We start from the raw sequence: 144,179 nt of genomic DNA, 5'->3' as shown, positions 1-144,179 counted from the left end.
TTCTTTAAAAGCTCCTCGATGTTTGTGCGTCAGCAGAGAAAGGCATCGTTATTGAACTGCTGCCCAAGACCTTGTTCTGCATTTGTTAATAAAACTCTTGACTTGACGTGTTTGGCATGAAAAGCGTCTCATCTCCTAATGCACCAGTAACCCATCACCCACCGAACCTATGCTGTTTTGCTTTACTCATCAGGGATTATTTCAGGACAGAATTCACAATTGTTATCAATAAATAATTGAATCAACTTCATGTAAAAAGGCTTTAGAATTTACACTTATTACACCTCATGAATGAACACAGTTTTCGGGTCAGATGTTTGAATTTTCTATTTATACTGATTATTATCTGTACAATATGAATAGTATTTAACTATATAGATGTGTGCCTATTTCCTTTTATTAAGTAGATTTTATCGATATACTCAATATTAAATAGGGTTATGAACTGAGAAACCAAGTCTCCCGAACTTTTGACATATAGAAGTTCACTTTACTATAAACATCCCCTAAGTTTCAGAACAAAAAAACTGATTATATTAAAGACAGTTTGTCAAAACAACAGCTGGTAGAGTGTTCTACTCTATGATGTAATGGTGTGGATAAGCACCACCTCCGCAGAGGATGATAAACACCTGTTTCTACATCACAACCTGTTTAGCCCCACCCACCAGTTCTACATCACTGCCCGTTAAGCCCCACCCACCAATTCTGCATCACTTCCTGTTTAGCTTTTCCAACTGATTCTACATCATTGCCTTTTTAAGCTCCCTTATTTAGCTCTTCTATAGCCCCTCTTTAGAACTGTATTTTTAAAGAAGTTCCAGGCTGTGTAAGAACTCTGTCTTTTGTTCACTTAATTTTGCAGAATATTCAGAAAGATTGAAACTAAAAGACAATTCTGTGTGACAATATTGGATCTAACAAGAATGTTGTAACACAAGTGTGACTGTTTATTATGTGATCAATAGTGCTTTGTCTGGTAAACAAATTGTTATATATGAACATTTATACAGTAATTAAAAGTGACAAACTTAGTCAGCAGTAACCTATGCACACAAAACCCTCTTTGTAGGTAGCTTATTTTAAAGGTCCCCTGAAGTGTCTTGAGTGCCTACGCAGTGTTATTGTGGAAATGTATTATCTGCTCAGGCAGAACTGTTGAGCTGAGTAAACCTGCATTGACAGCAACAATCTAATAGATTACCTTCTAGATTCAATATGAAACTCTTACTAAAACTAAATCATGATCATCCTAATCATGCTGAGGCTGCGTGGTTTTAAAAGTGTTTAATATATGCCATCTTGTGCTTATGAGGTTCGCATGACAGTGTGAAAACAGACCTCAGTTGCTCCAATTGAAACCATATTTCACTGTCTGAATGGTTCCCTATCGCCTACATTGTGCACTACAGGTGCTTCACATTCTACAGAGCATTTGATTAGTCAGAAGATTTGCTAAGAAGCTCAAGTAGGTGACATCAAAAAATGTTGATTCATTTTGGTGGAAGTTACGAATAGCAAGCTTTGAATGCTTATATCTTCTAATTGAGAATTTTGTACCTGTTTAGGAGCACACTGGCTTATAGATAAACTAACATATTGATATTAACACATAGACTAGCAGAGAATAACTTTCTCAATCATTCTGAACTCGTTGTTCTACTTAACAAGTACATTTAGTGTAAGTTACAGTTACAATAGTTGGTCTCTACAGGTGCTGTGCAGTGAGATAAATTCACTATGATTTTACATTACAGCTATGTTTGTAAACATGTAAACCTTTTTATAATGATTTTTTTCTCAGTTGTTGCTGTCCAGCAGGACGTGAACATCTGTCCATACAATGAGAGTCCATTTCCTTTTCTGTAAGAGTGAGGGGTCATGGTTGTAGACCTGACCTTATGACCCTACACACATACACACAACCTCATGTACGTTTGAATCCCAGCCTAATGAGTGGGACAGCTTAACAGGCCTGAGGGGACTTAAAACTCTCTTTATCTGCTTCATTTAGCCCTGCAGGGGGTCGATGCCACGTGTTGTGTGGTCACTATTCCTAACTCATCTGACCACATTAGAGTTTGAGGGATGGTCAAAAGTAAAGTTTATGTTTGTGTGCATAGATTGAATTTGAGCACCATCATTTAAAGATCATGTAAAAACGTAGAAGATGTCAAAGATCAGTCTGAATATGAAAATGACTAATCTGTTAAACAGGTGGCCTCTGTTTGTGGGTTAACTCATAATATTTGGGGACTCTCATGTTATAAATGTATGAAACCTGTAAAGTCATATTTCACCCCAAAATGAACAGAAATTATGTTTTGCTTAAAGAATATTAAATCTGTTATTTTCATGACAATAACGCACATTTTAACTCTAAAATAAAAACGAAAGTAAGTTGTATTACAGTGACGAAAGTCTGTTGATGAAATGTCATTGACAGTAATAGGGAAAAAAGATTTTAATTATTTGAAAAAAGGATTAAAGTAATAAGAATTTGGAACTTTGTCGTCATGAAAATATGAAATGCAAAACAATCAAAATAATAACAGGCTCATTTATTTTATTCCAAATTTAATGTCTTATTTTTCTTGAGAGTTTCTGACAATTTTATGTTGAAATTCACCCAAACCGAAAATTCTAAGGATTAAAAGGTAGAGTTTTAAGGTGTGTTAATTTATTAACCAGTTTTGCCTTTGTAATATGCTAAAATCTGTGAAATTAGCTTCATTTTGATATCACTGAAGCAAATAAATCTAGTGAACTAGTAATGATTTGTAAAGAAAACGTCTTAAAGCACGCACTGATTTCCGGTGTGGCTACAGTATTCCCTATGGAGTCTGTTCCTCATGCATTATTTATTGGCCCTGGATGGGGCTTCTGGACTGCCTGCGATCTCTCTTTAGCCTGAGTCAGCGTTCCTTCAGCATGTACAGGCAAATTTGATTATGGAACAGTAAAGGGCAGACTGAATGCACACCAACATTACTCAAACAAATCAATTTAAAATCAGTTTTGTGATTTAAAAACATTTGATTGAATGATGCTCTGAGGGTATCTTGAAGCATTCATGTTTTATTCTCATTTATTATCAGCACCACAGCAGCCTTTTTGAGAAAAAAATAATATTTAATCTAATAACTGTGATTGTGTCAGTTCCAACATCTACCAATAGACATCTGATTACATCTGTAATTGATTATTAATTGCATTTATATTTACACTGTTGACACATCCCTTACATCCTATCCCACCCTCAAAACTACTCATACCACCAATCCTGTCCCTAACGTTACCTTTATGCCACCTCAATAGCAGCAGAAGTGTTTAGCAATACAATATGAACACAATAAGTACATTGTACTTATTTTTTTTATGCAAGTACATGGTAGTTAAGTTAAAAAGCATGTGGACATGTTATATATCAACTCCCCACATTATCACATTATACAACAACTCCCCATGAGCATAATATAATATCTGTCATCTGCACCAACCCTCCCTTTGATATCAGTATCAGCTATTAGCCATTAAAAAAACATGTCACTCGACCACTAATAGAAACAGTAGAATCCTATTCCCCTGAGATACAGTCCATCAATGTGTGAGATACAACTCTATCCTCAACCTCAGTAGAATCAATGGCAGAAAGATGATGAGTGAATGAGAGAGAGAGAGAGAGAGAGAGAGAGAGAGAGAGAGAGAGAGAGAGAGAGAGAGAGACTGTCTCATTCGCTGATGTTCTTCCTAATTGGATCAAGCGCAGACTTGCCTGACTGTGTGTTCAGTGTTCGCAGTGTGAGAGGATCGAGACAGAGCGGGAGACAGAATGTGTGTGTTGGTGTGATGGATAAGGAGAGGGAGAAAGAGGAGGGGTGAAAGCAAGGGTGTGTGTAATCCTCACTCTTATCTACTCCTGCTTGTTTGCAATTCTGCGCTCAAGTCTTTCCAAGTGTCTGCGCTTTGACTGGACATGCACCTGCTGCAGTTGCTTTTGGATGATTCAGCCGTTTTCTGCAGAGAATGAAATGCAGCAGAGGCGCTTCAGCCCTGCCCCCAGGTGAGTGCAGCGCTTGCTCTGGGACTCTCTGAGGCGGGATCCACCCTCAGGCGGCCTCTGGAGCATATGCCTTATTTATAGACTTTCTGCCTGTGTTTTTCATCTTGCTCTGTGTGAACAAACCCAGGAAACAGAAATCAGAGCCACAGAAGTCTTCTTCTTTAGTAACGAGGTTAGTCGTTTGAGCATCGTGTCCGAGTCCCTTCCCCCTCACTGGTGATCTGATAATGGAAAGAAGACTTTACGAGGCAGCATGCCTGCCGCAGCATTAGACGAGTCCTGTGCAGCTGCTTCTGAGCGACCCAACCAGGGGCAGAGATGAAGTCGGAAGCGGCAGAGGACATCTCTGGCGGACTTGCATCTCAAGAGGCTCCTTCAGATGCCTTGTCTGAGGCAGCCACAAAAGAGACGCCTGAGGAAGCAGAGGAAGACGTGGCGGAGGGCAGCGATGGCTCTGAGAGTGGATGCGTGCCTTTGCCTGTGGCTGCGTGCTGCGTGTGCCTCGATCTGGAGCGGGTGAGTAACTGCATCCGCTCTGAAAAAATCTGCATCTTGCCCATCCTGGCCTGCTTGCTAAGTCTGGCCCTCTGCACTGCCGGCCTCAAGTGGGTCTTTGTGGATAAGATCTTCGAATATGAGCCACCGACCCACCTTGATCTCAAGCGCATAGGACAGGATCCTATACTCAATTCAGACTTTACTCAGAACTCTGCATCACTCTCACCATCAACCTTGTCAACTCTGTCTGTCCCAGGACAGCCCAAGGTCTTTGTGGAAGGGGAGTCAACGGCCATACCGTTTGAGCCGCCTTCATCGAAGGTGACCGTTTTTACGCCCACTGCAGCAGTGACTACACACACCAACTCTGTGTCTCCACCCAGCCCAAAGAGCACCTTCAGACCTGTCCAGAATGCCACTGCAAACCAATTTCCATCTCAAACTCTGGAATCCAATGATATTGTTCCAAAGACCTGTAAGTACAATCTGTGTTTATGTCATAATGTTTACATATGTGACCCTGGATCACTAAACCATACATTAATGGAACCAAACCATACATCAATGGCAAGCTTACTTTTTCAGATGATACATGCATCTCAATATCAGTAAATTGCCTCATTTTGGGTCCAGGTCTCATATTTGCACTGCATATGCAATGCAAATGCATATGCATACTGCAATTTAGCTCTAGGTCTAGAGCTTTAAATGGTTATGCAAACTCCTATCAGTACATTCTGTCAATTCATACAGGATCAAAGAACATTAATTGTTTATACATTTAAGCAATGATTCAAAGTGGGGCAAGCGCCGGATGTGACTGCATTTTTAGTTAAAAGTAGACGTGTTGTATCTTGTCAGTTGTTCTGCACACTCCTGTGACTAAACCTTGGACGTAACTAAGATGGGCGTTGATAGTGACGCAGACGACCCTTTGAAGCTGCCTGATGAGTGTTGTGTCAAATCTAAACACTGTTACCACTTACCTGCCCACACAAGTTATATCAGACCCCTGTCACGGCACATATAATGCATGATAATGCAGCATTGCTGCAGTGAGAGGAGGACACTTCCTGTTGGCTCTGCTCCATTTCAAGGTCAGAGTCTCCACAAAGACTAGCCAATACCCTTCCAGAGCAAGATGATCGTCAGTAATACTATCCGCTTTCCACTGTGACTTTGAGAGCTTGAAGAATTATAATGGCTGGAAGACTGCCAGACTTCCACTCTCAGATCTCCCTCCCTTTATTTTTTTTCTCTTCTGTTTTTTGACATTTTTAGCAATGAGCAATGATATATCGTCCTCCTGCAAGAAGTTTCCTGAAGTCAGTCTGATAATGATGCTGCGCATTTATCTGCAGGTCACAGTTTATTAGCATGCACATATTATTGATTTATCTCTGCTGAGCCCTTCTGTTTGAGACTGAGATTTTCACTTTAATCCATTTGAAAAAATGGATTATCTCACCTCATCTGTCAAAGTTTAAGATGGCTGCTTGTGTTAAATACTGAGCAATAGAATCATGATCTGTCAGGAAACGATTACACAAAACCTTGTACTTTACCTGTAATTGAGAAATATTTGTCATAGATAATGTACCCTAGTCAAACCAAACATCATATTTATTTTGATGTGAATGAAAACAGAGCTGTGCTGGACTACTATATCTACCAATCCACTGTACTTCACAGCTTTATGTTAAATTATGATTCTTCTGACCAGAATTTTTAAATTTTTAAATGCAGATTTACACTTTGCTTGAAGCAAGTGCTGCTGGGAAGCTCAAAGTCCCTCCTACTGTGAGCAGTGTGATCAATCGTCCAGGCCTGAAATGGAAATGCGATCGGTTGTGTTAGAAATTTCAGTCTAAATCAATAACAGGCAGCAGATCAGCTGACTAAGAAGTAAGCTGTAGTCAACGTGATTCTGAGCCTGATGAAATACACGTCAGATTTTGTGAGATTAAAAAAAGAAGGAATAGAAATAAGAGATAAATGCATCATGGGCACATTTTGTATTTGTGACTGCATTAGTACTTTATATTGTACTAGTAATTTACATTATCATTCAAATGCCTTTGTTTCTGTCAGTCACAGGTAACAATGAACACTGATCTCTCTGTACGAGCCTATGATTGATATGAGGAGAGATTTAGCAGATTAAACACAAATTAAGGTGCTTAAACAGTTCTTAAATTTCAAAGGTCAAAGGTATTTAAAGAGCCGTCTTATTCTTACCTTTTAATGATCTGAATTAATGTCATTTTTTGTTTTTAGGTTGCTAAATGCTTGTTTGGAGATTAATTAAGTTATTTGTGTTTTTGTTCAACTTCTGAGTTGTATTATAGGTAGGCAGCAGTATATTTTGAGTAGCCTTGCACAAACTACCTGACTCATTTCTTACTGCAGTATTTCAGTGGGAGTAAAGCCAAGAATCAAACTTGGCTTCTTTTTTTTTTTACAATGCTGAATATATTGATGTCCTGTGTGGTGGTGTAACTTCCACTGAGACGGGGGAGACATCTTCCACAGAGAAACAGTGCTTTGACGCAAGCAACACCATGAATACAGACACACATCCTGATATGGCTGAGTTTTATGTGTTCCTGGGTCAACATATTTTGTTGACCTTGGAACAACATTTTCATCCAAAAATTGAATTGAATGACACTACTGTACAAACACCAAACACTGATTGTAAGCCTAAACTTCACAAAAACTATTAACTGTTTCTTCAAATCTACTTTGGTTAATCACAATGTTGTTCAAAGGTCAACAAAGATGTTGATCCAGGAACATGTACTCGGACACTGCCTATAGCTTAATTCAGTCACGTGACACTACATTTATTTGCGTTAAAGCCCCTTTTCTCTACAAAATGTTTTTTCAAACAATTTTGACCTCATTCGAAGTATCAATATAGAATTTATGCTCCTTAACACATGAAAGGTTTTATTGATAAATGGCATTTCCATCAGCTATATCGGTAAAAAAAAGTCTTTTGATGGAAACCTGATATGATGAACAGATCGGATCACGAAAATTGCATATTAATGCAAGTAATTACTGCCAATGAATGACAAGCATACATCCAGATGCTGGTTTAATGTTAGACTCAATATAATCATAACTCAGTCGTTTTCATATTAGAGGACAGATGAGGTGAAGCTGCTTCAGAACAGAGAGAATTAGACAGAGACAAAAAGTAGTCCCTTAATTTGTTCATTAGATAACGGTGGTTGTTTATGCATTTTCAGTAGTTAGTTTAAAATAAAAATGTGTTTAACAGTGGAAATTAAGTCTCACATTATTTACATTTTATTCACATGCATTTTTCACCTCACCAAACAGCTAGCTTATGTAAAAACTGTGAAATGGTCCGTAGCACATAAGTACATAATAGTAAACATACATAAGCCATAGGTCCCTATCCCATAAAACATGCGCATAAACGCACAGCACTGTGAACTCATTAAATAATGTATAAATAACTTCCCATAGACTTCTGAGCTGATGGCTTTATTGATCGATGCTGTACGCCTCACCAACCTTTTAAAATGTCTTCCTCATGATGTCACAGACACATTTCACATGGTCATACCATTGTCATCAGTACCTAAAAACACAATATAGAGGATTTATTACTTAAGCAAGGGAAAAAAATCCTGAAAAAGGCTTCTTACTGTGATTCTGTTCTCAATTTTTCTTGAGCATTTCATGTTTCAAATCCAATTACTGTTGTTTCTACTTTATCCTTTTTAATTAACAAATAATCTGTGAAGCTGTTCATTTCATTATTGGGTCTTTTCTCTTGCAGCTTTTGTTCAGTGTAATGAGGTTCATGCAGAGTTCATGCTCCGCTTTCAGCAGATGAGTTCCACCCATCACAGGGCCTTTTACCTCTAATAATGAAGGTCTTGTCCTATAGATTATTTTTCATCTTAGCTAGCTGGTAAAGGTTTCACTTTCTTAATTGCAGCCACTGTTGTATGTGTCCAGTTGACCATGTGAGGAAAATGCTAGAATAATATTTAGTATATATTTATTTATATAGTTTAAATAGCAAACTTACTATCATAGTGATTTTTCAACTGATTCAAGGATCTATTTTACATTAACACGTACATAACAAAAACTTGACTTGTACTACTTTTTTCTGAGAATCTGTGATCACAATTATAAGGTCCAGTTCTTGCTATTGACAACCCATCAACTACAACTTTTTCCTCAATAAACTCCTAAGTAGCTGCTTATTAATAGTAAGGTAGTTGTTATGTTCAGGTATTGGGCGCGATTATGGTCTGTAATTATGGTCTATGTATATGATTTACATTGTCTCTGAACCAGTTTATGGCGATCGTCTTTTTTTCGAACCCAGTAGACCCGGGAAGTCCTGTAACTCATTCAGGACATGCACTAAGGCTTTCCTTACCATAATACACCTAGAACAGGGATGTAAAATGATGTAAAAACTTGTCTTTGGTGGGGAAGCATTGTCTCTTAATTGACAAGATATCTCATCAATAGGGTTGTGTATTGTTTGGGTTTTTTTCTATACTGGTGCCAAATTGATACTTTTAAAACGGTTCGGCTGCCAAAAAGGATGAATTGGCCATTAGCACTATAAACACACAATGTAAGTTTCATTTAAACATGACACTAGAGGGTGCCCTCGCACATTAAAAAAGCCATATATCTAGAGAAATAGCTAAACGCATGTCTCTAAATGAGTAAACCGAAGATATAAGTTTTGAATGATAAAATGAAGACAATAAACACTCAACTGCAACAATGTTTCGCTTATTACTGTTATTCAAACCATCTCTTTAATCTGTGTATTTATTATAGTAGCCTATTGAACATATTTTTTGCCTCATTCTGTGAGAAAAAGCTATATCAGATCACAAAAGGAAGCATTTGACTGGTATTGTAGACTAAAAAAGGTTATTTCATTTGCTGGACAACAGATTTAAAAAGGCGAATACAAAGGACGTTTAGCTTTAGTCATTTTAATTGAAGCATGTTTAGCTTAACTAATTAACAGAACACTATCTAGTGCCGTCAGAGCATGTGTAAATACTGCACATTCGCAATGCTACAAAGATTTGTTGGAAGCAAACAAAGAAATGAAGCGCCCGAAATCTGCGTTCTGATTCCGTTCAGTACAAACCGGTTACTTAGGTACTGGTGCCATACTGGTTCTGGGTTTTGGTACCCAACCCTGCTCGTCAATGGCGGGGAATGAGTTAGCCAGGCATGCTTATAAACAACTAGATAATAGTGAGCATTGGTCCCTATACTGAAGTGTTAGCAGATTCATAGACCTAAATTATGCAAGCATATTAACATGACTGAATGTATTAAAAGGTATTGGCAAAATGTCATGCTCTCAACAGCTCATAGCATAAAACACAGTGATCAATGTAGACCATCTTTTCTTATCTTGAAATAGCTGTTTACCTGCCTTGGCCCAGCATTAGAAACACCACACTAGTATTTCCAAAAGCTAAAACCAAACTATGTGTCGTTTTAAATGTGCACCAAACATAAATTGTGTGAGCATAATGATAATGTGCATTCAAGCATTCAGCTTCTGTTATTAGCTGTCTCTCATGCATTTTCTGTCCTATCTCCACATGGATTTAAAGCTCATAAAGTCTCATACAAAACACCAAAGGACACCTCAAAATGGGTATAAACACCAGAGCAACTTCTTTTTCTTCTCATCACATGATCTCAAAGAAGCTGTGTTTATTCATATATGTAGGTAAAGTTAGGTAAATTAGAGCAATGCTCATATTATTGATCACAGCCTGTTCACCCCTTCCATTACTGCACCAAATCCAAATCTAAATGCGAACAGTGTATGGAGATGTGATTGTGAAATGGAGCCATGGGGTTGATGAATTCATTATTGTAATGGAGAGAGACCAGCTGAGGCAAACATATCTGATTTAATTATATTGGAATGAAGTGACATCTGGCAGTTATGAGGAAGGTAACTGTGCCGTTTTGAACAGAATCCTCTAATGGCCCGACATGTTCAATCCAGTGACTCAGCACATAAATAATTATTTATTCTAGACATCCCTCCATCCATCAAGTCATTTGAGTCAATAGCTTCTGTTTCAGTTGTTTTTGCATTAGAGTTTAGGTGAAAGTTTTTTAATCTACATCATTTGCAGCAGTTTTTTCCTGTCAAAATGTGAGTAGCACACCAACTGTATTGATTGCTAGATGTGATTTGTCTCAGACACAAAGACATATAGTCTGTTCGCTGACTGATGCATACTGCACACAAAACGGGCCAATTACAGTGCATGGGCTGGGCATGAAGTAACATATTTTAGGCTAAAACCAATGTCCTGGTCCTGGTCCTGGACAATGAAAACAAACAAAACATATTTTCCATAATTTTGGGTGATTTCTGTTCAATGACTACATATTTAATGTCTTGAGCATTTAGAGCATTTATAACATTTTGTTTCTCAGTGATATAGAGATGCTTTGATGATGGGTTTCAATGTGCAATTGCGTCCTGTACATTTTTCAGTGCACATGAAAATAAAGGAAATAACTCTGGCACATGTTGAGGTAAATAACTCTATCCATGTGTTGTTTGGCCTTCTGCAGGCCCTGGATTGATTTCAGGAAATTTTCCTAAAATGTCATGAATATGCATATATGTCTTCATGACCTTGTTTAGTGGAAGGCAACAGGATTTGAATGAAATGCCAAAGGCCATTGTGGGTACAGCGAATATATGATACACTCCTGAGAAAAGACCTCCCTTGAGTCTCTGCTGCATAATGATATTGGTGAGATGCACATCAGTTTTATATTACAATGCACATGGACAAGGTCAGCGATACTGGAAACACTATGCCAGCATCATCTCATGATGGTGACTGTTCTTTTCATTGCAAATTATCTAGAAAAATAAATAAAGTCTATGTAGCAGAAATAGTGCTTGCTAAAAGAGAGATAAAAAATAAGCGTGTGTGCAGTCTGACTGTCCCATATCATCTGATGCTCCTGTGAATTAATCAGTGTGTGTCTGTGGAGAGCTGAGCTGTGTTTACCTAATGGCCACCTTCAGAGTCTCATTAACACCACACACACACACACACAAAGACTGAGCTTCCTGGCTGTGCATGTACTGTGACATGCATGTGAGTGTTTTCTGTGTTTGTGCATCTGTCCACTCTGGAGATTGTGTGGAAATCACATTTCCCTCTGAGCAGCATCTGATTTCCCAGCCGTCCACATAACACACGTCTTTCTTGTGTGTTTTTCCTCTTCTGAGAGTAAGCAGCATAATGAGCATTCAAATGCTAATGAGCTGACGTCTGAGAATAGACAGAAACATACCATCACGCTTCTCTCCTGATTACATTTTTGATGCATGTCCTTCATATTCTTTAAAGACACCTCATTTCTAAAGCTTATTATCTGATGGCCACAAAAATATTTGGACAGGCACAGTTAGATACACTACCCACACAGTTAAATACCTCAAGACACACTACCCAGACTTTACAAAGAAATTATTTGATGAAAAAAATATAATAGACTAGGTGTCATTTTTCACTGTTTGTCGAACATGTGTGAACTCCCTACAGGCAATAAAAGTCACCTAAACTTTAATTTAAATACATGTATGTAAACTTTTTCAGTTTCAGTTATTTCAGTAGAAATGTAATTTTAGGGGAGATGGAAAATGAGACTATTTTCAAAAAAGTGGTTTGTTTCTTTTAGTATCCAAAAACTTTACTTAATTGTTTCTGTAATAACTATTCTTATTCAAATGCTTGATTTTGGACACCAACATATTTATTAGCAGCCAGACCTTTTTATAGTTGCTGATTCAAGTGCAGGGACTTAAGGCATAATTAGCAGAAAAACAGCACACTGCATACTTCCATCTGAAATTGGGCATTAATGCTAGAGAGCTGCGCATGCAATGCTATATGTACTATTGTAAAATAAACCGATTCAATTTTAGAAGAAAACCAAGAATAAGTGCATTACAAAATTAAGTGCATATACCGTGTTGGTAGTAATTATTTATGCTGTTAGCTAAATTTGGGCAGGCGTGTGTTTTGTCAAGGCTAGATTCTGAGTGAGACTGCTGTTGTGATTGTAATGTAGCGTGATGCTGCGTTTGTTTGTCCTTTCTGCTTCAACAGCTCACAGTGGAGATCTGAAACCCCATAGAGAACAACACACACACACTGAACACAATGACCTGCTCAATGTCACACAATATGTCTACACACGTATTGTTCATTGAGTTGAAAAATATGACACAATATATATATATATATGTGTGTGTGTGTGTGTGTGACTATATGTGTATTTATATATATATATATATATATATATATATATATATATATATATATATATACACACACACTTCTGGGTGTTGATTTTGCTCATTGCCATGGTTGACTTACTGAATTTAATTGCCTTTCCTAAAAAGATGTGTGCAATTGCATTAGTAACAAAAGGTAAGCTAGAAGAGCACATGTCACATTTTTAAGACAGTATATACTCCTTATATAATGAAAAAAAACCTGTTTGCATATATTTCCCGACTAAGATAAAAATAAAAAAACATAGCATTTCAGACATCAGCAGTGATGTAGTGTCTTGTTACACTGGGTCATTTGTTACCATAGCTGGTTACCACAATATAGTCCATTCTTTCCTCTTATTATCTGTTGTGAAATGTTCAGCAATGACAGAGACAATGGATTGTTATGTTATGTCATAACGGTTAACTTATGAAAGTTCACTGATTGTGGCTGAACTTGTTATATTGCATTATGGAATAGGTTTTCTTTCTAGAATTTGTTATGTGCCCGGTTGGTGCCCAAAAGGGTAGATGCTTTTCTGGATCTTTTTCTCAACCTTTACATAATTAAAATAATCAATTTGACCATTACAACCATTAAAACATGCATTTAGCCTCTTAACAGTTTTGTAGCAAATCAGTGGCACCTATACTGTGCATGCATTACTATTAAATATTCAGAGAGCAACCTGCTTTTTATGAAGAACGCAGCTTAAAATCAATCTAGATCAAGATCCCACAACAAGTTTAGATCTGTAGCATTGATCAAAAATGAGCATCAAACATTTATCAGAAATGAGTTTGTACAAAATAAAGCATAGGTAAATCTTTCTTTCACGGTTCATCTTGTACTGACAACTTTACAGTCTATGAAACGGAAATCTATTAACAGAAGTGTGGCTGGTGTGAAGAACATGAACACATATTTTGCACTCCACATAGACTTTTATAAAACAAAAAGTACCTACATTGACTTCACCTGCCAATTTTTTCTGTCTAGGCCAGTTAGATGAGGTACGATCTGGATGTAATTAGGAGGATGCAAAAATCATGCATTGGACCAGCAAGTTCATGCACTTGTAATTTTAAGATTTACTTTTTACAGACTACTCATCTTTTCAGTGTGTGTCACTATTATAATAGTGAAGCCATTAACAGAAACCAGTAGTAGTGAGACTTATGACTTGTTTCCATAGTATGATCATTAGTCTGCCCTTTCTCACAGCCCTAATTATAATCACAGACTAATTATTTTGAAGATGTTGGAAACAAAAGGGTTTTCCTCACACCATCTGTCTCATAATCCCAGTGGTGTACATGCTAAGGCCTTGGCAGGAGAGTAATTAACTGTTCATATGACTAAAAAAACAGACATTTCCCCAACTGTTTTAGATATGACCCTCACACATCTCTATATGTTGCTCTATATAGTCATGCTAATAAGCAACTAATTGTGAGAATTGTTCTCTAAAGTGTTACCGTTAATCTATAGTCATAATTATGTAATTATGTGTTTTTGAGCAAGATGAGAAGAAATGGAGACCTGTTTTGCGCAAAGGACCTTAAACACTATTACTATTTAAAAGTGCTATATGTTCTAAATGTACTAAATCATTTTGAGGCTACTTGAGTAAATAGTACATACATCACATATAGAATTACACAAAATCTGCTTGCCTAAATTATGCTGGGTAAGTTATAGAAATAAAAAAACACTACAAATGACTAATTACTACATTAAAAGTTATTTGATTATATTATTGATTGCTGCATTTAAAAAGCTACTAATTACTTTTAGAAATTAAGTTTATTAAAGGAATAAAATAAATAGGAACACACAAAATATATAATAGGCTATAATAAAGTAAAAAAAAAGTATAGGCTACATTAGTTTTTTGTGACACTCTGAATAGATTAATAACATTTCTTAATGTATTTATATTATTTAATCCACCTGATTGCACAGGTGCCTCATACACACAAACAGCATTAGTTCTAGTGCTGAAGGGAACGTTCACATAATGTTCACATAACTTTTAAAGAGGAAAGACAGCCTGTGCCTTGGACACACAGCACTCACTGAGTCACTGAGATAAACCTGCAGTATGATTCAGCAGTCTGTTCACTTCTCAGAACATCGGGAACAATGTGTTTTTACATATTAGATTAAAACCCATCTAAAATATGCCTTTGCTCAGATGGATTTTTCTCCCTGTGTATTTGAGTAAAGGACACAGGGAAAATGCTGTTCCATCAGTTGTATTAGGAGAGGTTAGCACTGCAGCATGATGCAGTGTCTGCACAGAGCCGGCATCTTTGGTTTCTTCTCACCAGCAAAAAAAAAATGAAATGGAACCAAATCGATCCAGCAGTGCCCCTCAAAGTGCTCACTCAGAGAAAGAGACCCTGATCGCTGCTGCATTGCAGTGGATGCGCTGCAGTGGCCCTGCACTGCTATTTTTAGGAAACGTTTATTTTAAGACTCACTGCGTCTTGCGGGTATTTTCACAGACAGTGACTCTACTATATGGGACTTACTCTGCAAATCTGGGTTAGTTGACATTGAAATACTTTTTGGACTGTGTGACAATTTTCAAAAAAGTGTATTGTTTATTCTGCAGGGTTATTCCGCTACTATGAGCACATAATAATAGCCACATGATTTTTTTTTTGACCCTTGAACTAGTAGAAATTTTGAAAAACTTAGAAAGATACAGTATACACATTTTCATTTTTACAATACAGTTTAATTGCTAATTTTTAGCAAGCTTTTATTTTATTTAATTGCAACTCCTTGACTCTGATGCTTGGCTCAAGTTACAACTGATTTAATTTAATGATCTATAACTGCACAACTGTGCTATATTATTGTTTTGTTATATTATACTTTATAGTTGTCTTTTATTTTTATTTTTGTTCTGTGCTTTTGTTCTTTTGTTAGTTTTTGGATTGTTTAGTTATTTTAAATTTTAAAATTGTATATATATATATATATATATATATATATATATATATATATATATATATATATATATATATATATAAAATTTGAGTAATTATTAAATCCTTATTTGCTTGTTTATCCCTTTAAAGCTTCATTGCAATTATCTGTACTGTATAAAGTGCTATATAAAAAAGCTGGGGTTGACTTTTAAATTCATATTAGTTTTAAACTTTTTTTTTTTATGGAAGTTTTACGTCAACTCTATTTCAGCCACCACTTCTACTTAACTAAACCTTGGGAATTTTCCTGGTAATTTCCTTCTTCATGACCAGGTCAGTGTTCATTAACATGTCAAAAGACTCAAGTACAAGCATGAAGGTTACACAGCAATCCAATTGTCCCTCCTCTCTTTTGCTCATCACTCATGTTTTTGTAGCATCTTCGCTGTTTGCTGCCAGACTGTGGCTGCATTGAGATGTGCTCATACGTGAGTTGAATGAATTGGCTCTTGTCTCTCACCTTGAAAAGACTCAAATGCACTCCTACTGTTTTGCTGACAGTTCCACTTTGCCTTGGTGCCTGTCACTGTGAGTGCAGGATGCCAAAATGCCAATATCGCAAGAATAGCGTCTATTTAAAGTCTTGTCATTCTACTTACAGTCTTTTTATTTGTCATTTTCTTCCATGTGTTGACGGTCAGTCGTATGCAAATGCGTGTCACTTTCCCGTCCTCAAAAAACACTGAACATTGTTGTGATGTGACGGATGATAAAATGTGCCTGATCACTAGTGCTGCAGGTTTAATGGGAGTGAAAAAAACGGCAATTAGATTAACGGGACAAAAGCAATCTGTTACACTGTCAATTATTCATGCAGTGCTGGTTGTCTCAAACATCAGCAGTTGGGATGGTAAAGATTGAATTACATTGAGCTCAAAGGCAGAATGTCTCCTGCTTCAGTGGTCACCTGATGGGGTCTGTGACCTACGAAACTAACTTGATTATCTGTCAGGATGAAGGCTGAGTTTTATTCTAATCTGCTCATCTTCATACCAGCAGCCTCAAAATATCCCCAGCCTTCAGTGGCTGATGTCCTGTATCGACAGTGAAGAGGGGAAGTCAGGACAGCCGGATGTGGCCAAGTGTTCCGGCCTGTAAATGAAAGTAACTTGATGTCAGAGGTGGTTAGAGAAGGCTATTGATATTTCCTAGCGAAATCGTTTGGCCCTAAATGCAGAAAATAGAGCTATTAGTATGTGAAGTCATGAAGTAACTTCAGGGGATTCTCGATCGGTTACACAGAAAACTAAAGTAAAGCTCACAATTGGGTTGTCATCAGTCTTTTTCCAGTAGTGGTGACAGATCCAGAAGAATTATATTAATGTGTTTGTGTGTTGTTTATGCTAATTTGCGGGGACTAAGTGTCTCCACAAGAATAGTAAAATCTGAATTTGTTTCAATTGTGCAAGGGAAAATATAATTAGAAATAGTAAATTATGTTTAACAATGCAAACAGGTTTTCTGTAAGGGGCAGGTTTAGGGTTAGGGGATGTCTAGATGTCTGATGTCTAGAACACGTGTGCTCTTTTTATACTTTGTGAAAAAGAAGTGCATTTTAGCATACTGTTAAAATTGTATTTATTATTATTTTAATTTTTTTTAAACTTGGTTACATTAACACAGAAATGTTTAAATTTGTATTAAATGCAAATAAATATATTGTCTTTGAAATAATTATTCTCCCAACCGTAGTGAGAAATATATTAAAATCCAATTTTAAATTTGAATAATTTATTTTGTGCTTAATTCACTTTAATAGTGTCCAAATAAAGGAGTTATTTGATTGTAGTGGAACTAAATTGCAAGTATATTTCAGGAGCGCTTTAAATATACTTTAAATATACTTTAAATATACTTTAAATGTCCTCATTTATTAGTCACATTGGATAAAAGTGTCTGCTAAATGATTAAATGTTAGTATAATGTAAATATAAATATCTTGCATTTAAAGACATATTATTCAAAGATCATACAGTCCCTGTAAATCGTAACATTAAAGCACATTTTAGGCATAATATTCTTGATTGGATGGTTTGACCCCAGATTTGGTAGTGTGTATGGTAGTGTATATTGTTATCACAAAATGTTTTTATTTTAAATAAATGTTGTCAATGTAAATGTTGTCAGGATCAAAGAATCCTGAAAAAAAGCTGATAGTACATCATTATATTAAAAATGACTTCTGAAATATCATATAATAGAAATGATATTTTATATTATATAACTTTTTAAAATTGAAAAAGATTATTTTAAATTGCAGTGGTATTTCATAATAATATTTTTTTAATAAAATGCAGAGTTGATTAGCAGTAGAAACTTCTTTAAAAAGATTTATTTTAAAAATGACTAAATACAAACTTTTAAAATGCAGTGTATATAAAAATGTGCACATATAAAAGTATTTATAATAAACACTGCCATGTTCCACAAAAAAATTGTCCATTTAGATTTTATGGTGACTCTAAAAGTACCCTTAAGTGTGTCATAAAACTGTAATTTACACACTAAAGCAACCTTTTACTTCATATATATTCTAAAAGTCCTGTTTTTTTTTTTATTGTTTTAAGCACTGAAGTGGGCTATAAGTAAATACTTTCAGTTAAGATGATTGGCTAAATTTTGACGACTTTGATTATTCATTGCAGAATTGATGACGCATTAGAGACGCAATGGCAGATGTGACGTATGCAGTGAGTTGGTGTAGAGGTGCTCAGTTAGAAATGTTGATGAGCAGGGACTTTGCAGACTGGTGTGGCTGAAGGAAGTGCAGAGGAAGGCAGTAAATCCAAAGGCTCAGGGAAACACTTTGTCATCCCAGTGGTTGTCGACACACGGCAGTGATGCGCTTTCATATATCCAGACATTATCGAAACGTTACAGGTATGGAGTGATATTATTTCATGCTGTTCAGATTTCTAGAATTGGCGTATTCTGCAATTTCCTGATCCATTTTTGCTCGAAACTGTCACATGCTTAAAACTAAATCATGGAATTACTTGGAATGATAGTGCTTCTTTGCAAAGGGCTATATTTGAACAGAAACGTAATTATTTGAATGTTGCTTGTCTTTGACTCTGTGTAGGCGTTCAATGAAGTAACTGTTTGTTTGATAAATATATGATGAGTTCGCATTTATTTTAGTCCGAACAGATGTCCCTTGATGGCCTTCTACTCATCGTATATTTAGCAGATATTTTGTGAAGGTCATATGAATCAGACATTTACGCTGTGCGTGTCGTGATCTGTAGATTAGGATTGCTTTCTTTATTTGCGCTAACACATTGTTAGTGTTCATGGAAGCTCTAAACTAATCAAGCCATGCATACAAGCTTTAACATAACTTGCTGCACCTCAGTGCACTTTTTTCGCTGTAAAACCGTTCCCTGCTCAGTGCACTTATGTTTTGTGTTGATGTGTGCAGCGGCCACCAGCACCACTCCCTCAGTCAAGACCTCCAGTCATGTGACACGCTGCAGCGAGAGCGAGAGGAACTACTGCGTGAACGGCGGCGACTGCTTCAAGCTAGAAGTCCCACCCGGCAACATCAGACGCCTCTGCAGGTACGGCTGCTCATCTGCTCAAGAGATTCTACTGTGAACGTGTGTTTTTCTCAAGTCGTTTTTGGTTGAGGTTTGATTCTCAGGCAGTGTCTTTTCCTGCAAAGACACAAGAGAAGTAATGCCTCCTCAAATAATTAAATGAAAAAATATCCAAAATAAAACAATGCAATGTGTCGCTCTTTAAAAATAAACCGCCCTGTCCAACAGGGAGACTAGCTGTTGGGACTGTCTCTCAAAAAAGTAAAAGGGTCACGTATTGAACCTGCGTATTAGTGCCACTCATTGGACAATTCATTTTCAAATGAAACATGTGATATTTAATTTTAATGATTTTCATAAAAAAAGTAAAACAAATCTGTCTTACTATGCAAATGGCACAGATATACTCCTAAGGTCCTTCAAAAAGCAGTTAATCTCATGCACTGACATGCGGTTGGATCATTGTTTTCTTTTATGTTATCATTGGCATATTCACATAGTGGCATAGTGTCTCATTGTAATGTTTGTAATGCAAAGAAATCACCCAGCCATACTGTTAGTTCAGTTTTTTTGGGCATCATTTATTTATTTGACCTGAAAGATATGGTAACATTAAGAATAACTGGAACATTAATGTAAACTAAACTAAAGCATTAAAGGCAGTGAGGGCTTCTCCTCCTCATTTCAGATCACATGCTGCTGACAAAGGTTTTTTGCATGCATGACTCTGCTCTTCATGCTCTTACTGTCCAATTCTGTGAATAAGCACAAAACCGAGTGCTGAAGTCAGGACTCTGGTCTCATCAGTAAGCACTGCAGTCAAGAGGAGCTTCTCTCTGTCTCTCTTTACTGTAAATGCAGTAGCAGACAGACAGCAGCTCTCCTCAGGAACTGTAGTTTTTATTCCATTTCCGCCGTTCCATCAGGGGCCATGTGACCCTTAACAAACATGTGGAATTAGTACCAAGTCAACTATCACTGGTAGTGATTTGATCAGACTAAGCAAGTACTAATCTTCAGTGTGCGTTCCAGTCATGAGAGGTGTGCTTAGTATAAGTGATCAGACACACTGGCAAATAAAACCGGAGAAAAAGTCCCACAAAGAGTCATGTACCTGTTGAAGCACAATAAAGAAGCAAGCCAAGTCATATCTAGAGATGAGAAGATCACAGGTGGATTTTTTTCATTTTGGATTTTTAAAAATGCACTCAGAAATTCATGAAAATCACCTAACAAAAGCAATCACCCTCAGCAGCCCAGCATCAAAGCAACTTTTTGCTGGGAATAGTTGTGCTGCTTAATCATTTTGGGACATGTGATACATTTTTTCAGGATTTTTAAATGTTTAAAAGAATGTTGTTTAATCCACATAGACATCTCATGAAGTCTGGTTTCAGTACTTTTTTTAAGAAATGTATATTTCTTTATTCAGCAAGGATGTGTTAAATGGATAAAAAGTGATATTAAAGACTTGTTAGAAAACATTTCTATTTTGAATAAATGTTGTTCTTTTGAACTTGGATTCATCATTGATCATTGATCATTATTCATTTATTCATCGTCCTAAAAAAATCTCAGGTTCTAAAAAATATTAAGCAGCACCACAGTTTGAACACTAATAATAAATCCCATATTATAATAATTTTTGATGAATCATGTGACTTCTGTGTCACAGAAATAAATTATATTGAAAACAGATATATATTTTAAATTGCAATAATAATTCACAATGTTTTCTTTCTGTATTTTTTATTAAACAAATAAACCTTTGATTAGCATATGAGACTCAGTTAAAAACATAAAGAAATCTTACTGATCTTAATCTTTTGAATGAACTTTTGAAGTGCTGCACACTTTCCTTTCAATAGCCAATAGCTATTTCAAGCTTCTAAAATGAACTTTATTTTGGCCTGATTTTGTTTGAAATGACATCACACCAGATCAATGTAATGGAAGTATACGGAGGCCTTCGCTCTCTTTGTTAAGAAAGGCAGCTGTTCCAGGTTTTCAACTGAACCTTTATTTTTAAGAGTGCACTGTAAACAATCGGCAAACCTGGTCTATATATCATGTCACATTAATATACCAGGTTAAACCTCTGAAAATAGAAAATGTACTTTCCATATTCAGTCAAAATGACAGATAAAAATAATTTGTAGTGCAGACTTTTGATCTGAAATGATTTGTTGTGCTTCTCATAATTTAAAACGCAAGAGGCTCAGTAGGAAAAAGGTGCATAGATCATGCCAGTCTACACAATATATTTTGTTACATGAATGAATTCGATTAAGAAGAACGGCTGTAGATGAGTTGAACACTGGGTCTGCTATGTTATATTTTTTTAAATAGTATTCAAAGAGTCCCACCCCGGAATGGCACCTATGCGTGTGAGAGTGTTTGCGTGGTGTTGTTTGTGTAATGTTGTGTTGTGCTGTGTTCATCCTCTTTCTAACCTAGGTGCCTTCCCGGATACACAGGGAACCGCTGTCAATCCACAGACCCTGTGAGAGTCGTAGACCCCAAACGTATGTGCAGTATGTGAACATCCCCTTCACCCCCAAACACTCACGCCATCGCCACTGTTTCCCGCTGCCTTGCCACCTCTGTTATTCACAAAGCATTCGCATCGTCAGAAATCAAACTGTTGATTGGCTCTTTGAAGCAGAGAAATTTGTGAGACGCTCAGCGGAAAACACCGGTGACCAGCATGTGTGCGGGGGGACTTTTGGGTGTCAAACTCACTTCCTGTCTTCCTCTCTTTTCTCTCTGTGACTTCTGTCTTTCCCTCTCAGGTGCCCCAATGAGTTTACTGGTGATCGCTGCCAAAACTACGTAATGGCCAGCTTCTACAGTACGTCTATTTCCTCTTCCTGTCTGTGCTTGGAATTTTAGCATGCTCAGTCAGCGCTTCCTCCTGTTGCTTTGTTTTTGTTTTCTCGATGGACGGATCATCAGATCAGACAGTGATCTAGTTATTTTGGGATTATGTTTATGTTTTCCATTACTTCTCTTTGCATGTTTAGTGTTTATTAATCTAGTTTTGTTCCGTTGGATGTTAGTTAGCTGACAATGGTTAGACAGGGTTGACACTCATGGATCATGACATGTTAGTTATTAAGGGTCATCTGAGATTTAGACAAGCTCTGTCTGCAGACAAAATCAGTTTCTAGCTAACAACATGTTGTAACAGTGACTTTTTTCTCAGATCATCAACATGTTTTTGAGCTACATTTAAAAATAAAGGTGTTTAAAAATGTTCTTTACAGCGATGCCATAGAAGAACCATTTTTGGTTCCATAAAGAACCATTCAGTCAAAGGTTCACCATCTCTTTCTTACCTTTTTATAATCTGAAGAAACGTCTTTCACCACAAAGAACCTTTTGTGAAACAGAAAGGTTCTTCAGGTTCTTAAACGTCCCTTATTGCAGTGGTTTTCAAACTTGTTCCTTGGGACCCACAGCTTTACACATTTTGCATGTCTCCCTAATTTAAACACCTGATTCAGATCATCAACCTATTATGAAAGAGCTCCATAAACGCACAAATTGCACCTTTCTCTGAGAATGACCACATTAAAGTGGCCAACCACAGTAAGAAACCATGATTTCTTTAACTGACGTACAGAAATGACACACTTCAAAGTCTCTGAAGCAGAACTAAAAGATCCCTGCAGATACCCATCAGTACGCTATAAACACTGTGAATTAACTATGAACACTGTGTTCTAAGAGAGATTTCAAATAGGACTTTTAGGGAGGTATTATGGAGCAGACAGAACATCTCCATCGATTTATCTAAAGTGCAAAAAAATAGCAAAATTTACTGGAGATCTGCAGAAGCAATCTATTCTCAGCTATTAATAGTGTTTACTAATGTGTCCTTTATAGCATGACCTCCATCAGTAGAGATGCTCTGACTCCAGTGTCCAGAGAGTTTAGAGAAAAGATTAGAGCTATCAGTCAATGGCTAAACTTGTACTTTGGTTATTAGCTAAGGTTATTAAGCAAGGGTGATCATTTTAATTTAAAATGTGTCTTTTTTTACATTACTTTTTTTTGTTACTATAATATCATTCTATTTAATGGCTGTAGAGCCGTTTTTATGCATTCTGTTTTAGGGCTTTGAATTAAGTCATTTATTCAGAAATCTGTTCATTTCCAAATGCCTCATTTTTTACCTTAAATTATATTTCTGGAGCCTGTTCTCAATGAAAAGGGCAATCAGTTTGCCATCATTATTGCTTTTATATTTTGACTAGGTATTAGCAGGTTTTTTTCTGGACGTTACAGATAGTTTAGGTGACTGCTATGTGCATGTGTTTAACAGCATGTTTATCTAAAACATGTGCTGTTGTGATGACATGAATAACCGAGTCTGACTTTGTCTGTAGGGAAATTTTAAGGCTCGGTCTTTTAATGATGTGAGCGCAGTGACATCTGCATGTGCATGTCCTTGTGTCATGATGACAATCAACCATACAAGTCTGTATATAGAGATGCACATCACTATATACATGTAACAAACCATCCATGTATCTCTCAATAATCTCCAAAAGCATTGAATGATGCATATTCATGGTGGGTTTAAAGTCAAATAGTATAGGCTATTCCTTTTCCAATGTATTGTGTGTCTGTGTGATGTACATGCTTTACTCCAATACTGAGATGATTTTGGAGGTGGTTTGAGGTGGTGTTTGTGTGCAGTCAGTCAGATTTGATATCACCGCTCAACTGTTTTCTGTTTGTTTGTGTTTTGCTTTCTTTTCATCACCTTGTCTGCCTTGGCAGAACATCTTGGGATTGAATTTATGGGTATGAATTGTTCTTTCCTCCTAGTTTGCAGATTCGTAGGTCTAGAAGCTTAAGCTTGTTTTCTTCAACTTTAGCTGGTTTCCTTTTGCTCATGAAGGGATCAAACAGCCATAACAAGATAATAGGAGATTGACATCATTATTATGCTGTATCATATCAATCCACTGGACTTCAGATGGCTGCTCAGAGCCACTCTGCGGGTTTCTAGGGTTCAGGCAAGAAAGTGTATAGCCGCTCCAAAGCATGTGATGTGCAGGGTGGCATTAGCATGTTAAGAAGGATGTTGTTAATTATTCATGAAGAACTCTGATATATTCTATTCAAAGCAGATATGTAAGGCTCTCTCTCTCTTTTACACACACACAGAGGCAGCTAAAATAATTCACACACAGGTCACCTGTACAGAAGAGAAGCCGTACTGCAGTAGTTATGCTGTGTTTAGATCCCTTCAGCTTTGCTTTGCTTTGCCCTTTGTTCATGCATCCTCTGTCTTCAGCATGACATTGCATTCCTCACTTTCTTCCATGTTTTCTCCCATTCTTCTGTTTCGACCTCACTGTTTTATCAGTGTCTGTTTGTAGTGATTGCCATTGTGTTGTGTGCATCAAGAATATGCTATACTTAGATATTTAAGATCTAAATCAAATGGGTGGTAGTGTTAGCTCACAGGCCTCAAGAATCAACATTCATAGGCCTCATTTATAATATATATATATATATATATATATATATATATATATATATATATATATATGCATATATAAGAGTTTAAATAACAGTTTAACAAATAAAATGCAAAATAATTAAATTATAAAGGGCAGCTTGTCAACATAAATAAAGAACATTAATGTTCACATTTTTGATTATGAACAAGACATTTATTAAAATTATGTTTAAATGAGTTCAGTGATACACATTCTCTAATTAATTGTGGTATTGAAGTACACTGATATGATTCTCTGAATTAAAAAGCGGCTTGACCAAACAATGTTTTTCTATGTGGAATTACGCAATCAGCTTTAGCTCACCTAGTTACTCTGTTTTCAATAGATTTAAATTTAAGAAAATCAACCATAACCACACCAGAGTTTGTTTGGAAGCTTAGGATGGATGGCAGTTTGGATGGCAGCATTCACTCTTGCTCAAACCGCCCTAAAAGAGCGATTGCAACAGAGCCAAACATGACAAGTGTGAACACATACTTAAAGTTCAACACAGCTGCCTGGTCAAGTTCCTAGAAGAGGTCCTAAAGGCCTTGATTGGATGTGTTCCATTAGGGTTGGAGCTAAATTCTGCAGCAAAGTAGCCCTCCACAAGCAGGACTGTGCAACCTTTGATTATTGCAAGCTACAAATGGAAGTTATGTAAACTAAACCAAATTTAAAAGAAATTTACGATGACCATGTCAAACCGTACTTCAACACAGGAAAGAAAAATATGCTTGTCAAACTATTTCACGGGGTCTTTCCAGCCATACAGTTGTGTTACCAAACTGTGAGTTTACACCACTACCAATTCATGACTTTTTATTAAAGCCTTCAGCATCCATATCTAATAAACATTCACGAAAATGCTAATTAAAACAGACTAACAAATAAACAATACGAAAAAGGAGACAACCTGCTGAAGGCTTCGATAAATTCAGTCAGTCAGTGTTGTGAATAAACTTCATAATGAAATAAGTAAAATGCATGACTGAGTGTTAAAGACATCCAAGGGGCCTCAGGCTCTGCAGAGTTTGCATTTCATGATATTGTGATGACATAATGATTCTGAACTGACCTTGAATTAACACATCCCATTGTCTCCTCCCCTCCCCTCTCAGCAAAACTACATCCTGAGATCAATAAACATCTCTGTGTCCTAGTAGCAGTAAACCCTGTCTAATGAAACGCTCCAGCATCACTGGAAACATACATGTGTGCTAGCTTCTGTTCTTACTTGGAAATCTATTGACATGATTATTATTATAAAGTAAATAAATAAAAATTCCAAGTAAGAATGTGACATTTGTGTGTGTGTGTTTCACCTGGAAGCTTCAAAAGCAGTCTCTCCTCTCTTCCAGAAGCTGAGGAGCTCTATCAGAAACGCGTTTTGACTATAACAGGCATCTGCATCGCTCTTCTAGTTGTTGGCATCATGTGTGTGGTGGCTTACTGCAAAACAAAGTAATTCACTTTTTGAAATGTCCTAGTTTGTACTAATGTTTTACTCAAAAACTAAAATTTTTGATAGTTGTTGAATGTGATCTCTCTCGGTCTAAGAGCTAGTTTTGTTTTGCACATGTAGGAAACAGAGGAAAAAGCTGCATGATCGTTTGCGGCAGAGTTTACGAGAACGAAACGCTGCGGCCAAAGGCCCTCAGCACCCTCATCCTCCACCTGAAAACCTGCAACTGGTCAATGTAAGTATTATTACCAGGAACATTTTGAATCCTATGCTGCAGTTTAAAACTGTTTTAACATAAAATGTTGTCTGAAAAGAACTATGCCATTTATGTTAAGATTAGTGGTTACCAATCACCTAAAACTCTACTTTAAGTGTAATCCTCACTGAGAACAAAAAAAACTGAGATACAAATAAAAAGCCAAATCCTTTGCAAGTGTATAACATGCTATAAAAACAGTGGTACTTAAACTGACTTTTGTTTTGCCTGATTTCAGCATTATTTGCCCAAAAATACTGTCCCTCCTCATGTGCACGTGATGGACAAAGAAGTGGAAACATCTCTCTCCACAAATGAGTTTACTTCGACAACACATTCATCCACTGCTGCCACTCATTCCTCCAGCCAGTGGTACAGTACAATCCCATATAACAACTACACAACAGCACATGACTAGATGATGCATGTAATGAGTGGCTTTGCCTTTGGCTTCTCACAGTTGGACAAATGGGAAAGCAATGAGCATGGTTTCTGACAGTCACGCAGTCCTGGTGCAGTCATCAGTAGAGAATTGCCGGCATGGTACACCCGGCCACAGAGGGCGTCTCAATGCTACCGGAGGAGTCCATCAGCTCAACAATCACCTGAAGAACTCCTGCAGAGACTCCCACTACACCGAGAGGTACCACTCCTGCCCATCTCTCCTCACTGATAATTGTGAATACTGTCTTACATACTGCGTTCTGTCATGACAACTCTTGAAGAGTTTACCATGGTAATGTATATGACAATGTTAACATCTGAAGCTTCGTTCTCGCACACGACCATGACTGCTTTGCATTCTGATTTAAATAAGGAGAACCCCTTGTGCAAGTTTCGAGTGTCATTAACTTCTTTTTTAAGAATAAACCACTTGCACAAGCACTTCTAAATATTAATAATATTAATCATCTTAAAGGTCCCATGGTATAAAAATTTAACTTTATGAGGTTTTTTAAAATTAATAGTTCCTGTAGCCTGCCTATGGTCCCTCAGTGGCTGGAAATTGCAATAAGTCTAAACCGAAACGTAGGTATCCTGCTTCACCTTTGAGAAAATGAAAGCTCAGATGGGCCAATCTGGAATCTTGTATTAATTTGTATTATCTGTGTTGCATCCAGCTAAATCTGTGTTGCATCCAGCTAGCGCTGTGACATAATTGTGACATTGCTACATTTGATTAGCCTGGTTATGCGTCGCTCATAAAAAACAGGCCAATCAGAGGCTCATGAATAGTAATTTGACAGGCCAAAATTGACCTGTTTTAGAAATTTTGTGTGTTGAACTAGCTATATTTTTTATTGCACACCTCATCCCATACTTTCCATTTCAAATTCCAAAACATAATTTTAGAGCTACTAAAAGAGATTTAAGCCATTGATATACAGGCTAACGCAGTTATTAATGCCGTCGCTAACACTTTAGAATACTGTTCTATCATTAATGAATACCTACTCAGGAACAAATGACTAATGCAATATTAACATTGTAATAACTACTATTACCTAGCAAGACACTCTGATTAACAATTTAGTAAATAATAGCACTCAGTTGGTAGTTCACAATTAGCTAATCAAAAACTACTACTTTTTTTATACATCCTGGAGAACTCATAAGAACTACTGTATACAGGTTCATAATTAATGTGAATTATGCATAATAAATAATTAATTCCAAAATTAAGATAACGGTAACCCACTAGTCATGACTTAAGTATTACCAAATCCTTCTAAAGGAACTATTAATTACTTGGATCAGTATTCTAAATTGAAAATCAACTCTCGAATAACCACTGATGTCATTGTAAGCTGTTGAGATGTATATAAGGTTTTGGATAGTAATGACTCAAGTGTTACTACATCCTTCTGAAGAAACTACTAGTTTGGATCCGTATTATAAAATGAAGATCATGCTAACCCACTAGTAATGATTTAAATCTAGCAAAGTGAATTACTAACCAGAACCTTACAAAAACCTCAAAAGTTTACAATGACATCAGTAATTACTAGAGCGATATCACAATCTTTGCTTTAGAATACTGATCCAAATAATTAGTAACTCCCTCTGAAGTATTTGGTAATACTTGAGTTATTACTAGTGGGTTACCGTGACCTTCACTTTAAAATTATTTATACATTATGCATAATTCATATTAATTATGAATCTGTATACTGTCATTTTTAGTAGTTGTTGGGGAGGTATAAAAAAAAATAATAGTTACTGATTAGCTTAGAAGTGAACTACCATATGCGACTAAGTACTTTTACTTACTAATTCATTAATCTATCAAGTTTCTAGATAATTAGTAGTAGTTACTAGAATGCTAAAATGTTCTTGTGTATTCATTAATGATGGAATTGTATTCTAAAGTGTTACCATGAAGTCTAATGCAGTTATTAGAGAGAGCTAGTGAAAGAGAGAGCGGTTGTGTGTCTGAATATTAGCATCTGTGGTTCTCGCAGCAGAGTTCAGCAGAAAGTTGAACTGCATCAAGAACCTCGCTTCTGTAAAAGTCATGCGTCTTTTCAGCAGCAAAACTGAATGTTTGTACTGTATTTGCGACTATGAGAGAGAAAGGGAAAAAGAAAGCATAATTACATGACATGGGACCTTTAATATTCTTAATTTATTTCGGTCATATATGCCTATACGAACAATGCTTATACTTTGAGACATGCTTATATGTATAAATTTATACAGATTAATTTATTCATACCTTTTGTAATTACAATTTTTGGGTTTTTTCTTTATATGGTTTAGCAGATCTTAGACAGGTGGAGCTGGGGACGGAGGAGAGTTTCATATATTCAAAGTCATATGTTTGAATTTTGAGCTGCAAGCTCATTGGCTGCTGATAAAAGAAATGAACCAGTCAGCTGCGTCATCTAATGATATTATTATGTCAGATTGAATTTGATCTATTGGACTGTGGCATCTAGAGTTTCATGACAGAACTCTGGATTTAGTGTGGTACTATGGAAAAGAAGCAACACGTTTTGTATATTGAAAATAGTTTCCCAGTTTTTGGGGGGTTTTTTTGACAAAATGACTTTTTTTTCACATTACATTGTGCATGCATCTTTACTGCCATGTGAACTGAGGTAGTGATCAAATTCTGCTGAAATGTTCTCTCCCTCACACAGCTCATTCAGCTGATTCAAGTAAGCTAGTAGATTTATAAACCTGCTCTGCAGGCCCTCTCATTCATATCAGCCCCACATTCGTTCAGAAAATAAATCCTACTTCACTTGACCACATTATGCTCCAGCTCACAGACAGTGGCACAATGAGACCAATGATGCCCACAAACGCATAATTAGTTGTAATTGCTGTAATAATATAGTAATAATAGTTGTACATTTCAGTCCTTACAAATTTTGAGTTAAATTAGCTGTGTTTATTGCACAAAACCTAAAGGGACACACAGAAAATGAAGTATACCTTAAGTTTCAAAATATATATACTGTATAATGAGTGCTTTGTAGCTTGGTGCAGTTTTGTAGCAGCTGCATATGTCAGTGGCTATGTTTATATCGACACCTTTTGTTTCAGTTGAAGTTAAATCATTAAGGTGGCCTTAACTACTATATACTTTGTTGCTATTCAGGTGAGATATGATTGAAATATGATTGAAATTTCATTTGGATTAAGCTCCAATCAGATCAGCTAAAGTGTTTACATTTAGGATTTCCGGTCCAATAGAGCTGTAAATCCATTCACTAATGGATTATTTAGTTGCATGTCAATGTAGGATGGATGTTATGGATGTCTTATTTCAGATAAGCAACCAGTCAGAAAGAAATAACAGGACACCTCCACTTTATTTAAGGGTGTCCTTTTAACATGTGTTACATGTACTTAATATTACAAAAATACTTAATTATGCAAAATTGAAAGCAAGTAACCCTAAGACAAACCCTAACCATATAGTAAGTACATGTAGTTAATTAATATTGCTTACTATTTAAATTCATGTACACTGTAACATGGAAACCTTAAAATAAAATGTAACCAATAAACTGTAATTTGGTACAATTAAATTACAGTTGCTTAAATGAAAATATGAAATATTACAAAGGGTGTTACATCTGAATATTTAATTGATTTCTTTCCCTGACACCAATGTTCCAGGAGTTTAGGACACATATTTGTTTCCTATATTGTTTTATGTGTTATACTTTATTTTTTAAGAATAACTGTTTTTTTTTACTATCCATAGCATCATAACATTTAAACTATATCTCATGATTTAAAATATGTGCTTTAAAATGAAATTATTTTAATGTTAATTCAAGTGCTGGAGGATTTTAAGACAGCAGTCGACGTGGAGCACTGCCTGCTGTAAATGTTGAAAAAAATGATTAACATTTGAGAAAACATTTGTTATAAATTTATAACAATTAATGACATTACTATACAATAAAGTAAATGAAATAGTTACTCTACTTCTTACATTTTATTATGTGTAATCTGTAACCTATTACATTTCCAATAGTTACAGTAAAGTGAGCCTGTGTTTCATCCACAAGGTATGTTTCGGCCATGACTACACCCAGCTGTCTGTCCCCTGTGGGGCTTCTCTCTCCGGTGACGCCCTCCTCACCTCCCTCTGAGATGTCGGCTCCTCTGTCCAGCCTAGCAACCTCTGTTCCCTCCATGGCAGCAAGTCCCTCTGGGGAGGAGGAGCGCCCCCTGCTGTTCCAGACCCCACCGTTCCTGCGTGACAAATCTGGTTTAAATCAGTCAGGTCACAATCTCCGCAACTCGGCTCACTACAATCACGGCTTGGAGCTGCCCAGCCCTCCGGCCAGCCCTCTGCACACTGTGGAGCAGGAGGAGAGTTCACAGCAGTACCAAAGCACAGCTGCAACATCTGCTTCCAACAGCTCAAGAACTCAGCCGAGCACCCCGACAGCACCGGAGCCAGGCAGTGGCAGTAACTCAGAGAGCAGCAGCTCAGAGAGTGAGACCGAGGACGAGCGGGTGGGAGAGGACACGCCGTTTCTGGGCTTACAGGGCCCTCTGGTTGCTGGGTCAGTTGTTCTGGACGGATTGGAGGGCAGCAGAACTAACCCCGCGTTGCACCTCTCACCGCAACATGACCTGCAGAGCAGACTGACGGCCGTTATGGCCAACCAAGATCCTATAGCTGTGTGAAAGATGCATTGAAGAAAAAATTCACCACTAAACCTTTATTTTCTATAATTAAGTATTGCAAAAAGAAAAACCTAAACTTTTATTTTAGTGATGTAGTGAAACAAAGACTTTTATACATGTGTACGATGTGTTTGTGTCATGGAAAAAAGTGCCATTCACATGTAGCTGAGGTCACAGTATTTCAATGGCAGAACAGAAAAAAAATACAATCTATGGTGCCTTTTCATTTAAATTTGAAGAAAAAAAGGACTGCATCATGACACTGGGCCATATATTCACGACTTTTAAGGCAACAAAATAAATTCTGTGTTCTGACCGAAAAAAAAAAAATCCACCAGCACTCCATGTCAGAATTCTTGCAGTTGGAATAAAAGGGGGAAAAAACCCATCATACCCTCTTAAAAATAACGTTTTTTTTATTGGCATGACTAGTTCTATAAAGTAGAACCATGGAACCTTTCAAATGCAGAAAAGGTTCTTTAGAATTTTAGAAAATTCAAAAGGGTTCTTTTAGGAACTGTTCATTTGAAGATCCCTTGGGGGAAACCAAATGTGTTTTTTCAGTGGCATCACAGCAAAAACACTTTTGGGACCTTCATTTTTAAGCTTGTGGTCTTGGAACCTGGTGGCTTTTCTGCAACCTGTTCTCTCCTATTTCACATACCTGATACATGAAGTGAACCGTGTCAGATAATAGAGGCACACAAAACGAGTGGAGCTGTGAGTCACCAGGACACTGTGGCAAGAATGTTTTTTTTCTATTACATTAATAATTATTTCTGAATTTTGGTTTAAAATATGAAGTGTGGCTGAAAGCAAGACAATTCGAAAAGCTATAGAAATTAAGAGTAAATGCTAAAAAAACACTTACAGGTAGTAAATAATCTACAATCAGCTATTAATCAAACATAATCACTTTATTCTGTTTTATATTGTGGTTGTCATATATAGCAAACATTACTTCTATGAGACAGCTATTAGATCTGATTGCTTTACTTTCATATTACTGCAGAATGACTGAATATATGGCTCACTTTGTCAATCATGCTCATTGGCTTTTAAAGCAGTGCATTGTGGGAAAATTACAGCACCACTTTTATGATACTGACATCTTGTTATTTCTTATTAATTATTGTTCCGAAACATTTTTTTAACATTTGTCCTTTGCTATCCATGTAGAATGTTACATTATATTCAAAGTGTTCCTTTTGTCATATGTTTTTTTTTTATGTTTATGTGTATGTGTGTGATCATTTAAAGAACAAATCACCTGTTGTACAGTATTTTGCTATGTTTGCATCACCAGATTACTACAATAACTTATGTATTCACAAGGTTTTATTGAAAATAGCCTCTAATAGTCTATTCAGCTTGCTAAACAGAAGGAACTGGTTACACAAACAACACTTTTAACCTGGAGCTCACTATAAAGATAACAGCTCTAGTACGTGAAGGCCTTTTTCCCTACGTTTTCATTTAAATTAAATGTGGCCCATTTTATTGTATTTATTTTCTTTATTTATTTCTTATTTATTTATTTATGGAATCTAGCGTCTATAAATTTATATTTTATTAGCAATGATAATAGGAGATATTTGCAGTCTTTGGGTACATCAACAAATCCTTATTTTAGTGGGGGTTTTTTTATTATTATTTCTCATCACTCCGTAATATATGTGTGTCGGTTTCTCATTCAAAAACAATAAATGTTCACCATGACAAATATCCATGAACCTGATTATACAATTAAAATGAAAACAGCTTTTGTTAGTTTGCTTTCAACACAAAGCCTTTATGTAAAGATTTAGGCCACCTTGAGATGTTTGATTTAGATAAGATGGCTGACATCACCTGCTCCATTGTCAAACTTAGTTTTGTTTTCAGAAACAGCTTATCGTTTACTGTTTGGATGACATGGTTTATTACATTTTGTGGAAATATTCAAAGCAAGGTATTGTTTGAAATTGCCAGTGAAGATAGAGGCTCACCGGAAAATCTCCCAAAAAATCTGCTAAAAATCTCCTAGCTGCATGATCACAGGACAAAAACAGGCATGCCTTGCACAACACGTGCAAACAAACATGTGCGAATATGTCAATCAAGACCGGATCACTCTCTGAGAACAAAATGTTAATTTTCATCTGCTCTTGTGTGAACAACTCTATAAAATGTCTGGGCAATATGTATGATAGCTTTACATTGTGTTCGATCTCTTTATTTTCGCAATGTCTTATTCTCTAAGCGGTTTAAATAAGTTAAAGGTCTTATCGGGTGTTGATGGCACACTCACAGACATTTGATTCCTTCTTAAGTGTGTTCATTTGTGGGGATGTATCTGGTAGCTTTTTTCATCTGTGCCCTCTGGCTTCCAATAGACCAGTGTGGCATATTGACTGGATCAGGTATCAGTATTGCTGGTGACAATTATGAGGATTTTTTTTTCCAATGGTGACAGTTATGAAGGTTTACTATTTCAAATTCTTGCTGAATTTGAGTTAAATAATGCTGGCCAAGAGTTATTCTGTAAGAGCAAACTCATTGTTACAGCCCAACAGGAACAAGAACTTATATTCACAATGCTTTGCAATGTTGACATGAAGCTTGAGATTTATTGTCTTGGTACCCTGGATTTGGTGACAGCACCACCTATTGGTAATCCTAAAACTGGACAAAAATTATTATAATCTTGAAAAAAAATATTGACTTAGACTTGTGATAATTTTCTCGTATTGTTTTTTGCTAATCCTATATTACTGCATTCAGAAACTCATTTTCAGTTCAGTTTTTACAATACTGATGCATTTTTAAACAGTACTTTGCCTGGCAAAAATTACAGCCAAACAAGGTGAGGTTGGACTTCTGCAACACTTTTGCATACTGACAAGGGCTTTGCATAGATTCCTACACAATAGTGTTTGTAACTGCTGCCTGCAACTGACACTCTTACTTGGCTCATATCTTGTTTAAGATAAAGAGGTAAAATAAGATTTCACCAATGTACTTTATAATACAATCTATCCAGAGTGCCTCCAGGATTGCTGACAGGATGGAGGACGGATAGGTGCACAGAGTTACGAAGATACCAACCCACCTAAATTCAAAACCTAATTCTCTTTATACTTTACATCATTTTGTTCATAATATCAAACAAAGTTGCATTAGCTTTACAGTATACAAAGACGCCAGTTTGTGGATAGTCTGTCTTTCAGAAGTGATGCTTTTCTTATTAACAAAACTGTCATCCTTTTTTGTTAAATTAATGGTTTGCATTACCATCTACCAACTGTAGGTCAACAGTTCAACAGTCAGTAATGGCACATCTGGTGTGCATGGCATTTACGAGAACGATTCCATTCTTGTATTTTGTCAGAAACAGGAAGAACCTGAAACAGAATTTTTTTTTTTTTGCACAGTTGACTGTGGGCCAAGATAAATAATTTACACAAAGACTATTGCCTACGTAGAAATGGCAACTACCATCTTGTGGGTTGTGAAATACATAAACATCTAAGAAAGTACTACTGGTTTAACCACATAACACGACTGCTTCCTAAAAAAGGGAAAAAAAAAACCTTGTAAAAGTTTTAAAAAGTTTCGCCATTGATTTCATATAATGTCAGCACTGTTGATCAGTAAGCGGATACAACAAACAGTTTTTGCTGCTTCAATTGGTTGATGAAGCTTATGAGATCACATTTGTGTAATCTAGCCACTTAAGGGGGATTGATTTAGAAACATGTTTAAATGCATTAATTATTCTTCCATTGTGTTTGGTGACTCCAGAGGTGCATAAATTACACCATTTACTCTTAACTACTAATGATATCTTCCAGATGACCATTTTGGTGGCTAAACAGCATGAACCCCTGGATATATTCGTATGTTGTGGTTTTTGTTGTGTTTATAGAATTAGTCACTCTTTCTCACATTATTACATTCTTTTCTGTTTGATGAAATAAAGAAAAGATGGTTACAAATATGGAAATGAACTCTTAAGTCAACATTATCAACTGCCAACAAGCCTCTTACTGAGTTAATTCATACAGGCACAAGGTCTTAACTCTTTATAAGGATCCTGAAAGTGGTAAACACTTCTAGGAGTATTCGCGACACAAGTTACTGCTTTAAAAGTAACACAGGGATGTTTCAGCTACACTACGTTAAATAAGAAATGAGGTTTTAACTTTAATGGGATAGAATCAGGTAAGTGCTCTAAGATGTCTCTAAAATGTTTGAAATACCTTTCAGTCAACCTAGAAGCAAGCAAGCCTGCAACCATTCCATTCATTATTTAAAGTAAACGTTCTCTCATCCTTTACTCACCTTGGTCTTTTGATCTTGTGCAGAACCCTAAACCTACCCTAAAAGTCTACTCTGAGAGTTATTAGACATGTAGTTTCAAATAAATGAAAATTTATTGACATACAGTTATTTATAGTTAGTAGAGTGTCTAAAGTGGACTATCAAAATAAAGCGTAACCAAGAATTTGAAAAAGATATTTCATATAAAATGCAAGTGAAAGTAGACCAAAGCTTGAAAAGCACCCAGAGGCAGCATAAGTAGTCAGTAAAACTCCAGTGGTTTAATGTATTTCTTCTGAACAGATCTAATCATTTGGGGTCAAACTAAAAACTCTTATTTCATCTTGCATTGTAGATTAATGATTTGTGCTTTAATTATCTGAAAAATCTGATTCTCGTTTAATTAGATTAATAAAATAGATGACCCCATTAAAAACACCTCTGCTTGTCTCTTTCTGAATCCTGAAGACCATGATTAGCATGTTTGTGTGTGTTTGATTGGAGTTGGAAAATTAACCTCAAGTGCCAGAGTGAAGAGAGTGGCCAGAGAAACGTCTTCCAAAATTCCACTGAGTCTGTCGAGTGAAGGGGCTCCACAGCACTGCTGGTTGAACACGTCACCATTTTTTTCAGCTGTTGACATTAAATTTTCAAGAATAAGTTATGTGGTACTCAAGCTGGGGGGGTGGGGGTTGGGGTACCACCTACTTCATTGGTGGTAAGTGCCATTGCAGTTAAACTTCTCTTAACTAATTGGTCCAATAGGGTTTTTTGACAAACTGGGCCCTGAAATGTGCTGTCCACTGCAAAATATAGAAAAACCAATTTAATTAGAAAAAAAGAGTTGAGGAAGTGCAATTCAATCAATCAATCACTTTTATTTATATAGCGCTTTTAACCATTCAGATTGTATCAAATCACTGAACCATATAAAACAGAATACAATGATAGGGATGTATAATGATGAGATTGAACAATTTGTTATTAAATGCAGAGATGGTCTCTGTAATCAATTCAACAATAATCATTAAAAATTATGTGTCCCCAACTAAGCAAGCCAGAGACGACAGTGGCAAGGAACCAAAATCCCCATCCATACAGAATGGAGAAAAAAATACCTTGGGAGAAACCAGACTCAGTTGGGGCCAGTTTTCCTCTGGCGGGACGCCCAGCACTTAACTTCCAGTTAAATTTTTAAATGCAGCTGTGTCAAATAGTGTAAATGACTTAGTGTGTGTGTGTGTGCACCAGGATCTGGTGATCTGTCCACGGAGCTGATCTAGGTGTTCTGGTCTCTGATAAACATAATCTCTGGGTGCTGATCCACCATCTAGTCTGTATACAAACTGTGAAACAGATTAAGAAAGAAACAAGATTAATATTAGCATAGATGCCATTCTTTTTACGATGTGTGTGGTTCCCGTCATCTGTCCACTGGGCACATCTGGGTGTTCTAACCCTACCCCATTAAAAAAAGTAGGTAGTACAATTTGACAACAAAAAATACTACCTGCCAAATTAGGTTTTGTTAATGTTTGCACCTAACCCAACCCTAAACCTACCCTTACGGTAATGCAAACAAACTAATTATGTGTTATAAAAATAAGTGTTATATACCATTCGAATCTGTTAGGTGTCTACTTTTTGTGTACCTTCACAATAACAACAAAAGTGCACCTTTACAAAATAAAGAAAACAGGGTGCGTGTTCTTTCTTTCTCTAAAATGAACTGAAACTCCACGAAAACATTAAAGTGTCTACTTTTAAATGCAGTAAGTCATGATGAAAACAAATATTCTGTGATAATGTTATCACTATAAACCATATGCAGTCTTTGTCTAAACAAATTATTTTTAATCTGACCACATCCACAAGCTATTCTGTTTGTTTGTTTATTACAGTCCATGTGAGGCTTGCGCATGTAAACTCCCACATTAGCTTGCGTGCTTAGTTTGAGGGTTCGTCTAGTTCAACTCAGCCACTGTTTCTGGAAGAAAAAAATGGATAACTCAGTGTAGACGCGAGATGTGAGATAACATAACAAAAAAGATAAGAATTACCTAGCACTGAGAAATAACAGAAAGTACATCAGAAAAAAAGACAGCTGCGATGAGTAGGCTGACCCAGACACAGAGCGGATTATTATAACGAGTAAATTATGTTATTCTTTGCCGTTCTCTTTCCTACCATTGATGTTTTATACCTAGCTAACCACACCCCTTCGTTCATAATTTCACTCCTCAGATTGTCATCTGCCACATTCCACCCCCTCCAAATGGTCCACCCCTACCGAGGTTTCAGAATTTTCAGGGGCAGTAGCAATGTCCTCAACGGACTGATCACAAAATGACCCCAAGGGAAAGGATTCCACCTCATCTCTGTCTACAACTTTACCCTGTACATCAGCCCCTGGTAACCCACCAACTCCACATCAGTGTTGTCACAAGAGCATGAGGGCAAGTTGCGTCCAGTTGCTTTTGCTAGTAGGGGACTTCCCTGAACTTTTCTGAGACTGCACACTTAAGAGCCAGAAACTCCAGCTTCATAGAGCTGTAGTTCTGCATATTTTTCCCTGCATATAAGTCCCCTACTAGCAAAAGCAACTGGACGCAACTTGCCCTCATTTTTTTGTGACAACACTGATTCCAGGCCTGAATGGCTAGCATCTATTTCTAAAACAAACGGCTTCTGGAAGTCAGCATATGCCAAAACTGGAGTTGAAATCAGGGCTTGTTTCAACTGGAAAAAAGAATCACCACACTCTGCATTCCAATATGAAGCAAGAGGCTTTCGTGGTGTCTTACCTCTTTTTCCTGCTACATTTACCTGTGCCACCACCCTATGCAGTGGTGTTGCCATCTGTGCAAAACCTGCATCAAAACTACAGTAATAACTGGCAAACCCAAGAAAAGATCTCAACTCTGCCAAATTACCTGGAGTTCTGCCACCTTATCTGGGTCTGTAGTAACCCCTTCTGTTGAAACCTAACCTGGTCCTGGAAAAAATGACACTTAGTTTAACCTTCAAACTATGTTTTTGAAGATGGGAAAACACCTCCAACCTTTCTAAATGTTGTTGAACAGAAGAAGAGAAGACAATTAAATCATCCAAGTACAACAAAACTGATTGGTACCAGCAGTCTACAGGTATGAATGTTAAAGCACCTGCAGTCACACATACTGGGGCCCCACCCCGTACTTTTACCTTATTGGCTTCTGACCAATTTAATATAGCTTCCTCAACCTGGCAATGTCTCAAGGCTTGCCTCCATCCTGGGGCTAAATCCTGCACAGAAGGAATATCAAACAAATTAGATCCATGCTGTTGAAACAACTCCTGATAAAACCCTTTAATGACATTCATGTCCAATACACGAGGGGTTTGAATTTTTTTAACTGCATTTGAGGATCCCTAGGATCTCTCACTACCAGAATGCCCATACTGTAGATGGCATACAATGACCAAGAACTGTAATATCCACTTCCAGATAGCATAAATAAGGAAATTCTAGACCATTTCCTGCTCGAAGATCTAACCATGAGCAATCCTGCAATGGAATATTTTCATGAGCAAAATATTTATTTTAAGAGCTCTCAGTTATAGTAGTAACCATTGAACCTGTGGATCATAATAATGATGAAACTACTACATCCCCAAACTTTACTTCTATAATTGCTCACCAGAGTAGGTGTCATGCCTGCATTAAAGCCTGATGATACCCCTACCAGCGTGTGGCTCTGCACACTGGCGGGTTCTAGTTTTCCGATTAAATTATAGGCTCCTTTTCTAATCGTGCAGATCTAGGACGTGGGGGGGCTAAACAATAATGTGTCCCAGCTGCACACATCGAAAACAGCTCAAATCACTTCTAAAAGTTGGAAGTGAAGTAGGAACATCTCCAATACTCAAAAGCCTCAAAGCCTTCATCAAGGAGTCCAACTGACTCTGCTGTGCTTCAATAAGAGCTCTAAGTTCTGAATATTCTGACTGATTAACCTGTTTGAACTCACTAAGCACCTTAACATGAGCCTCATTAGAAAGATACAAGGGGTCTTTTTTGTGTGTGTAAATTGTGCCATGCATTGGACAGCTTCCCTACGTACATCACAAATTGTCCAATTAGGATGTGAAATTTTGATCCCTAACCCCATCACAAAACTGGTCACGGAGATCTCTTTGAGATTTAGCATGAGCCAATTCATTTGATTTTACAATTTGATCCATTAACGTCATTAAAGCATGAGAATAGTCCAACAAAGACTCTCCTTCTTGTTGTTTACGATTAAAAAAAACAATGTTGCAGTGAAATATGAGAATGTGAACACCCATAAATTCTCTTAACACTCTAAATACACCATGTACACTTTCTTTTTCTTCTAATAAACTCAAAAAATTATCAATTGGCTAGAGTTTTGAGAATGCAGCGAAAGTACAGGACTATAATGTGATAAGAGCTTACTCAAGTATTGTGGAGTTAAACCATTCAGGGCTTTATAAGTAATTAACACGATTTTAAAATCTGTCCAATGGAGTCTGTGCAGTGTTGACAGAACTGGGCTAATATGATCATACTCCCTGGTTCTAGTAAGGACTTTAGTCTGCTGCGTTTTGTCGTGGTTCTTAAAAGTAAGAGACAAACTCAATAAATGGTCTTTAAGGATTTTATTCTTGCAAGAAGGTCAGACAGTCATAGTCATACAGAAACACATAGTTTACTGCAGAATGCGACAAAGACGACAGGGCAGTACTGCCTTTTATACCTTGTCTCACCCTTCAAGGTTACCATTCGTAACAGCTGTACTTTTACACACATGGATAGGGGATAGAAAAACTTACCATGACCTCTTAAGCCAAGTGCAGACATCTGGGAGCATATGTTGTAATTTAGATATGTTTTGAGATGGAAAAACACAGTTTTACAGATGCTACAAACATGGTTTTCAAAGAAAAGATTGCTATTAAACAGCACACCTAGGTTTCTAACTGATGAAGAAGAATTAATTGAGCAGCCCTCAAGTGTTCTAGGCTATGTCATTATGTTATTATGTTCTGGGGGTTTTATGTCCAATAATTAGAACCTCTGTTTTTTCTAAATTTAGCATTAAAAAATTCTTTGTCATCCATTTTTTACAAAATATCTGAAGTAAATAAAACAACCCAAAACACACCAACAAAAATACTGTACATAGGAGTACAGAGAAGAAATGTGTGGTGAAAGAGGTATATCCCTTCCCCACTGAAGACACGTGTGTGTGTGTGTGTGTGTGTGTGTGTGTGTGTGTGTGTGTGTGTGTGAGAGAGAGAGAGAGAGAGAGTGCACTGATCATGGTACACTTGGCAATGCTGTCACCAGAGAGCGCACAGAAAGCATTGTGAATAATATAAATGGCTATACTAGCTGCACAGTCTTCACTGATGAATGCTCCCGCAGAAAGACGTTTCCATACCCTTTGACAGAAATGATCCATATGAAAGTCTGCCCAGACAAACTTAGTAGAAAGAAGATTATAACCTTAATAAGCAGACACACACAACACTTCAGTCAGACATCAGAAGACTGATAACTGCTACCAGCATACCCCAACCCTCTATATCTTACATAACCCTCTGAAGCTTACATTTTTCAGTATTGCTTTAATGTTGTTAAATTGATGTTTTTTTTATATTTGCTTTATGTGTGTTATTGTGATGGTGTTTAGGGTTTGTGTGAATGTGAAATGCACCTTCTGTACATGTTAATATTGTTTGTTGAAAAGCTGCTCAAATCATTATGTGATTTTCTCATTATTGCTTTTGGTGAGTATCAGTATGTTTACAAAAGTATTAAACAATACTTCAACAATTTAGTGTATTAAAATATGAGAAGTACAGTTTTTAATTATAAATCCATATTTTAGAAAAACAGAAAAAATTCTGGCAACCACAGCTAAGTTTTTTTTTATTTTATCATACATTTTATAGTGTCCAGGAGCAGAATTGGACTGCAGCAATGAGTCCTAAAATCTAGAAATTAACATTTTATCACTATCAGTTAGGGGGTTTGGTTAATTGTCAGAGAAGTGGTCTACGGTTAAAATATTTTTTTAATAATATTTTATTCTGTGAAATAAATTATGTAAGTAATACTCTATGATTTTTTAAAGATTGTGTGCGTCTTGAAAAATGCATTTGCTAGCAAATGACAAAATGGGACCATAAAGGTTGTGAGGGAAATTAATCGTCATGACACAAATTAAATCAGTGGTGTTCTGTTTAGAATTTAGTTTTATTCTGCAAGTGAGAATTCTGTTTTCCAGTTGTCTGCTTTGCTTGCTATAAATGAACCCGTGTAAGGATGCGTTTTTGTAATAACAGTGGTTAAACAGGCCTGTTTCTCTCACAACATCTTATCATCAATAGCATGCATTTAGAGCATCTGTGCTGGAGCGCCAGCCTGCTGGACAAATTAGTGATGTTTTTGGAGTGTCCACAGAGGAAAGAAAGCTTTGAATGTCTAAATAAGAATCCTTCTAACCTACAATTCCCTTAATTAGAGACATTACTGTTGTAATTTCTCTTTTGGTGACAGACATCTTTTGGTCTTGTGTGTTTTCATGCCTTCTCAAGACCTCTTCCAAAAAACCTCTTTTATTATTCCACTTTTATGGATGTCTTATGACTTGCTCTTATCATGTGATCATAGTTGCACCTTTCCATTAGAGTTGCACTCTTTTTAATGCTGTTACCCGTAACGTTCTTTTGGATAAGTTAGAAAATTACATCGACATTGTGGAATTGAATGTCCCATTATCAGTTAAATAAATAGTTCATCCAAAAATGTAAATTCTGTCATCATTTACTCACCCTCAAGTAGTATTAAGTAGCATAGAAAGGAAGAAATAAATAAATTGTAACCAGGCTGTTTTGGTCACCATTGACCTCCATAGTAGGAAAAAAATACAATGGAAGTCAATGGTGATCCAAAAAAGTGTAAGGAGGTGAATCAAAACTAATAAGACTAATCTGAGAAGGGATATCCAAAGAAACAAAAGAACTTTAAAAAGAGAGCAAACAACACCTCCACCAAAAGATTAATAAATATTAGTGATTTTTACCGAGACGCAAAGAAAAGACCGAACACGCATTGACCTTCGACCAGGGCCTCTGGATTCCATTCTGCAGGAAAAGGGGGACCCTTACAAAAGCCTGGTTACAAACTTTTTTTAAAATAGTTTATTACGCTGTCTAATCTTTGGTATTCTGTGCATCAGTTAAAAATTCTTTCAAGCTGGATATCTACCCATCAGAATTGCATAACCGAATTACATGTAAAAACTTGCCTACAGTTAAAACTCGTAGTTCCAGAATGATGATTTCTAAACCAAACAAAGAAAAGTATGTGATGATTCACATTGTCTGTATTGACATTGTAGATATAGCAAGCACTCGCTTGTACTTAAAATTGTTTGCAATTCCAGTATCTTGAATATTTTAGTCAAAAATGTTACAGTAGTAGTCACTAGTGCATGATTATCAGTCTGCAGATAATTTATTCTGATACTACTAGCGTGTCTTCACTCATTAAACATTTTAATTCATAATTTTATTCTTCATGTCAGATCTTCCTGTATGAAAATATTGTAATGGATTAACAGAAATATATGTTAATTTCAACCACAGAATAAAATAAGTACAGTAGTTAAAAGTCATATTAAGTACTTGTGAAACTTTCTATCAGATACTGGCTGAAATGCTACTTCTCTATAATTCTTTGTAAGCTTTGTATAGTTAGCAATTAGATTCCCATCAATAAACTTCAGGGATAAATTTTAAAAGTTAAATTATACAGTAGAGCCAAATGCTTAATTCTATTTTGACAGCCTATCAAAAAGGTAGTCTCTCTGCTGTAACATGAACATGGAGATATAAAATTATATTTCCAAGCAGCTCTACTGCTGATAGAAAAATAGAAAATTATAAAATTGTTTGCATTGCCATATATCAACAGAGAAACAAGATGCAGAAAATGTTTGTCTCCATCTAGTGGATGAGGAGTAAGCAGTACGCAGAAGAAAACTGCAATAAAAGAGGAATTTATTTGAAATTCATTTCATGTAAGGATCCTATGAATTATATCCGTACTAGAAGGTGCAATATTGTCTGTTGTTTTGAGTACTGAACATTGCCATATTTACATTTGAGGTATTCAATAATTTTGCCAAACTGTAATTGAGAATATGAAAGACACAGCTTTTTATTACAGAGATTGTTACAACAATTTGTATGGATAAAGTGATTGCCTCTTATGAGCTGATCATTTAATTGACATAAACGGCATAAAACAAAAATGTGCCAAAAGTGCATTTCAGAAGAAGTGTTTAAAGTGAGAAATGACAAGGGTGTCCACCCCTGCTTAACTGTAGACCTTTTAGGTCTTTAAACCACTTTAAAATAAATTCCAACAATATTTAACATGAACAATAAACAAAAAATATGTTAATATTAATTAACATTACTTATAGTTGTTTATATATATATATATATATATATATATATATATATATATATATATATATATATATATATATATATATATATATATATATATATATATATATATATATATATATATATATATATATATATATATAAAAGTCACCTTGGAATTATAAGGCTCTATCTGTAATTTTTTGTCAAAATTAAGCTATTAATATTTTTATTCAACTTATTTACATTGTGATGTTTTTTGTAACCTTTTGTAAGTACATTTTAGGACTTATGAAAGGGACTTGATCCCCAAATCCTGTATCACTACGTAGAACGCAAACATTTTGAAGCTTGATATCTTAAATCGAACCTTATAATTTCAAAGTGACAAAATGTTATCAAAGACTAAATATGCTAAATATATATTAAGGCCAGATATAAGGCTATGCACTATAAAAACATGTTAGCGCTCATCCTAAGCATTGACTGTTTAAGAGAAAATGTCATGTCCGTATAAAGACTATTCATGTTACATATAATGCAATGTATGACATAACTTTCCACACGCTGTAACATGGAAATGAATTACACACATCACTTTTGATGTTGTTTTTCCTCTTGAAATGCATCCCACAGATTTACCATCCACATAAACATAACTTCAGTTATCAGCTTCCTTTAGTCAGTAAACACTTCTCTCCAGAACTGTGTAACCGTAAAGTTTCTGTTCCTGCGAATCAGCAGCCCCAGTGCTCGGGCTTCTCGTCTGGACTGCACATAACTGGCTCTCCATATTTGACGAAGAGACGAGCTGCTTCTCACTGCAAACTCAAACAGTTTTGGAGGCGGGCATGTGAGGTGGCTTTCTTCAGCTTGCCAGACTTTAGACGGCAGTTTCTGTCGCATAAAGGAGAAGCAGTTAACAATATTAGTAACGCTTTACATTAGGGAACGCTATTAACTAGTTGCTTATTACCATGCATATTACTAACATGCTGGTGGTATATTAGTACATATAAACAGTGTTGGAGAGAAAATTGATGCAAAAATTAAATGTCAAAAGCAGAATCATTAACCAGTGGTAAGACTGATTTTGTGGTGGCTGTACTTAAAAATATATTTGATCTTAATTAAAATAATGGAGTCTGACAGTAATCAGTGTTGAGTCCTGTAAGGTTACTGTTAAGCAGAGAATGGGAAGTCTACTGAAATCCTTTTAAAATCATAATTTCACTACCTTTTCCTGCCGATGGATATTCTCCCAGACTCTATTGCACACCATGCACTCAAAAGCATCAATGAAGTTATCCTGACCAATATCTTGAACACCCCACTGGCGCTCCTTCAGCTCGGTCATCAGATTCACGTTAGTTATTCCCCGCTTTTGCTTCCACTCCAGATATTTCAGATACTCCCGATCATTCCCGTCCAACCTCTTTAAATACTGAGCAAGCTTCTCTGGTGGGTCATCGGGATTGACCACGATTGCACTTATGTTATTTGGCAACCACATGCGTACATTAGGAGCACCGTAGTACACCGGTACAACACCTAATTTGAGCGGCCTCCACAGCTTCTCAGTGATATAGTCATCGCAGATTGCATTCTCAAAGGCCAGGATGAATTTGTACTGGCCGAGGATCTGGTAGAAATCATGATCCTCCATCGCAGTGGAGTCTCTCAGATGAGGCGGCAGGTCTTTATTATGAAGACACCGTCCGTATGAGTCCACTTGAATATGCTTCATCAGCTCTTGAACGTAAACATCTCTGTCAGACGGAGGGTCACAGTCCGACTGAACATACACCACAGGTGCCAGAGTTCTCCTCAGCTGGTTTTTGTAGGACAGAGGCAGCAGGTGCGTTTGTGCGGTAAGGGCCCCAAGGCCCTCCAGGTGCTGCGTCGTGAGGGTCAGGTGAGAGTGCCGGCTGAAGGTTGCTGTGTGGTTGAACAGGGTAATGAGCGGCGCGTGAAAGAGCTTATAGTTATTCTTGGGTGACTCCTCATGAAACAACGCCCACTGGTGCTGCTTGTGACGTGGAAGGGGAAGACTTTTAATGCTGAAATCGGTACCTGAAAAAATAAGGCAAAGCGTAAATGGTTAGTTCACCCAAAAATGAAAACGGTCATTAATAACTCACTCTGATGTCGTTCCAAAACTGTAAAACCTATGTTCATCTTCTGAACACAGATTTTTTTTTTTTGTTCAAAAATTGTTGAATAAATGATATTACTATTGTATTTTAGAAGCGTAAATAGCAATAGATACTTCTTACTAATATTCAGCTGAGATCTGGGTGGGTTTTTGATAACCAAAGAGTACATAAAATATCTCTGGCAATAATGTGATTTAGAGTAAGATGCGTCATCCTAATTTTATATAGCCTTTACGATATTTGTTAAGTTTTATTAATACTGTGTGATAAATTTTTGTGTTTTAGCTTATTAGTGACAGCATGCCTAATCATATTTCAGGTATTTTAACTTGGATTGATGGGTGGATGGGAAGAACGTGATCTTGCAAATTATGAGGCAGGCTATCAAAAAATTACTTGGCCTTAAGCCGTGAACTGGAGAGATATGAATGGGAAAACACCTAATCAAAGTTTGGAGCACAAAAACTGATTGGTAGGTGCTTTTTATTGAATTATATTGTTCTTTTATTATACCACATAATATATACAAAATATATAAATATTATATAGGGTAATTTCTGCTTTAGTTTTGGCATAATATAGGTCCTGTTATGTCTGTCTTCCTGAGCTTCTGCATAAGTTATGGCTGAATTCTGGAGTAAAGCTGGTGACAGTTTGGCATTTTATGGCATTTTGGCAATTTTTTATTTATATAGCGCTTTTAACGAAATCCAATCAAAGTACAGTATAAAGTAGAAGAATAAAATGACAGGGATGTATAATGACGAGAGACATTTTGTTATTAAATGCTCCGTAATCAATTCAACGATAATCACTAGAAGTTAAGTGTCCCCAACCAAGCAAGCCAGAGGCGACAGCGGCAAGGAACCAAAACCCCATCCATACAGAATGGAGAAAAAAAATACCTTGGGAGAAACCAGACTCAATTGGGGTCAGTTCTCCTCTGGCTGGACGTCCAGCACTTAACTTCCAGTTACACTTTTAAATGCAGCTGTGTCAAATAGTGTAAATGACTTAGTGTGTGTGTGCACCAGGATCTGGTGATCTGTCCACGGAGCGGATCTAGGTGTTCTGGTATCTGTGTGTGTGTGTGTGTATATATATATATATATGTATAATATGAATGCGTGTACTGAACAATTGGACTTACCATAAAAAAGAAAAGCTTTTGTGTGTGGATGAGAATGATAAGATTTGTTAACAGTGAAGAAACATCTGTTAGGACCGCACTCTCCAAGACGTCCCAGTTCTCCGGTCAGAGGAGACCACCACACAATGACAGGGTCCTGGAACTCTGAGCCACGAGGAATTGCCTGGGCCCTAATACCCTCAGCGGCCTGTATCGGTGTTAAACGCTGTCTGAGTGCCTTGTGCTCAAACTGTCCAAGCTGTCCAATAACCTGCAAAGACAGACAAGCCTGTGAATACATGACCACTGATATGGCAGACATGAAGGATGGATTTACTGAGGAAGGTTTGACCAAGACAATTTAATGTGACCCTTGACCACACAAATACATATATAGCCAGGTTAGCCAACAATACAGCGTTAAGCCAAAATGATTGCTTTTTCTTTTATGTCAAAAATAATTAGTAAAGATCATGTTCCATTTAGACATTTTGTAAATTTTCTACTGTAAATATATCAAAATATATATCACTGGAAAGTTTATTCACTTATGGTTGTTATTCAAAATACTGACACTTTCGACTGGTTTTGAGGTCCAGGGTCACATGCGAGTCAGCTGTTCTTCAAAAAATAAATATTCATAAATATTTTATTTGTTAGAGAAGTGGAGAAAATGATGGAAAAAAGGGTGATTTTAGTAACGGGAGATACCAAAGATGAGGAAAGGACAGAGATTTATCCAATTGTTAGTGAGACTGATCAGATCCCAAAAGCCAGCGGACACACAGGGTGACATCTGCAAACAAGAACAATTTTAAAACAAACATATTCCACACTTACGGTTCATTTGCGCATTATATAAAGCCGATCATGTGTTGTTTAAGTTTAAATAAAAAAAATAGTACTTTGTGGCAGTGTCTCAAACCTGACTGAGCATCCTACCTAGACAGCATTCTTCAGCACTAAGCATGCTACTGTACTGGAGTGTGTCCACGCTTAAACATGCTGTCTAGTTTTAGAAACACATCCTATGACCTACTTAATACGAAGTAAAACATTTAATATTTAGGTAAGCAAATTTTCGCTGACTATCTGAGGTTTACGTTAAAGGTAGAGTTCATATTTTACCTGGAACGTCATGATTAAATACACAAAAGCAGCCCCGCAGAAACAAAAAGCACAAAGTTTTTTCACAGACACTGACACTGGCCACATGTCAAACCTTCTCTTCGTGATCGTACCATTAAAAACAATAACGCTCCCAAACTATTTATTTTGATGGTATGTTGTTTTCGAATATCTGCGATCCGTGGTGCATGGTTTATCCCTTTAAATATATTGATCTTTTGGCGGCAGTCCGAACAGTGTTTTTCCGTTTTTGCGTCACTTCCGGTACGCGTCCCTTTACAGGGAAGCTAGAATTTTGGGATTTTTACACTTTCACAGTTATTAAATATTTTTTCCCTCTTTGCTATGCAACATTCTCATAGTGAAAAATAATAATATAATGCATGTAATGTAGTAAACGTAATGTAATCAATGCATATTGAATAAAAATATCCTCACGTAAGTAAAAGTAACCTAATCCCAACAGGCTAAGCAGCTAGAACATAATCAGCACACTATATAATTATGAAGCCCCGTCATAGTACCTATATTTCACTAGCAACTTGTAGGCTTTAAATGATTTAAGCCTATAGATATGTGTTTTATTAATAATTAATGAAAAAAAAAAAAAAAAAAGTGCCATTACTGTAAAACACTAAATCAATTGTTCTGTGTTTTTAGTCAGTTTGAAAAGTCAAAGCCACAATCCATTTTCATCTGAAAGTTCAATATTCTATGACTTATGAGCATTTTAACAAATATAACTGAGGTTATTGAAACAGCAACACTATGAACTCAAATTGACTGATTTTACTCATATAAATTTTAATAAATAGAAATTAGATTTAAATTGTGCACCTGACTGTGAAAATGATCAAATAATAACAGCACAATTTAAACATACTCTGATTCTTGAGAAGTGAAACAAAACGGTGCAAAATAAAAAAAATAAAATAAAGTCTTGTACTCAGACAAATGGAACTACATTTATGTATCTTTCATGTACCAAGCTTTCTCATTTTTTATCAAAATGTGTTTTTGTCCTAGGACTGTATAAAATAATATAATTTCATTTTTATCTTTAACACTATTTAAGTTGTTTTTAACATTTCAAATCACATTCTCATGTTAGCAGACACTTTCATTTGTGACCAACAATTTCTGAACAAAGGATCCTGATTCGGGGGAAATAAAACTATCTAAATATTTAAGAAAATTGATATTATGTGTTGCTTTTCATAAAAGATTTTGTTTTTTTTTGGAATATTTCGTGAAGGTGTCCCCCAGCCCACAGCTCTGCAGATGTCTGCCAGAGGGGCACCATGTGCCAACGCGAAGGAGGAGGTAGCACTTTGGGGTCTCAGGACAACATGAAAGTTGGCCAGCCCGAACTCAAGGCACTCTTTCCTCACCAAAAATGCTTGGAGGTCCCCGACCCTCTTGATGGAAGTGAGTGCAGTCAGGAGCACTGTCTTAACAGACAGAAACTTAAGCTTGACTGTCTCCAGTGGCTCAGATGGACCCCTTTAAAGTCCAGCCAGGACAACAGAAAGGTCTCAGGAGGGCACTAGGGGTGTCCTAAAAGGATTTAGCTTCCAGGAACCTTGTGACAAGATCCACTGCATTGTGATGGGCTGGAATGGCAGCCACATACACTTTCAAGGTGGAGGGTGGCAACCTATGCTCCAACCTTTCTTGCAGGAAAGAAAACACTACTCCAGTCATTCAGGGGTCTTCTCGGTGAGAACAACATCAGTTTGCGAACAGACTCCACTTCAGTACATAGTGATTTTGTCCACCACAGCTTGTGGCACTTATTTCTGTTGCATCCCATCCAAGGGCCACACATGGAGGATTTCATAGATCTGGACATTGGTGCCACATGGTGCCGAACCCCTGAGAAAGGAGGTCCTTCCGAAGACCTGGTGCAGGTGGGCCAGTATCCATCAGGACCTGTTCCTTGTCCTCCCTGATCTTGCACAGGGTCTGTACAAGCAGGCTCACTGAAGGAAAAGCATATTTGCTAAAGGCCAGCTGTGTGCCAGTGCATCCATGCCGAGGGGAGCCTCGGTCAGGGAATAGAACAGCCGGCAATGGGAGGATTCACAGGAAGCAAACAGATCTACCTGAGCCTCTCTGAACTGACTCCAAATCATCTGGATCGTCTCAGAGTAGAAATGCCATTCTCCGGGGAATGTTTGCGACAATACAGTTTGCGACTGCTAGTGCTCGATGGGAAGTACTTCGGTTACACAACTGAGCTGCCCCGGAATATGTCCAGCATGCACAGATGAACTGCGACTGACTCAATAGAAGGAGAAGGCGGGCAAACTATGCGGCATGATTTTAGACCCCCCCTGGAGGTTGATGTACGCAACCACATTATTGTCAGTGTGGACCAACATGTGCTTGTCTTGCAGCAGTGGCCTGAACTGTTGCAGAGCTAAATGCACTGCCAGTAGCTCTCTGCAATTGATGTGCCAAAGCAGACGGGCCCTGTCCGGAGCCCCGAGGCTGCCTGCCCATTGCATGTAGCGCCCAGCCCATCATGGATGCATCTGTCATTACAACAACATGCTAAGACACTGGCTCTAAGGGCATCCTGGCCTGTAGAAATACAAGTGTGATGACAAGTCGGCGTGATTGTCACTCGAAGTGTCCCACTGCGCCATGCCCAGCTCAGGACTCAGACTGGTTACACTGCTAAAGTGATCTCATATGAACCAAACCAAGTGGCGTGATTGCAGCTGCGAATGACATATGAGCATCTGAAAATGTTTCAGTGGTACCGTCGTCCTGCCTCTGAAGGAACTCATGGAGTTTAGCACTGACTGTGCACTCTTCTTCTTCTCAGAGGTGCCCAGTCATACTCAGTCTAACTGCACACTGAGAAAAGAGATTCTCTGCACAGGGGAGAGCTTGTTCTTTTTTACAGTGACCCAAAGCCCCAACTGGCTGAGAACACAACTTTGTGCTCACACAACTTCTCTTGTGACTGGACCAATATGAGCTAGTATTCGAGATATTCGAGGAGTCTGACGCCCACTTCCAGTAGCGGTGCCAGAGTGCCTTTCACGACCTTCATAAAGACGCAGAGCCCGAAGGGTAGTACTTTGTACTGACATGCACAATCCTTGAACACAAGGATTGAGCATGGTGCATTAGGAGTGGTCCGAGAAAAACAAAAAAGTGGAAGTACGCATCCTTCAGTTCGATAGCTACAAACCATGACTTCCACCAAAGTCTCAAGAATGCTGCTGAACCTGGGAGGTTGCCGGACGAACTGAATCACGTAGCCAAGCCGAATTGTCTTAAATAGTCATCGCGACAGGTTGGATAGTGACATGCACACATCCAAACATCCAGTGACTCTATTGGAGTCACCAGCGTACCGAGGGGACAGTCAAACTGGGAGGCCCAGAAGGCACCAAGAGACACCAAGGGGAATTGCTGGAATGTAGGGATGCCACTGATAGTGTCTTCATCACCACCCCGAACAGCTTTTGTCTCAGATTCTCCTCGTTGATATTTTAGCAGCACTTCAAAGCAGTCATGAGACTTGTGGCTTCAAAGCAAAATCTGATGAGTGGTTGCACCTGTTACCTCTTTACACCCGTATGACGGGGAGTGGCAATGGATTCTTTAACCACTTCGCGAATTTCATCGGCATTTTCTCTTAAGCAGAGCAAATCAGAGCTCCAAACAAGACCCCAGTCTGTCGTCACAACATTACTCATAGTGATGGACAGGAAGGAAACTGTATAGCACCTGTCTATGTCACATTGCCTCACTGTGCATCACAGTTGTAATGTTCTGGCTGTTTCAAATCTGAACATACAAAATTATTCACTGAGTTAGACTTTGTGTTGTCTGTAAACGTGAGATGTATAATGTCTGTTACAACAACAAGTGCTTGTGCACAGTGCTTGTGTGTTCTGTGATGTATAGAGTCTGCTTTAATAGATGAAGTTCACCAGAGCAAACAGTGAGTCATACCTGTTTGCTGCCATGGCAACAACAAAAATACTTTGAGTGGCCATTCTTCTTTTATGTTTCAGAAGAGAAATCCTTCTCTTACAGCATCCTCTCATTAAGTGCATCACAAACGCATTGCTTCACACTAAACCCCTTTTCTGTCAAATACAAAATGAATTTTGTAAAAAGGTTTACAAATATTGATACTTTAGATTTTTTATGTTACAACTCAATATTTTTAATATTAGTATGCTAGTATCATGTTGTTTTTAAAGCTACGTCCAAACAGACAGTTTGAAATTGATTCCTGTGCATTTACATTTAGTCATTTAGCAGACTTAAGTATATAAGTGACTTACAAATGAGGACAAAATATGTAAGTGCTGTGAAAAGTCTCAGTTAACACAATACAGGTAGCAAGGTTTTTAAAATATATAATACATTAAAAACACAGAAAAGAAGTAGATATAGAAATAGCCTTTAAAATAAATACAAGAAGTTAAAAGAGTCCACAAAGAATAGAGAATACTAGTGTTAGAGGATTGTGTAACTAGATAAAATCAATGAAGATGAGGTCAATTAAGCACAGTTTGTACACACAGATTTTTATTTAATGATCTATGTATTGTGGGCTGAAACTGTATGCGTTAAGGCAGAGTAAAACACTAGAGGACTGATTGCTCGCTATTACATGATTTACAGATTTCCGTTTCCTATAATCAATGTGAAGAGCACTTCACAAACACAATAAATAGCTACTCCCCAAACAAAGACTAATAACAGCATCTCTCATCTAATGTCTGCATCTCATTGGCTCTCACTCAGCCCACTACTGATTCATGAAAGATGCTGTTTATGTACTGTTTGACTCTAATCCTTAACTCGTCATTGTATTCTTCTACATTATACTGTACAGTGCTTTGATGCAACCTGTGTTGTTAAAATCGCTATATAAATAAAAATGATTGATTGACTGATTGATCGTGATGGTGAGCAAAGATGAGATAAAAACTGATTTGAAAAAAAACAAAATAAAACTAGATTTATTAGTCAAGTCTAGTCTCCATTATTTATGTGGCATTTTTAACAATGTCAAAGCAGCTTACATAAGAAAAAAAGCTTGGTTCAGTTCAAATACTGTGCAATCAAGCTGATATCACTGTAAATTAAAAGTCCCCATTTAACATTAACATTTCAGGGCGTTTCCAATACTTGTTTTATGGAAATGAATGAATTGCATTTCATTGGATGTGGACAGTTTCAAATTATATATAATGATAATTTTAAGTGCACACATTTTTGTAAAGCATGCATCTAAAAGTCCTTTTCATTTCTGTGTGGCCTATTAACATGTGATGCATTTTCTAATGTGCAAAAAGCTTTTTGTTTTTTTTTGCACAAATTATAATATATGAAGGTATTATATCACAATAAAATGCAAATACACTACACAGGTTGACATAATAATTAAGATAGCATATTAAGTAAAAAGACTTTACTTGATTAGATACATGGATTTTATCAAAACTTTACTGTCTTTATTAGGCCATCTTCCATCAGAACACTGATTCAAAAACAGACATCAAAATCAACAGAATAATGGGTAACTATACCCTACACCTTTATTTTTTTATTAACGTGTTGTACTGAAATGAAAGGGTGGGTTATTTTTTTTTATTTAATGTGAATGTTTTAAATGTTTTTCTTTCTTTTTTTAATCAGAGAATTAAAAAAAAGGTAAATAAAAAATAAGTAAAAAATATTTTCTTGTTACAAGTCAAAAGAGTAACAAGCTTAATTATTTGGGGTAAGCAAAATAATCTTGTTTTCTGTTTGAAATAAGGTTCGTTTGTACTTTTGTTCGTATTTATAATAAAGAAATTATTCAAAATTAACTGTTTTGATCTGAGTCATGGCTCAGTAGTGTAGTCATTGGATCACACTGTATTGTAGACATGTTGGGGATTAAACATGTCTCAATAATTAAAATCATTAAATTACATTTAAAGTTATATCAATAACTTCAGCAGTATGCAGTTCTATGTTAGACTGTGGTGACAGCAGTGTGGACAATCACTTTACTTGCTCAAATAATGTAGTAATAATTTATTATAGTGGAAAACATATTGATTTAATGCTACGATAAGTCGTTATAACCAGAAAAAATATGTTGTTTCAATGAAAAAAGCTGTTTTTTTAATGACATAACATCTTAACATGTAGTTTTGAGAAAATATGTCTTAACAACGTATCTCGTTGTTACAAGATATTTGACGTTAACGGCATTAAATCTTGTTTTTATAAGAAATGATGTAATTTTAACAAGTTATAACGAGAAAAGGTGTCATTATTACTTCATAATTGAGTAATAACCATAATTTTGCTTACCCCACTGACCAATTATTTAGCTTGTTGTCTGGAAACAAGACAAACAATCTAAGCTAATGAAGCACTTTTTGCAGCGTGATAACAATCATGTTTCTTGATCAACTTATTAGAACATTAGAACGATTTCTAAAGGATCATGCGACACTGAAGACCGAAGCTATTATGTTTTGGATCAAAAGAATCACATGTTGATTAAAAACTTTCTCCCGTTTTGAACAATTCTCAAGCACAGTTGCCGCGCGTATCTTCATCTGTGCACCTTTACGTCATTTATTAACAAACGTATCAGAGGATCACATAATATTGTTAAGCTTGAGCATGAATGCATTACGATGTGAAAGAGTAAACCAAACCAACGGTTTTCTGGGAATCCACACGAGAATGAGCAGCGTAAAATGTTATTCTCTGGAAAGTATATCTGCAAGTTTATGGCTGCTGCTAATTATAACTTGAGCAAATGCATGGTTTGGATTTGGTTGCTAGTGGCAACATGTGTAGGTGGCCACAAATTTATACACTGAAGAAAGACACAAGAGTCTAATTATTGGAAGCACAATTGGGTACTTAAATGAAGACCAGCGTTCTGCTTGACTTTGATCATGTGTCTGCTGTTGACACACATTAATCACGCAATTAAAACTACCTTGATTTAATGGGCAGATGTTACTTAGCATCTGATTAGAATGGATGTTTATAGCGTTATTATATTGTAATAAGACACTAAACATGACATTAGACAATCAGAACATAAAAGATATTTTGTCTAAATGTAATGCCATTTATATAGCTGTGAAGCTAAATACAGCGTTCTGTGAACAAAAACAGTAACAGCTCTTCACTTTGAGGTAAACAGACATTCAGTGGCTTTCCAACACGTAAATGTCAAAGTGCTTATGGAATGAAGCAAACCCACACAGATGTCCTTCCTGACATCACATGCTTCCTGTCCATTAGCTCCTTATCCCTCCTCGACTCCGTCTCCATCATCTGAAGAGCATCTCAGCGATCCGGTTTCCAAGCAACTGTTTCCAATCAGGTTTCGTAAAACACTCGCGCAGCCGTTTAAAGAAAGTGTGAAGCTGTTCTTAACACAACAAGTGACGTAAAAAGCAAGATTAATGCTTCATTTAATTCCAATCTTCTGATTCTTCTTGTTCATGAGGAACATGATGGTCATTTATTTCAAGTGTCATTTAAAGTTAAAGCTGAACGCGACTGAGATTCTTCCTCAAGATCTTCCTTTAGTTGCTGTTCTTTCTCCTTTTGTACCTTCTGTTCAGCCCTCTGCTTTTGTTTCATGGTCAGGAAACTTATGCACAGTGCGAAGAACAAATGAGAATCCTTGCACACTTATCAACAGCTGTCATGTGAAGCTCAGACCGCTTTCTATGTGTTAAAAATCAATGCACTGTATAACTTCGGACACTTGTAATATTTTAGCAGAGACATTTGGGAAGTAATATTTCTGATAACGATTGGCTGGGTGTAGAAAAATAAGGAAAGCTAGAGAAAAATTCTTGACATATTGTCGGCAAATTATTATACATGATTATGCCTTTTTGGAGATTGCAAAAAATAAATTTATTCTAAGATCGGTTGTATTAAGGCTGATGAGATGATTTTAATCAACAGAAAATGTAGACCAGTGGGGTGATTGAGGTGCATGCTGGGATCTCACAAACCCACATTTTAGCAATATTGCTCAATAAGAATTTGTTCAGACAATTGTGACGTTGTGACGCGTGTTAACTTTAAATATGTTTTTATGTGCTTTCAGGTACAGTTATTCATAAATCATAGTATTTGTGACACAAACGGTCCCATGAATAGGAAAAAAAATGACTACCTCTACTATTACTACTATTTTTATATCTACCCACTCACCCCTTCTCACTCCCTAGAATTGGGCAAATGTAAACGGCTTAGGCAAAAAAGAAAAAAGGAAGATAGCGATCCATACATAATAAGTGCACGACACATTACAACTCCTGTCTTTTAAATTCTCTGCATCTTCAGACAGTTCTAAAGTACCCCGATACCAAACTTGATGCCAAACAGCTGAAAAGTTAGTCAATGTTTTTTGGTGAGTATGCATGCAATGTCGCGCGCAGCAGCTTATATTAGTCTTCTAATGTATAAGTAAAGGATGTGCTTTCTTGTTTCTCAGCCACATGGCCATGCAAGACTCCCATTTTTCATCAAAATCTGATCAGAGCCATAGGGTAGCACGGTCTACACGATTGTTTGCAATCTCTAGTTGTCACTGTCAGCTATAGGAGTAAAGTGTAAAACAGGAGGTGATGTTGGTCGACTTTGATGTGAACTTCTCCATTTAACCAGTGGTGTGCAATCAGCCTCAAGGCTTTCATTAGGAGCAATCAGGCTCTATTATACTCATTTCCAGTGGATGTGCAGGTACTGCAGATACACATTTTTTTTCTGGTTACAAAGTGGTTACTAATTCCGGCTGTTCGTGTGGTGGGAAAGCTGGCCCTCCAAAACGTGCCGTTTCTTATCTGTAGGCAAAAAAACATTTTGTCATGTTGTACACAGAAATCATGGACTTACTACTGATTTCACCTTCCCATTAAACATTTCAAGAATGAACACTCTTTTTGATCAATCTCAAGCTGCTTTCAGAAGATGTGTGGATTAAAAATGAATGCAGATGCAATGAACGATTAAATACAGTATTTTATTCACTGAAGCCAACATCGTGTCCCTGATCTTTGTGGGCAGGCGTAAGACACGCTCATGCCAAGAGATCACAACCAACACATCCAGTCTTCTGAACGCAGGGCAACAGGCATATTTAACAACATTTACAGATTTAAATGAGCAGTACAGGATCACAGCTAAAAAAGGTATTCACGATATCTGAGTTTGGACACCAAATGGTCCAACTGATGGCTAAGGCGCATTAAAACCAGCTGCTCTCCTTCAGTACCCACACAATTGCATTTGATAGGAGATCATACATTACAGGGTTCGCCAAAGTAAATGCACAAAGATGACAAGGCTGTAGGAAAAACGGACAAGTCGTAATGCTTACAATCAAGTTCGAGTTGTGGCATACATCACGGTAAACATGAGCGGTCTGCACCCAGAGGAGATTCACAAACAAAAGTCAAAATATTAGCATGACAAAGAAATACATTTTAAACCTCGTAACTGCTTGTGATTACGCAAGCCTCACTTTTGACCGGTTTTTCATTAGAGCTGTCGTTGTTTTTATTTTGAAACACCTAAAGTGCACTTGCACGCCCCTATCTTTTATGCATACACTTTCTTTTAAAATAATTTTCTGCATCCTATGAAAAATAATAACAAATGCAATTGCTATTTGAAGTCTGTGTCGGACGTGCACTGTTAAAGGGTTAGTGCCAGAGTTACATGTCACAGGAAACGATTTGGTCTGAAAAAGCGGCGGACATCAAACATGAAACATAGCAACACGTAAAAGGAATCGAAAGGAAGTCGATCTCTTCATATCACCGTTCATACCGATGACAGTTTTGTAATATTCATTACTAAGTGTATACTGTATATACCGCTGAAAATGTATGCAGCTTTTAAAGTAGCGACAAATAAATAAAAACAAACATTATCTAAGTGCTTCTGTGTTCAGAACTGGACAAGAGAAATAATACGTCCTGCCATTTCACAGCAAGAAAGAAAAAAAAAAAGTATGAAAAACAAGCCTGTAATGACAAAAATACAATGAGGATATGAACAAATTCTTTCTAGTTGTCAAATTCTAAGAAAATAAAGTGTCCTTACAAATATTTCAAGTAAACAAATGTCATAATAGGCTGAAGGGAGTCGAACTAATATCTGCGAATGCGAAAATCTTTTAATAGGTTCATTTTAAACCTTCAAAAGTTCAAATACGTAAATAGATCTGGCTTTGTTGGTGTGCAAAAACAGTGTAGAACGTTCACATAGTGTTCACGTCATTTTTTCGGTAATGAAAATGACATCTTAGATTCACGGTCAGCTCTCAATTCCTCTAGAAACCTCTGTATTTGAAGAACCTAAACACGACGGCAAAAATACAGGAGCACAGACAAACTAACACGACTTCACACGAGTGAAAATGTACCCTCGGGCTGTGTACCTTCAATAAAATCAACCATAGATTTGGTTACGCTTGAAACCTGTATAATGAAGTAACATATCACTACCCTTTATAAAGCTCTCTAAAAGAGTCAAAAGAACTAATAAAGTGCACTATAAATACTACTGTCATCTTTACAACAATAATGTTCTGAACTAAGAATTCAAAATTCAAATATAGAAGTTTATAAAATACACAAAAGGAGCATTGGCATTTACACTACTGAAAAAGCAGAAGTATACTCTTTACTTCAACAAACGGATAAAAAAATAAATGGCACAAACTGCGCGGCCGATGGCGTTAACGCGAACGCCATCTAATCTTGCAGTCCGAAATGCCGTAACTCAGCAAGTACCTCGAAATGATCATTAGAAAATAATCTATTTAGAGTTTCGGTCCATTGCTGCGACATGCTGGTACGATCCATTAACACGCTCGAGTGAGGAGATATTAGACTGAGAATTTGGTGGTTTGTTAGTAAGGTGGTTAGTACATTGAAAACGAAAGTCTATCGTGATAAATCCTGCATCGTATCCATGCACTGAAATCCTGAAGGATCCTGAAAAGATCCCTGTCTCTGCTGTCAGCCATTTAAAATAACATTTTACACTCTGAGACTATATCTACTGCCTAGCATATGTGAGTGGACGTTTCCACTTGAAGAAAATACTTCTCTTGAAGGAAAAGCAAATTAGGGGAACAGCACAATCGGAGAGACAGTCGTGTTCTCAGAACGAATGCAGTGGCACTTTATTTTACGACAAGTAACACGCTCTTAAAAATAAAGGGTCTTTTTGCAGTGATGCCACAGAAGAACCACATTTGTTTCCCCCAAAGAACCTTTCAATGAACAGTTCCTGAAAGAACCATTTTGAAGAAACTTTGTTGACCATAAAGAACCTTTTACACATTTAAAAGTTTTCATGGATGTTCTTCATAGAACCATTAATGCAAATACAGAACCTTTTTTTTTTTAAGAGTGCATCTGGGTAATAACTAGGCATTAGCTCTGAATCGAACCCTCAACCTAGCCTTAACCAATGTAGTTACCTAACATTACTCGGTCACTTCCGCAAATGCGCGAAATGTAAAATAAAGTGCAACCACAACATTTTTTACACACTAACGAATAAAAAAAGAAAACCACACAATTTGCTCCACAAGAACCGGCTGGTCAAGGGAGACCTAGAGATTTACAACTTCCAACCAATTGATCAATTTACATTTTACTCAAATGTTTTCTGATACAACTGTCGGCAGATAAATAAATTACATCAAAGTACAGTCACGAGTGATATACAATGGCTCTCTGGCAGAATGCAGGAGACTGCCTATGTGACCTTGGGTGTTTCAGGCCGGTAGTCCTTCCGCTCAGATGTGTTGCGCTTGACTTTAGCGGTGGCCGGCTGGCACTCTTGGTTAAGAGAGGGGCTGGACTGAGATTTCTTCAATGCGGCGTCACCGTCCCGGGCCGACAAGAGCTCTTTCACACCCTCTTTCAGGAGCTTGACGTACATCTCGTAGCGGCTCTCCTTCAGAGAGAATTCAGAAAATCCATTAGGCTCCATTATAAAGTCATCAGCCGCCGCTCCACGCTAACAATAGCTGTGCTCACAGCCCTCGCTCTTACTGTACCTTCATAACAGCATCTTCAGAGCAGAACCTTGTGAGTTGTTCATTTAGGGCAAAAAAGCAGTTTTTCATGCACTGGCCAATTGGGAGATTTGCTTTCATAATATGTAAAATATACACTTCTCCAGTTTATTAGCATCTGCAGATTTTAATTATATTAATTATAAACGATTTCTTTAATTGTGTCTCTTGCATCATAAAAGACAATGGGGTCTACCTCAAATTCCAGGTAGTGCTCCTTCAAGCGGTACTCATCGATCTCTTTGGCTTTGACCTTTTTATCTGGCGGGTAGGATCTGTGCTCGGCTAATTCTGTAGAGACATGCTTCAGCTTGGCCTCGTGGGACTTAAGCTGCTCTTCCTGTAACACAACAGCCACATCAAATGACCAGCAGTCATCAAAGGCTTCAGATGGACAACAGCATCTGACTCGACTCTTCAGACCCACCTGAGACATGCGGGTGGTGGTCGCTGGCAACAGCGGGCGGCTGAATTTCTTCTGCGAGCCAATGGCAGCGGGGAAGGATGGAGCGGAAAACATGGCTGCCACCGAGTTGATTATACTAATCCAGGACTCCATTTCCTCAGGGCTCCTACAAAGAAGAGACAGCACATGTTCATATAAAGAAGGCCATGTTGCAGCCGTGCAAACTCATAGAATGAGACCAGTCAGCCTTACAAAGAAATAAAAGGTCTGCGGGCAGACCAACGGAAGAGATAAACGAGCTTTAATTGAGCTTGAATTGAAGCATGAAATTAGATTTGGAGTTCAAGAAAGGTTTCGGCAGCTGTTTCTTACTGAGCCTGGAAGAGGAACACTCTCCAGTCAGCAGTCTTGAGTTTGAGGACATTGGGCTTCTTCTCGTAGTCCATTGCCTTGATGGCTAGAGCATGATGCACACTGATGGCGTTCTTCAGATCGTCCTCTGACAGGGCCTTCTCTGGCTTATACTCATCCTGCAGAAGCAAGCAATCATACAACAAATGATGAACATGGACAAGAATGGACATCCAAGAAGTTTAATCAATCTGCTTCAAATTCTTGTTTCACAAAGATTCTTTTACCTCAATTACCAACTCAATCTAATTCGCTGAGTAGACCTAAAAAAAAGAGCTTTTTTTAATATTCTTTTGACTTGTTTTAATTGCTTCTATTATTCTCAAATGTAAATTTTATGCCTTTTGCAGAGCCAACACAATAGAAATTTGTAATGTTTAACATTCATTTTTGTATCATCATTGCATTATTGCATCATTGCAATGAATTAAGAATCACATATTGTTTTGAAGCGTTTTACACCATTATTATTGTAACAATCTTCTGTTGGATTACATTTATTTTTATGTGCCGACTAAGACACATCATACAGATCGTACATTCTTATTCTGTAGTCTGTACTACAACATATTCAGCACACAGTCATGAGATTATTTCGAAAGTACAGGTATATCATGATTAGTAATCCTGTGTGCGTAATTCTTTTTGCTAATTCTATTCTACGTTAGATTTTTTCAAAATAAGATGCATGGATGCATAGGTAATGAAGTAGGCTTTTATGTGTGTCTTAAATGTGCTTTTTGTAAACATAGAATATGTTTGTCTTTAAGAGTAATGTTACAAATCGCATATATCACATCAGACAAGGTTCATGTGCCAATGTGATTTGAATTTTACTGTACAAATATCACAACATCGAAGAGCGGGAAATCTAGAATGTAAACTTCTACAAAGAGCATGTATAATGAATGTTAGATGTCAAGCCATGGTGTGAATGAAGAACAAGTAAACAGAATGCTTTCTGTGAATTATTTTGATGCATTTTTGTGCTTATATATTTGTATATGTGATATACCAGTTTTTTATTATTTTATATGCTCATCAAGCTTGCATTTATGTGACCCCAATACACATTTAAATACTATTGCTATGTTAAATAACTGCTTTCTATCTGAATATATTTTAAAATGTAATTTAATTAAATTGTCAACCTCATTACTCCAGTCTTCAATGTCACATGATCCTTCAAAAATGATTTCAATATACTGATTTGCTGGTTAATAAACCTTTTTCATTATTATCAATGACTAAATTGGACTTTGAACGATCCAAAATATCAAAATATCAAGCAATTATCTTAAAGTTTTCCTAACGTACAATATACAGTTGTGGACCCTTTGCCACATTAGTGGTTTGTAGACTTCACACATCCAAAACATTGGACAGTGTATATACATATGGTTCCACACCATTCCTTTAATTACAATTAACATGCATTTAAGAAAACATTAAGTACATTCTGTTTCTCTCAAATATAATGGGACTGTTTGAAATGAGAATGAGAAAGCCATCCAGCACATTTTTCGTTTCTCAGATGAGAGTCATTCGTGTGATTGCTGCACAAATGGCACACCATTAGCTCTAATGCCATGGAAACCTGCAGCTGTGGATATCAGTCACAAGCAAAAAAAATATATGCACAGGTACGGCCTGCTTTCGTGCCAATATTTCATTCCTGTGACTTTCGCATGACTGCATAGCTAAGCAACTAATGCAAGTTCAAATGGAGCGAATAAATAAACTATTATAATAGAGAATGGGGAGATGGAACGCTTCTTCCTTTGATGGGCTCTGAAAAGGTTTGTCAGACCTGAAATAAATGTGTGAATGTGATTACCTCTCACATCAGGAGAAACTGATTTATTATTGATGTTTGTGTGAAATGATGGAAATTTGATTAATCAGCAGCGCGAGGGGGAAAATTAAAGAGTGAATAAACAAACCTTCTGCAAATAGAGGATCATGCCTTTGAGAACAGCATAGAAGGCTTTCCAGCCTCGTTTCCCTCTCGGTGCTAGAGAATACAAATAAAATGGATATCATGAAATCAATTTTCATTTTAGTCTTTTCAATTCACTGACAGTTCATATTGACCAAGGCCGCTAAACTAAAAAGACAAATAAAAACATAGGTATCATTATAGGTATCATAACTTCTTCCAAGTCTTCTGAAGACATTTGCTTGAGCTAGGAACATACCCAAATTTAAGAAGCTATTCGGTCAGCTAACAGTCAGTAACAACACACACATAAAAGCAGCATGTATTACATCTGTAGTGCTTTTTGGAGGTCAACAACATCTGTCCTCATTCACAACATGAGCATCCTACTAAACATCTCTTGATTTGCAATGAAGTACAAAATTCATAAAATAAACTTACTTAGTTTCATCAGTCAAGAGCAGTGAGTGATTGTCTGCCTTTTGTTGTTTAATTAATATTAAGCACACAGTAGACAGCATGTATATAGCCTGCTGTCACTTTACTTTATGATTTGAGATTCAACATATGATGTAGGACAGCTTCCCTGACTGTAATCAGATTTTTTTTAAAAGAGCATAAACTGGACTTGTTTCTTTGGTCCTGAAGTCAAACAAACATTTCACCAGTCTGTTCCACATCTGCATTTCTCCTGTCAGATGATTCCCTTGGTAGCATCTCTGTAGAACAGCTTTGTTTACAGCTGTGCTATAGGAGCTTTGGGAAAGATCCAAATCCTTCACACCCCATACAGACTCAGTTCTCAGCAGTGCACTGATGACACCTCTGGGACCCTGGCCTGAATGCTCCCAGCATGGGATGCAGGAGATCACTAAAGCCCTGCTGTTTTTACCCCGACCGTACTTCATCCATGGACACGCTCATTAGACCGCACTGGTATGGCACGTATTGGATCTATTAGGCTCGTGTTGTCATGTCTTCTGCCAGAACTGGAGTGTAAATCACAAAGCAGTGGAGGGAAGGAAGGGATCCTTATCAGTTTTACACCATTAAACATATCCAAACATCTGTTCAAAAGTTTGGGGTCAGTACTTTTATTATGTTTTTGAAAGCAGTTTCTTTTGCTCACCAGGGCTACATTTTTTTTTTAGCAAAAACAACAACAAATGTTTGAAATAGTTAAAAAGACCACTTGAAATACAAATAGTGTAAAATTATAAATTTAGCAGTTTTGTGGAATAAAACTATGAATTTCTTACTGACCCAGAACTATTTGTAGTTCTTAAAAGTGTACTTTTAAACTTTCCTACAATATAATTTTTTATCATATCAACTGTCAGTCTTTGGGATTCTTTTGCGGGACAAGCTTCAAACAGATACAACAGCTCAGCAGGTTTTCTAGCGACTACAGAATCTCATTAGGAAGGAAAATAAGTGGACGTAATATATGAGAGACTACGGCCAAAATCCCATTTCGCCATGTGTGCTTGCCAAAGCACTGAATCACACCTGCTTTATCCTCGTTCACATTACACAGCATTTATTTAATGTTCTTTCCCATCACTCCCTGCACACCCAGACACTTCAGTTATAAAGTCATAAATATAATGTGCTTATGAAAAAGACTTTTAATTACACAAAGAATGAATAAATCAAAGGGCTTCCTGAAAACTAGAAGTCCCACTAAACGTGCAAATAAAAAATCTGAATAAAAAAAATGATAATAATTTTAGCTTTAAGTAAGTATTAAATTAAACAGTGTTTTTCACTCCAGTTGCTGCATGGCTGCTGGTTCACATACATTTCTTGTATACTTGTGTTGTATGACATGACAATTTCAGATTAAATCTTACTTTTCTTCCCGTCCATGTCAGCGTGGATTTTGCGGGCCAGGAAGCCAGTTTTGTAGACAGCTGCGTTGGGGTCATGGGCGATGTCCAGGAATGGGTTACTGCCGCTGCTGATACGACTGATGCTCTTAGTGTGAGAGTGATGGTTCTTATCCGCCAGCTCAGACAAAGACTTTTTCAGCTCATCTCCATCACTAGAACACACACACACACACACACACACACATCCCATCAACCATCATGCATGACAACTCTACCACAGCCCTGACGATGTATGTAGTATGTGTAGTGAAAGTCTGGTGAACAGGTTTGAGAGCTGTAGAAACTCATTTATGTAAGAGACTGATGTGTGGGAGAGTCTGAAGTCATTCAACATCACTGCAGGAATCCCCACACAAACACACTGACCACTGACTCATAATTCGCATCTGTTATTATATGGCTGCCTGACATTTGTGATAATAAAAAGCAGGAAAAATCAGTAGATTTCATCTAAATGTCATTTGTTAAACATCATACCCCTTGCACGACAGTGAAATTATAGCAAAAAGAATTATAGCATTTAAAGAAACAATTCGTGCATCTCGATCGATCACATTGATATCTTATTTGGTATAGTATGCACACAGTTTACAGAGGGTCACATACATTTTTATCCACCCAACAATGTACTATCTGTGCCCTACACTCACCAGCCACTTTGGCAACAGTAACAGTGTGTGTGTGTGTGTGTGTGTGTGTGTGTGTGTGTGCTGTGACAAGTTTCAGTTTGCCTAAAGGGCCGTTCACATGTCGCACCTAAAAAGTGTGGAAAACGCTAGGGGCACGGCTTTCTCTCTTTTTTCCCCAAAGTACTCGGGCGCTTGCGCTGCGGAATCATCTGCCTTCACTAAGCAACCATTGCTTTAATTTTAATCTAAAAATGTTAATATTGTTAGCTTGATGCTTTCGTTATGAGAGCGCAAAACCATGCCTCTAGATTTGCGCAAAAGATGTCACATGTGAACAGCCTCTAATGCAGTAAACGTACAGCAAAGTTATTTATAATAAAAAAAGTAATAGTTCGTGTTAGAAGGTCTTTTTTTAAACAAAAATAAAACGAATGAAAACAATACAAAAAGAATAGGAAATGCTAGTATTAGAGGGCCATTTTATATAATAAATAGAAATAGAATAGAGAGTGTTAGAGGATCAAGAGAGAAAGGAAATAAACAAAATGAAGTACAATATGGTGCACGACAATCATATTCAAATTTGTTATATTACTGTTTATACATTTTTTACAGCCTTGGTGAGCAGAAGTGATTTTTGAAAGCATGTGCTGAATCCAGTTGCAATGCTATGTTTTCTGAAATGCGAACACTCCGCCGGACTCCGTCCTGAAGGTTCTGTCAGTCACGGAAAAGAACGTTGCTAGGAAACTAACAATCCCAATAGCAGCCATTTACCTCAGCTTGCTGTAATATGTTAAAAGCTTGAGACCACTATTTGCTTTGTGACATTTGTCCACTGTCAGGACGCATTAGAAATGCTCAAAGATTTCCTTTTATGTAAAGAAAGATCACATAAGCTATTGAAAAAATACCGAAATACTGAAATAGGCAACAAGTCAAGTTAGTCAGAACTGGCAGACAGGCTCACAGCAGTGTCTCTTGTCTGGGTATATACAATAAATGACCCTTTTAGAAGTTCCCATCCACTTACTCAAGCTGAATCGTTAACAGGCCAGATGAGATTTACCTACCCACAGAATCAACCCGAAACAATTCATTTCAGCAGACTATTTCATTTTCTATGATGATTGAGAGATGAGAAATAAAATGTTTCTGTATACATATGACTGCATTTTGCCAAATTTAAATAAAACATCTCATGAAACAGGGCTGCAATCTGCCAGCTTAAAAATGACGATAAACAATTAAAACACAGAACGGAACGGATGATACAAGTGTTATTACTAATCAATGATTTCCCAATACACGAAATAAGGCTGCAAGCAGCAAACTTTTTTAAACGAGCTTGTTATTTACAGCTATTATTTCATATCATTGCCCCTGACCTGTTTACCACAAACCAAAAACTGCTACAACAATTTAATTGGGAAAGACTGGGACAAAGCAAAACTACTACAACTAGACTTCAGATTTTCACATCATAGTTCAGACACGGGTCGGGTTCGGGCCCGTTTTAGGCTTCTCCTAATTTTTATATTTTAGTCATCCATCAATTAGTGATGACAAATTTACATTTTTGTATTTCATTAAGTGGTAATTTAAAGCTTTCTATAAATATATTTATTATGTCTATGAGTTTCGGTTCATTTTTGTGAAGCACTCCTGTTCTAGACGAGAAGGCAGAAAGCACTTGTTTTCTTTATTTCATAAAATCAAGTTTTATTGATATTGTCAGCACAAACAAATAAAAGTAGACCCTTTACAGTCCCGAATTATGTATCCCTCTTACCTTTATCAGAAAAAATTACATAAAGGCCTTTGCGCTGGTGGCTCAGTGTCCTGCAGAGTGCGTTTCAGCCAACCATCGTATGGCATATTTATTCTTATATATTTAACGTTTAAACATTGTTATTTGCTTGAACTGTCTTAGTACACCTATAGATTTTATTTTAGCCAGGTCATGATGATTTGAGAAGGCTAAATTGATCAATCATAGTTTATGATCAGCTCACTGTCTGCTGGCCACTTGGTCATTACTTTAAAAAACACAAACTTATATTTAACGAATGCAAAAAAAAAAAAACTCCAAACATTTTTCTAAATTAACCTATATAAAAAAACCTGAATTTTTCCATTACACTCAAAACTAAATAAATAAATAAATAAATAAAATACAGTGTTTTTTTTTTTTTTTTTTTCAAAGCACTAAACATTATCAAATAGGAGAACAGAGTGATAGAAATGTCTAATGACAAGATTAAACTATTAATTTTTTTATTAATTGCAGATATGGTCTTGTGAAATCAAATCAACAATAATCACAAAAAATAATAATGTGTACATTAATCTTTGTGAAAGCTGTTTTGTTGTTTGATGAGCATAAATGACAGCACCAGGTATTTATAGGATGCTGCCCCTTTAAGACCTGATACGCTAATACAATATAATGTTACACGCGATTTCTTTCTTAGTCTTTCTTCTTCACTTAAACATAACCTGAAATTCTGTGTTATCTTTTAATGATTGAAAATGTAACTTTTTTTTGGCAAACACTAAAATTAAAGCATGGCACAAATGTGTGATGATTCCTTAATAAAATAAAGTCTTTATAATTTTAGTAGTAGTAGTACATTCTATCGAACAATGCTAAATGTATTTCTGGACCAACGTTAAGTCAAGTTATTTTGAATTTGAGGCTAGTTTTAATCAAATTAAATGGTCAAATGAAGTGTGATATGACAAGTTATGATATGACTAGATGTTGCTCATCTATGTATGTCCTCATTTAGTGAGGTGGCAGTCCATATCATGACTAATCCATATCAAGATTAAAGTATAATGATCTACTTTTGATTTATTCATTCAAATTCCATTTTTCTGACTGGATTCCACAATTTAATCCTTGTTTTCTGCATCGCCGAAATCATAGGTTCCCATAATTCACATTTAAAGAAAAAATAACTGGAACCTTCAATAACACAGAAATGAAAGTTGCACCAAACACTTTTTATCTCAAGACACTATCTACACATGAAATGACTTGTATGTTTAAATATGTTCTCAGAACTCATAAGACTTGTAAATAAAGACTGCATGCTATATTTGTTTGTTGGCAACAGGGGTGTCAGCGGAAATTACAGGCCTTGTGACTGCGTACTGCTCTTGTCCTCTATAGATGGACTGTCTGAGGGTGGAGACAATCTTCAATGGATAATTATGAGTTCTTACATTTCTATTTGAGCCCTTAAAATCACGCCCCCCCCCCAGTGCTCCTGGTCGGGAGGTTATGTAGCCAGTTGTGATGTTGTCCAGCTCACAAGTATGTGGAAACATGTTAAGCACTGTTTTGGCGAAAAAAGTGGAAAGCGGCTCTCATGACATGGTTGCGAGGTCACTTTAATATGCAAAAACACTGCCAAGATACAGTGCCATTTATCTTCAAAGTCGACTTCGTTACTGAATTAGCCTGGAACGTTGGGCTGTAGAAGTCTAGAGGGACCACTCTCACAACTTGACATGTCCACCGTAATTAGTCACGTTATTTACATTTTTTATGAGATTTCTTGGCCAGTGGGTGGCTTTCTTCCCAAACGGTTCAGGTAGCTTCCGAGTGGCAATGACATATTCCAAGTATCATTTCATTATTCTAAAGCACTGTTAAGCACAACTTCTTGTTGTAATGATCTGCCTTATCAAAAGATATTACTCATCTTATTAAAACAGTTATTCTACCGCTGTTCATGAGGTAGTTTTGTTATTATGGCAACATTTCCAGGCACCAAAACGTGATGCTGAACAAAACTAACAGTGATTGGTTGTTTGACATGTCAGTCATGGGCGATGAAGTCTGCTCGATGTATTGGCTTTTGGCCAATGAAGCCTGCCATGTACTCCAGACCTTCAGCTGTCAGTCTGAAGGTCTGGCTATGCGAGACTATTCATGAGGTAATTTCTGATATTTACATATATATATATATATATATATATATATATAACTAATTTAAACTCACATTATGAACATTTTGTCACCACTTACTCGCTTCAGTGATGGACACAATTAACAAATAACATGTTAAGATTATAACTTCCGTGATGCAATCACTTTATTTATCCATACGTTTACAATACATTTAGCATTTTTTTTTGCAAGTTATTTGACATGATCTGGCCGGACAGTGAATTCATCAAATTTGGCTCAAAGCCATTGCGAAATACTTTATAAACTCACCCCTATGACCTTTTTTATTTTTTGGTCTTATGTGCATTTGTGTGAGAGAGAAAGACTAACAGGTACGTGAAAGCTCAAAATAGTATGAATTTGACAAAGCTTAAACTGTATTTAAGGAATCAATGATGCTACATGCTGTCCCTAAACGTGCCCCTTATCTGTTCTAAAATTATAAAAGAATATATTCAAACATCATATTAATTAACATTCATTCTGCAATAGCTACTTTACGCTAGACATACAGTACGAGATTAGCTTGAGGTTCAGGATGTTTGGTTGGACTCAGGGAGGGTGAGATGTGGTTTGCGGTTGGTGCAGAGAGTTGGCTAAGGCTCGCTGTAATTTAGCGCAATGGGACGGTGTCTGGCTCTATGACTGTTATCAGAGAAGCACACTGTCAGTCTAATGTCGTGTTTTCAAAATCATAATTACAGCTCATGTCTCAAATGCCACCAATCTAATCATTTGACTCAAAGGCACACTATCACACACACTTTTTGGACCCTAATTGGACTGTGCATTCATTGTGCATTTGTGTGTGGCAGGAACCAAAGTCAAGGTGAAAATAAAAAGACTGGTGAAAGAAAATGTAATGCTTTAAAGGGAATGGCGTATGATCTGTGAGACAGTGAATATCGCACATTCATATGGAAACGGTAGATTGAATCCAGTCTGAATTCCCTGCTTTTCTTGAATTTCTTGATTATTCTGTTCTAAAAAAAGAGAAATCGTGGTGGTGAAAGCAGAAGTACTTACACTGCCCATTCAAGCTTCTCATTCTTGATGGAGTTATACAGCGACTGCATGGGAAAAAAAACAGAAAAAAGACAAAGACTTAGTACGGCATGCATTCAATAGATTTCATATTTACCTGAAGCACAATTTATTTAACTTCCCTAAATAACGGATCTTCAAAACAAGGTCTTTCACGTGGTGCGTGTGATCCATGTAACTTTAACTTCATTACTGCACCAGATCATTGCTTGTGCTCTTTTACTTAATATTTCACTTAAGTCAATAACGAGTTATGACGAAACACTGTCTCTTCCCAGTTAATGAAGCATTCTCGTGCAGTGCCATCGGTAAAATTCATTGTGAAAATGTCACACAATTTATTTGCAGTATTTATGCAAATCCACACCCAGATTCCTGCGCGAAGTCTGAGCGAAAGGTCAAACCTAGCATCAAAATCCTGCAGACATCTCATTTGTTAGCATGATTATTACACACGGACCACATGCAGATGCGTAAGTACACTATATATCCGTGCAGGCGTCATATGACAAAAAGGGCTTCACTACATTCGTGAGCATAAAACACACACATACTCTCAACTGTCATCTGATACACTTTTCACATGAAGCAACGTCACCGTAACACTCATGTGACCCACGGCAGACACTGAAGCGGTTGATATCTCATATCAGTCACCGTCTCATACCAAGCTGCTGCATGACACATGATGGGTCACGGCCCGTTTGCTTGTGGTCCGCAACACGCTCATTTGTGGTGATATGAATAGGAGAGAACTTTATGATACCAGTCTGTGCTTTCTGAATGACAGATGGCTGCTTCTGAACACCTGTATGTGTAAGTGCACATGTGATCTGTGTGAATATGAGAATGAACAAATGTGGTCAAAATGCTCGTTGTGGCGCAATTTCAGTGCCAAACTTGTCTTAGATAAACATAAAAAGGCAGATAAAATCTGCAAAATATCATGTTATTATATTAAGGACTTGCAATTAGATATATCTGCTGAGATTAATCAAACAATAAAACTGCCTAGAAACAGGAAACGTTCTGCACTTAGTTCATTTCTTTGTCCTTTATGATGGTTTATTTGAATAATTACAAGATAAATATAAAGCAGTGTTCACTTCACTAACAAATACTTGAAATTGCATTCCATTGTTTTCATTAAAATACATTTATTAAAAAGATTATTGTTTAATGGAGCGTGTTCGATAGCAGATTTGTTTTCACTGAGGTATTTAATTTGGAACAAAGTAACATGAAAGTCCTGATTTTGACAGGCATCTTAGTAATTAGCGTTCACGGGAAACCTCTTTAAAATATAGCCTGCACCAGACTTTTTTGTGTGTTGCTCTGTCCATGACTAAGGATTTAAATTTTTTAAATCATATGTTTTGAGGCAGGGGGCAAAGTACATTACCAAGAGTCAAGTCAGACATTCCTGATTACTAATGTTAAAAAGCAGTGAAAATGTGTAACAGGCACTTCACAGATATAACAGTGTTATTATGTTTTGATTAAAAGATAGTCAACAATTTTTTTTACGGTAGTGCTCTCATTATAACGTACGACAGCAGTTATTATGTTCTAGATTTCTGTTTTGAGCTGCGCATGCTGAAAATGAGCAGCAGAGTGAAGCATTTCATAGCAGGTTTCTAATCAATGGTATTTAACACATTTATTTTATATAGAACACACTTAGTTATTTATACAACATAAGGTTAATATTACGGTTACCTACACAAAATGCCTGAATGCACAGAACGTGTCTGCATGGTTCTGAATAACCTCCTTTTGTGCACGTTTTTCATGCAACAATGTGCTGAGACATGGCAACTAAACTCATATTTATTAATATTCTGCACTGTTGTTTGCCCTGCTATATAATCATATAGCTACAATATATAGCCTACCATATAATAAACATGGCTGATAAAAAATAACCAGCTGAAATGCTTTAAAATCACCTGTATACTAACTGATCTAAATAATCCAGACTTTTACTTTGTCTGCGTCAGTTGGTAAAGTTTTAAATCCATGCCGCCAAGATGTTTCTCTGTCATTAATGGATTATGGAAAGTGGAAAGTCAACTATAACTATGGTTTGATTTATTCACGCATGTTAAAATATTTACAGTATTTAAAGCTTCTTTCTTTTTAGATTCTTATTTACGGCATCATCTTAAAGGCTGTGTATTAACTTGTGTGTATTAAACCAGTAGTTCCATTTAAAATCAGACATTAAACACTCACATATAGCCAAAATGGCATGATCATAACATAATATTCGACTGTGAGGTTAGGAGTGGCTCCTACAATCGAAGCATCAAATCTTCAGCTATTCAGGGTCACCTCTAGTTGCTTGGCTGTATGTCAAAAGATGATGTGCAATTGGCGTAGTGGATAATAATCTACTGCATGTTTTGTATTGCAAATAGTTGTGTATACTGTACCGTAAGGAACATTAAATAGGAATCTATAGGCAAACATTAATTTGCAATCATGAATATAAGAGATTTTATATTTTATTTTATATTTAAAATGATAAAAATAAGCAGACAGATTTCCTGAAGAGTGTAAACAATGTGGTCTTGTCCAAACACTAATCTGTCCAAGAGGCACAACTACTGACCCAGCAAATGAAAATCAAAAATCAGTCTTTCAATTTAATGATGTTATTATATAGAAATTGTATTAATTAACAGTCTTGATGTGATGTAAAAATAGGTTGTGATGTGAACAGCAAAAAAAAAAAAAAAAAAGTAGCCTCGTGGGCAGTGCTCCAACATATAACTATGGTTGTGCTTTGTCTGAGTCTGGTTCATGTTCATTTCCTATGTCTCCCACATTGCTTTCTGCCAACGCTATATAAATAATTAAATAAAAATAATCTTTATATATATATATATATATATATATATATATATATATATACACACACACACACACACACACACACACATACACATATATATATATATATATATATATATATATATATATATATATATATATATATATATATATATATATATATATATATAATAATAATAATACAAACGTACACATATTCATATCACTAAAGCTTCTAAATCCAGCCAAATCATCAAATTGCAATCAAATGTAAGCATTTTTTTTAAGAATTACTGTAGTTTCTTGCATATGTGTGCAGTAATTTTCCAATTTTAGTTGACTCAAAGTGAGAAGTGTCAGTGTTCATTGGCGTACAAATACTAAGGCATGTTCACATGAGATGTGTGTGTCAGTGGATACCGCCCGCTGGACACAGACACATCACACAGACGTGTTTACGGCACAGCAGAAAACACACGGGTGTGAACGAGGGAGCAAGTTACACCGGAGAGGCTATAACACTGGCATAAACAATGTCTGGGAATCATAAATCAAATACAGTGGCCAATAAAACGGACAACCGCTGCTTACCCGGGTCAAGGTGACACGTTAATGCCGTAACAATAACAGCATGCATTTCATTTAGTAACTAGAGCAAACAACACAAAAAACATCAATTGCATAAAGAAGGCTGCGAGCTTCAGGTAAAGACATAAATCCAATGTAAGGACACAGACACGTCTCATCCTCAGGGAAATGCAGCATTTTGTTGAGTGCAAGTATTGCGCCTAGTGCTGCAGGCGCAACACCGGAGCGGCACTTAATAACAGTGTCACACACGAAGAGCTTTAGTCTGCATGTGAGATCATGTCAGCAATGAGAATCCCACAAAAATCGGCAACAACATCACAATGCCAAAGAAAAATCATCTCCATTCCAGTCACACAAACACCACAGCAAATGTCAGTCTTGTTACCTTCTCCTTTTTGGGCAGCCCAGTGTTGAATTCAGCAGAATTGGACACTTTGAGAGACTTGGAGCGGTGCTGGGGCTGACGCCTGACCGACTCCTCCCTGCCGTACTTGACGGAGCCGCTGGCCCGCATGCGGACCTTCCCGGTCCCCTGAACGCTGTTTACCCCGATCATCTCCTCCGATTAAAGCCCTTTCGCACACACACAGTGACAGAGAGGAGAGCGAGCTTGATCTGAAGGGACGTGTGAGGAGGCAGCGAAAAGGAGAAGCGTGAAAGCAGACAGGCGAGCAATGCAGAACGGCGCACAAACGTCCCTGCCTTCAACACACGAGCGGCGCTGCTCTCTCCTGCATCGCTCACCGAAGTGTTTGGATACAGAGGGATAGTTTCCCTGGAAGCAACACGTCAGTGACTGGTAGAGCCACGGAGAGACACAGAGAGAGAGAGAGAGAAAGGGAGAGAAGGGGAGAGGAATTGCTCCTCCCATTCTGAAGGGAGCCAATGTTGAGATCGTTTCATTTATATTTTAAAGAGCCAATGTGAGCTGCCCACCGGACTTACTCACATCTGCACACAGAACACGGGCCATCCTGGGTGACTCAAAAGATGATAACCTGAATATTAGCGGCACAAGCTTTAGATGAGCTCTCCAAATCACACCTTAGCAAACTGCCTCTGAGGCATGCATATGATATGCATGGTAATATTGGAGTTTATTGGAGAAATGGCCAAATAAGATTCCACTTGTAAATGCAATAAAACTTTGGTACACAACTCTTGATGTCTTGAGGTGGTTTATGATAATAACGGTAGTGAAATAATGATAGAGATTCTTTGAAACATGCCTGGTTCTAGGCAGTAATTCAAAGATCTCCTGTGAGAAATCCATCACCTCAGGATGATTTCAAATGGAATCAATAATTCAAAGTGTTCAAAGTGCATAGTAATGCTCCATAAACACACAAGACTGACTGAAATAAAATGAATTATGAGTGAGCAGGTTTAATTGTTTAAAAGTTTCAGATGTGAAACTCTGAGACAAACGAAGCACATTCCTTGACCATCTTGAAAAGCGGCAAAAGTTGCTAAGCTAAGTTGCTATAACATTTCTGGGCTGTTATGTAAATAACTTTTTTTTCGACAGCAGCTTTTTTATTATTTATCACTGATGTAACAAAGTAACAATAAAGGAAGCAAATCGATGCTTATTGTTCTGTTCTTGTGCAAAATGGCCAGAGTCAACTGACAAAAGTCTGCCAGGCTGTTTTATATTTGACTTCAAAATTCAAGCAGGTTTTCATTGGAGTTGCTATATGTAAAGGAATATCTCAATATATGTTTTTCAGTTTTTCTCATCTCTCCAAATGTCTGTTTGAACTCCAACAGTGAATTATATCTGCATACAGTTTAGCTACAGCAGGAAAACAATAAAGCAGAAAGTAAAAAGCAGCATTTGGTTCATTTGGAAGCAAATACAACCAAAAGAACCTTATCCTGGCAACTATTACATCTTTTGATGCAAATTTATGTCAGCATGAAGTTATTTGAAAGACAGGCTCTTTCCGAACCTTACAGTTACACAGATTGCTTTTGCTGGTGTACTTCCAACACTTCTACATGTAAATGACATCGGTTATGACTAGCTAACCTGTTTGCATGTTGAAAGGAGAACGATGCATATTCAAGGGTTTCTGTCATGTCAAGAACAGTATAAAATAAGCACCTTTCAGCAACAAATGAGGCTGTACTGTCTCAGAAGAAGTATTCGCCCACATTTCCACTTTTCTGCAAATGTGGGCGGAAAATATTAGAAAATTTTGTCCCCTTAATATTTCTGTGCTATTGGGTGGCCAAGAACCAATTTATCACTACAGTTTACTAAAAAGGCAGTTAATAAAAGGTTAGCTTTTTTTAAGGTTACAGATCACACTATGTGAGCACAGGCTAGCTGGAGTGCAATTTTGTAATGTTTATCTGCTTTGTGTTTGATAAGGCTGATGAATGCAAAGACTCAGATTCAAAATTCTTCTATTTGATGTTGAACTGCTGTCTTGACAGTGTGGTGGAGGAACATGAAATGCTTTATGTATGCACTAAGAACGAGTAGCATAAGCCAATGTCAAGAACAAAAGCCACAGTGTCTGTGTTATGATGGATGGCGTCTGCAGCCAAGTGAGGGTCAAAGAATGGAAGAGCCACTGACAGTGCAGCATAGAGAGTACTGCTGTACCCAGGATCATGGGTTTATTCTGCATGTCCGCAGACTGGATATTTCACACAAGAATGTTGCCAAAAACAGCACTTAGAAGAAGTGGAAGAAGAGATTAGTCCCCTTTCAATACTGAAATTTGAAGTCTGCATTCAAATTCTGCACGGCAGCCAAAACCCACTCATGCCCACCAGAGTAGGTGGCACACGGTGGCTGGCTCATCTTCTGAGAGCATTGCAGCAGTTCCTCAGAGGAGCAGGTAGGCTGTGGATCTGTAGAGATAAGCATGCCATCCTAACCCTGCAGAGTGACTGTTATAAATTATATATTGATATATATTGATATACATATGATTAATAATCAAAATCACTGGTTCACAAACTTGGGGGTTGATGAAGTTTTGCAAGGGGTGTCACCGAGGAGTGCACTTTTATTGGGCAAAATGCAAAAATCTGTCTGAATTTTCATGTACTATTGTAAAGTTGAGTGAATGTACAGTCTAAACAATCCAAACAATTTTGATGATATGGTTATTGATTAATATCCCTTTTCTTAAAAATTATTTAAAGTCTGAAGTTTTCCGATTACCAAGCCAATAATTGCATCACATTTTATCATTTAAAATCTGGCCATCTTTGATAAACAGGAAGAAATTTACTGTCTATGGCCAAAATCTTCTACAGTTTACATCTCCAGAGCTGTGCTACTCAAGGACAAGGCATAAGTGTGAGAACATACAAATCAGTTGTGACATATTACTCCTTTTTTGTATAGAACGGGCAAATAAAGGCACTTAAAACAGTTTGAAGGGCATTGCACTGCCAAAAAAAAGTGCTGCATCATTCAAGACTGCTTGTGCTGATCATGAACAGCAGGTAGTGATGTCAGTTCTGGAGCGATGCTCACAATAAAAGCACTGTAAGCAAGCAAGTCCTGACATCACGGCTTTTCTTACTACAGAAACAAATGCATTTGTAATGTACAAATGCATTTTGTACATTGGTAAGTTGTGTGCATTTTCTGTCCTGTGCCTTTTTAATTGTTTTTTTATAGGGACCAGATATGATTCAGATTTCAAGGCCTCATGAACACAACAGCTCTTCTTGTGTTGGAAGCAATGCACTACCCCCCAGTACAAATTAAAGATGTACAGCGTATAAGAATGCCTGTGCAATAAAATCGATAGCAAAAATTGTTCAATATAATGTTTATGCACCAAAAGCAGAACAAAACAGAGCAATTATTTGAAGCATGCCACACAAACTGTTTATCCATTCAAATGTGACCCTGAAGCACAAAACCAGTCCTAATTTTGATAATGAACAAAAATATACATCTGCATCTTAATTAAAGCAAATATGCATTTGACAAAAAAGTTATATTATTATTATTATTATTATTATTAATTTGAAAATACATCAGATGCAGAAACTAAGAAAATATTTTTTCTATTAAGATTTTTTTTATTTTGTTAAGAAATTAGTGGTCTGGATCCTACAACTTTCAATTTGGAGCAAAAATCTGGCCTTAATAATGAAAGAAATATATATTTGAAACTAATATAATAATCATCAATATCAAATTATATGACACAAATACATATTGTGACTTTTTTCCGCTATATCGCCCAGCCCTAGCCACAAGCATAAAAACCCTACTGATTCCAGTGATGCAACCCCTTTGTGAGTGGGACAATATGGAAAACAGCTGAAATAACTACACATAAAATATTTCAGTTATCTTCAGATTAGAATTTTTGTTATCTAGTGCGTTTTCAAACACATCTCATGAAGGTTTTATTAATATTATTCTCAGCAGGTTTGTCATCATGTTGCTTAAGACGGCATGGTCACTTGCCAGACAATATGCCTTAATGTGACGAGTGAGCCAATGGGCTGATGCATCATCAGGCCCATCTGTTCTCTACAGTGAGCTGGAGAGCAAGTAGCTCCTCAAGCAACCAGCATCCACTGCTTTACAGCCAACAGCATTGATGTCACCTTTACAAAATGGAAAAAGCTAATCTTACTGATTTGCTTTTCTGTGTCTTTGTGGCTAAATAATAACATTAATAATAAAAATAACAATCATTCTTCACACCTTGCACAGTGACTTATAACGGTTACAGTAAAGATAAAATTAATTAGAAGCAAACTGGAAACCACATAGTAAGACATTTATAATTGTATTCAGGTATGCTAAAGGACTGTAAATCAGTTAAGCCATAATTTACACAGGTTTCTGTGATAAATCAAGATCAATCACACCTAATTTGATATTTTTTCAGATTAATTTAATTTATTAAAGCACAATGTTTTTATAAGTACAATGTCTGATTTCTCTGACTGATCTGCCAGATTTTTAATTAATGCCGACTTTTTTGGAAGGTGATATATGTATGTAAAGGTTTAAAAATGTTTTGATTTTAAATGAATGCATTGTTGCGCTTTCACAGAAAGTTACAGAGTTAGTTGGCCAGTCTCTGTATTATTTCACTTGCCCACTAAAGCCAACTGTTTGTTGCATTTAGTGCTTGGCAAGTGTCCATTTTAGACTGCAGTAGTACTGACAGCATTCATGTCATCTCATTACAGGCATGTTCATGCTTACACTGATCTATTGTGACAAAGCGACTGGACGTCATTGAGCTTAACAAGAGTTGGAGGTGACATGAGCAACAATGACCTCTGGCAATGCAACAAAGTTGAGTTTTATGAACTTTCTAATGAGCAGTGGTGTGGCCATGATGACCTTTAACAGTGTCCCTTTAAGGACAGTCATCTGTGACGCCCCAAGCCAGATATTTCCCATTAAGTGCTTGAATCATGAACTCTGTGTAAAATTGTTAATAAAGACTAACAATGGCATACATTTATTGTGCTTCTAATCTTAACTTGTACAGATAAACACTAAATTTAAAATTTAGGACTACAGGTACAATATCATGATTTTTCCAACATACATGTAGGAGTGAAATATATCTGTTATACAGCATCTGCTATGAATGTGAGTGAAGACAGTGGAGTTGATGCGATTGGACACTGCAGATGAACGCCTGAGTAGAATGATTTAATTGCTGTGAGCGTGAAGACAAATTTACACTGCACTCTAAATAGAGGCACAACAAGAACATCAATCTCTTGATTGTCTTTTTATAAACCTTTATGGTAAACCAATGCACAAAAATATGGATTTTTTTATTATGGTTGATGCCGATATATATATACAGTTCCTTTTAGTCGGTCCCTAATTCGGTGGTCATCCGACACAACTCAGTCTCGCTTTGAGAGACCAATTTACTTTGAGTGTATCTAAACTAGCCAATTGAAGATTGGCATGCGCTAATCGCATTCAGCTGCCGCTGATTACAGCACAAGTATAAATGAGCAGAGGGTGCAGCGCATATTCAGCTTTTTGCTTCGGAGCAAAAAGACAATCTGCTCCCTAGACTATCTTCAGAGTGTTTGGTGTACGGTGTTTCATTTGAGGTCGTTCGTGTGTCGAGGGGGTTGCCACAATTAGGCTGCACTACCCCCCCATTTATGTGCAAGGCGGCCATCTCCTGTCGCCTCAACACAATCAAGAGCTAAAAGATTTAGCTCTCGTTTCTGGGTGTGGTCATTACCTGGCACCAGGTAATGGTCACGACTGCTGTCTCACATGCCTGGGACTTAAGCATGCTGAGTTGGCTTTTGTGGATGAGTCATGTTCCCAGTGCGGGATGATGACCATCGCTGAGTTGCGGACCAGACTTCACTTCCTGGAAAGAGGCGGAGTACCTGTTCCTCTGCCGAGGTCTAGGGCTCCTCCTGCCGGGAGTAGTGGGGAGAGCACTGCTTCTGGTAGTGGGCAGACTGGTCTTACGGTGGAGCTGCCAGGGGAACAGCCTGGACCTTCTCACAGGGAGGTACCAGTTGTATGAGCTCCCCCCATGACCGGATGTCAATAATGAGACAGGCCTACGCCTTGAAGTGGAGCTTGTTCATTGAGTGGTGTTCTTCTCAAGGAGAAGACCCCGAAATTGCCCGATCAGAGTCGTGCTTACTTTGTTGCAGCAAGGGTTGGAGTAAAGACTGTCTCCCTCCACCCTTAAAGTCTGTGTGGCTGCGATCACTGCAAATCATGACCCCATAGATGGGAGGTCTGTGGGTAAACATGACCTGATCATCAGGTGGCCTGGAGATTAAACCCCCATGCCCCCCCACGGTACCCTCTTGGGACATGTCTGTAGTGCTGACAGCACTGCAGCAGGCTCCATTTGAGCCTTTGCCAGCAGTTGACCTAAAGTTCTTGTCAATGAAGACGCTGCTCCTGATCGCATTGGCCTTCATCAAGAGGGCCGGGAAACTACAAGCTTTTTCGGTCGACGATTCATGCCTACAGTTTGGGCCCGCGGATTCCCAGGTAATACTGAGGCCACAGCCAAGCTACATGCCCAAGGTTCCCACCACCCCATTTAGAGACCAGGTGGTGAACCTTCAAGCACTGCCCCTGGAGGAGGCAGACCCAGCCCTAGCGTTGCTTGTTCCGTCCGAGCACTAAGATGCTACTTTGACCGGACACAAAACTTCAGGACCTGCTCTTTGTCTGTCACGGAGGCTGGCAGAAGGGGAATGCCGTCTCCAAGCAGAGGATGGCCCACTGAATAGTGGACACCATTACCCTGGCCTACCGAGCACAGGGTGTGCCCTGCCCCCTCAGGCTATGAGCACACTCAACAAGAAGTGTCCTCGGTGCTGGCTCGTGGCGCCTCCCTGACAGATATTTGTAGAGCTGCGGGCTGGGCGACCCCTAACACGTTTGCTAGATTCTATAGTCTACATGTGGAACCGGTAACCTCCTGTGTTCTCACCTCAAACAGGTAGAAGCACTTAGAGGCTCGGTTTTGGGTCAGCTTGTTAAACTGCTCCAGAGCGTCCATGCAGAAGACCCTGTCGAGCTCCTCCATTCCCCTCGGCAGCCAGATGTAGCGGAGCATCTGGCACCAGGCCCTCTCGATGAATCCATGAGAACCGGTGAGGGCTGGGAGCCATGTAAAGTACCCAAAGAGGACTTTTTCAGGGAATGAGGGTTATACACGTACCCGAGACAATCTGTCCCACAAATTGCACGCAGAAAAGGAAAGTGATCTCGCATGACACTGGTGTGTTACACAGGACCACAGGGAATGCTCTTAAAATAGCATTTCACAACTGTTTCTGAACAGAGAAAACTTAATAAAACTATAGAATTAAAAAGAAATATACAAGTCTATAAACAATATATATTTCACTTAAATAATTTAAAGTTTACAAAAACAATTACAAAATATTAAGAGTCATCCTGCTTTATTTTGCAAAAGCTTTACAGTTTTTAATAGCTTCTGTCTTTATAACCATAAATTACAGACTAACTTTTTCCTGAAAGGTAAAAATAAAATGCAGTGAACATGCAGGATGCAACATATTTTGCTAACTTGACATCGAAACCTCTTCATTATTAAAATAAAATATAGATAATGAAACATTTTAAAAAGTACACTGCTCAAATAAAATAGTCCATAAATTCGATGCCGTTCCACATGAGCACCACCTCACTGTCAATTTATATTTTAGAAAGGAACTAAAATAGCCTAGTTGTATTTATGATGTTTTTATTGTTTTTATAGACATTTTCCTTTGTTGCTGATATTTTAGCTGACATTATTAATTATGAATATATTAATTAAAGCCTAAGAGATTTTCCTCTCAAAACACAGTTTTATATGTCTATGAGTAACATTTTTAACCATGCAGTAAACATATTACATAACAAAAAAAAACCCTTATCCCTAATTTCGTTGATAGTTTTCTGTTCGTTTAATAACATTTGGCTAAATAAAAACAAAGAGTTATGCAATAACCATGACATGCAAGATTCCATACTCTTCATATTTTGTTATGTTTTACAATACAGCAATGACTTAAAAAATTTAAAGCCGTTGTAGATCTTGTCTGCGTGTTTAACTGCAGAATGTTAGTCCTGTAGGCTACAGTAGGTTATTTGCCTTCTAGTCATAGTAAAAGCATTTATAGTTTTATAAAATGTTGGCCATGAAAAATATATATAGATTTTAAGATAAAATGTGTACAATGTTAATGAAAAAAATGCTATACAATGAAAATGCAATTTTGGGAGGAAAAAAGGTATGCCACACATACATTCCATCTAGCATTATCAATTTGTTGATAGCTGCAATGGCACACGCACACATGCAATTTGAGTTCAAATCCCGGCACGAGAACCTTTGCCAAACTCATCCCCTCTCTCTTTTCTGAACTGTCTATCATAATCAAGGCATAAAACGCAAAACCAAATCTAAAGAAAATAATAACAATAGATAAAATGTATTAATTTTTAACACAAAAAAATCTCTTTTTTACTCAAATTCAGCCTAAAACATCACTTACAAACAACAACATTGGCTTTTCTCTTGATTGGGTTCCCAGGTGGGACCCCGCGATGTAACTCATAGTGACTGACTAACAAGAGAAGTAAAAAATAACATGTCAAATAGCGCCTGGTTACGACATGGTGAATGTGCACAACTGCTGCCTGCAGACACTTTTCATCACACAGTTAAAAGCGACTGATATATTGAATTAAAGCACTTTACAGTTGATGTACTATAATTGAATGAAATCTTTATAGGTTGTGTTTATTTGCCTGCTAACCATTAAACTCACCTTATTTTATACCCTCATTAAAACGAGACCTACCGGTTAATGGGCAGCATGCATGCACTTTGATTCTACTTGATAATACACGCATTGAGAAAGATTCACACAGAATAATATTTTAGCCACCATCAGAAATAGATTTATCAGACATGAAGCCATAGCACCCCACTGTTGCCAAACATATACATGCTACGTGCAACTCAAAGACATTAAATTCATATGCATGACACATTGCTTCATAAAAACATATAGGAGACTGTGTGACCGTCTATATAATCTCTAAAAAATAAAGCTTCCATGCGCAGCCTTGAAATGGTGTGGAAATGTTGTGTAGGATGAAACGCTGGCAGCAGTGAAGCCAGTCTCAGTGTGGCGCAGCACACGGCACAGAGAACACACCGACAGGTCAATTCACTGCTGCTCAGAATAAACCTCCATTCGCTTCCACCATCAGTATAGTGCGTAAATGCCATACAGAGCTGTATGTACCTATTTTTCACAGCACACACTAAAAACAAAATGCAGTTTTGTTGGTTTCACAGCTACTTTTGTTCACTGGGAATATAATAAATAATCAACTGCAGCTTAAAGAGTAAACAGCGGTTTTAGCAACACCAAAGTCACGGGACTATTTCCAAAGGAATAAATAAACTGAAAAAATGGCATAGTGTGTATATTCACTACCACTCAGTATCTTCTGCTCACCATTGCTTTATCCATTTGATCAAAACAGTATTCTGAAATATTATAGTTTTATAGTAAATACAGTTTTCTAGTTTTCTATTTACTGTCACACAATCCTGTAGAAATCACTCTAATCTGCTGATCAGATCAAATATTTTGGATTGCTTTAAATTTTTTAATGGAAACCAAGACTCAAATGAACAAAATGTTCAAAAAAATCTATTGAAATAGAAAGCTTTTGTTCCATTAGAAATTTGCTGAATAAAAATAAATAAAACAAAAAATAATAATAGTATATATTATATAAGTATATAGTATATAATATTCCACCAAAGTCCTTATATATAATACATTATAAGAAAAAAAAATTGAACAGTAGCAAAAATATCAAATAGTAATGGTCAAATGTCTCCCCCTGTGTAAATCTGAAGACCTCGATTTCAAGACATTAAAAAAATCCTGTGATATGTGGTAAAAAAAAGATTAAGATGTAATGTGAGCTTTCCTTGTGGTCCAAGGAATGAGTTGAGATTATTCCATCAATTAATCCCATTAACAAGGATATCAGTATGTGAGTAACATTCTTCTCCAGAGACTTTTACCTTCCACAACTAGCTAAAGGTCACTTTCAGATTACACAGAAAACATACAGCAGATTCCTCGATCTTGGGCAGGGAGCATGTTTACATGCGCACCACAAAGCTTGACTTGCAAATACATTGTTCATTTGCACTTAGACGCACTGTGAACAGGCATTTACAAAAGCATATAAGCACATTAGGAAAAATCAACGCTCTTGATTACCAAAAAATTGATTGCAAATCGCAAGGCAGGTGTTTCAAGAATATTTTGATTTATAATGAATATCCTTTGAGTACCGTTAAATCAGTAATGAAGAAATGTAACCAGTATGTATGGCAGCGCTGTAAATCTACCAGCATCAGGCTGTGAAAATCAGCTGTCATGAATTTGCAGAGAACTCTACAACAAACATGCATAAAATTAATATTGTATATAGGGCAACATTAAACTTAAACAACATTTGCTGCTTAAAAATACTGTTATATGTTCACATTGGTCTGAACAAAAACAGGAGACGAGTTTAATCAAAATGTACACAGTGTTCCAAATTGAAATTCTGGTCATATTTTTTTCTTCCAAGAACATTTTACCAATCCCAAACCACATCAATCTTAATATCTACTATTGATTTTGTAATTAATCATACATAAGTGATATATTGCCAAAATTGTATATTGCCAAATTATTAGGCAATTTTTCTTTTTCCAGATAAGCAACCATGATCTACACTTTCCTTTAGAAAGCAGAAGTTTCAGCAAAGGATAAATTGATTTAAAATCCCTTGCAGTACCTCTGCTGCTAAATTTACTTTAAATGTGCTATCCCTGAACAGCTTTGACAAACCCTGGCTTTATTTTGGCTTTCAGTGTTGTTACAGGAAAAGATGAAGCTGACTGGTTGATTCTTGTCACATGACAGCAGTGCATTTGTGGCATTCTGAAATGTTTAGTTGTTTTTATCTTGATGTGGTGTGGAAATGCCTGAAGGAAAAAAAAAGAGCGTTTTAATGCGTGCGTGTCGCTTTCATTGAGTGTGCAAACCCGAGACTACCTTTGAAATAATGAAATTGAGCGCACAAAATATGTCACATGTGAAAGGCCCCTAACAAAACTGTAGCAAGATAAAGTTATTTTATGCAAAACCATTAATCATTATTTACAAATCAAGTATAACACTAGGAAGATTGAATAATAAGTTTTATCATCATCCCCAAATTGAAAACCTCTTGAAATTACAATTAAGAATTATATTCTACCATTTAAGGCATTTTAGACTTTCGTAACTCTCGTGAAATCTTTGAGACTCTCGTGAAATTTTAAAACAAATACATTTAAGACTTAAGGACCCACGTAAACCCTGTAAAAGAAATAAAGAATCGCTACACTGGGATCTGTAACACTGAAGAATAAGCTGTCCTCTACTTGAGTAAAGCAGCAGTTGTCTAAAGATAGCCACTGCGATTTTCCATCTAATATACAGTTATTAATCTTTTGACCTTTGATTTAACACTTTATTTTCAGACAGATGAGCTGCATCACATTGCCTGCGTTTATAAACCTGTTATCACACAATGATTCCATAAGCATCCTGCCATAAAGAAAAACCACCTTTATTAAATAAAACACTTGAAATGTTCATTCTTTTCTTATTTATTTATTTTTTTGTTATGGACCAGTTCTGTTCAAAGGAATATGTATCAAAATCTTAATTAAACTGAGCAATAAAGATAACTGAGCAATACATGTGTCTCTTTTATTGTAAAGCAAACTTCACAAACAAAACACGTGTCTTGCAGGTTTAAAATGACAATACAATAGATCTAGTCTTGAAAATAAAGGTTCATGTTTCGGCTGAATTCATCACAGGTCACCATGTCTTGCCCAAGAGCCTGGCAAACACCTTCAACATTATGAGTGTTGAGTCCAGCAAAAATAGATCTGATAAGAATAGAAGCATCATAAGCGTGGCAGCAGAAATTGGTGTCTGATTACACAGAGGCATTCAGTCACTCATGTCTCGGTTTTAAAAGGCCAGACCTCCAACAAATCGAAGGATCTTGGAGCGTGGATTTCTGTATACCAGGACAAGAACAGGACCTGAACATTTAAATGCTACTCCTGTAAACCCCTGCCAACTGGTAAACAGTGATCTTATTAGGCATCGTTCAATAAACATCTGGACTCTAGACCATGTCATGTCTAGTCATGTCTAGTTCCTCCTTACATGGTGAAGTATACAACTGAGCTTGCATACTATGCCTGCTGGAGGATGACTGTTGTATTTATGTTGATCACATGACCGCCACAGCTGCAAGCCAGTAATATTTAAAGGCCACCTTTTCTAAAAAAAGAAAAATCACAGCAAAATTGGCATGTGTACACAACCACTCTATAACTAACTAGGATGGGCATTTTAAGCAAAAGTAATATTGAAAAATCGCTGGGAGTTATTTGTTTATTATTCAAAGAATTGCATCCCTTCCCTTCCTTTCACGATGCACGCACGTATTAAGGTTAATGCTGCACACCCATAAACAGAGAGAGAGAGAGAGAGACAGAGAGAGAGAGAGAGAGAGAGAGAGAGAGAGAGAGAGAGAGAGAGAGAGAGACCATTCACGCTTTTGATCTGATAGCATGTCTTTTAATAAATTAAACAGTTATCTTAACACAATCCATATAATGATTGTAACATGCTGAAACATATTAATATAATAAACATAACAGAATGACTGGACTTAACAGATCCATCAATTAGCATAAATTAACTGTTTATAAGGTATTAAACTGCTCAAAAAATATATTCCAACACTTTATCTTGCAATTCTATCGCTGGGATGTTATACTGTATATTAACTGTGATTTATCAGTGAGTTTTACTTTCACTTTCGAGATTCATGTCCACATGTTTACACTATGGAGTGACAGTACTTAACACACATTTTTCAAGATTAGATGTCTGGGAAGTCTGGGCGTCCCTGTTTAAACTGCTGCCCCCACAACCCGAAGATTTGCAGAAGAAAATGGATGGATGGATGGATGGAGTTCAGTAACAAAGCCTTAAACTTCATATGCAATTGTAATAATATACCACTAATATGCATTCCAAACAAGGCTTAGCTATGATTAACTAAAGTTAGCTATGGCTGAAGACTATCAATGAAATGCATTTTTCAGAATAATCTTTACTAGCCAACGTTATATACATCATAACATGCAAACAAGGTTATAATCATAAACACAGCAACATTAAACTTGCGAACATTTCAATAATACATAATGGTCAGCCACCAAATGACTGTGTGTAACTAGAGCAGGCTGAGAAATCTGATATTTGATGTATCATAAGAGAGACTGTTTAATACTGCAAAAGATGTGTGACAAACTGTTCCATGTGCGTGGTGTTTGCCAATCAAATGCAGACCTGCAGACTTTCACAGTTTCTGACACCAATGCTTTCAAGTTTATTTGAGTCCATCTCCACAGTTGTTCTGAAAAAGTGCTCTTAACAAGCCACAGTGATTCTTAGGGTGATAAAACTGCCCTTAAATCACAGTGCAGAAAAACCTTGCATAACCTACCTTAAGTTTTTCTTATTACTATTTTACGTTCATAGAGGTTTACTTATAATAATAATATTTTTTGTGCACAATAAATAAATAGAGAAAAATTAAGATTATACCTAGTTTTAAGGACTGGTCCTTTACGGTTTATCAGTAAATGGGCACTGTTATAATTGGCTAATGTCACTGCATAGAAAACAGCATGTATGAGAGTTATTTGACCATCTATGAAACTGCAAATAACCTTACTTTTATTAAATGTCCCTTCTGTTTTTGTTTATACATAAATATCAATCAATCAATCAATCAATCATTTTTATTTATATAGCGCTTTTAACAACACAGGTTGCATCAAAGCACTGTACAGTATGATGTAAAGAGGATTTGCATCATTTACTGATAATTAATTGCATAAGTTGACCAATATATATGTGTATTAATTTGCTCTGTGAACCAGATAACATAAAATAAAGAGAAATTTAGAATGATTCTTCTCCAAATTTATGATCTAATAAAACGTAAAACATTACGTTCTGCTACAAAGGTGCTGCTGGCACTATGAGGATCGGTCACCCATTTACCAGAGTTCCTTCAGATGCCAACCAAGAAATATGAAAGGACAAAATTATCCATCAAAATATTTTGAGTTTTGGCAGGCTGATTTTACTGTAGAAAATAAGATGGTGACTCACACAACTGAAAACCTGACCTTGTGCTACAATTTACTCAAAATGTGCCATTGAAACGAGCTGGAAAACAACTTTAAATGATTCTGACCTTGCCGTCTCAGAACTTAATAAAGCTGTCTGATTGGTTTGCTGGATGCCAAAATGACCAAGCCAATTCCACATCACTGAAATATCTAAACCTAGACTAGATTAACAGCATCCATTGAAATAATTTTTTGTGACCGAACATCAAAAAGACACCAAAATGAAGCACTCTTCTCTCATTAAGGCAGATAGCTTGTGAGTCATTCAGTATGGTGATACCTGCGAGCGGCCATAAAAAGCTCATAAAGTAGCCAGCTCATGGAGTTGGCAGAGGACAGTCACGACAGACGCTCGGCAAGGGCACTCGCTTTTGGTGCAGCTTTATATAACGCCTTATAAAGTGCTCACTGAAGTTACTGCCAACTTATTAAGCATGCAATACACATCCTGTCACCGTGTGAAGAGTATTTATTTTATGAAAGCATGACATAAAAAGGTGCACTATCCATGGGGAGCGGGGGTGGGGGGTGGTATTTAATTATTTAAGTCTGCTGATTTTGGCAGATCACACTCATTCGAGCCCATGTCAACATGGGGCTGTTTCAGCCTGTCGCTGATTGAGCTCGGCTGCTGTGATGGTGCCAGAACCGGACATATCAGAGGAAACATGGGACAAGGATTGTCTAGCAGGTGGGCCACTGATCTGATGGTCAGGGCTGGGCAGTTGCATGTAAATTGGATTACGTAATCAGATTCCAAAAATAAAGCACTGATAGTATATGACATGATAAATGTATTCATGATTTGCTCATTCTGCTTAATTCTTGCTCTCTCTTAACAGTTGTACATACATGCTGATTAGTTTGTCCATACAGATAAAAACGGTTACTTACCAGTAGTGCCTTTACATGGCAAGTAATTAGACACTTTACTGTACTTGGCTTGTCCTTATAGTGTCCATATATGGTAACTAAAAAGACAGTACTGTACATACTAATGATATGTACACGGTAAATGTGCAGTACCTATGGAAAAATTTGCTATTATGTAAAATAGTACCTACAGAAAAATGTGCTATTATGTGGTAACAAATTAGATACATACTGTACTTGGTATATAAGTGATAAATATGTAGTACTTACGAACAAGTCTGTGTCAATGTTAAATTACTCTCCACAACAGTGCTTACAAAGTTTGAAGAATCAGTAATTACTGTGTAATATTTGTGTAAAATTGATCACTTTATTTTACAGTCCTATTTCTATGTACTTACTATGTAAGTACTGGTTTATGCCCCTTCTAGTTAATGTACAGAATAAGATATGCAGTACTCAGATTGGGGGTATAAACACGGACCAAGGTACTTATTGAGTAATTAATGGTAGATGGTTAATTATTTATCAGGACTGAAAATTGTCACCCAGAAATAAAGTGGTATGAACCGTTATTTCACAAAAGAAAGACGATACGTGCATTCAGTCGAATCTGTTTCTTTTTTTTTGTAGTCACATAGCCTAGCAATACATCACATTTAAAAAGAATCTATATCACTTCTATATTTTTATGACATACGCTGAGCATAGGTGAAACTTAGAACAGATCAAATGTTACTAAATAAATACACAATTGTGATAGAGAACGAGAAGCGTATATCAGATTTTGTCAAGCCGTATTTACCATGTTTACTATGGAAACATTAATGGGTAGCACACATTCTTTTGCATCACTTACATGACGATCATAACTCCACTATTTTAAAGTAAGCTATTTTACAATCTGTTAACTTTATGAAATAATTCACAGCGCTGACCCTCCCTAGACTCTGTGAAACTCCGCCTTTGTTCATAATCACTCCACTAGCCCCTGCTGCCTTCAGCCCAAACTTGTCATCAGGCCAAAAAAACCAAGCCGCTGAGTCCGAGGAAGCACCGACGAGGCACGATCAGGCCCTGAAAGTGACGGTGGAAACACACCTGCCCTTGGGACGCACCAGCACACTCACTTTTGGCCCGACAGTGGAAACGGGGCTATTATATTAATATTTAGTAAGGGAAGGGTTTAAGGAATCTTAAATATGGTCATCAAATATTGTATCAAGTGCACAAATGTCAATTCGACGGAGGCTGATTATTAAAGATTAGATGATCTTATGAAAACAAGGGAAAGTAGACAGCATTGTGTGTTACAGAATATCACAAGGCTCAAAGCACCTGGAGCAGCTGAACTGTACTCTGAATATTTTTGTATCCATCAAGACGGTTTTTAATGTCATGTATCTCTTCATGCGTTATCTCAAAAATGAGGGCTGAGAGATTTGTTTGAGACTTACCTTCAGCAGCTCCCGGGGGAAATCTTGTCCTCCATTGAGTCCGTCCAGGTTATTGATGAATTCTTGGCACGTCATCTTCTTCCCGATATTCTGTGGGGCATGAGAAACATTTATTGGGCTGTTAATGGGACAGGATGGCACTGTATCACCCTGATTTAACCCTGAGAGTCCGACACGACCTGACACCACTGACAGCAGCAGAGGAGGGGATCTTTAATGAATTCATGCTGACATCCCAGCAAGCACTCATACAATGGCTGTAAATCAGTCAGTCCTGCTTTCTCATCAAATTTACAAACTACCATTAAACATAAGGAACAAGGCATGTGGCCAAAACCTTATCACAGCATGAATTTTTTAAATGTAATTGTTCCTAGAAACTTCAAACACCATAACTAACACTAAAATAACATTTTTTAAATAAATTTTATTCAGTATTGGTCTGTTAAGTTAATTAAAAACACAATAAAGCCTTATGTTAGAAATTTCTTTTGTAATAAATGTATAATACATTTTGATTCAAATATCAAGATTTTATTTGTCACATACATTTTGTACAAGTACAACTTGTAGTGAAATGTTAGTCTGGTACATTCCAAAGAAAATATATTTAAGTGTAGAAATATGTACTTACAACAGAAATATACATTGAATTTTCTGTTTATTGAAGAATGCTAAAAAAATTAACTGTTTTAAATAACATTTGAAAATGTGTAAAGTGTGGTTTTTCAAATTTTATTTTAAAATGATGCATAACTGCATGCAAGTAACCCCTAAGGCGAACTAATCTTAACCCTAACCATATAGTAAATGTATGTAGTTAATTCATATTATTCATATACAATGATATGATAACATAAAAAGATAATATAATTGACTCTCCAATAACTAGACCCTGTTAGATCTATTTAAACAAACAAATACATTAAGTTTGCAAATGAAAAAACACTTCATAATATTTAACTGTTTTCTTTTTAGATTTTGCACACTGATTGATGCAAAAAAGTCTGATAAATCTGACAAGCTCATGTAATAATTCACACAGACTGATGCACTTGATACTTGATATAAGTACTGCTGGAGGAGGTGACACCTTTAACTAAATGTACAGGATTAAAAATATATATTACAATCCGGAACTGATCTAATGTAATAGAATGAGATTGCAGTATGTAATCACTAACTAATGTCAAATGTCCCCTAGGCATTTGTGTATAGCATAAATGAAAAAACCCCTCTGAACAACACAAAAAGATGTATTTCCTTAACGCTTACTAATAAAATTCAAATGAAGATGGAAAAGCTGAAATTTTAAACATTAAACATTTCCTTAATAAAATAACGTGAAAAATATGTCCTTACTGTATGTAAAGTAAGTAAATTAGCCAATTTTGTTTACACAAAGGATTGCAGAAATAGACACCCTTGATTTAATTGATTAAATGTATAATATTCTAGGACTATTCTAGTATGTCCTACATACTTTTAAGCATACTTCTCTGACCCTTCTTGGCACTTGCAGATCCCAAGCTGGATCCCAAATTTCCTCTTTTGTGGTAAGAAATAAGTCTCTTGACAAGTCTGAGAATGATTTAATGGGCTATTTAACACTTTTGTGTCAAGAAATTACTTCTCTTTCAGTGTTTTGGTGCAACATGCCTGTTTTTATTTATTTCTAATTAAAATAACTTTAAGGAGCGTGTACACATTTTTGCAACACAACCTTTTATTATTGATGAGAAAGTCTTATCTTCCTGAAAAATTTTGACATGCATGTAATTGATCAAGCAGACTGACTGAAACAGTACGTGTCTGTAGAGCCCTAGCATATCTTCTAAATTTATTTCTAAATTTGTTATATTTTCTTAGATGGTGAGCTCATTTATGCTGGTATTAATTCATGCGTTTATGACCTTGAGGTTAGATTATTGTAATGCTTTATTAGGTGGTTGTTCTGCACGCTTGATAAACAAACTTCAGCTAGTTCAAAACGCAGCAGCTAGAGTCCTTGTTAGAACTAAGAAGTATGATCATAGTAGCCCGGTTCTGTCAACACTGCACTGGCTCCCTATCAAACATCGAATAGATTTTAAAATCTTATTAATTACCTATAAAGCCCTGAATGGTTTAGCTCCTCAATACTTGAGCGAGCTCTTATCACATTATAGTCCTGCATGTCCACTGCGTTCTCAAAACTCTGGCCAATTGATAATACCTAGAATATCAAAATCAACTGCGGGTGGCAGATCCTTTTCCTATCTAGCACCTAAACTCTGGAACAATCTCCCTAACTCTGTTCGGGAAGCAGACACACTCTGCTAGTTTAAATCTAGATTAAGACATCTTTTTAACTTAGCCTACACATAACACCCCAACATACTTTTTAATATTTAAATCCGTTAAAGGACTTTTAGGCTGCATTACTTAGATTTGCTGGAACCGGGAACAGTACTCCTGAAATACGATGTACTTGTGACATCGTAAAAAGAATGGCATCTACGCTAATATTAGTCCTGTCTCTTTCTCAATCTGTTTTTACAGTTTTTATCCAGACTAGATGGTGGATCAGCACACAGAGATTATATTCATTAAAAACCAGAAAACCTAGATGCGCCCGTGGACAGATCACCAGATCCTGATGCACACACACACACAAAGTCATTTACACTATCTGACACAGCTGCGTTTAAAATTGAACTGGAAGTTAAGTGCTGGGCGTCCGGTCAGAGGAGAACTGACCCCAACTGAGTCTGGTTTCTCCCAAGGTTTTTTCTCTCCATTCTGTATGGATGGGGTTTTGTTTCCTTGCCGCTGTCGCCTCTGGCTTGCTTGGTTGGGGACACTTATCTTCTAGTGATTATCGTCGAATTGATTACAGAGACCGTCTCTGCATTTAATAACAAATTGGTCACTTTCGTCATTATACATCCCTGTCATTATATTCTTCTACCTTACACTGTACAGTGCTTTGATGCAACCTGTGTTGTTAAAAGCGCTATATAAATAAAAATGATTGATTGATTGATTGGTATAACTGATCATACATAAGCAAGCAGAGAAAATGTCACAGAGTCATACAATTGCTACACCTAACAATACGAACAACACTGTGACTCGCTGTAAAATCTGAAATATAATTCACAATTTCCAGTGGAACTTTAAGCATTTCACAAGCGCCTACAGTTGCCGCATACACCGACTGCTGCTATTTTACATCCTCTACAATTACTCTGTCTGAACCTTGATTTCTCCTTCACAGCATCAGATTGCTGCTTTTATAATGTCGTAGACAAAAGACTGAAGGAGCGGCCGCTTGCATTCTAAAATAAAGCACAGACGGTGTTTGTTCCACTGACTTTACTGTTCCTGCCAGCACCAGCCGAGTTTGTAGGTGGATGGCACTGACAAATGTTCAGACTGGCACGAGATATCAAAGAGAGACACAGGCTGCTTCGAAATACACAATTCCACACGACCTCACACAGCAACTTTAGCGGTGAAGCGATGCTATAGCCTTGTGTCATCCATCACTTTAACAACACATCAAGACATTTTTCTCTTTCTGTATGATTTGACATGGGTCCGAGCACAGATCACAAAGTCAGCAAAGACTGACAGAATAAAATGCTATTTTACAAGAATAACAAATCATTCTAAAAAACAAAAAAAACAACATCATTCGCGCTTCGCTCGGTAACCACATTTTTTACACACACACACACACACACACACACACACACACACATATATATATATATACAATGAGTGCAAATGTGAGTGCCCTTCCACTCCTATTCTTCTCCTATTATTGTAATGCAGAATAGAACTACTTAAATTAAATTGTGAATAAATCATGTCATATATACCCAAAATATAGCTAAATATAATAATGTTTGCACTCCTGGAAAATGCAGTTAATTGTCTTGTCACAAAAAAAGACCTAATAAAAACAAATCTGAAAGACCACAGTACTTGGCTTGAGAAGTGCCGGGTTTTTTTTACATTTTATTTTTTTATGTTTCTGAAAGAAATCTTTTCTGCTTATTAAGACTAAATTCATTTAAATCAAAAATACAGTAAAAACAGTAATATTGTGCAATACTATTGTAGTTTTTATATGTGACACGGGACCACAAAAACAGTCATAAGTAGCATACAAGTAGTATATTTGTAGAAATAACCAACAATACTTTGTATGTATCAGAATGATATATTTGTATTTTTGCCAAAAATGATTAGGATAGTAAGTAAAGATCATGTTTCATGAACATATTTTCATACCATTTAAATTTTTTCAAGCCAGGACAGGTTTTGATGTGATATACCCATCTGGACCTGCTCTGTTTCTATATAACCTGGGTAATATGCATAACATTTCCCTCCACAAATGCAGCCATGTATTGTGTGTGGGCGTCTGGCATACATTTCTGAAAAGATCCACGGCTGCGCAACTTTCAGCTGTACTCACCCACATGACATGAAACTAAACAATGTTTGAAATGAAAGCGTCTAGCGAAGTGCTGCGGCGTGGGCATGAAATCTCTACGTCTCCATGGCACATGCGTTCTACTGAGCGTGTCAAACTCAAAAATCGGCGTCCTCTAAGTTCCAAGACACATGATCAAACTCCATGGAGACCAATGAGAGGAGCTATTCTTAGAGAACCCAGAATGCACCTCACATTTCACTGAGGAAATGGTAGGGGGTGCAGAACTTTCTTCTTCTTCAGTGTACTGCGGTTACTAATGGTACATATCTGAACCATTTCTTTCAGTTTTCCTCCTCTGCTTGAATTGAGCTATTTATATTTTAGACACATTCAGGCAGATTTCACACGTTCAACCCTGAACATTTTATCACAGATAATATCCACAGTAAAATCAAACACAAAAGATCTAAGAAAAAAACCATTGGCTCACTAATAGGTTTGGGTATCGAGAACAGGGTGTTCAATAAGACACATGCTTTTCGATTCAGCTCAACAATTCCTGTGTTCGCATTGTAATGTGATTTTAAACTATTTGAGCACTTGCTCACACATCTGAAGCACGTTCAGAGAAGTTCCTGGTTTGCGTTCTCGACTTCTCCCATGCATTTCCACTGTGGAAATTGTCATTCCGAGCCAGATAATTCTTCTTTAACGCATATACCAACAATTACAGGCAAAAATACGTCAGTGTCTCATTAGATTTACAGATAACATGCTCTGATAAGGGTAAATGTTGTCTACATTCATGTGTTTTTGGCAAAGACTGAACAAACTGTCAGTTTTCATTTAGGTGGCAATAGGGGCAACTCTAGCAAAGGATCAGAGGTCACTTACTGGGCCATGAAGGTCAGTGTTGAGCAGCATTAGTGCACAGGTAAGGCAATGAACTCCATCTGCAAACGTCAATGAAACATTTGGTCACCCTTACATACAGGTCATCAAGAGTGAACATTATTTTTATCGTAACTTCTGATATCACACACGCATTCATCTCTGCATCAGGAGAAAGTCTAACATCACTTCCATGGCAACAGTCTTAGCAACAAGGATAAGGTTTAGCTTTTTACCCATATACTGGTCATAGCTGTTACTAAGATGGTTGCTATGGAAGAAACACGACTGAATGAGCAATTAAACCCAATCACGTATCATGGATTTATCCAACAGATAATTAATGCTGTACAAAACCACAAATGTTTTTTTATATATTCTATATATTCTTCCGTATGCCAAGGCACTAGACACAGAAGTGGTCCTCAGGCAACTTTAATCTTCAGCTCGTTTAATGTTTTTTGTATTATGCCACACTCTCTTTCATCTTTCATAGGAGTGAGCTATATAAAACCAAAATATATAGCACTAATTTTTTTTTTTTTTTTTTTTTTTCATTTTGGTCGCTATAGATGAGAATTACAATATAATGTGACAGCACAACATGAAATTTGACAGAAAACTGGCTAAAAACATTATGGTTATATTACACAACACCTAATAAAGTAATAACAATATTTATACATTTACACTATAAACTTGATACATTTTTCATGAAATGAAACAGCTTTATAAATACCTATTTCAGATTTTACTTTTACATTGTCTAATCCTATTGTCACATTATTAATTTGAAGTCATATCAATATCTAATCTCACATCCATTTAATTATTAATTGGCATTAGAGATGGTAAGATTCATGGATTTGCATAAAAATCCAACATAAAAATGAACGTGATGTCAATGTGATGAACATTCATAATTTGTAGCATACTTTGCAGTAAAACACACACACATACATACATATACACATATATATATATATATATATATATATATATATATATATATATATATATATATATATATATATATATATATATAATTTGAAGGTTACAAAGATTTGTGAACATTATTTCATATGTAAACCAATTTCTCTTTCTCAAACGAGTTCTCTTATCACCACTCCTATGTGAATAAAACATACCACAACGCTATGGAAATTGAGTCATATAAAATATTAATTAAAATAGATGTCTGTCTCAACCAAAGAAATAAACCTCTTATTTATTTTAAATGTCATATTTATTTTACTTTGCATCATAATCAAATCCATTCGGATTTCACTGCATTGTAATAAGAGTGAATCGTATCGCAGCTGGTTCATATGTATTTTTAATGTACTGTAGAGTTCACTACACATTGAGACGTGCGTCACATCAGGAACAGTTAAGGAGATGCACATCCAACATCCTACAAGCCGTTCAACACCTGAATAACGTACAGTCAGCTGCAAATACGGTCAAATCAAATATGCAAATCAACCCCAACAAGGTGATCAGGACTCCAGCATAAAGCGGAAGGCTGTTTCACCCTGTTACGGTTATAATAACCATGTATTTTACAGTATTTTATAGTTTATTTTATTACTATTTTTGGCATATTTGGCAAAGAAGAACTGAGATATTACTAAAACACAAACAATGACAATGAAAAGTGTTGAATTTTGTATTTTGAATATAAAGAAAATAATATTTAGGTAATGACTGTCAGATATTTCTGAAGAAAATACATCATAACAGAGTGAGCTGTTTAAACCAATGTGACCTCTGTACCTTCTATTTTAATGGTATTTGTAAACACACAAATTTAGTATTTTCTTTTTTTGTTATTTCACATGATAATATATATTGGTAATAAAAAGTTTACTTAAAGAAGATCATATATTAAATGAATGCACAATTCTCTTATTCTCTCACAATTTTCTTATCGGTGCTAATTATTGACTACTAATGAGAACTGCTGAGTAGAGAAAATAAATAAATCAATGCGTAACAAGTAAAACAAGAAGGGTTATATAAGGTCGAAACATGCCGTACCTTGTGCAGTGATGATGGTGGGATTACACTGATAGTACCGATTAGAGAAATGAATTAACACCCGCTCTCTCTCCTGAGTCTCGCCCATTAGCGAGAATGCTTTCAGAAAACATCTGCAACACAAAAACAGCGATGTAACACGACCATGAACTCTGTCTTATTTCCAGCTTGTGTGTGAAGACTCGTCAGGGGTCCAATAACAGGTCCAAAAACAAGACAGAAGACAAACAGAGCCAACAAAGTTCTTCAATCGTTGCAAAAACATTAATGATATGTGTGGGCACACCACAGGATGAAATAAAGACCAGAATGACACAAACGGAAAAATAAACACTGGGCAATTCTATTTGAACTCTGGCAAGAATTACTCCTGAACTGTCATCAGACAAGGCCCTAAAATAACTAACAATAATAAAAAAAAAAAATTCAACCAACATTAAAAAAACCAACAGCATTCTTTTGTTGCATTCTGTATTTATTATTTCATTCTAAAAAAAATTTTTTTCTTGCAACGATGCTACAAATGTATTATTAATACATTTAGTTATATTTGTTATCTTTTGGCTCAAAAAATGTATCTGATAAAATGAAGTTTTAATGGTAAATTATATAATTGGCACAGTTATTAACAGAAGGTAGAATTTCCCCAAAAATAATAAAAATCTATATCTTATTGGATAGATAAATTATTAAATTATTTACAAATAGAACTTAATTTTATCAGATATTATTTAAAGCACATACAGCCAGATATGCCACGTTTTAGACATTGCAAAACACCAGAAACGCATACTGAGATTGTATGACTGCACAATAACTGAATGAAAAAAAAAAACATGAGATGTACCTGAGCGATTGGTCCAATGTCAAATCTGTAAACTCAAAGAATTTGAGATACTCTTCTGCAACCATCTTACTGAAGTCATTACTGTGAACACAAACAGAAGACACAAATTACATTATAACAGAGATTTAAAAAAAAGATCTTCACTTTAGCAACAGTTGTGTGATACAGTTTTTCTTATATCTGAATCACAATTGATAAGAGCCTGCTTTTACTATATTCACACAACACATCATTTTAATGCAGTATTTGTGTCCCACACTTTTTGAACACTGAAATTAAAAATATTCTTGAAATTAATTGATTCACTCATAATGCGTAGTGAATAAATTACTTTAATGAGGGAGGAGGATGGGCAAAGACGGTCTGAAATTTTAAAGAATTTAAAAAACATATTTTACATGCACAATCGACACTTTAAAAAGGAAAGCCTGGACTTCCTGTTGGTGCAACTCACTATTTTTAACGTTTAATGTACTTTCAAGCGCAATTTGTTTGTGATTATACGGCGTGCACTTTTTATACACTGCATTTGCCATTCTTGCAGTGTTTATTGATTTCCATTCCCTGAGATGATTTGCACTTTATGGATTTATCTTTTTCTCCATTCAAGTAATAAAAATGACTTCCAGCCATGGTCAGATAATACAAGCATCTCCCTTCCAGTGCTATTAGATCTTAGTGCTGCATTTGAAACTTTAGACCACGACATTCTCCTGTATAGGCTTGAGAATTATGTTGGCATTTGTGGACAGGCGCAAAACTCAAGTTGTTTGTATTGACAGAAGTGAAAGGGAGAGGGGGACAGCTCATAGACAGCTCTCTGCTTTTCATTTCTTCACCATAAATACAGTTTGAACAGGCAAAACCCAAGTCTAAGCATAGACATTCAGTGCTAATTATTAATAATATATAATCACTTTGATAGGACACAACTGGGCAACGAAATACACCTGTCAGTCGCATGTTACAATACTTTTGCTCACATGAAAAATGGGTGGGTTCTATCTTCTAAGTTGTGAGTTAGATCCAGATGTAAATACCTGGAAATAAAATCTGTCATGTAAACCTCTTATCATTTGATGTCAAAGGAATTGGCCTCACTGTCCAAACACCTTTAGAGGGGAGCGTATATATGATGATGTGAACTCACAAATATAATCTAAAGAGTCACTTCATTAGCATTTTACCATTTCATTTCTGAAAACTACTTCACACCACATACAAAGCAGCTGAAAGTTCTTCATGGCAACCTGTCAAAATAAAAGTTTGATCTTACTGTAACTTAGTGTACTACTACTAATAAAAATAAATATGAATAAAACTTTATTTTTGAAAAGGAATAGTCACATTTGTTTCCGTTTTCATTTTAAAAGTAAACTTCTGTTGTGCAACACTAAAAGGGTTTCATTTTTATTTGATTACCAGAAAGAAATATTTTATAGCACCATATTGTTGTTTAAAAAAGAACAGGTTTAAAATACATGTATGGGGTTCTTACTTTCTTTTTATTAATTCACCATTTATATTAATGCTGTCAAAGGATTAATCACATCCAAAATAAAAGTTAATTTACATATATATATACATATATATATATATATATATATATATATATATATATATATATATATATATACCGTTGCATGAGGTGCAGTAATGGAAGGATTTTCCTGACTATTTTCAAAGTGTAATTTAAATTGCGTTTTCAGTATGTGGAGGCATAAATTGTGCCATAATCCAAGTGCAATTGCAAATCTCGCATTACCGTTTGCATTTTCACTTTCGCAAGCATGAAGTTACTGCCACATTTCAAATGAAAAAGCAAAGTCCACCTCCAACTGCATCTGCCATGTCTTACGAGCCATGAGCCTGTCATATTCAAATAGCAAAATCATTTGCCACGTTTGCTTTCTTTTTCTCTACGTCATGCATGTAACCTGCCAAAACTCAAATACAAATCGCATTTCCTTTCGCGTTTGAATTTTCCGAAGTCTACATCGACGCCGTCAATCAAAGTGATGTATATATTAGGAACAACCAAAGCTGACTTTTTAAGCATTATTACTCCAGTCACAGATCCTTCAGAAATTATTATAATATTCTGATTTGCAGCTCCAAAAATATTTTTTAATAATAACAAATATTATTATTGTTATGTTATTATTATTATTATGGCATTAGTATTATTGTTATGCTGAATTATTATGCTGAAACTTTCACATCACACACACACACACAAGTGTACCACAACTGCATTTCATATCACACTGATAAAAAATACAAATTAGAAATTTCATTTGAAAATAGTCCTGAAAATCCTTCCATATACAAGGTTTACTTGTGTGTGTGTGTTTATATCGTGATTAATCATTTGACAGCACTAATGTATATTAAAACTATATTCACTAAATGCAATCATAAAATCTAGAATCAAATTGAGAGCTTGTAAATTGGTATCTAATTGAATCAGAATCAGCCCTAATGAGAGTTTTTTTAAAAAATGAGGTGTTTCCATTTATATTACCAATTCACAATTTCAATTTGCACAACTTGGGTAATGGAAGCATGGCTGGTGATGGTCTTCAGACAGCAGGAGAGCAGGGCTGTGGAGGCGGTGCTACAGAGAACACTGGAGTAATGATACTCTCCTCTGGAGTACTGTGTCTAGCACTGAGAGTGCTTATGAATATGGACGACTGCCTGCATGTTCAAATCTTTATTTCCAGTGCTTTTGTTTGAATGCGAGGAATGAACTTGAAGGCTGGGGGTGGTTCTTTAAGGGGCTGAGGGTGTTTAACTGCTCCAGCGCAGTCACTGACCTAAGGTCATACACAGATCTGATTGGTTCCGACAGAGGCAAAAAAAACATAACGCTGAGAACAGTTCATCACAGTAATCTAGAAAATCGAGCTGTTGTTTTCGATGCTTGTATACAGAAAATGCAATGAATGAATGGCATTAGCAATGTAGCAACAAGACCTATAGTATGAAAAAACATAAATATGCTGATTTTATAATATTTTAGGAAGTGCTTATTTGAGCATTTTGAAATTTAGGAATGTGTAGGATTTATGTGGGGTTCAGCAGAAGCAAAAAACTTTATACAGGTTTGGAAAAACTTGAGGGTTGACAATGACAATTTTTTCATTTTGGGTATTTGTCCGTAAACTCCAAGTAAGCAAATCAAAGGCATCTGTGGCAAGGAATGAAAAAAATAATCACCACTGAACATGCATAACACCATTTTTTGTGTAAAGATTGGAATTTATTCAAAAATAAATCTGGCATAAATGTGTGGACTGTGCAGGCACACTTTTCCATTAGCGTTAGCGAACTGATAACTGGCCAAGTACTGAAGTGCACAGAGTGACTTTAAAGTCTTTCGCATGTTTTGATTAAATGTGCCACTCTTAAAAATGGAATTAAGCACTTAAATTGCATAAAGTTAGAAAACTTTGAATTTAAAAAAAAAAACACTAGCAGTGGATGCTAGTGATAGCGCTTTTTAAAACACCTTTCCTATGGCATGTTACATTTTATTGCTGAATTGATGCAGTGGTGATTGCTTGGCTTACAGTCATTCCACATAAAATTGTGCCCTAAATGGCAGACATCTTGTTCTGAATGAAAAGAAAACGTCAACTGAATAACGAAAAAAATATGTCACGTTTGCTTGACTAAGAAGGTGGCTTAGCAAAACAGACAATGACAGACGGTTGTTAAAAGATATGTTAACCAGTTTCTGCTGTGGCTTTTTCATAGAATTCAGAAAACATTGAAAAATAATACACAACTTTAATGTGGCAAACAAACCCAACTTGAAGTAAGCATCTACACTACACTATTCGAGTCTCTTATGCTCATCAAGGTTGTATTTATTTAACCAGAAATACAGAACAAACAGTAATATTGTGAAATATTATTGCAATTTCTAATATCGGTTTACAATTTTAATATACTTATATATAAAAAGTGCTAAAACTGTTGTGCTCCTGAATATTTTTTTGAACCTGTGATACTTTTTTTAAGACTCTATGATGAAGAGAAAGTTAAAATATCTTTTCTAACAATACAAGTCTATACTAATAATTGTTATCCATGTAACACATCCTTTCTTGTTCTTTAAAAAAAGTAAGAAAGAAAGAAAGAAATTACTGAGCCCAGACTAGTAGTGTAACAATTATTAAACAGCACAACTGTTTCCAACGTTGATTATAAATCATCTCCAGTGTCACATGATCATTCATAAATCATTCTAATATGATGATACACTGAAGTTATGATTTACAAATTACGTTTTAAACTTATTTTAAATTGCAGATTATTTTTTCTGTATTTCTGATCAAATAAATATAGCCTTGATGACCATAGGAAACGCATTTTAAAAAAAACAAATAAATTAAAATGTACTGATCCCAAATTTTTAACGGCACTGTACATGTATTTTTGCACGATGTTATTTATCAAGTTCTAGTCAGATGCAAATATTTACATATTCCTCTGGTTGGTGTGTATAACAGGCATACAATTGAGACATGATAGAGAGAAAAAAAAAAAACACAGAATTGAATTTATGGCTGAAGGCACTCACTTCTTGCCCAGGTGTTTGGCGACATCCGAGCGGCGGAAGCCCTCCAGGTGGTAGAGCCGTCTGGCCAGACGTCGGGCGGCTTCCTGGTCGCTTCGGCTGCCATTGTGAAGAACATCTGTGTCCTTAAGGCATTCCACACCATCCATGTCTAAGTCCCAGTCCGACAGTGTGTCCTTCAACCCTGCATCGCTGCTGCAAAACACACAAACACACAGATCACAGTTAATTACAGCAATGATGGGTCACGCCGATTCTACAACCGGTTGGTACCTTTCAGTGGACTTTTATTTAGTTTTGATATGTTTTGTATATTTTAGACTTGCTATGTTTTAGATGTCAGTGCACAACCTAAAACCCTATCTGAAAAGTCTATACTTTTTGTGTCCACATAAAACACGAACTGCAACCGACTTACTGAATTAATATATGTGACTCTGGACCACAAAGCCAGTCATAAGGGTGCTTTTTTTTTTAAATTGAGAATTATCGACCCAAAGCTGGGTAGATTTCTTACAAATTGTAATCCGCTACTGATTCCAAATTAAAAATTGACTGTTTTTTGATTACGTTTTGATTAATTTAGATCTACAGTAACCTTATTTGTCACTTTGATGTAAATAGAATAATCTGGTACCAAAATATTTTAACTGTAAACATGCAAGTCTGATACTTAATTTCTAAATATTCATTTTAAAACCTCAGAGTACTTCAAGTATATATATATATATATATATATATATATATATATATATATATATATATATATATATATATATAGTTAAAAGAAGTTCAGCTGACAAAAAAAAGTTTATAAATCACTGCATTACTTGTAAATAAGAAATATTGCGTTTATTCTAATTTGAACAGCATTTCAGTTATGTGAATGTCCACAAAAGATGTTCTAAGTGCATAAAAATGTAACATGTTAAAATAGGAATTAAAAATAGGAATTAGGGAAAAGCGATACATTATAAATAATGATTATGAGCATATTAAAATGTAAATTAATCTAATTACAATTTACAAGCATGCTCATTGTCCAGATAGCACCGTGCCCGTGAGCACCCAGGCACATTTTACTGAAGAGAAACTAAATGCAAAGCCCAAATCAACAGACCAACATTACAGAAGACCAATGTCATCACAGGCCTCTGCCAATAGCAATAAAATCCAGATCTACATCAGAAACAAATGTAACGATCATCACCCGCTGTCCTCCCACATCAATGACATCATCCAAGATCTCACAGTCCAATCTGTTTTATTCTTGTTCTGGCAACAATTCAGAGAACTGAAGGACAATACAGACTAATGCTATCTATGTCGTGAGGACTGGACCTAAAAGAGGTTACGATCCTTCGTACAGAACTTCCTCTGAGATCTGAACAGAGATGTGACACTGAGAAGCAATGAGGAAGTTGATTAAATAAAACGAATGCTTTTTCGTTTCTTCTCTGCAGTGAAGGCACATCACAGGCCATGAAAAACAATTAAACAGCTTTGCTCGATGAAGCTTGTATTTTGGTTGCACTGCATTAGTACAGTCAGCACGCACAGTTTAACAATGCCATCTATTGACCATCTGAACAAATTACAACAAACGCAGACATTTTAGGAAAGAGAAGTACTTTATATTTTGCAGAAAATAAAACCGGGTCAGTTCTTTGGCACGGGCGGCAGTTAGCATGTTCATTCCTCCGCTTGGACTGGACTTTTTTTTGCCTTTGCTGTTCATATCAAACACAAATTTCCTTTTTTACTGCGTTTTCACAGTTTACAAACGTCCCCACAGTTCTCAACTGTATGTTTGATGTGAACAGTTACGCAAAAAACATGAAATTGAACAGATAATGAAACTAAAGCGCTTTTCCTCACCCGGACGGGTGAAGAACACGCTGCAGCGTCCAAAGGTTATTTAAGAAGATTGACATAACAGGTTTTACCTGTTTTCCTTGCTCACGCGTGAATAGTATCTAAACTGCGGGATTCAGAAAATGATTGCTTGCGTAAATGGCAAATGTGACACATTTACTAATCTTGTCGTTTTAAAGCCATTTATCAGGTTTTAGGTGGGAAAGCAACTTACGAAACAGACGTTGCATATGTTTGAGGATGAACTTGTTTTTCAATTTCAGATTCTGAAGGCAATTATTTTTTCAACATGCAATAAATACGCTAATAGAGTCTTCAGCAATGCATAAATAATTCATCATATCATGTAAGTACAAGGGAAATACAGTCCGTTTAGAAACAAATGATTACAGCCTTCAAGCGATTCTCAACGAAGTAAACATTCAGGTTTAGATGTCATTCTTCATGTAAAGATTCATAAAAAAAGAAATATAAAACAAACTGTGAGTGCTTTACTCTTTCTTTAGTCAATGTTGTTTGTTGTTATAATGCAATAACCAGCAGCAGGTTTATTTAATATTCTGACACAAATTAGGATTTTTTTTCCCACCTCTTCACGTTTACAAGCCTACGCCAATACTATTCAATAGACGATAATAATCTAATTAGCAATATTACATTAATCTAATCTATATTTTAAAAAGTTAAGTGCAGCTTACGATGTATTATTTAACATTTTTGGAAATAACAAAATGACCATGAAATTCTTTTTATACATTGGGTTGTACAAAAAAAACAATTTTAAAACCAGCGATTTTGTCTTATTTAGTTCATTATGAAACATTTGCAACTACTAAGCACAACTAATGGCTCAGCATCACATCCTACTGATGCACTTTTAAAAATACAATACAATATAATTAATACAAGCAGCGAGCTTCTCTTATCTCCAATTATTAGTGTTTAGGATTTGTTTGCCCTCTTTAGCGTTTTAGTTAAGGCATGCAAATTACTCATCATTAAGTACTCATAAATCATTTGCGGAAAGACGATTCGGCGCCACTGCGGGCTAAACGGTTATTATTGTGAGAATATATCAATGTTAAGCTTTTAAATTAGCTTCGCCACAGACACAGTGCTGAGATGAGTGACTGATGAGAGTGCATGCGTGCACAAACCATATCTGACCGCTGCCACAAATTACATCACTCACACTCAATTATGTATTTGCATCTGGATGACAGTGCGCCCCATCCGAATGTGTAAGAATAAATACTTACAATGGACAACAATTCAGCCCCCAGTAGCCCTGATGTAACGGGTGGAGCTCAGACGTCGTTGTGGTTATACTGCGTTATATTTTACATTTTTATGAATTCACAGCACAAAGCACAGTGTTCAGCACAAGTTAACTGCAAATGAATTTGTATTATAATATGTACCTTGTTTCCTTTTCATAATTTTTGAGGACGTCAACACGTTATGCCATTTATTCATGTTGGCATCTAACAAATTTGGTACGATTTGATTGATTTTACAGAGCGGCGGATACATTTGTAGTCGATACATTGGGGATACATTCAGCCTATTTATTTTGCAAACCTAATTATCCACGATTACAAAAGTTAGTCGCAGCATATTCATCTGCATTAAGCATTATTGTTGTTGTTTTTCCTTTCCTCTCATTGGCCCTCTCTGACTACTGCACCGGGATCATTTCAAAGAATGGGGTATCTCAGTTAGGGGGGAAAAAAAAGTTTCAGAAATTGGACATGCTGTAAATGCAAGGCCTGCTGTTCTACTGATACACCACAGGGAGGCAGTCATAGCAGAAACAGATCACACAAAACTAGCAAAAATACATAAAAGATACAACATGATGCACTTGAATACAGTAGTAATCTGTATACCCATTAAATCAATTTAATATCTAACGTCGCACAGTTGATTAAACACTGCAAAGCATAAGAGCATGATGTATTTAAGGTAGCTGTCAACCGAGTCATGGATAGCAACAACAGCACCATTTCACAGAGACATACTGTAAGAATGTGTATGCTGTCTAAAATCTGTTTATAATAAACACTGATGCGTGCTACAGTATGTATATTTCTATTGGAGACTGAACGAGAAAGCCAATAAGATTTTAGCTTTAAAAAGTATTTATTTGACTACTTAGATTTCTATATTACTAATTCCCCAGAAACTTTTATTCATTTGATTGTAATAAACTTTTTTCATTCTTTTATCGTATGTATTGTTTACTACCAGCATTTGTATAAAATGTATATTTTGTGTTCTCTGAATAAAAAAAAAAACGGTGTGCATCTTCATTGCAAAAACATTAATATTGTAAAATAAAAGTCCTTTAAACGATAACTAAGAGTTCAGTAAAAGGAATGGGGGAAATGACAGAATGAGAATTATTCATGTGAAATATATAATGTATTCAGGATAACTGTGTGTAAACATTATTCACATAATATACATGCACATAATATAATATACATATATTATGGGTTCTTCTCTGCGATAAGCGCTGCAATACATTTATCTGTAGTACAGCTGTGGAAGACTCACTGTGACTTCCTAAAGTCTTAATCGAGAACGTTATATTTCACTTCTCCGAATCTGCACGCGATGCGACACGACCCCATCATAAATCGCCGAAGTTGTCTCCGTGAAATGAGCATTTTGCGCAAGTCAACCCTTCAAACTTTATTGATTATAAAGGGCGCGTTGCGTTCTGTTGCGTCGCGAATGTGCGGCTATAAAACTTTCAATAATGCTTTGTTTACCTGCAGATTTCATGCGCGTTTCCAGCTCTCAAGCCCCCGACTCTCACACGGCGCTCCCGTTAACATCCCGACAGAGACGCCAGCTCAAACTCGCCGTGAAAGGTAAAAAACCTCGCCGGTTAAAACAAGAAAATAAAGCGCTGTTTAAAGTTCGGCACATACTACTGCCTGCTCATCTCTCACACATTTCCCACAAACCCTTGCTGCTCTCGGCTAGACCTCAGCGCACAGAGGAGGGAGAAGAGCGGGAACATCCTCTTCTTTAAAACTTTTCTTCACAAAACAACCGAAAGAGCTTCTACGGAACTCAATGGCATGCAGCCATACTAGAGCTACTAGAAATGTAGTATGCAAAGTGTGCGGTATTCATCGAACATTAAGCAGTACAGTGTTACACACCAGGTTTATTTATTCTCGTTTCAGATATTTTCTGGATATGTTAAAAACATATCTTCACCTTTTCTTCTTTGGTTAGGGAAAAACACTACAGCGCAGTTCTAAAGCTAATTTAATCATTGTTTGGCACTAAAGTGACTTTTTCTGGCATGTGCGAACCACAAACAACATTTTATTCATTTCAGAGCACCACTATAAAACTGAAAGTGACCACACCTCTCATTCCAAATAGAAGAGGAAAAAGGGAAGCCGATGTTATTTTGAGTTTAACTCGAGCGCTACGCGAAACACACATTACTGTGATTCTGTAAAGGGATTATTATGAACTCCAAAAAACGTAGAGACACAGAGCATGAAGTGCACTGTGCTAAAACACACCTCATGATGGGAAACGGTGGTGTTTCTATCACGGTCTGAGCTGGACTCTGAACACAGCAGCGCTTCTACAGATACTGACCACACCATGCTGGGTTTTTCTGGGGCCCTGAAGGGAGCGTCTGGCCAGCTGTGCTGCACAGACTTTTGTTCTGGCCTCATGCAGCTTGTGTAAAACTTCAACTGGTTAGAATCAGGGCCAAAATCACTGAGACCAAGCAAAAAAAATATATATATAAGCGTAACAATACAGAAATCAAGATGCTTACAAATTTACAGCATGTTTAAAAGACGCTTAAATATAAAAAGGGCTGAGAAGCAAATTGCAGGAATGATAAAGTGATTACATGGTTACTGTGCACTTACTGGCAAAGCTTAATTTGCCAACTATAAACATAACTGTTAAGTAAGGGATTATCAATGATTTGCCGTGCATTAAAGGATGTTAAATGCACAATGTGGAGGAAAAGAACCACCATGGTCATTTGCCAAGTTAAAAACTGATATTGCAGCCCAGTATTTGACCAAATGGGTAAAAATGACCTACAATCACAGGGAAACGTTGACAAGAAGTTTATGCGTGAGCTGTGACCTCTTTCTCTCTTACTCTCTTTTTGTGTGTGTGTGTGTGTTTGTGTTCGTTGGTTTGTGTGCATCAATTAAAGCAGCTCATTAATATGGAATGGTGATTAAACTGACTTGGAACTGCCTGCGCATTAAACTGTTTTACTGCACACCTGCCAGCCAATCAGAATCCAGTATTCAGACAGACTATGGAATAAAGCAACACAATAGTGCCTTTACTAGGAATGATCAATAATTGTTATTAAAGAGATTATTTTAAATAAATATTGACAAGATGACATTAACATACTGCTTGAGCAGATGAAAATTGTAACTTAACGAGAGTATGACAACCAGAAAATTAATATTTTTGTCTTCATTGGGATTAGTGGTGAATGTTTAGCAACATTTTGCTCCATTTTGTTTGGGTTTAGGAAATAGAAGAAAATACATTTCTTTGCTTTTCCTCTCAGGATACCTGGAACCAGTGTTACAAGTAAGCCACTCGCATTGTTTTTCCATTTTTTAAGCATAAACCCCATGAAAACAATGCAAGTTTTAGATCTTCCAATGTTTCTCTATGCAGCTAAAATCTTCCTAGCTGAAACTCGACTGCCATTGGCTCGTATGCGTTCGAGGGGAGGGGCTTACCAATGGGTCAATTCCATCTTCAGAATCTAATATTGCTGCTCAGTGCATCGACAGAAGAGAAGCAGTAGTAATATAATGTTTATTAGCACTTTTGTTTGTCTGCAGACGTTTCCATCTAAAGATTTGAATTAGATTTATACACGAAACTGGAATATCGCATAAAACATATGCAAATAAAGCACCGTTTTCATCAAGCAAGTCAAAGATAGCAAAATCCTCACTTCCTTGTAAACTGTGGAACTAAATATCACAAAAAATAAAAGCCACTAAATATAATAGATTTCATATATAATAAAAAGAGCACAGCAGGATCTGTACCTTGGGAATATGAAATGATTTCCTCTCCTATGATACTAAAGCAGAAAGTCTTTTTTTACAAATCAGACAATTGAAACGATATGCCACAGATTTAATTCAATTATACGGAAGGCTCCAACACAATTACTCACAAAAGAGAAGACAGAGCCAGACAGAAAACAGACCAAATACTAAAGATCACCTGCACAAACAGGGAAATGAGACACCAGTGAAGACATTCACCACATCACCAAATGTGACTAAATCCTAAAATATTAAGCATAAATGGATGTATGCTTGCTGATCAGAGTTACAGAAAATGTTCTGTAATAGCAACAGACAAGACGGCTCGAGATAAATCTGTATGATAGAATAGTGGAGGAGCCAAAGTTAGTTTTTCATTCCCTCTCGCTGAAAGTATGTAGTGAAAGCCTGCGTATGTCACCCTCCCACCCTTTTCCAAACATTCTCCAGCTTCCCTATTCCTGCTCCCACATTTCAACAGTACTTAGATTGACCTCAGATTCTCTCTGGGCGTCTACGGAGCGCCGGAATAACAGCAGACGATGCCACGCTAACTGATACAGCCTGCTCTTCCAACAGATTACCACAAGAACGCTTCCCAGTGTTTCTGTGGCAGAAATCCCTGTAAGAGCACAGGGCCAGTACGGATGTGTGTGTGTGTGTGTGTGTGTTGACCTCCAGTAGGATCTCTGCAGATATCTGAGGCTGAAAAGTCTTTATCATGAGACAAGGTGGCAGCTGTAAAGCACTCAGCCTTGAGCAGAAGGGCAGGGCGGTGAAATATGAGGCTGATGAGCAACGACTCAGACTCGCTAGAGTCAGCCAACACACACACACACACACACACACACAGCATCTCTCTCCTCCAGTCAGATCTCAGATGGGTCAGTAGATTTAGCAGCGTGCGCTGATCAATTCAATCCCAGCAGTGCAGATCAGCCGTCAGCCTGACGAATACCAAAGCACTCCCAATACAAACAAGTCCGACGCTTTCAGGGTTCCCTTCTTGCACTTTCCATAACGTCTCCAGATCTCATTCTTTGTATGTGTTCATGAGATTACAATCAACTATATTAGGGATGCATAATCGGAATTGGCCAATAAATACTGAAAATGTAAGGATCGGCCAATTTGAATGTGGCGATAGTGTTAATATCCCATCAGGCAGTATGTTCATTCCATAAGCAAACTTTTGCTTGAATGATGATTGGTTTCACTGTTTTGAATCACCGCATTTAATGTGAGAATACATGTACAGAACTAAGCTTTCAGTATGCAAGAAAGTCAACAGATACTGTGCGTGAAGCCTCCCTCGGGTCCTAAAGCCTGGCTGATGAGGTGTTTATTAATGTAGGGGGCGCTGTTGGCCCCCTAAATAAAGCAGTAATTAATGTCATGAATCACGAGTCTGTTTCTGATTGCATTAATACAATTACTAACGTGACACTTGTAAATTTAATAATTTTATGTGTACAGTTTTATTCATTAATATGTCATTTTTTTTGCTTGTTTGTTTTAAAGATAAATGATTTTTAGACCTTTTGCTTTAGACTATCTAGTAATATTAAATCCACAAATAAAATGTTGTTCGAACTGCATTTATCTGAAGGGGAAAAAAAACAGCAGAGATTTATTTTATTACAGTTATTTTAAAAGCTTTCAATATACTCTTTAATAATGTTTATTGGTTCTAACAAATCAAATAATGTGTTTATAATTTCTGCATTTTTGCGCAGGAGAGATGGTTTTGTTGCCTCAAAAGAAAAAGTAAATACAGATCAGCGTCATCTATCTATGAAAATATCTGCAAAAATCTACTATTGTTCATTCTTAAACTAGATATTTACATATATATATATATATATATATATATATATATATATATATATATATATATATATATCAAGTCAAGTGGCTTTTATAAATTATAAAATTTATAAAAAAATTTAAATGATTTGTGAAGCTCGCTATGAAATCCCATTTTGAATAAAATGATTCACAAAACTTTGAAGTACTGTTCTAAATTAAACGATTCGCTAAACACATTTTAATTTAATCATTCGTAACACATGCTCCGATTAAAAATCTTCACATATTTTTTGGTTTAACTGACTCAACTGACTGAGTTTCAAAACTCTGTTGATACCGTTTTTCGCTCACTCTCTTTATATAATTTATTCACTGTTTGAATCACCAGGGAATAACAGTGTTCTTTATTAAATTGTGATCACAATGCAAAAGCAATTCCCCCTCCCCCGGTCACGTTTTATTTTACAAATTGCACCCTAGTGATAACAATGTTGCTCTGACTATTTTTAGGGCACTAATTACTGTTGCTATGATTTTGGGTGGTTGCTACTGTACTTGATTACCAAGGTGTTCCAAGTGTTTTCTTGGGCAGCTGCTAGAGTGTTGTTAAGCAAATAATGTCTTCTAAATGGTTTCTAGGGCACAATGTGGTTCTTAAAGTGTTCTGAGCAGTTTTTAGCACTTCCCATTCTGTTGCTATAGTGCTCCGGGTGGTTTCTAATTGTATGTCTGAAACCCACTAGATGTCTATAGAAAGTCTTTTTTCCCCATTTTATTCTGCCGTTAAAAAAATTGTAATGCTTAGCAAAGTCTTAGTGAGTCCCAAAGAATTTCTACAAATAATTCTTTATATATGTTTATGCGCTTTGTATATTGATTACACGTATATAAATACACACACAGTATATATATTGAAAATATTTATATGTACATTTAAATATGGATATTCTTATATTTTATATACATGAATATACTTAATATATAGACAACATATTTCAAAATATATATATATATATATATATATATATATATAAAACATAAAAACATAAATGCATGTGTTTGTATTTATGTATTATATAGATAATATAGTATGCATACATATATAGTATGCATGTAAACAAAAACTTACACTAACACTGGTTTTTATGTTGCAGAAAATTGCATTTTTTTGTATTAGAGACTTAAGGTAAGGTTTCTAAACATGCATGAAGGACACCCTGGCAAGCAACGGGGAAATTGTGTGACATACAGCGGGGTCTGTGTGCGGGACAGACGCCTGGCACCAGGCTGCTGGTGCTGACTCACACCTCCAGCACTGGCACGAACCCAGAGCGCCGCTGAGATCCACTTCCTCTAGAGCAGCCCATGACGCCGGTCACATGACATCAGCACCTGCCACACACACACTGTTTACCTCCGCGCGTGTGACCATGTGGAAGTAAAGGGTGACACCTCACAGAGCACTGCTTTAATCAGCACTACTGAGAACAGCGCTTGCGCTCAAAGCACAAGTGCTGATGAATATAAATAATACGACGATTTAGAAAAGCAATTCTTTTCCTCCCAAACAGCACCATCTCACGAACGCACCATTACATACGCAGAGGAAATACTTACTAACATTTGCGGCATGCACGTGCATTTAGAGCTCGCAGCGAAATACTGCAATCTGTGAAATCCTGACTGGAGGCTAGACACAGACAACATCGCATTAATGACGGCTGCGCCTGCAATAATGACATCCTTGCAAAATTATAAAGGGAACGTTTATGCATTGAGACATGATTTGAATAATTTGAGGAAGCTTTACCTGACGGTTTAAAACAACAAATTTCAAATCATGGCGAGTCCCATTGAAATGACTGGATTTTTCCTGCCCAAAATTTGCCAAACTGCTGTAAAAGTGATCGCATTTTAATGGTTTTGTCTTTTAGCGAAATGTTGCTAACATGACCACACCCTTAACCTTTCCTAAATGCTATAGTTGTCTATAGATTGAGGTTTAAGCTAAAACGAATAAGCTTCCTATCAATGTATGGTTTGTTAGGATGGGACAATATCTTGCAGAAAATCTCAAATCTGAGGATGCAAAAAAATATTAAGCCTTTAAAGCAATCTGAATGAATTTATCATCAAGGCGTATTACTGATCAAAAAATGAGTTTAACATATTTACATAGGAAATATCTTCTTGGATTCACTTCACTGAATATCCTAATGATTTTTGGCATAAAAGAAAAATGGATAAATTGACCCTGTGCTACTTATGACTCCAGGATCACACATACTTAAATAGCCTGCATTTGCACTCAAAACCGAATCATTCTTTAGTTTTTACACAACAATAAATTAACAGCACACACATGCATTGGTTTTACCGATCTTGACTCAGCAGTGGATGAGTAATGATATTACAACGTAGGCAACTTCATATTCATTCTAACGTTCACAGTTATCATCATTTATGATGGGCTTGAGGATCAGCCCACTGAAGAGGGAGGGGAGAATCGCACAAAGACAGGAAAGCTTCAACCTTTCAGCTGTAGAGGACATTCACACCGCGGACAGACGCGAGAGCTGCTGCGGAGACGTCACACACACACACACACACACACACTTTTTGAGCAGCTGCCTCTGAGAAGCGTGTCATGCAAGCCGAAGGTCGAGACTTACTGGACGGACGCTTGCTCGGCGTCGGACAGGCCTGGCTGAGAAAAGCAGCCGGACACAACGGAGCCCATGAGAGTCGGTTGGTCGGCGGCGCGTTATGTGTCCTACCTCCAGCCAGATGCTCGGCTCTGACCCGCATGCTAGGACACGGCGCTCTGTTTGTGCTTATTCATTACTGTAGCGAGTCTCATCACCACAGCTCCGGCGTCTCACTCCATCTGCGGGCCGGCCGGATGGAGGGGGGGGGCTGGGCTGAACACACGCGTGTATGTGTGAATGGAGCGATGCGCTTTATTTACATCCATCATGCTCTGGGGCACGAGGCTGCAGCCTGCGGTTTGATGCTGCGCTGGAGCTATAAATAACAGCAGGGCTGACGGGTCTGATGATGAGGAAATGTAGCGTGATTTCTGACGAGGGTGCGGGTGAGGATGCATGTTTACTGATCGCTCTTGTTGCGCTGTGGTTTCTAGAAGTGCATGTTAGACTCGATGCGCTTTACAAATTATGTGTGACCCTGCACCACAAAACCAGTCGTAAGTAGCACAGGTATATTTGTAGCAATGACCAAAAATACACTGCACGGGTCAAAATAATTAGGATATGAAATAAAAACCATGTCGCATGAAGATATTTTGAAGATATCTCCTATCGTAAATATATATATATATATATCAAAATTTCATTTTTGATTAGTATGCATTGAGAAGTCATTTAAAGGTAATTTTATCAATATTTTCAGATTCAAGAAATTTTACATTTTAATCTCGGTCAAATACTGTCCTATCCTAACAAACTATACATCAATGAAAAGCAAAATCAAATCAAAAGATAATAAATAAGTAAAGTTTTCAGATGATATATAAATCTCAATTGAAACAAATGACCCTTGTGACTGGTTTTGTGGTCACTTATTACATCCACTGGCTCCTCATATTATGCACAAGAGAGGTCAAATGCAGTCAGCAGGTTTAATAAAATGCTTCATAAGCATTTACTCCTCTATAAAACACAAAGAGCTCCTTCAATTCAGTGCATTTTAAACTCAGCTGGTCTATGTCTTGTTAGTCTTGTGAGTTGTTTCATTTCTTCTGTACACAAAAATCAGCTATTTACAGGAATCACAACCACTGTACAAAAAATTCACTCCAAACTCAATTAAACTAAACTAAATTCATTTCAGAATCCACTTCGAACATGCATAGTGCTCAAAGAACTAGTACAGCATGACATCACTCTCTTTTGGTAACTATAGAGAATGACATAACAGGGGTTTGCGTCTTGTCTCATTCACGTCTCATTCACGTCTCATTCACGTGACTCATTGGGACACCAGTTTTTCTACATACCACGTAATTTCTCCCATCAGCCCTGGAGTCTCAGGGTAATTAGATGCTTAAATGTAACATCTTAACAGCATGAAGTTTTCAAACTAGATTCCTCCCATTTTATTTTGCGTTTTAATTACAGGCTGACTGTACATTATGCCTCCATTTTTTATTATATTTATGCATTAAAAAATATAATACATTAGTTTTAATACTTTCTGTCAAACTAAGAATACTGAATTCTATATATTAAATACTGAATAATATATTAAATATTAATATATATTAAATATATTATATATATATTAATATATTAATTAATAAATATGTTATATATATTAATTAATATACAATATAATAATAATAATATTTCAACATTGATAATTATCAGAAATGTTTCTTGACCAGCAAATCAACCTATCAGAATGATTTCTGAAGGATGATGTTACACTGAAGATTAACTTTTTTTTACTGTAGTTTTGACCAAATATAGCTGTTGTGAGTACAAGATACTTCTTTTCAAAAATATTTAAAAATCTAAATTTTACTTTATATAAGCTACCCTATATTTAATGAAGGCAGTTCCTCCTGTGAGTCCTTTATATAAGATTGTTTCTACCATTGGAAAAAAAATAATTAAAAAAGGTAATTGTGAGTTTTTTTTTCTTTTCTTTACTTCTTTTTTTTTCAGAAATCCAAATTCTTAAGATAAAAGTCTGAACTGTAAAATAAAAAGTTGCAATTAACTTTTTTAGATATGTATTCCTTGTTAGAATTAGGATGGCATCATCCATTCATTTAAAAGCTTTAAAAGCCTTATCTTAAAAAAAAAAAACAGCTCTGACAATAAATACTTCTCTTGTTGCTAAACAGGTTAAATCTTCGGTGTTAGCTAAATAGGTAATACATAATTACAATCTGTAAGTACAAACTGTCCCATAACTTAGTGACATGGTAAGTACATTTTGTTTGATGTATGTGCAATGGCTGCTACTAAGTATTTACTAGATAATTGCTCTGTATTATGGACTTACAATAAAGTGTTACTATAAGGTATTCAAGGAAGAACTGCAAATAATGGCTTTCAAAATAATCGCAAGAATAAATAACAAAGTAAGGATCAAGAAATGTATCTGTTTTAAATGTAATGTAATGAAAGTCAAATAATGTCTAAAATTGGGATTGGATGAGCCCTGCTGGGTGCTAATGTAAAATGAATACACACCCCATTCTGTATTAATGCACCAAGCTAAGATGCTGCATTACAATCATAAACAGCAAAACCAGCAAAAATGATTCTGTGCGCAGTAAATATTTGAACATAATTCGACAAACTCAGATTTTCAGGACAGGTCTCACTCTCTGCTAAGCTCTGCTAATGCTTTCTAAAGGTCTCTTGCACTAAATGGCTGTCAAAATGATTGGAAACCGTAAGATGGAATTTTGTGCTTTAATATTATCAATATTCAAATGTAAAGACCATAATTTCAGTTGGGGGGGCGCACCTGAGGCCACAAGGGGGCGCACCAATTATTATTATTTTTTTTTACTAATGCACGTTTATTCAATGCAATAAAATAACTCAACTGTCTTTAAAGGAATAGTTCACCCAAAAATGTAAATTCTGTCATCATTTATTCACCCTCGAGTTGTTAAGTATGAAAGAAATTCATACTTGTTACCTGTATGAATTTCTTTGTTTTGCTGAACACAAAAGAAGATATTTTGAAAAACGTTTGTTTTGGGTCACCATTGACTTCCATAATATTATTTTCCATACTATTAAAATGACCCAAAACTGCCTGTTTACAAAATTTCTTTAAAATAACTTCATGGGTATTCAATTTGAAGGATTTGGAATTACTTGCAGGTAAGTAACTGCTGACAGAATTTTGGTTGAACTATTCCTTTAAAAAAAAAGTGCATACTGCTTAAAATAAAGTGTATAAACTAAATATATTTAATTGAGTTGTTTAAACAATTAGAACATGATAGCATAACATATGTACAGTTTAATAAAAAGAAAACCATTGATGTTGATTTTTTTTTCCTTAATATTAGGAATAAACAATAGCAGGGCAGCTTCAACTAGGGTTCAACTAGATAAATAAAAATAAAAAATAAATAAAATCATTAAAATGTGTCTCTAATAGGATTATCTCACGTATACATAACATTTTAATTTAACTTTTTTTGCATTTTTATTTTTAATTTGACAAACAATTGAAATTTGGTCTATAGCACTCTTTCCACTCACTTTAAATGTTCTCCCCTCTCAACTTTTTGGTCGCCCACATTCTTCAAAATATCTTCTTTTTTATTTTTGCATTTAACATCAACTCTTATTTATGACTTACGGTTATTGTCTAAATATCTAGAAAATTCAGTAACACTTTAAAATAGTAAGCACTAAGTCACTGTTAACTAGATTTTTATTATTAGTTAGTAATGTAGTTGTTAAGTCTAGGTATTGAATAGGATTAATAATTGGCTAATACTCTAGTCCTATGGATGCTAACAAGCAACTAGTTAAGAGACTCTCAATAAAAAGTGTTATTTCTGAACCAGTGTTATTTATGTATCATTGAGATATAATATCAGTGTTTAATAAAGTTTTTATACATGTATATAGTCATTTTATTTCACTATTTGTAGTTATTTTAGTACATAATTTTATCTCAGATTATGTTTCATCTATGTTTTATATTTAGTTAACTCTGTAACACTCTAGTATGGGGACCAATTCTCATTATTAGAGCATATATACTGCATGACCATACTCTATATCCCCACAATTATAAAAAGGTACACGCAATGGAGAAGACTTTTCAGCAGAGGGCGCCACACAATCAACTCAAGCCTCCATGTTTTCTCCAGTACAAAAGCTCTTCGGCATAACAGCATAACGAAACAGTGCTCACTGCTAAGAAAGCTCCACATTTGCAATTCATGCAACAGTGCATGCAATATGTGCAACCGTGAAAAAGGTAAAAGAGTTTTCAGCCATTCTTTCATTACACGTCGAGCTGTGTACAGTAGTCTTACCTTAAACAGCCCTGCAGCCAGTCTCTGGGGTCTCCGTCATTTAAACCATTCGCCAGAGCGGCTCCTGCGTCCTCGCAGCCCCCTGAGAGAAATGAAGAGGTCACCTCTAGAGCCGTCCGGCCACTCTCCTTCGTGGCGGAAACACTCAGCACCTCGGCGTCTGAGCTCAGGAACAGACTTCTATCCTTAAGTCGCTGTTGGATCATGGGAGTGAGTGGAATGTCGAAGGCAAATGAGGCTCCTGGAGCACTGTGAGAGCTGGGTTCAGGCACGGGGTTGGACAGCTCGTCCAGCGAGTCCACGCTGCTGTAGAGAGTCCCTCGCAGACGCTCTGACTCCAGGATGCTCTCAAACTGGCAGCTGAAGACATCTGTGACCTCACTCTCACCTGCAGCAGAACACCTGAAGCAGACACGAAGATAAACACATCTCACTCAACAGGACACGACTACATACTGCCTCACAACCATTTTAAAGTGTAATGCCTTATTAGGACCATTCATTTAGAAGTTAAGCACATTCTCTCTCGAACTATTGCTTCCATTACGCATTTAGTCATTCAAAGGCATTCGTATTTCTGGGATACAGTATTTTTATTAAAATGAGTATAATTACATATCTCTCAAAAGTTCAAAAGTTTTTTCCTACCATTTATGGCTTGGTTATAATAATGAACACTTAGTGTAAGGAGCAATTCTCACAACAAACAAGTTGTATATTAGAATGCCTGGCTATTATTAACATATTGGCTGTTTATTAGTACTTATATGCAACAAATATTGTGCATTTTAAGCATGCTCTACATCCCTAATCCTATCCAAAACCTAAACCTAACAACTACCATACTAAACCATTAATCAGCAACTAATTAGGCAAAACCGATAGTTAATGGTTTGTGTGACCAAATATTCTTATGTAACGAACAATTAATTACTATGCAAAATACTATTCTGAATTATTATCATTAGTTATTATGAAATCCAAAAAATGAACATAGCTTTCTTTCCGCAAAACATTAATTATGACCCGATATGTTCTTGACAAATTCACGAGAGTCACCCACAGGAAGTTGAAAAAAAAAAAAAAAAAAAACACAATTCCATTATAAAACCACAAGCCTCGTTCCCCTTAGCAACTCAAAGTGAACACAATGCTTCCTCTATATTCTGCTTGATCATTTCTTACGAAGACCAGGCCGAAAGGATAAAGGAAGTGAAACCGATAATCAGATGCATTAGAGAACTGAGTATAAAAAGTAACTATGCATTTGAACTTTGCATTGCATAAAGTGCAGCTGTGTATAATTCTCATTCTAGACAGCTTTTACTCAACTTACTGAGTTGCCTACATAGGCATCATAGGTGTGCCCCTGACATAACAGGTATTCATAAATTATGCTGGTAACACTTTAGATTAGGGAACACATATGCAAGAGTTTTCTCACAGTAAACTCCAAATCACAAATAGCAAGTAAAGTAGTTGTTGGGTAGGGATCTAAAATATGGTCATGCAGAATAAAACATTAATATGTGCTATATAAACAGCCAATATGCTAGTAATATACATGCTAATATGCATCTATTTAATAGCGAGCAGTGTTCTCCATAAGTGTTAGCATTACTCTGCACTTTTATATTCTGATAGTACTAAAATGTAATGCAACAGTCAGTCAGGATTAGTTATTCCAAGATGACATATCGAGAGAAAAATGCATCTTAAAAATATATTGATATTTTAATGTCACACTAAAAAACATCAAACATGCACATAGAGTATTTTAAATCGGTTCATTATTCAAAATCCTTTACCAATAGTATAACAACAGAGATAAAAAGCACAATACTGATTATTTTAATGTTAAAGTGCTTGATAACTAATAAGAAAAATCACGTTTTTATTATTATTATGATTATTATTATTATTTTGGGACACTTATTCACTATTAATTACAACGTTTTCATGAATAAATTCCTAATTATTAATAGTTAGTAAGGTAGTTGTTAAGTTTAGGTATTGGGTACGATTAGGGATGTAGAATAAGGTCATGTAAAATAAGGCATTAACTACTTGATTAATCACCAGCTTAATTACAACTGATAAATGGCTGATTTTTACAACTGATAAAAGATTTTAGAAATACGCATGCTAATAAGCAACTAGTCAAGAGAGCCTAAAATAGTGTTACCAAATAATTCTGAAAATATTTATGAAAACAAAACAATTACTCATTGTTAATAATATTAATAATTATTAATAATATTGATTATTAAAAATATAAAGAATTAATTTACCTGTAAACACTGTTGTTTCCTGTTGAATGAACACCAATTGGTAGATACTATGTTTTAGAATATCTTTAAAAAAGTATGAAAGTATCATATAAAATAGCTTTCTCATGCCAAATAGCAGTGTCTCTATATTACCTAACAGGCTTTTGGCAAGTGAGGACTGCGATGCAGAGGTTCTGTACCTGTTTGAGCTGTTCTCTGCTGGTTTCTGATCGGGTCTCAGCACACGCCCCTGTGGCACTCCTGCGGCTTCTGTATGCTGCATGTCCGGAGTCACTTCCTCTTTCATGCCGCAGCGCTGCATCTCTCCGTTCACAAGGCTTTCTGCCCTGCTCTCCACAAACCGCAGCTTCTTTGGCGGCTTGTCCCGGAGTTTGCCCCCCTCCAGAAAGCCACTGAAGATGCCTGGAATCTCAGCCAGAATTTTATTTGATTCCTCTAGAGACTCGTCTGCCACTTCTGCCGAGGGATCATCGTCTGTCCTACTGGGCGAGGGTGACCCGGCCCTCTTGCCCTCCGTCTCCTTTCCAGCATTTTCTTGAGAGGGCACCTCCGAGGGCTGCTCCCCATGTGTTGCAGCTGGAGTTGTGCTGGCTTCGGGTTTATTTTGGCAGGCCGGTGCATTCCTGGGGTCTCGACTGGGCCCAGAGCAGAAGCAGCTCAGCTCGTTTGCGGCCGCCATAACTGAGCTGGGGTCCTTTATGAGTGCCTCGCACCACGAGTCAAACAGCAGGGAGTCTCTTGCTAACTCGGACTGGCCGTTTGGAACATCCAAGCCGTGCTTGGCCATATCCAGCTGAGACGATGCGGTTTCGTCTGGCCCGTTGCAGGGTATCATGGATGAGGCGGCAGCGGTGGCATCTCCTGACATTGAGTCCTGTCCGGACGCAGCATTCTGACTCCAAGCGGTCAGACCACTCAACAGATTTGACAGCTCCCTGTCAATCTCCTGGAAGAGGGATGTCTCATCAATGTCATCCTCGTCAAAAGCCAAGTCAAGACCCGAGCCACTTTCCTGTTTCTCTTGGGTCGTTGTGGTGACTGTTGGACGAAAAGAATTAGAATTAAGACATCATTAATTATTAACTCAAAGAAAGTCAATTGGAGCAAGACTGTCTGCCTCAAATAAAACCAACAGAAGGCAGGATGAACAACAAAAAAACAAAGTAAAAAAATCTATTGAGAGTAGATAGCGTTTCAGTTATACAAAAAAAAGCCACATGGCCACATGATATTTTACAACCTGAACTAACCTTTCCTTATAATAAAAAGGTCAACTTATTTGATTTATTGTGAGACTGTTACACAGTCTTGATATCATGATACCTTTTTTTGTTTTTTGCATATTTCTGCATTTTGGTTACACTATATGATGATTTTTTCCTTCATTAAGGAGCAGTTTTTCCCAAAGAACTAAGAATGAAAGATTATGCTAAACAACATAAAGGTTTTTTTTTTGTTGTTGCTATTTTAAGGGCACATTTTCATCAACATGATATAAGGGGAATTATATAATCCTGAACTTTTTTTTTTTAAATTATTTTTTTTTTTTTATTACAAACTTGCTTCTCATAGAAACTGTGTATTATGTGTGAATTTAATTTATAATGCACTGACTGAAATGAAAACACTGGTGATCACGAAAAAAGTGTGTGTAAAACATTAACTTGAGGTTTTAAAGACCCTTTTTTCATGATCACCAGTGCAGTAAGTAGATTAGTTATATACATGTTCAAACTCTTATCACCAGGTGGAAGCATTTGACTAAGGTTGAAAATGTACTTTAAACAAAATTTGAACAAAAACATCAGGCTGCATCCCACTGCACTTACTGTACAATAGAGTATGTACGATACGTTCAGACACTTCAGCAACACACTGCCTTTATGTCAATTGACAGAAAACATTTATCGTCAATTTGATTACAAACCTATTTAAAATGAGCTGATCTAAACTGATACAAAAACTCAGTAATGCATTGCAATAATGAAATGCCTCGGTTGAAAATTGTTTAAATTCTCCTAATTTAATACATATTGTGCTTTAACACAATATGAATTGTTAAAAGCACTATGGTGACTGATTGGTAGATGAATTGATTGTTTGATGATTGATTCATTTAAAATATCAAAGCAAAACAACTGGCAAAACTACTTTTGGTAGGTTTTAAATGATACAGCTAGTGTACAAAATGTACGTTTATGTTATATGCATCTAAAATATGTGTTAGTATAAGCATAAAAGCACAACCTGTCTAAAATGTCAAAATGCTACACATTTTGGGTTATTAAATACCTGTGAATAAACAGATTAACATATACAATTGATATAAATACAATACAGACAGACAGACAGACAGCAGGCAGACAATTAACTATTTGGATGAACTGTGTTTTTAAAGGGGTCATATGATGCAACACTGTAAAAACTATTATAAATTTAAATAAATAAATTTAATATTGCAGTCAAGAATTTTTATTTCACCTACACAACTGCATGAACTATCCAATACTACTGGATATTTTATTTTAACAATTTTACATATTATGCCTTTGATCTATACAGCCCTAATAATTAGTAAAATCTCAATTTGACCATATACCACCAATCCCTAGAACCTAGGCTTAAAATCTATGCTCCAGTGCATAGTATAGTATGAACTGGGATGTAAGGTCACTGCTGTGCTATGTATGTTTCTGTTAGTTTGGATGTGTGTCATTTGTTGAAATAAAGGAAACCATGAGCCAATAAACTTTGTGACTCACGCACACTTCTGAAACATGTTTCATCATGATGTCCACTGACACTGAAGCATGACAGAACAATGACACGGGAACACTAAGATCGTGGAAGAGTGTTTTGTGTTCATGTCGGTGGTTAAAACACACACAAGAGCTCAATAGGGTTGTCACTCCTGTCCATTGGGTGGTAGAAAATCATGTCTTTAATGGCTCATACATTTAGATAAATCTCGGCCCTGTGGTCTTGGGAAATCCCATACGTTTCTCAACATAGAAACCAATGTTGTCAGATCTCACTAGAAAAACTGGATCTGAAAAAAACAAGCCGCTAGAAAAAAATTAATACATTGATCATTTTCTGAACTTTTCATTAATGAAATAACAAGCCCAAACATGTGTATAAAAGTGTGGACATGGCAACACTGAAATACTGTTTATACCAGCAGCAGCTTTGTGAGTCAACAAGTGGTTTACTTTAAATTGCTGAACATAACACATCAGCATGCCTTTGGTCTAAAATAAGAAACAGGTTAAACTGATGCTCAAATGTTGCTATAATTATCACTACCTCAATAATCACAAATCACAACACAACTTGAAATATTTACTCAAAAAATTCAAGGTTGTTGCTTACGTCTGTATTTATGCATTTGTATAAAAACACCTCTAATTACACTCATTTTTTATCTTTGTTTTATTTTCTTCTTTATACCTGGCTTGTTTGCTACACTGTAAAAGGTACCTGATTTATACCTAATTTAGTTCATTTATAAAGTTAATGTCGATTTTATCAGTCAAAACTGTCAAACCCTCTAAAACTAAAACTGTAAAACTAGTTTCTGCTTTTTACAGGGAACAAAGCAGAGTTAGAGTCTGTCAGATTCTGTGAACTAGAATGTTGCACAGAACTATAGAAACTAGCATGCATTATAGTTTAGTCAAGGGGTTCATAAGACATCTGCTCTGAATCAGGAGAGAAACCTACACAAATCAACAATCATTAATGAGCCAAACAGTCCTACATGGGTGGATTCTGATATGGGAGGATAACAGGGGATGGACTTTTTCAATGGAGCAAGCATTATTATGGATTTTAAACTCGTATATTGGTCAGAAGTGACATCATAATGGCAGATTAAGCAGATTTATTTACTCAGTTATAAACATTGTGTATGCACAAAACAGGGCTAAAAAGATGTGTACACCACTTCCTGTGCAAAAGGTGGGATTTATAAAAATAAACTTGACGGGAAAAATGCACACACCTGCACACAAACTCTGACAAATGCGTACAAACTCTTTTACCGGGAGTGATATGAATGAAGTAAAAACAATGATTTTAAGCTCCGATTTCATGTCGATGTACAGTACACGTTTACATTGAACATTAAACTCTTGTTAATGGAGATAAGCACTGAAATGACATAAAATCATTATGCAGAAGTAAAAAAAAAAACATTTAGATATATGTTACGAGCACATATTTAATACATTTAATTGAATATATTCAATTTAATATTTAAAACAAATAAAATACTATTTGGCCAGTAATTCTAATTCTAATATATGTTTTTTTATTCTAATTTATGTTTTTTTTTTATGTTTATTTTTCTCTCAAAATATTTATTCTAATACATAACGAGCTTTTGAGTGTACATACACTTTTAGTATGAAACCTACGCAGAGTTTTATAAATGAGGCCCCAGGACAATACACATTTAATAGATTTAAGGTGTTCATTTGAACCTGTATTCAGCCGAAAAATTACATGTATGCAAGAACATGAAAGTACCGCTATCTGCTGAGCTTGTGTCTTCTGTCTTTCCAAAGAGAAACTCGTACTTGGCTTTGGCAACACTCTGTGCATGTACAGAGGAGCTTCCCCGATCAAATGCTTCTCCCTGCAAGAACAAACCAGAGTTATGATGAGTTATCATGCATTAATTTGACATTTTAATCATTTTTTTATGAGTGAAGACAGAAAGTCTTCCAAATTTAGCAAATCAGACAGATGCTATCATGGTCCAAAACGTGACAAAATGTGACCCTGGACCAGAAAACCACTCATAAGTAGCAATATTTGTAGCAACAGTCAACAATACATTGTTATCAATAATTAAATGTAATAATAATAAAAATAAAAAATAAAAATCAATAGTTATAATGCAATGATAATGTTATAATATTATGTAAATATTATGATTATAAATTGTAAATTTCCTACCATAAATATAACAAAATGTAATTTTTGATTAGCAATATGTATTGCTAAAGAACTAAGGTGATTTTTTCAATATTTAGATTTTATTGAACCATCAGATTCCAGATTTTCGAATAGTTGTATTTCAGCCAGATGTCCTACCTGTCCTAATAACATACATAAATGCAAATTTTATCTATTCAGCTTTTAGGCTGCATTTACACTGCATTTAAGTCAATATTTTTTGGAATATATTGGAATACATCGGACTGCATTTCCCATCATCCATTGCACTGACCGCACACAGCTGCGACCAATCACACGCTCACCTGAACACACACTATATAAAAATCAGATCTTTATGATTTACTATAAATACCGTAATTGTAACTGATATAATTTTAATATACCCACCTATTAAACTACTGAAATTTGTTTTGTAACTTTTGAAATACACTGATAACCACCAAATGCAGGTGGTGATGAGAAAGTCACAAGATGAATCAAAGCCCATCACAAGAAGGTTTTAAATAGTGTCATTCATGCAAGCACTAAACACCATCATGAGGAGACCCATTAAACTAAAATATGCAATAAACATGAATTTAACAACATGATGTAGCGTACAACCCCAATAAACACAACTGAGAAGAAAACTAAGAACAAATAGAATGTTTTTAAAGATCAAACAAAACTTAAAATGCAATGCGGGGGAATTCTGGGAATGTCAATGAATATTTTTTTCCATGTAAATTTTACAGGAATTTACTGTTAAGCATTTAACAGGTTTTAACTGTATATTATATTATACAGCAAGTTTCAGAAAAAGTATGCCATATCGCAACGCACAGGTTTCAAAATGCAAATGGATAGCTTTATTTCGGTGTCTTTCTCACACAGAGATCGCATGACTTCAAAAGATCTGAAAAACATAACACAATTAACTTTGTTTGCATGGAAAAGAGCAGCGCGAACACTGTGCCAAACATCTACTTTTGAGTTTTACAGAAGAAAGTTAGCTATACAGATTTGACTGTGAGTAAATTACAATTTTAATTTCAGGGTAAACCGTTACTTTAAATCCAGCAAGTGACATGAATGTCAGGCTGTCTGTGTGAATCTAGCATTCATGCCCATCTAGCTGAAGTTCCCTCAGGAGGCCCGGTCGCTATGACTTGCTCCAGGCGGCTCAGGAATGTTTCTGTTTCCAGAAATGGGCTCATTTTTTAATACTAGTGTCTTTTGTAGCTGACAAGTAATTGACCACACTCTAGCCACATGACGAGCATGTGGAATTACTGGAACTGAACTCAGGGTGGAAAGAAACGGTGTCCGCTTTCAATATCACAGGAGAAGTCGGCCTTAGCGAAAAATCTGATCTCTGTGTTTAGGTTTGCCTCCTTTTCTTTCATTTTTATGATCCAAGTTCTGAGACTGTGGAAAAGACAAAGCCCACTGGGACAATCAGACATCTTTATCAGACGCATCTATAAAAATAAGCTCAATGTCTAATGTCAGCTTCAGAGCGGAGCGTGTCTAAGTTAGATCGAATGGGGGGAAATCATTATTGACAAGCTCCTCATATGTTCCCTGAGTCAAGACATCAGGAAATCCACTTATTGATTACTCCAAGATCAGAGATGCAGAAACAGTAAACAATATCTCTGTTTTCAGGATGCAGAGTTAGTACAAAATGTTATCTACTCTAATCACTCGAACAATAACTTTGATTAATTAATTTGTCAGATCAGTTACTGTGAATTAATACCTGACTCACTTTCAGTGTTTCCAAATGGCAAATTTGTAGTTAGATTAAATGACTTTCCCACCCCATTGTGACTTTTTTTAGGTTTAGGGATGAATATGGCAACCTTATCTGTTCTTACCTGCCTACTGATCCAAATTCATCTTTATATAAATTAGTGAATTCGCCATTATGATGTCATCTAGTGACATTTAGTTTCCAGCCTTAGTTACTTTCAATGAAAAGCAGTTGGCAACACTTCTCACTTTACTGATGAACCAATTCTTGATTTTCAGTCACTTCGTATGAAGCAAAAACTGTTTCGCGTAACAAGGTTCATGGTATCGGTAACACTGAATGTTTGTTCATATGACAATGTAAAGGAAACGGCACAGGTATCACACACTGAGCACTTCATGCAAACAAAAGGTTCACAAAGGTCTTTGTACTTCTTTAAAAAATGGACAATGTGACATTGACGAGCTTCACAGTTGGTGCAAAATGGTGCAACTGTGCAAAACCGAGAGATTAGGAACGATCTCTGTATGTAGCCTAAGCTTAAACACACACTTGTTACAGAAAAACCGTGTATGCTCAATGCATCTGTTATGTGTGTCCCTTGGTAACCATTTCTGGAGGCTTTGTTTTAGGAAACTATGAACTTAACGTGACTGGCAGGCAATAGCATGGAAGAATTGTGAGCAGCCCCAGAAATCATATCTGGCACTACTTCTGGATGCCAAACGGTGATGGCACTACATGCTCTTACGGAAAACAATGTGCTGAATTTTAGGACGCTTATGTCATCCACCTGACACGTCCTGTGTGCTCCTCTTTAAACCACAGCATTCATTAGCGCTCCTGAAACAGACCTACACATGGATATGAGAAAAAAAAAACATGAAACAAATGCATTTAATGAATAAAACACTTCAGAGGTTACGGAGCTTGACTGAGCATCAAAAACAATATCTGGGAACTTTAAGACAAGAAGCTCACAAAATGGAGTTGAACTGGAAACAACCACGACGATGATCTAATTCTGACAATCTAGATTTTTCACTACAGTGAGCAGTCTGAGGTTTTCCCTCAGGGTAAAACATGGTATTTAAGGCACACAGACAGCATGCTGGCCTGTGATCTTCAGTTTTGCGACATGATAATTATTCTCAGAAAACAGGAATAACACCCCGTTTCCGAGAATGTTTAAGAGCTACAGCAGAAAACAGTACATATTTCTACTTCAATTAAAATAGTTGAGCAAATAAATTCCAAAGTACAATTAAAATAAGTCATCATTGTTTAATACTGTAAAGCTGTTTTCACAAAATCTGAATTGTAAAAATAATACATTATATAATAATTATATAAATAATGGTGACTTGACTACTAGCTATTAGCTACTTATTAATCATTTTATGAATACATGTCTGACAGTAAAGTCAGCAGCACTGCCTTTGTCTTTGCAGCACTTATATATCTGACTAAATACATAAAACTATATATGACTGTAACTATACATAGCGTCATGACAATGAACTTTAACCGAAAAAATTACCTCGATTGCGATTATTAAAGGATATTTTTTTATTATTATTATTTTGTCGTCGTTCACTGACGAGAGGGATGTCTCGTCTTTGTGATTTTTAAAAATAACTGAAAAAAACACTAACTACGTATGGTTATTTATTGAAAATTTTGAACATCTAAAAAAGAAAACACACATGACTTGATTTGCTAATATTTAAAAACAGAACATTTCGAATTCAGGAGTACGGTTCGTTTTGGAAGCGAAGCTACATCACAATGTATGCCGTTGCTGCTGTTAATGTCCATTCTTCCAAATGACTGAATTGCAATTGCAATGTCAAGGGAAATAATGAAGTATTGTGATTTTTGCCATAATCATGCAGGGTTATTGAACTCGTCAATCAACATTGTGCCCTGAGCGAGACATTAAACTTCTGCTTACTCCGTGGGGTCTGTCCTCTTATTAGGAAACTGTCAGTTGCTTGTGGATGAGAAAACATCTGCTAAAATGACCAATATCTCAATGCAGGGAAAATGTATTGCATGTAATCAGAGACCATGATGCAAGACCGTCAAAACCCTCAATTCCTGTGGTAATGCAAAGCTTGCCCAATGTGGCAGAACTACACCAACAGCCCCGCATGCTGTTTGTGCTTTGGCTCCTTAGTTTATTAAATATTTGGGCATACTTTATATAATGCTTAAATCACTAAAAATCTAAATAGTCTGCAGATTACTCTTCAGCAAATACAGTGCTCAGCGATACAGATTTTTTTGTAACACTTTACAATAAAATATGTTAATGCATAATGCATAACTAACATTAACTAACAATGAACTTTACAGCATATGTTATTTTTATTAACATTAGTTAATAAACATGCAACTATCCTGTAAGTTTAGCTTTAGTTGTTTTTTAGTTGTTAATTCATGTTCACTAATGTAGTCCATTTATGAATTTTTACAGGACCTAGACATTTAATAAAAGTTATTAAACTTCAATGAAGTGTTAATAAAAGATTTAGGCTCATTTATGTATTTCTGTATTTCTGAATGTAATTCTATTACTTCTGATTGCTATCAAAAAGCCAGAGTATATATTTTCAATCATGTTAAATTGTTTAGATATTCAACTTGAAGTGCGTCAAATTGTTTATACTTTTCATACATTGAAAATGATCAAAAAAATTAAGATGATTGGTGAAATGACAGTTCAGTGCACATTTTTGCGCAAAATGCAATACCACTGAACCTTTGTTAAGGACAAAACCCTGATGTTTAGACAAAATTAGAGACGTTTTGTCGTAGTGTTTAATGAAGATATTTTAGTGGTAGAGGTATATTTTATCCAAAATATATCCACTATGCCAAAAATAATATTTTTAGGACTGAAGCTGTAATAACACATTACAATACTGTAGCATTACAAGCAAAACCTACATAACCAAATATCAATGAATCACACAGCTGATTGGCTGGTTTGATCAAACACCAGCAGACAATGAACACAAAGCCAGAACAGTGATGTTTGTATTGAGGCTCTCTGGTAACTCAGCACTGTTACTTTTTGTTTGATTTACACTATTGGTATTGCGATTGCATTAGTAATTACACTGTTATAACATGCATTAGGGTCAAACGCAAAGCATCATCGCATGGACAACAAATCATCATTCATCTCGCTAGCCAGAAAACAACAAAGCTCCGTCCTGAATGAAGGCGTTGCAAAGAAAAAACCGTATATAAAAAAACAAACGCACCACGTTCTCTTCATCGTCGCTACCATCGCATCATCACCACTGTTTGAATTTCATTTATCTGTTTTCACTCATTTCCCCTTGTGTGCTAGTCTGTTAGCTTCACTACTAGATTCGAACGAGCACTCCAGCTACAGAAATAAACAGCAAACGTGTTTAAAGTGTGTTTTGCTACCAAACACAAACGGTCGTGAATAAAACGACTTAAACTGAAACGACGTTTGACACATAAACAGAGAACACTGACGAAGTGAAAGCACCGGAATCGATTCTCGCTAAATCGTTCAAAACAATGAATGAAACAACAGCAAATGAAACTTACCGACAGAAAGGTTTACGTTCACCAGCAGTTATTTAAAGCTGGATGTTGAGCATCACTGTGATTACTTCAGCTCATTATAGAGCAGTCAACGGTGTGTGTGTGTGTGTGTGTGGTTTGATGCGTCTCCCCTCAGTCTATTGTCAGTTGGTACAGTCCTCAGTGTGTGTGTGTGTGTGTGTGTGTGTGTGTGTGTGTGTGTGTGTGTGTGTGTGTGTGTGAGAGAGAGAGAGAGAGAGAGAGAGAGAGAGAGAGAGAGAGAGTGCGCGCCTCTTCATATCTCAGACGTCATCATGCATGACCCTGTTCTAAACCCAGATGTTGAAATCTTCACGAAGATATCCGGGGCTTTTCTACGATACCAACTGTTTAGGGGCGTGGTCAATGCGATAATATTTTGTCTATATCTAACAAAACATAACAAAAACAATAGGCCTAATGATAAAGACATGTATTACTACTTATTCATGCATTACATGTATTAGTACTAATATTGTGACCAGAAAAAGCTTCATTTGCTTCTTTTTTTATTTATTTATTAGCAATTAGGACAATTCTACTATATATAGGTATGTGGATTATAAAAGGTGCTATATAGGCTACCTATGAAGATGTTTGATTTTGTTAATATTAATTTATGCACTAAAAAAAAAACCTAGGCTGCTAGGTCTCGTGTCATAATTCTGACAGGCGCATGGTAGAAATATTATTATTATTATTATTAATTAAAATTATATTATTTAAAACTGTTAAAATTGTAAATGTTAAAAGGAAATATGAAGTTATACAAGTATAATTTATTTAATATAAAACAATTTTAAATATAAATAATATTGCTGTCAAATAATTAATCATGATTAATCATATTTTTATTATAGAAATATATTTAATTTCTTAATATATTCATATATAACTTATATATTTTAAAATATAGGTTATACATGCATGTGTTTATATTAACTTTAAGTAATGTACACATTATGCACACATATATTATGTAAAGAACATGATTAATTACCCTCGTTTGATATGGCTAAACTGAACACTGAACAGTGTTTGTAGATACCAGAGAAACAGCACAGCACTAATACTAGTTAGTAGTAAATACATTAATATGTTGCTTTAATAAACATGTCTGCATAATTGATTATTGTTTATTAATGACAGTTTTGTGTCTCTTTTATCCCTCTCGTAATCAGTTCTTCTGGTCTTAATATAACATAAATTCGGCGCTGCCTGATTTGTGATTGAAGTTTATTTTGATAGTGGGCATTAGATATTCTACTAAAAGTAACTGTGTAACTACATAACTCTCAGAGTTGACTGTTAGTGTAGGTTTAGGGTTAGTAGAATAATCTGACATATACTTGCAAAGATTCTCATAGTCAGTACGTTGTGATCGAAATAAAGACGTAGTTGCAAAGTTACTTACTGTTATTATGTTTAAAGTGAACTATTGCAATAAAGTGTTATCCTTGATTTTGCATTGTGTTTTTTTACCATTTCACAAATCACAAATATATAGAATACAGCGAACAGTGGACAGAAAAACACTACTACAAATACTTTTGGTTATGTTTTTAGGGTATGTTTACCCAAGTATCTGAGTAGAGTGACCACAAACTAGATATTTTGCTTAAAGTGTGGTTGTGCTGTAATAAATTATACATACGTTACGTACTATTTTAAATAGGAATTAAAATAGGTGTTGGGCCATTTTACAATTTTCCAGACTCAAAGTCAAAAATCAAAGTAGGAAGATGAAAATTGGTTTTAGTCCATTTAACGTGAGGTATTCAGATATGTACTGTAATCAGCCCATCTGGGTGGAGAAACAAACACTACCGAGCATGTTCAAATCCCAAAGATGCTCTCTTCAAATCAGAGCAGACTAGACCAGCACATGCGAATCGCTCAGAATCAGTTATATGCAGTAAATAAACTTCGTAAAACAACACAAACGGATCTGAATTCCCAGTGCTGCAAATGAATGACAGAGAAGCAGCATTAGTAAAATCACATATAGGCCTTACCTTCACAGGAACTGCAGGTCTAAGCCTGGTCGTCATAGTAGTCTGTTTTGCAGTACACTGTGCTTCTGCCATTAGCGTTGAAGTCTCACAGCGGTCCTTGTCCAGATGTGATTTCACATCAACAGGAGTCTCCTCAGAGAAGCTAGGACGCAGCGCAGGTGTGTATCCATACAGCTTTGAGGTCCGCTCGATGACAGCAGACAGAAAGGACGTCCTCTCTTTCGCTCTGCTCGGAGCCCCAGCTTCCTCTTTCTGTTTGGCGCTGTGTACCCAGCTCGTGTGCGCCTTACGCGGCTTGCTGGGGCTTATAACTGGAGTTGCAGGAACCGGTGGAAGAACAAGAGGCTTGGGCCTCAGTTTAGGTTTGATGCCTGGATTCCCGGCGTTAGTGTCTGATCCTGTACCTGAATGGAGAAAGCTCAGTCTGGCAGCGGAAGGCAGTTTGGGACAAGAGTTTCCCTGTGAGGCAGAAGGACTCATCTGGCTCATGATTTCAGAATTCCCTTGACGTAAAATCCAATTAGAAAATTCTATCCCATCTAGCGTGGACTGTGACAGCTGTCCCGATTTTGATTCTCAGTGAAGAGCTGTGGCTTCAGCAGTGCAGTACTCCAAAACAGGTCAATACAATTATTCGTAATATTCTAATATTTCAGCGCAACTCCTGGAACAGACGGGTCTCTGTGACCCCTGGCTCTCCAGATGGTAAATCAGAGGGAGCTCTTCCGGTGGGCTGGTAAGAGACTGGCGCTGATGGGCCCTGGAGGGTGACTGAAGCTGGACGCGGAGGAAGGAAGTCTTACCATGATGATGATCTCCTATTTCCTGTAAGAATTGCTAATCTCTCTGTGTTGTGAGAATAGCTCAAGTTTCACAAGGATCAAGTCCCAGGTGCATAAGGGCCAGGGTGGCACTGGTCCACCCAGATTAATAGTTCATCCACCCAAACTGCATTTATTAAAAACGTAATTTTTTTTCTCACATTCTCACATTCTGACTAAAAGAATCTTTAGTAATACACGTCAACTTATTCTACTAACCCAAAACCTACCCTACCCTGAGAGTTAGCAGTCATTTAGATTCAAATTAATACAAATTTGTTGACATATAGTAGAACGTCCAAAGTGTAATAGTGTAATAGTGTAACCTGATAATCTTTACAATTTAACAAAGCTTTAATAACTTGGAAGTCTGAGTATCTGCTATTTTTACTGCGAATGAACTACATTCAAAGGTCAAGGTCTTTATTTCAGTGGTTTCCCTTAAAGCTGGCCTTTAAGAATAGTTAAGAAGAATGTCTTTATAAACAAAATGAGGTTGTGAAAGTCTGGTGGGTGCAAGGCACTATAGTTCATTTATGTAAGCGAGGATAGAAAAATAAAATAAACTGACATTATACCAAAAACTTCTTCATACAGTGGACTACCAGTAAAATTTAGTTTCTTTAATTGCTAATGCATTATATCGTTTTCTAAGTTATCTGACATTTTAAAGATTCATTTGTTCTTACACAGTTTCAATCTTGAGTTCTTGTCATGTTTTATCATCATTTTCTCAACTAAACTGTGAAGTTAAAGGTGTCAGAATAAATTTTAGTATGACTGTACATTTAGAAAGACTTCTAGTTTTGTGAACATTGACAAAGCATTCGATCACTGGATTTATATTATTTAAGGTTCTGTTCAAGTTTTTCAACAGTGCATAAACTAATGATGATTTTTATTTGAAAATTATTTTATTATGCATTACGTTTACAATTTAACATTTTAATGATTTAATTATTAGATTTTTTATTGAAAAACTCATATACCCTCTCCATTTCCTTCACAAACCCAGTTTGGGAAAAAGACATAATGTAATGTTTAATGCATGTAATGTTGTTAAAAACAACAAATGGAATATATTTTCTTTCTCTTTGTATATTTATATCAGTATGATATAAGATTATACAATTTAAAAACCGAGATAGGTTAAAAGGAATCTAAAAGTAGTCTGACTATATTAAATAAAACATGTAATGTAATGGATTACTAATTATAATTTTTGTCATGTAATTTGGAATCAGTAACGGATTACAATTTGTAAGTCATCCACTCAGCTCTGACCTTAAATGATAAAAGGGCAACTTGTTTTCAGTTGTTAGCCAACAAAAATGTGTCTAAATGAGTCACAATTCAATGAGCAGCAGTTGAAGTCCCATTAAAGCATGGAGGACTCACCCTGCTCCTGCAGCACTAGTTCAGTTTCCTAACCCTAATCAAACCCACCTGAACCAGCTCATCAAGGTCTTCAGGATTACTTGCAAAAAAACACATGCAGGTGTGTTGGAGCAGGGCAGGGATTTGTGATTTCTAAAGTGTTGTACCATAGTCAAGTTATGTAGGAGTATTGTCAAAACAGAATGAAAAAAAGTAGGACATTTGCTTGACTGGCAACATATTTGGCTGGCACTATACTGAAATTATCAGCATAAATAATAATTAATCAATTAATGCTCCATTGTAAAGCCCAAACCTGATGGACTAGACACAAATGCTTACTTGGTTGCCAACCGATTTAGCCGTTATAAAACCTCAACGTCCAGGAAATGACTGCTAAAATCAAAGGGAATATTAAATGCAGCCATTAAAATCAGTCAACAATAAAAATATGAATGAAAACACACTCTAACACGCCTTTAAATCTACATCAGTATTTAGTGATATATAAGACAAAGTTCATTTATCAGTGATTAAAACGATTAAAATATTCATACCTGCATCCTGCAGACTACACAACCTTGAAGATCAAAATATGTACTGCACTGCAAAGAGTTCAGATCATCAGCATATCTTGTGTCCACTAAGTCATCAGGTTTACTGTATAAAAGGAAGTACTGAAGAACTATAACATGTGACAATTTGCTCTTTTTTCCTCTCGGTATTAATGATGAAGCTTCCAGTTTGTTCGTGCATGTTAAATCACGTAACATTTTTCATAATTTTTGAACTGTGTGTTTCAGGACCTGTGCTCATATGAGAGATTCAAGATAAATGCTTAGAATAAGTATTTGCATACTACTAAAGAAGCACACTGAAATTAACATGTATGTCAACAAAAAAAAGCAATGTAACGCATTAATTACCCTAAAAGTAAAGTATTAGTTACATTTTAGGGAGTAACGCAATATTTAAATGCATTGCTTAGAAAAGTAACTTTCCCAAACACTGGTAAAGACAGAATTAGCCCTCATATTATGAACTGGGTTACAACAGAAGCGTTTAGTTCAGAAAATTAGGACGGAAATTAACCTGCTGCTGTAGATATGAGGCTGAAGATTATTTGAGAAACAGACTGTCTTAAAATAAATAAATGGGTCAAACTGTGATTGAGCTGTGAAAAAGAGCATCAGGACTCATTACGTGAACTAGTTCTGGTGATAATAGATTTGCATAACACACCTGCTATGTCACATTCGCTCTGTTTCATATAGGAGACTGATGACTTTAGCAAACCCTCCGTTTTTCTCTGACGATACATTGAGCTCCCAGTCTGTACGTTCCTGCCCAGCAGAATGCCACTTCTAGCAGTTTCGATATGGTTCGCTGACAAAAAAATTATGATAATGTGAATGTTTGCCATTATAATACTGCAGGTTGAATTGGATCATTGAAGGTCAGAAGACACTGGTTAATAAAATTGGATTAAATGCTTAAATGATATTTGTGTTCTTTAACTTATTTACAATATCAGGCAGGGGGTCAAGAGAGCGAGTATCAGAATCGGTAAGTCCAGGCAAGGGATCAAAAGGCAGGCAGTAAGCAATCAGAGAATCGATAAACAGTCCAAAGTAAACATGGGGAATCAATAGTGGGATATAAATGCTAAGAATTACCAACCGGGGCAAGGATAAGACTTCGCACTGAGTATGTATCAAGGTACAGCTTACATAGCTGATATAATGTGAAACACCTAAGCAGGCAATCAGACCAAGGTATGGGGCATGATGGGAGATGTAGTTCAGGACAGTTAGTATTCTGGAGAGGGTTCCCTCTGGTAGCCATTGGAGAGAGCCACAGAGGCGCGATTCATGACAGAGCCCCCTCCCTGTGAGTGGCTCCTGAAAGCAAGGAACAGTTTTATGCCAAGAACGTGGATGGGGAGCGGGCTTGTCCGGGAGGTCCCGGTGGAAATCGGTGATCAATGAGGGATCCAGAATATCCTGAGCATAGACCCAGGATCACTCATCTGGCCCGTATCCCTCCCAATCAATAGGGTATTGCAACATCCGACCTATCGACAATCCAACATATTGACAATCGATAAGGTATTGCAACAATCGAGTATCTCTTACTTAGATTGGAGGGTTACCCCCGGTGGGGGTCAGTAATGGTAATAGGCCACCAGAATTTATTTGAGCTGAGTTAACGTGTCGCTGTAATGCAGGAATGACCCGCACTGGGAGAGTCGTGGATCCAGTGTAAAAGACGGGTTCATAGGTTGATGGGCAATTAGGAGGTGGTGGTTCAAGGCTGAGGGCTTTGTTGATCTCAGTGATGATATCCCATTGAACTGGTGCCATTATGAGGGTTCTAGGAAGAATGGCTTTGTGGTTTGGTTGAGCTCACTGTCTTATCAAACTGTCTGGAAAGTGTGTCTGCCTTGCCATTCTTAGAGCCTGGTACGTAGGTGACTTTGAAATCAAATCTAGTGAAGAAAAGGGACCATCTGGCCTGTCTGGGGTTCAGTCTTTTGGCTGCCTTGATGCACTCCAAATTTTTGTTATACGTGAGTATATGGTGAACATCATAATTCCGTTCGGTGGGGTTGAGTTTGTGAGAGTAGAATGCACAACTTTGGAGGAACAGTTTTGCTGGATCTACCGTACACTGTGAAAGTACCGTACACTGTCAAAGTACCGCCCCAATGCCCGTGTTAGAAGCATCCACCTCAACAACAAATTATTTTTTGGGACGAGGATGATGAAGAATAAGGGCTGTAGTAAACTTTTCCTTCAGCTTTTGAACGGCCTCCAGGCACTCAGAAGACTAATGTAAATGCTGCGTCCCCTTCTTGACTAATGAAGTGAGAGGTGCTGTCGTGGTACTAAAGTTGCGAATCAACCTTCAATAGAAGTTTGTCCTGAGAAAACATTGTAACTCCTTCAGTGTCGCGGGTTAGGGCCAATTGATAACGGCTTGTACCTTGTGATCATCCATGGTCAACCCCTTTGTGACCAATAATGTACCCCAGGAAGGAGATTCGAGACTGGTGAAACACTTTTTCAGTCTGGTGTATAGTTGGTTCTGTATGAGGCGTTAAAGAACTGCTCTGACATGTTGGAGATGAGAGGAGAAGTGAATATATGAGGGTGTTGTCTATGTACACAAAGATTTGAGGGTGGGGGTCGAGACAGGCAGCAAATATCGGAATCCATACATCCAAGCAAGGGGTCAAAAGGCATGCAGTAAACAATCAGAGAATCGATAAACAGTCCAAAGTACACATGGGGAATCAATATGGGGATATAATGCTAAGAATTACCAGCCATGGAAAGGATAAGACTTCATACTGAGCGTGAGACAAAGTACAGCTTTTATAGCTGATATAATGGGAAACACCTGGGTAGGCAATCAGACCAAGGTATGGGGCATGATAGGAGATGTAGTTCAGGACGGTTAGTATTCCAGAGAGGGTTCCCTCCGGTGGCCATCGGAGAGAGCCACAGAGGTGCGGTTCATGACAATGCCTCTGCACTTACTTTTGATTTCTCTCTATTTGAGGACAGGAGAGCTGTTAGTCAATACACGCGCACACACACAGCACAAATCAAAACTCATCCATGGCTCCCAGAACGCATTGCAACATGAATAAATGATGCACCTGAATTCTTTTAGTATTTTATTTTATTCTTACTATTTTATTTTTGATATTTATGCTGTGACTTTTTAGTAGCTTGTTTTGTAATATTCACACTGTTTATCTGAATATTTTGTCCATTGTCACCATTGTTGAGATTCATATGCTGATTCTTCATATGTCAATGTTTATGTGCGCCACAAAGCACTTCTGTTGTTCTCAAAATAAATGAGTTCACATGGCTAAAACCGCGGTTTGTAGAACAATCAATGATTCAAACACTACATGATGGTTTTGTGAATATCAAGCAGCCAACATCAGCAGACCCCGTTTTATCCTAGTCTGTTTGTGTTTTGCTATTATTGTACGAAACACAGAATTGCAGCAGCAAGAGCTACATAGACAACAACCAAGTAAAACAAACACTAGTCACTTTTCTCAAAACCATCATTAGCCAACAATGGGCACAAGTTCTGTTGAACTCTGTTGTTAATGACAAAAATATATATATTGTTTAGTGCAAGTTCATTATCTTCCATTGGTTCAAGTTCTAAAATATAGATGTGAATCATTACCCTACATTTTTTTATTGGAACAATGTGTGTGTGTGTGTGTGTGTGTGTATATAAACTATAATCAATGCCACAGTTGCTTACCATTTTCATAGCTAACCAATGCTGCAGAAACTAGGTAAACAGATGTTAATGTTAAGTATGAATGTTCAGTCTTAAATCTGCCATACACACTAAGTCTAAAGACTTTTGCTGCACATTATTTTGACCATTTGAAGCATAAGCAGCCTTTGTGCAACGGACATGTTCTGATAATAACAAAACACTCACTATTTAAAACACTTTCTGTTTGGACACAGACACAAGCATTCTTTAAGGGTGTCAGGGACAGCTGAGTCTGACATTGAGGTCTCTCAAGTCAAGCACAGAGGATCCATTGAGTCATTTCCATCTCTTCCAGACGCTCACTGAGATCCAAAGCAGTCAGTTTTGTCAACAGTTTTGACTTTACTTCCCTTCTGCTTGAACTCAATAGTGTGACCCAGTGCTCTGTTGAGGGGTCGTGACACGGAGCAGTTGCTCAGATATAAACTTCCACTGGAAGAAACAAGATTATTGGAATACTGGTTATAGGATTTAAGTCAAAGATGGCTGTGGCTAGAAAGGAAATACTGCAATCCACAGTTCAGCTTAACATTAGCTGTTAGCTTAACGCAGTGCACGTAGCAAGGTTATTTCTCTAATAAAACTTGGAAACACTGATAAGGGCAGAAGCTTACACGCTGAGTCAATCATACAAACATATTTAACACACGCTCTTTGAAAAGTCACACTACCAACATCAGAAATTTACACATAACAGCCTTAAATCATGAAATGAGAACCTTTTTAATTAGAGGGCCACTAGCTGTCCGGCCATCAATCGGAAATGGACTGTAATTGGCCATTTTTGTTTTTTTCTCAGTTGAAAGCATCTCTGAAAGGAACTATCTCATGAATAGGTTTGACGATATTTTCTTTTCCTCCTACCTCTGTAAAATGCTTATTAAAGTATTATTTCAAGCCAGTTTAGCCTGTAATAGAGCAAATAAACATCTTGTTCATGTAGTGTTTAATTCTTTCTTGTCTCTTATCAGCACCCTTATCAGAAACGGCCCATTTTCTTAAAAAAATCAGGAAAGGTCATGGTCGCTGCATCTGTTTTCAATGATTGCCTATACTATTTTGTGAACAAAAGTGCCAAAAAACAGGTAGCATATAGACAGTAGATAGTTTATGCAGCCATATACAGTATAGGGCAGCAGCTAAATATATTCATTCATAAGACTTAATTCATACGCACTGAAACTGCAGCTACTCCAGTTTCAGTATTACTCTGTGCTGTCCAGATCTGTAAATTAGCCCCGATCTCTAGAAAGGTGTTTATCTGTGATATCAGGCCCTTGCTCTCCTTCTATCTGTTGCACTTATCGTCCAGCAAAACGCTCATGCTGTAACACTGCACCTCCCAACGCTGCTGACATCAAACGGCCCAAGTATGTAAACCATCATGGATCACTACTAATTACACCCTTGACGCAGCTAACATCCAAGGCCACATGAAGCCCCGGTGAGATAATATCACAGCATCATATAAACATGGATAAATTACAGACTTCCATTCTAGAGTCAAGCAGGAAATGCCTTCTCCCTTGCAAACTTATTTTACAGTGTTTTCAAAAGTATCTGAACAAATTTTATTGTTGTGGTAAATAGTGGGTAATGCGGCTAAAACTGTCAGGCCGGTAATGCTAGATTTAGGTTTTTGCGCAACATTAAAACTTTAAACTAAATGAATGACAAATACTAGACTCTAAAATACTCTATAGGATAATTGCATTTGTACATAGTGAACATTCCTTCATAAAAAAAAGAAATCTGATTAATTATCATAATCATAAATACATAAATAAAACTCTGCAACAAAAGCATGAATAAATGCAGTAAATAGCAATATGATAAAATAAATAAAATGCAAAATGACTTGGCATTATATTACAAAGCTCTATATAATTTCCACATTGTAGCAATTATTTTGTAAATAATCGATTTAACAAAACAACATTTAATTATGAATGATAAATAAAGATTTTTGCAAAATATTTAAAAAATGATACAAATCTGTTTAATATGAAAAATGCACCACTTTTGGGGGAAAATGTTATACATTTCAGGCAGTGACAGCAACGGCCTGCAAAGTGACATAAACTCATTAATCGAGAAACTGGATGCACGATTTGTATATGAATATATATTCTCCATTACTGTCACAGGTCCAGCGAATTGTACTTGCAAAAAGCAAAAAGATGATTTTTAAACACAACAATGGGCAGTTACAAGACGTAAAACATGCAACTGTCATAAAATATGACTTTAAACGATTATTGCCTTTTTTTAATTATTACGTAACGGTAGCATTCATAATTGTAACTGTAATTAGAAATTGCAGTGCAATATTATTTTGTAATTATTTTTGTATGTCTTGTGTCCCTCTGATTTGTTGTGTGTGTGTGTGTGTGTGTGTGTGTGTGTGTGTGTGTGTGTACAGGCCTGTCTGA

At 36.5% G+C, this 144,179-nt stretch overlaps 3 protein-coding genes across 18 annotated transcripts in view; 1 reads left to right on the top strand and 2 right to left on the bottom strand.

Moving 5' to 3' along the window:
* Positions 1 to 35,837, top strand: part of nrg1 (neuregulin 1) — a 49,278-nt gene extending 13,441 nt beyond the window's left edge. Inside the window, exons 1-10 of one of the 14 annotated variants that reach the window (XM_043250402.1) lie at positions 4,385 to 4,579; positions 4,818 to 5,036; positions 19,345 to 19,483; positions 22,255 to 22,313; positions 24,251 to 24,274; positions 26,340 to 26,442; positions 26,564 to 26,678; positions 26,938 to 27,071; positions 27,160 to 27,342; positions 31,229 to 35,837. In XM_043250402.1, the coding sequence (XP_043106337.1) occupies positions 4,528 to 4,579; positions 4,818 to 5,036; positions 19,345 to 19,483; positions 22,255 to 22,313; positions 24,251 to 24,274; positions 26,340 to 26,442; positions 26,564 to 26,678; positions 26,938 to 27,071; positions 27,160 to 27,342; positions 31,229 to 31,856 (1,656 nt within the window). In that variant the 5' untranslated portion in view covers positions 4,385 to 4,527 and the 3' untranslated portion in view covers positions 31,857 to 35,837. Of the gene's footprint in view, positions 1 to 3,748; positions 5,037 to 18,586; positions 18,804 to 19,344; positions 19,484 to 21,919; positions 21,988 to 22,254; positions 22,314 to 24,250; positions 24,275 to 26,339; positions 26,443 to 26,563; positions 26,679 to 26,937; positions 27,072 to 27,159; positions 27,343 to 31,228 lie in introns of those variants that run through there. The other 13 variants (XM_043250394.1, XM_043250395.1, XM_043250403.1 and 10 more) reach the window with 13 other exon arrangements.
* An 8,959-nt stretch (positions 35,838 to 44,796) lies between these two features.
* On the bottom strand, positions 44,797 to 49,284 carry fut10 (fucosyltransferase 10). The gene is made up of 4 exons (XM_043250413.1): positions 49,038 to 49,284; positions 47,931 to 48,180; positions 45,862 to 46,697; positions 44,797 to 45,521 (listed from the first exon to the last, which is right to left on the bottom strand). The coding sequence occupies exons 1-4, from the start codon at positions 49,122 to 49,124 to the stop codon at positions 45,303 to 45,305; spliced, it is 1,392 nt and encodes a 463-aa protein (XP_043106348.1). The 5' UTR covers positions 49,125 to 49,284; the 3' UTR covers positions 44,797 to 45,302.
* Positions 49,285 to 58,055: 8,771 nt separating this feature from the next.
* psd3l (pleckstrin and Sec7 domain containing 3, like) lies at positions 58,056 to 135,977 on the bottom strand. 3 transcript variants are annotated; one of them, XM_043250391.1, is made up of 17 exons: positions 135,233 to 135,977; positions 127,442 to 127,550; positions 123,044 to 123,949; positions 122,912 to 122,930; positions 120,621 to 121,022; positions 104,814 to 105,005; positions 100,223 to 100,303; positions 99,376 to 99,488; positions 97,339 to 97,397; positions 92,016 to 92,105; positions 71,414 to 71,457; positions 65,759 to 65,949; positions 63,910 to 63,980; positions 61,928 to 62,085; positions 61,577 to 61,721; positions 61,346 to 61,489; positions 58,056 to 61,028 (listed from the first exon to the last, which is right to left on the bottom strand). In XM_043250391.1, exons 1-17 carry the CDS (start codon positions 135,719 to 135,721, stop codon positions 60,828 to 60,830), a joined length of 3,414 nt encoding a protein of 1,137 aa, XP_043106326.1. In that variant the 5' UTR covers positions 135,722 to 135,977; the 3' UTR covers positions 58,056 to 60,827. The 3 variants fall into 3 exon arrangements, with proteins under 3 accessions (XP_043106326.1, XP_043106327.1, XP_043106328.1); XM_043250392.1 differs by lacking the exon at positions 122,912 to 122,930 and having other exon boundaries at positions 123,091 to 123,949; positions 135,233 to 135,974; XM_043250393.1 differs by lacking the exons at positions 120,621 to 121,022; positions 122,912 to 122,930; positions 123,044 to 123,949; positions 127,442 to 127,550; positions 135,233 to 135,977 and adding an exon at positions 116,251 to 116,458.
* Positions 135,978 to 144,179: the final 8,202 nt, after the last annotated feature.

Source organism: Puntigrus tetrazona, chromosome 10, assembly GCF_018831695.1.
Source record: "Puntigrus tetrazona isolate hp1 chromosome 10, ASM1883169v1, whole genome shotgun sequence".
Lineage (NCBI taxonomy): Eukaryota > Metazoa > Chordata > Actinopteri > Cypriniformes > Cyprinidae > Puntigrus > Puntigrus tetrazona.
The sequence above is the reverse complement of the archived record's forward strand: the minus strand, read 5'-3'. Positions and strand labels throughout refer to the sequence as shown.

Excerpts from the sequence above, each read along its gene's own strand:
- psd3l (XM_043250391.1), bottom strand. The coding sequence starts at position 135,721 with ATGAGCCAGATGAGTCCTTCTGCCTCACAGGGAAACTCTTGTCCCAAA. Across the intron at positions 71,458-92,015 it reads TCCCCCGGGAGCTGCTGAAG|TCGCTGTATAACTCCATCAA; the intron begins GTAAGTCTCAAA and ends TTTCCCATGCAG. Across the intron at positions 63,981-65,758 it reads TGACATGGACGGGAAGAAAA|CACCGAGAGGGAAACGAGGC; the intron begins GTAAGATTTAAT and ends TGTATTCTCTAG.
- fut10 (XM_043250413.1), bottom strand. The coding sequence starts at position 49,124 with ATGTGGCCAGTGTCAGTGTCTGTGAAAAAACTTTGTGCTTTTTGTTTC. Across the intron at positions 48,181-49,037 it reads ATTTAATCATGACGTTCCAG|GTTATTGGACAGCTTGGACA; the intron begins GTAAAATATGAA and ends CTGTCTTTGCAG. Across the intron at positions 45,522-45,861 it reads ATATCCATCGGCAGGAAAAG|AAACTGCCGTCTAAAGTCTG; the intron begins GTAGTGAAATTA and ends TTTATGCGACAG.